The sequence below is a fragment of the Athene noctua genome, chromosome 2 (assembly GCF_965140245.1).
Source record: "Athene noctua chromosome 2, bAthNoc1.hap1.1, whole genome shotgun sequence".
Classification (NCBI taxonomy): Eukaryota; Metazoa; Chordata; class Aves; order Strigiformes; family Strigidae; genus Athene; species Athene noctua.
In genome coordinates this window covers 53,811,648-53,937,876 of record NC_134038.1, presented here as the reverse complement: position 1 = coordinate 53,937,876, position 126,229 = coordinate 53,811,648, and the positions used below count along the sequence as shown (strand labels likewise).

At 39.7% G+C, this 126,229-nt stretch overlaps 2 protein-coding genes across 2 annotated transcripts; one reads left to right on the top strand and one right to left on the bottom strand.

Annotated features, from left to right (window-relative positions):
- Positions 1-26,827: 26,827 nt before the first annotated feature.
- NDC80 (NDC80 kinetochore complex component) lies at positions 26,828-41,264 on the bottom strand. Its single transcript, XM_074897757.1, has 16 exons — positions 41,164-41,264; positions 40,638-40,724; positions 39,780-39,903; positions 39,480-39,652; positions 36,994-37,096; positions 36,084-36,173; positions 34,776-34,869; positions 33,582-33,688; positions 32,607-32,751; positions 32,119-32,324; positions 30,788-30,940; positions 30,430-30,519; positions 29,534-29,626; positions 27,922-28,052; positions 27,314-27,416; positions 26,828-26,950 (listed from the first exon to the last, which is right to left on the bottom strand). The coding sequence occupies exons 1-16, from the start codon at positions 41,262-41,264 to the stop codon at positions 26,828-26,830; spliced, it is 1,923 nt and encodes a 640-aa protein (XP_074753858.1).
- A 1,429-nt stretch (positions 41,265-42,693) lies between these two features.
- METTL4 (methyltransferase 4, N6-adenosine) lies at positions 42,694-62,542 on the top strand. The gene is made up of 9 exons (XM_074899127.1): positions 42,694-42,775; positions 43,411-43,919; positions 44,695-44,757; positions 48,277-48,643; positions 50,884-50,953; positions 52,808-52,982; positions 53,196-53,302; positions 53,918-54,006; positions 61,334-62,542. The coding sequence occupies exons 2-9, from the start codon at positions 43,488-43,490 to the stop codon at positions 61,477-61,479; spliced, it is 1,449 nt and encodes a 482-aa protein (XP_074755228.1). The 5' UTR covers positions 42,694-42,775; positions 43,411-43,487; the 3' UTR covers positions 61,480-62,542.
- Positions 62,543-126,229: the final 63,687 nt, after the last annotated feature.

Sequence of the window (126,229 nt, the reverse complement as noted above, 5' to 3'; positions counted from 1 at the left end):
AAAGTATAATATTTTGCTGAACATTGTAATCCTTGGTAGATTTTACTGCTTTGTTTTGATGAACACAGTAGTCCTTGGTAAAATTCCACAGAACAGTCTGGTAAAAAACGACTATAACTTGCTATAAATAAGTAAATAAGTTGCTAAGCAGTTTTCTATAAGTAAATAAGTGTGATGGTTTAAGCCCTGCCGGGACCAGAGACCATGTTGCCGTTGCCCCACCCTCAGCTGGTCAGGCTGGAAGTGAGGCACAAACCCCAGGTTAAAATAAGAAGAAAATTCAATACAACAGCGTAATAAGCAATCTGAACAACAAAAGTAGCAATGATAACAACAATAAACAGCAATGACAGTAAACAAGACAAAAGATATACAGAGAAATAGCGCAATGGTTACAGACAGCTCGCTCGCGTGCTCCCTGCCACCAAAGCCACCAAGGAAAAAGTTCCTGTGCTCCCGTGCCTGGACCTGACTGTCAGCATGGTATGAATAACCTGCCTGGAGTTTTCTTCCCCCTTCTCTGCTGGGGAAACTTAACCCTATCCTAGCTGAACCAGGACAATAAGTAAATAAATCTCAAAACAAATAATCATTTCTCTGTATCAATACCAACAGAAATTTTGGACCAGGTATATCCAGGAATACCAGGTAAGGCTAAGAACGCCAAATTAATAGAAATCAAATTAAAACCAGGAGCTGCTCCAGTAAGGATTAAACAATATCCTTTATGTGCAGAAGAACAGATAGGGAAAAAAGAAATTATTGATCAATTTTTGCAATTTGGACTGTTAATTGAATGCAAACCAGGGTATAATACCCCTATCTTTACTTATAAAAGAAAGGAAATCTGATGGCGTTATGGATTAGTTCAGAATTTAAGGGCAATAAACTGATACAGAGAAATGATTACTTGTTTTAAAGAATCCTGCTTGCCCAGACTGTTATGTGGAATTTTACCAAGGACTACTGTGTTCATCAAAACAAAGCAGTTCACTGTGAAAATCTACCAAGGGTTACAATGTTCAGCAAAATATTATACTTTTGTCCTTGAGGAACAGGTGGCTCTAAGTAGTTAGAATTTTGCTAATGAGTAAAGATAGCCATATACGAATGGTCGAAGTTCTATTGGTTCTCTTAGATTAAGATAGAAAGTAAACCATCTGAAAACACTCTTGTTATTCAGGAAATTGGCCAAGAGAATCTGCGCATGCTCTGGGGAAAAAAACAAAGTGAGAAAGACTACGAGCCTTCCTCCCAAAGACCCCTGAAGACGACCGCCAGGAGGCAATGGGCAGGTGCAAAGATGACATAAACTGTTGACATCAACCTTTCTAACTAACCCAGCCTTACTCATGCATATGTATGTTTGTGTTATATAATCCAATGAATATGGATATCCACACTCTGTAAGTTTTTTGGTAAAATGTGCGGTGGGTGTGCAAGCTTTGTGGAGAAATCCCCTTGCACCCTGTCACCAGAGTAAACATACCTGCTTTATAACTCTATTCGAGTTGTAGAGTCTTTTTCCGTGAATCAAAACAAAATTGTATAAGACCTATATCCTATAGTGGCAAATCTTTATACTTTGTTAACTAGATTAAAAGCAGTTCATATATGGTTTACACTATTGGGTCTAAAAGATGTGTTTTTCTACCTGGCCTTAGCAAAAAAGCCATAAGCTATTTGCTTTTGAATGAGAAAACCCTGATACAGGGAGGAAAACCCAGTTAAACTGGACAGTGTTACCACAAGGTTTTAAAAACAGCCCCACTATCTTTAGGAATCAATTGGCCCTGGAACTTGAAACCTGGACCCCGCCCTCACCAGGAGGAACTTTACTACAATATGTAGATGACCTTTTCATAGCTACAAGGGCGAAGGAAGACTGCGTACAATGGACTGTCAGTTTGCTTAACTTTCTGGGACTTAGTGGATATCGAGTCTCTCAACAGAAAACTCAACTGGTCCAGCAGCTAGTGACCTACTTTGGATTCGGGATTCCAGGAGAACAAGAGCTGAGAATGGAAAGAGGCCATCTGTTGCACACGTGAACCCAGAACGGTAAAAGAACTCCAAACTTTCCTTGGGATGACAGGTTGGTGCTGATTGTGGGTAAATAATTATAGACTTTTGATAAAGCCATTGTATTCATTTCTAAAGGAAAATCCATCAAGATTAATGTGGACTGGGGAGGCTAAAAAGGCATTTGAACAATTAAAGAAGGAATTGATGAGAGCTCCTGCCTTGGGCTTCCCTGATGTTTTTAAACCCTTTTGGTTGTTTTCCCATGAGAGACAAGGCAATAGCACTGGGAGTGCTGGCCCAACAGACCCTATAAGCAAGTAGTTGCTTACTTTTCTAAGCAACTGGATGAAGTGAGCAAAGGATGGCCTGGATGTTTGAGAGCAGCTGTAGCAGTTGTTCTCAACATTCAACAATCCCAAAAGTTTACTATGGGCCAAAAGATGATGGTATTGGCGTCCCATACTGTCTCGGCTGTCCTATAACAAAAAGGAGGCCAATGGCTTTCTCCTTCCAGATTTCTAAAATATCAAGCCATCCTGGTGGAACAGGATGATGTAAACATTGTGACCACTAATACTGTGAATCCAGCCTCTTTTCTCAGCAGGACCACATCAGAGACTGTCTGGAGATCATGGAAGCCATTTTCTCCAGTAGACCTGACTTAAAAGAAGAACCACTTGAGGATGCTGAAGGCACCTGGTTAACGGACGGAAGCAGCTTCATAAAACAGGGAAAAACCGTAAGGCAGGATATGCTGTGACTACCACTTCTGAAGTAATAGAAGCTAAACTATTGCCAGTAGGGACTTCTGCTCAGAAGGCTGAAATAACTGCCTTGACCAGAGCTTTAGAACTGGCAAAAGGGAAAAAGATTTAATATATAGACAGACTCGAAATATGCTTTTGGAGTAGTACATGCTCATGGTGCTGTATGGAAAGAACGAGGATTACTCACAGCACAAGGAAAACAAATAAAACATGCAGAGGACATTTTAAGCTGCTAGAAGCCATAAAACTCCCTCAAAAAGTAGCCATCATGCACTGTCGAGGCATCAAAACGGTAACCCTGAACAGGAAATTGGAAAGTTTGACAGATTGGAAGGCCAGACAAGCAGCAGAAATGACAACCATAGCATTAGCTTTGGTCCCAGATGGTAAAACTTCCAACCTAAATATTCGAAGGAAGATCAAAAATTGATTAATAAAGGGTAATAAAGATAGATGGTTTTATATTTCAGATAGACGAATAATAGTGCCTTCTAAAATACAATGGAAGTTAGTTTTAGGTGAACTTAAGAAAACACTGAGGAGCAGATGCTCTATACAAGCATCTAAATCAAAAATCAGTAAGCTGACTATGCTGTTTACAAAAAAACCCCAAACAACCCACCAAACAAAACAAACCACAACCCAAACACATCAAGTAAGATTCAAAATGGAGTTATAGGGAAAGGTAATAGTCTGGGACAACATTGGCAAATAGATTTTTCTGAACTCCCAAGAAAAGGGGATGTCGGTATTTATTAGTATTAACAGATACCTTCTCAGGTTGGCCAGATGCATTCCCATGCAGAACTAATAAGTGTTATTGAATGAAATAATTTCTCAGTCTGGAGTGCTGACAGTGAAACATGATGTTGGCCTCACATGGGGGATTGAGCACAGTTGTGAATTGCTGTTGTACATACATAGGCGAAACAGGAAAAATAAATGTAGATTTAGGAATAATATTGCAATAAATAAGTATTTTGCAGGGAATATGAAAGGATGATGCTTCTTTAGGCTTTAAAGAAATATGGAACAAGCTTACTTCATGGTTACCAAACTTCACATCGTTAAAACAATTACTTGCATTGATCAGAGGAATAGCTGTGATAATTGTAGTAACTTGTTTATTCAATGTTGTAACTGCTATTCATGATACAGCAAAAGAATTTGCATAGGTGAAATAAAAGGGGGGAACTGATACAGAGAAACGACCACTTTCCTTGCAAATTATTTACTTATAGCAACATATGATGATTTCTGAACGTTGTCTAAAAATCCTGCTTGTCCAGACGTGTTCTGTGGGTTCAGTGTAGTTTACCAGATAGTTTGGGGATTGGCTTTGATAAGAAAGTAGCAGGTAGCCCGGGGGTATGAATTAAAAGGACCGATAGCAGAGTCAAAGCCCTGAATGGGCACCTACTCAAAGCCCTCAGTGGGCACTTAGATAAACTTAAACTTGAACAAAAGGACTCAGAGATGCTATCTAGGGAGGATGATCTTGCTGATTTAGAAGAAGACACCTGGACTTCGCTTCACAGCACATGCCCTGGAAAGAGCAGACTCAGTGAAGAAGACCACGTACTTCTCCCCTTGCATAATTATAATAACCACACCTATTCCCCGAACTAATTGTAATAATCCGGCCTTTTCTAATGAATATGTATGCTTTGGTGCAATAAATATTTGTCTACTTGACAGTTGAAGTGAGAAACTTTAACAGAATAGATGCAGGGCTCTCAGCAGGGTGGGCTCTCAGCAGGATAAAGCTCTCAGCAGGATGGGCTCTTGAGATAAGGGAGGGGCTGAAACTACTGAGTCCCAAGATAAGGAATGGGGATTCAAGGAAGTCTAAACTGACGTGCTGAAAAGACCTAATTGGGTGAAAAGTCATGAGAGGAAGAGGAAGCATCTTCAATCTCCATCCTGAAGACCCCCACCCAAGACCACCAGGAACCACTGCGCAGATGCAACGGGGAGGGACTTGGGGCGGGATTTATGATAATGAATTCTCAAAACTAATTGTAATATCTCTGCCTATTCTCAGGATTATAATGAATATGTAAACGTTTTACACTATAGAAAGGAGCTGCTTTTTGCTCCAAAATGTGCACGTTTGTGGAGGAGCGATCCCCCGTGCACCCAGCGCTGAATAAACATACCTTCTTTATAACCTTACTGGTTGTAAAGTCGTTATTCTGCACGTCATTTTGGCAACCCAGGTGGGACTCTCTCTGCTTGGCTGCCGGAATGACTGAGGAATGGACATCCTATCCGCAGCCTGGGAATTCTCGGAGGAACTCCGCTCTCAGCCGTTCACTGTGGGGGCAGACAAGATCCTTCTAAACTACGAACAAAGGTATGTTTATGGGGTAACGGGAGGCTGGTAAGGCATGCAGAGACATCTGGCATACAGCCTAGAGGGGTACCCAGTTTGATTAAGGCACCTCAGAAAGAGCTCTGTTTAAAGTGTTAAATGGGATAGCTATCATTCATGTCATCTGTTGTAACCCATGGTAAATGGAAATATTGACATATGTGTTGAATTTATCTTAACTGTCTTTATACCTGTGGCAAATGATTAATGGTTTACTGCTTACGTGGTATGCAAATTTGGCTATTATTTGAATTGGTACACTTTGTAGCATGAGCGTGAGTGAAAAACAAGACGGGCCCTTTAAGTAATTGTGTGACTGAGTGCTTGCAGAGTGTGAGAGACACACAGCACAGCTGCGAAGCGAGTGTGGAGTTCTGGTCCATGGTTCTGTGTTCTCCATGAGGAGAACAGCCAGAGACGAACAAAGCGAACTGATATCAGAGTGTGAGTGAGACGCAGCACAGCTGTGAAGCGAATGTGGAGTTCTGATCCGCGGTTCCGTCTTCTCTGCAGTGAGAGCGGCTGGAGACGAATGAAGCAAATTCAGCTGCCAGGTGAGAAAAGTGGTTGTAGGGGAATATCTAACAACATATTAAGAGTGTATGAGGCTGGTATGATGGGTTGTATGTTCCTGATGACCGCTGGTGGGATAGTAGCTGGAATAATAATTTTTGTAATCCTTTGTTGCTTTTGTTGCCATAATCTGTGGTAACACATTGACTCTGTGTATAGGGTAAAAGCTGCTGGGGTTCGGCTTGTTTCAGTTGTGGTAATTGCCTGTACCAATATTACGGTTGCCACAGTTAAGATAGGTTGTGCTTTGGGATAAAATTAGGAAATTTCAAGCATAAAGAGAAAATATAGGAGTGTCCCCCATTTGTTCTCACTTTAATCTGAAGCAAACTCTTTGGGATTGCAATGGGAGCAGGATGGGAAATACCCACAATAAAGAAGTCCTAAAGAAAAGCCCCTTAGGATGTATACTAATACATTGAAAAGATATCATTGGGTCTGGGGGCACAGAAAATAAAAAGACTCTTATAAAATACTACAATCAGTGGTGGCCACTTTATAAACTGGAAAATGAGGCACAATGGCCACTAAATGGAACTTTGGACTATAATACCCTCCTACAGTTAATGTTGTTCTTAAGAAGGGAGGGGAAGTGGGATGAAGTATCATATGCGGACATGTTTTTCACTATCCGTAATCATCCTGATCGGCAAAAAGATTGTGGTCTAATCATACCACAAGATCCCTTGGTGCTTGCTTTGGAGCAAAAAAACAATAAAGGATTACAAGGAAAACTGAGACAATGTTGCTCAGCATGTAGTGTTGGCCAGAGATGTACAAAAATTGGAAAGGTGCACCAGGGATCAGACCCCGACCTGAAAGACTTATTTGAGCCTCCCTCACAAAAGCAGTCTTCTCCAAGCCACAAAAACAAGAACAAGACTCAGATTCAGACCCTACTCCTGCCTCCTCTCCCCCAGGTATCCCGGTGTCTTCCCGCACATGGGGAAAACCTGCTCAAACAATTCTTCAGGCACCCCTCAGGGAGGCAGTCAGTCCAAATGGGGGAGCCATGCTAATAAAAATACCCTTTTCCAGCACAGACTTAGAAAATTGGAAAAGAGCTGTAAAGGAGTTCTGGAGTGACCCAATAAACGTGACCAGACAATTTCAGTTTATAATGAAACAACATAATCCTGACTGGAATGATATACAGTTACTATTGGATTACCTAACAGAGACCGAGAAACAATTGATTCTGAAAGCAGCAGGTGATTTGGCCTCAGACTATTGCAGAACCATGGGGAACAAGGTTAAGGATTTCTTTCCCCTTCAGGACCCAGGGTGGAATCCAAACAATTCTGCTCAAATGGACAGGTTAAAAGGATACCAGCATTTAATCATAAAGGGATTGGAAAAGGCCATGCCCAAAAATATAAATTGGTCAGCATTATATGCAATTAAGCAGGGTCCTTCAGAATCACCTTCTGAATTCCTGGATCAGCTAAGGGAAGTGATGAATCGAAATACGCCACTAGACCCAGGATCCGAAGCAGGAATACGACAGCTGGTATTGTTATTTTTGGGGCAATCTACAGGGATACCAGGTGTAAGTTGCAGAAACTACGCACCATGGACAGCAGGAACCTAGAAGTATTACTGGATGAAGCATGGAGGGTGTTTAGCAACAGGGAGGACGAATATAGGAAGGGGCAACGAAGAGTAGTGGCAGTAATAGATTAACTACAGGGGAGAAAAATTAAGAAGGGGTTTCTGGGTAAAGACCAGTGTGCATTTTGTAAAGAAAGAGGACACTGAAAGGCTGCCTGTCCGAAACAAAAGTGGAAAGGGAAAGTACTTGCATCAATAAATATAGATTGACAGGGACTGGAGGAATCCACTCTAGCAGATCCACTGGTTACAATAAAGCTAGGGAAAGAACAAAAAGAAATAGAATTTTTAGTAGATACCAGAGTAACTTATTCAGTACTTAATCAAGCTCTGATGCCCCTAGGAGAAGAATATGTGAAGGTAAAAGGAGCTACTGGACAAACTGAAAAAGCTGATTTTTGTAAGCCATTAAAATATAAATTAGGAAAGCAAATGGGTATACATAAATTCTTGTATCTACCAAATTCACCCAAAGCTCTTTGGGAAGATATCTTTTAAAACAATTGCAAGCCATAATTACATTCAAAAAAGGGGAAGTTACTCTGAAGGTGAATAATCAACAATATATACAAATGATGAGCTTACTTTTAACAGATCTTCCAATAAAAAAGGAAATAATTAGTAAAGAAATTATGGACCAGGTATATCCCGGAGTATGGACAACTGATATACCAGGGCAGGCTAAAAATGCTACGCCAGTTATAGTAAAATTAAAAGAAGGGCAAAAACCGGTAAGGATAAAACAATATCCCGTAAAGCGGGAGGACTGGGAAGGCATTTAGCCCAGCGTTGAGAGATTTTTAGATCAGGGATTGCTGAAAGAATGCGAATCCGATTTCAATACCCCTATCCTTCCAGTAAAGAAACCAGATGGGTCCTACTGGGTGGTACAGCATCTAAGGGCAATTAATAAAATAACCGAAGACCTATATCCTGTAGTGGCTAACCCTTATACTTTGCTCATCACCTTGACCCAGGAACTAGCCTGGTTTACTGTTCTAGATTTAAAAGATGCCTTCTTTTGCCTCCCTCTCCATGAGTCTAGCCAGAAATTATTTGCTTTTGAATGAGAAAATCACAAAACAGGCCGCAAAACTCAACTAACTTGGATGGCGCTGCCTCAAGGATTTAAGAACAGTGCCACGATATTTGGCAATCAATTAGCTAAAGATCTTGAAAGTTGGGACCAGCCACCTGACAAAGGCAAGATTCTTCAATACATAGCTTGTTGCTACAGAAACCAGAGAAGGATGTATTGCCTGGACGGTGAGCCTCCTAAACATTTTGGGTCTACAAGGGTATAGAGTCTCCCAGAAGAAGGTGCAAGTGGTACAGCAACAGATTGTCTATATGGGATATGAGATAAGCACGGGAGTCTGTACCCTGGGGCAATCCCGAAAAGAGGCAATTTGCCAAACACCACAACCCAGAACTGTGAAAGAACTGTGCACCTTTTTAGGCATGACTGGGTGGTGTAGGCTTTGGATATACAAGTATGGGCTCCTAGTCAAACCTCTGTATGACCTTATTAAGACAGGCAAAAGTAGAAACAGATTGGAATGGACCCCAGACGCAGACAGGGCCTATATGAACTTTAAAAAGGCCCTGCACTTGGACTCCCGGATGCGAGTAAACCTTTCTCTCTATTCTCTCACAAAAAAACAGGGAATAGCTTTGGGAATGCTAACCCAAGACCTTGGGCTCTATCGAAGGGCTGTGGCCTGTTTCTCCAAGCAATTAGGCAAGGCTGCGAAAGGATGGTGAGGATGTCTCAGAGCAGTGGCAGCCACAATCTTGGACATCCAGGAAGCTCATAAATTTACCCTGGGTCAGAAAATGACTGTGTTTGTCTCCCACACTGTATCAGCGGTCTTAGAAGCTAAAGGTGGTCACTGGCTGTCACTACAGAGATACCTGAGGTACCAGGCTATCATGGTAGAACTAGATGATGTAGAAATAGTGGTGACTAACATTGTCAACCCAGCTTCTTTCCTAGATGGAGGAACGGGGAAATTTTGGAACATGACTGCCTAGAAACTATTGAAGCTGTGTACTCCCACCGACCAGATCTGAAAGACACTCCATTGGAGGGAGCCGATGATTGGTTTACTGATAGAAGCAGTTATATGGTAAGCGGTACCCGACACTCAGGGTATGCAGTCACAACAACTAGCGAAGTCCTGGATTCTGGGCCACTACCTGCTTTGACTTCAGCCCAGAAAGCCAAAATAATTGCCTTAACAAAGGCCCTTCAGAGGGCTAAAGGACTAAAAAACAACATATGGACTGATTCAAAATATGCATTTGGAGTGGTGCATACTCATGGGGCTGTCTGGAAGGGAAGAGGACCTTTGAACTCTCAAGGAAAAACCATCAAACATGCCACAGAGATTCTGAAACTCTCAGAAGCCATTCAGTTACCAGAAAGGGTGGCTATCATGCATATGAAGGCGCACCAGAAAGTACAATCAGCCATAGAAAGAGGCAATGAGCTCGTGGACAGAGAGGCAAAACGAGTGGCATGGATGGAACAGGTAACCGAGAGAGCACTGATCCTAGACAGTAAGGTCACACTAGGGGAAAAACCCCACTACAATAAGGAAGACCTTAAACCTACAGGGGATTTAGATGGAAAATATAACCAGGATGGATGGGCTATTACCTCACAGAAGAAAGTCATAGTCCTCTCACACACGATATGGGCAGTATTTCAGGAAGAACATAGAAAGGGTCATTGGGGAATGGAAGCATTATATAAATACTTAATTGGGAAGATTGTTGCAAGAAATTTGTATACAACAGTGAGGGAAGTAACGCAACAGTGTGATCTTTGCCTTCAGACTAACCCCAAAGGAGGCCCAAAATTCGAAGTAGGACAGATCGGCAGAGGTAACCTGCCTGGGCAACAGTGGCAAATTGATTTCTCGGAAGTCTCAAGGAAAGGGGGGTACTGGTATTTGTTGGTATTAACAGATACTTTTTCAGGATGGCCAGAAGCATTTCCTTGTAGAACAGCGAAAGCCTGAGAGGTCACCAAAGTCTTGCTACAAGAGATCATTCCAAGGTTTGGTGTACCATCAGCGATGTCCTCAGATAGGGGATCACACTTTATATCAAAAAGAGTTCAACAAGTGAGTTTGCTGTTAGGAATTGATTGGCAGCTGCATACGCCTTATGAACTACAATTGAGTGGCCAGGTAGAGAAAATTAATCACTTGATTAAACAACAGATTGTGAAATTAGGACAAGAAGCAAATTTGGCTTGGCCACAGCCTTTGCCTCTGGCACTCTTACAAATCAGGAAGAGGCCCAGAGCCAAAGAGGGGATAAGATCTTTTGAAATTCTATGCGGAAGACTGTATTCTGTAAAAATGGGGATATCATCACAAGTAGGGGAGGAAATAATGAATGAGTACCTCATAGATCTGAGTAAACAACTCAAAGATTGAGAAATATGTATACAGTACTAGAGGCAGGGAGCTTGATGGACCTGTACATAAAATATCGCCTGGCAATTTTGTATACGTAAAGTCTTTTACAGATAAGACCCTGGAACCACAGTGGGAAGGACTGTTTCAAGTACTGCTGACCTCTTACACTGCTATCAAAATCAAGGAACAGAATGCTTGGATTCATCACTCATGAGTGAAGAAGGCACCTAAGTTCCAATGGAGAATCACGCAAGTCCAATCAGAGAAATTATTCTTATCTCGGTCATAATATTGAGTCAAGATATGACAGTGGAAAGCAGTTCTTTTTTGTCACCAATGTATATGTTTCGGCCAAATAAGCAAAACCAATATCTAGCAGTAGTAGCAATACAAGTGACTCCATATCCGAATGACTCATGGGTCTGGGATGAGGAAACAGGAAAGTATGAGATCGTGGCAAAAAAAGGGGGAATGTTAATCGGTTGTGCAAGCAATGGTTTTGAACCAGCAAGTATTATAAGTGTTGTAACTCCGCCCCCTAGTCGGAAGCAAATCGCAAAGTTTTCTAAACGATTGCTTGATTTATGGAAATGCTGTGAACTGGGATGCTGTAGCACCCTGGGTGTTGGCAGTGACAAGTGGCCATGGTCACAGGCTCATTTGCGGCACACAGAGACCATAGGGAAAAACAATCAGATATACAAGGGCTAACTTTAGCTATTGTGGTCATGTTCAAAGAAGGCTCTGGAGGTTACGTATATAAAGAAGGAATATGGAATGAAGGTAAAGGAATCCCTCAGATATGGGGGATATGTGGGGATTAAATTAGCATAGGATGTCGAATGGTGGATGGAACCAAGTATAGTGGGTCCACCCAGATATCAATTTTAACATCACAAGTTAAAAGCGTTACAGACTGTGATGCTAGTAAGTTGGAGTGTTGGCACAACCACATTTTAGAACAAAATGTTATGGTGGAATGCCTATGGAAATGACAGGGAAATGGGTTAAAATTTAAATTTTAGATCCAAGTCCAAGTTGAACCAACTTGGCTGAGTTTTTCATTAACAGAGACAGTAGAAGTCAACTGTATATGGCAACATCCGGATAAAAACATAATTTTTAGAATTAAAAATGGAACAAGGCCAATAAAGCCAACAACGACGACAGTGAATCCAACAATGACAACAATGGTCAAGTCAATAACTCCCCTGTACCCTGGATACCACATTTATGAAACAGGCCCACACATAATTCAGAAAACAGGTCAGTGAATCATATTGTACAATCCTAAATGGTCACTGAAGCAAACAGAATTACATTTGCAACTAAATATGTCAGGCATCCACCAAAAATGCCTCCCATTTATAAAAGCAAGCCAGGAGGGATGGAGAGAGTGGTTAAAATCTTGCACTATAAGGTCAAAAAGGGATGTGACGGGGGTTTTAGAGACAGGACTAGGAGTACTAAACATCATAGACTCCAAAGTAATAATGAATAAGGTGGCATCCGCAACCGTAGAGTTGGTCAAACAAAAACAACCTTTGATATCATCCTTGATAGCCTTAGGGAATCACGAATGGCTGACGTCTAAACTACTCCATGATTGGGAAAGAACCAATATTAAGGACCATTTGATGATAGTAGACGGATTGGAAATGATACCAAAAGATGTACCCTGGGCCCTTAGTTGCATTCAGGCACAAATGTAGATGCAAATTGTGATTTCCAATATCTTAAGAGAAGGTGAAGAAGGAATCCTCCCAACAGAGATTAGAAAGGTAATTTGGGAAAAGGCAAAACCTCAAGAGAGGGAGCTGCAGTCCTGGTGGAAGCTGGTGAATTTTACATATAAAAGTCAGGATGACAAAATAATTGCCTTTGTATTAACAGTTGTAGAAGCTGCCGAACATAGCATATACCCTGTTGCCTCTATAGGACTAAACCATGGAGGAATGATAATCAGTCCAGTAGGGCATAGGAGATGGGCATGGAAGCAAGGAGATAAATGGCAAACCATCAACACAGAACTATGCATTAATATGGGCCAGCAGGGATACGTTTGTGAAGGGAACGGCATACAGGCCGAAGACATGTGCTTAGACACACATGAAAAAGTGTAATTTTGAGATACAATCATCCATAAACAATGATACAGTCATGATATATAGGAGAAGGCTGTATATGTCTTCGTACCCTTTGCACAGGTGTGCTCATAGCTAATCATAGAGTAGAGATAGGAAACTATTCCAATCATTGTGTATGTAATTTCACAAAAATTGAAGGGTGTGATTTTGCCTATACTATGCCAGTACTAACCTCTCAGGTAATAGAATCAGATTAGGCCTTAATTCAAAAAATAGATCCTGTCTCTATAGGAATGAATTTGGATAGGATTAAAGAAATGTTGCAACATAAAGGCTTCCTCTCCATCCTAGAAGATGTAAAAAGGAAAGGAAAAGAAACGTTAGTTGTAGTGAAACATGATACAGAACAAATTCATGAGATTCTAACACAAGTACAGAAGAGCACTGGTCACCACTGGTGGGATACCCTCCTTGGGTGGTCACCTACAGCTACTGGAATACTTACTATAGCTCTCCACCCAATTATAGCATTGTTGATAGCAGTAGTGATCCTACTAATTCTCACTATAGCCATATATGTCTGGAATTGGAGACTTACCAGGTGGATACAGGCTATATACGAGGCTCTTCACTTTACTTCAATGCCAAAAAACAATAAGGCCCTGAAAACTAGATTTAAACTATAAATATAAGACAGTAGGCATAAGTGTTAGAGTTAAGAACAAATTTTAGTAAAACCATTAGTTAGTATAAGGATTATGAGTAAATTTTAGCTAATGAAAGAAGTAAAAGAATTTACTACTAGGAAAAGAAAGGGAGGAATTGAAGTGAGAAACTTTAACAGAATAGATGCAGGGCTCTCAGCAGGGTGGGCTCTCAGCAGGATAAAGCTCTCAGCAGGATGGGCTCTTGAGATAAGGGAGGGGCTGCAACTACTGAGTCCCAAGATAAGGAATGGGGATTCAAGGAAGTCTAAATTGACGTGCTGAAAAGACCTAATTGGGTGAAAAGTCATGAGAGGAAGAGGAAGCATCTTCAATCTTCATCCTGAAGACCCCCACCCAAGACCACCAGGAACCACTGCGCAGATGCAACGGGGAGGGACTTGGGGCGGGATTTATGATAATGAATTCTCAAAACTAATTGTAATATCTCTGCCTATTCTCAGGATTATAATGAATATGTAAACGTTTTACACTATAGAAAGGAGCTGCTTTTTGCTCCAAAATGTGCACGTTTGTGGAGGAGCGATCCCCCGTGCACCCAGCGCTGAATAAACATACCTTCTTTATAACCTTACTGGTTGTAAAGTCGTTATTCTGCACGCCACAGAGACAGGGTGCAAGCTTTGTGGAGAAATCCCCTTGCACCTCGGCTAGAATAAACATAGCCGCTTTATAACTCTCTCTGAGTTGTAGAGTTTGTTTCTGCGCGTCAGTAGCGATAGGACAGAATGGAAGAAATAGACAGAAATAAAGCAAGGATGTGGGATAGGGAGAATACTCACCACCATGGATCCAGCGATGTCCTGTTGGTCCTCAGTCTTCAGTTCTTTGTTGGTGGGTGCACACAGATTTGGCTTCTATGGTAGATGCACGCTGAGCAAAATTTTCTGCTGCATTTTTAAGTTCATCGTATCCATTGATAAGCATATCTGCTCACCTTTAGTTTTTTTTTTCCTCTGGTCCCACAGGTTTTGTTGCATCTGGCTTCAGGGCAGGAACGTTTGCCTCTTGTCAGTTCATTAGCAATGCATGCATGGGGTCTGGCCTACACAATGGAGCCTCAAAGGGCTACAGGATGGGGCCAACTCAGTACACCTCTGCCCCCTTGAGGCTTGTCTAAAGAGTCCAGACAATGCAACCGCAATGAAGTGGGGAGGGTGCATCCTTCAATACACTCGGCTTGTCTGGGAGACACTCCCCAGACCAGTTCACAGGCCACAGCAGCTTCTCTTTGGAGGTTTGCACAGACATGATCAAGCTTTGAGACAGTCATATGACATTTCAGTCGCTCACAGCATGCACTACACCAAAGACATACTTTGAATCTGCCCATATGTTTACTTACAGTCCTTCAGTGAGCTCCAGTGCTCTCGTTAAGGCGATTATCTCTGCCCTCTCTGCTGATGTACCTTTTGGAAGGTGTTTTGCCTCTATTACATGATCTATAGTTGTCACCGCATACCCAGCCATTTGGACTCCATTTTTCACAAAGCTGCTTCCATCCATATACCAGGTATGGTTGGCTTCTTCCAATGGTTCTTCCTTCAGATCAGGTCCACTCTCATAGATGGTTTCAACTATTTCTATGCCATCATGTATAATGGGATCAGTTTCCTGTTTATCACTGTCAGTCCTAGAAAGGTTTGAAGTTCTTTTACCATGGTTGGCTCTGGAGTCTTACAGATGGCCTCTTTCGTTTCCGAGCTGTTGTTGTCCCTTGGAAATTAGGAGTCCCAAATCACTTATTTTTTCAGGATTTGGGCTTTCTGTGATGACACTCGATAACCACTTAATCCAAGGAAGTTCAATAAACTCACAGACCATACTTTACACTCTTTGCTTTTCCACAGCTATCAAAATGTCATCCACGTATTGCAAAAGGATACCATTACCTGGATGCCCTTCCCAAAATTCTAATTATTTTGCCAATTGGTTTCCAAAAATTATAGGGCTATTTTTAAAACCTTGGGGTAACACTTTCCAAGTGAGCCGAGTTTTATGTCCCAAATTGGGGTTTTCCCATTTAAAGGCAAATAGATTGTGGCTCTCAGGGGCCAAGGCGAGGCAAAAGAATATATCTTTTAAATCCTACACTGTGAACCATTCATATGTTTCTTTCAGGCTAGTTAATAAGGTGTATAGGTTTGCTACTACCAGATAAAGATCTTCCACAATTCTGTTTACTGCCATCAAGTCTTGTAATATTCTGTATTTCCTATCTGACTTCTTTACCAGTAAAATAGTGGTATTGAATTCTGATTCACGTTCTATCAGTAGTCCAAACTTTAAGAATCTTTCAATTATTTCTTTTATACCACTTCGATCTTCCAATCTTAAATGATACTGTTTTATTTTAACTGTTCCAGAACCAGCTTTTAATTCCACTTTTACCAGCATAGCATTTTTGGCCTTACCAGGAGTTTTGGAAGCCCATACCCCTAGATACACTTGATCTAGGATTTCTCCAAGTTCTAGGGTGCCCTCAGTTTGTTTTTCAATTTGAATCATAGCCAAACTTAAAATTTCCATTAGTTGATCATGTTTGAGTTATATTTTACCCTTTTCAAAAATTATTTGTGCCTCTAATTGCTCTAACAAGTCCTGTCCCAGAAAAGATTTCAGAGATTCTGGTAAATAAAGGAACTTGTGAATTCCCATTTCTTTTCCAATCTTAAATTTGATTTGCTGTAGAAAGAAAGCCTTCTTTTGCTGGCCAGTGGCTCCAATTACAGTTATGAAATCATGACCTATGGGTATTAGTTCCTGATTTAATACAGAGTACGAGGCACCCATATCTATAAGAAATTCTGTTTCCTTATTCTGTTTCCCTAGCTTAAATTTAACCAGTGAATCTGCTAGGGTAGATTCCCCAGGTCCCCGTCATTCAATTCACTCAGGCTTTACTTTTCTCAATTTAGGACATTCCTTTTTCCAGTGTCCTTGTTCTCCATAATAAGCAGGCTGATCTGATCACAGTGTTGTTCAGAAACTTCCTCGAGCTTCCACAGGACGTCTTCCTGTACCTCTGCCTCCAGGGTATCTCTGAGGTCCCACACTTTGTTCTAATGTCTCAACTGTTTCGGTGGCTATTGTTCTACTCAATCTTCTATCACTGTTTTCCCTATTCCTATATACCCTCCAGGCTTTTTCAATGAACTTCTCCCCAGTCCTTCACTTTTAGACATCTTTCTCCAATACTACATGCTGAACAACATCACTTCAACTTTCTGTGTTCCCTCTTTTTATCCTTTTCTAACACCAGGACAAAGGGATCCTGAGGGGCCAAATTTATACCACACTCTTTTTGACACTCAGGATGATTTCTTAAGGTGTAAAACCTATCAGTATATGCCACCTCATCCCATTTATCATTTATTCTGAGAAATAGCATCAATTGCAATAAAGTATTATAAATTGAAGTTCCATTATTTTGCCATTTTTCTTTATCATCCAATTTATACAATGGCCACCATTGATTACAATATTTGATTAAAGTTTTCTTATTCACATTTCCTCCTGGTGGACTCCCAATATCTTTCCAATGTATCAGAACACATCCTAATGGGCTCTTTTTCAGAATTCCCCCACTCTGCTGACCACCCATTATACCGTGTGGCCGAGGGTTATCTTATAACAACGAGGACAACCATAAATTATTGACGCTAACAATAGTATTGTTTAAAATCACCATTCACTCCTCTCCTCTCTCTTTGTCCTTCTCTGGCTATTTTCCTTGTGAAATAACAGAACTGCGGATCCAGACCCCGCACTTGGCTTCGTGCATAACTGCACATCTCACTCACTCATTTATACATACATACAGATTTTCAATAATACCTTATTATCATTCATATTACTGATGTTGCAAGATCCAGAAGCACAAAACCAAAACTGCAAGATCTGAGAGTACAATTTCCAATGTCAGAACCAGAAAACACACAAATGAACATCAAAGTGTTCCCAAATGTACACCAAAGTGCACCCAAACATACAACAAAGTGCACCAAAATGTATACCAGTGAGGTGCTAGCAACCCGGTATATGCTGTTCCACGTAAGATCTTGTCTCACGATTTATGAACAGCTTGCTAATGGCCAGGCCCCAAAACAAAATGATGTAAAGAATACCTTTATTCAAATGGTCCTTGTCTGTTTTTGCAGTGATCCGACTGAGGCGAGGAGTCCCTCTGGGAAAGGTCCCGGTGGGCGCCCAAGGGAGTCCTTTTCTCAATGTGTCCAGCAGCTGAGCAGAGAGGGTCCCATCTGGGGTGCCAACTGAAACCAAGAGGTTCACTCAACAGTCAGAATCCAATATATCTGTTGGGCAGGTATTCTTTATTGCAGCACAGGGCAGCACTGGCGTTTACTCCACCATGAGTGCTCCGACTACTAACAAAACGCCCTAATATACACAAAAAGCATACATATTCATCAGATTCCCTGGAAAAGGTAGTCTTATGCTAATGAGTTCTCAGAATTCACTTACATAGTCCGAGCATGCCTAGTAAAAATAGAGTGAGGGTCTTCCCCTCCTCCTGGGGGTCCACATAGTCTTTCTCACACTGTCTGCTAGTTGAACTTTGGGCTTCCCGTGTCCATATACAGTCATGGAGTTAGCTCATCCGTCCTTCAGCTCCTGTTTTCTTCAAGGAGCTTAGTTTTGACCAGCTTCCAGTCACTTATCTTGACACTGGTGTCTTCTCAGGTGCTTGTCTTGCATTTTTAGGTTCCTGTTATCATGGATGCACTCAGGGAGTTTAGCAGACTGTCCAAGGCCTGTTTTATCCCCAATAGGCAAGGAATTCCATGTTTCAAGATATTTTACGAATGGATAAGACCACAGCGGGTAGCTAGGAAAAGGATATGAATGAAGTTATATACATTGCAGTAAAATACAAAAATTAAAAAAATGTTATTGGTTTCTATACACAAGCAAAGTCTTGAGAGTTGTATTGGTCTTGTAATTTCAAGTATACTTGCAGCAGCTCCTCTACCAATAATGCTGCTACAGGATCTTATTTGAGTATCTTATAGTCTTTTTGTATCTGAGCATCATTACTGTATGCTTTTTTTCTGCAAGGATGCTTTCTCCTTTTACTCTTCCCATCACCTTAGCTTTTGGCAGTGTTTTCTTACTCTTCCCTTTTACCCTGGACTAATGGCTGCTTTCTTCTGAATCATCAAGGAGTGCCTTCCTCACCAGCTCCAGCAGCAGCGGCACCATACATCAGCTCCCTGTTTCTCAGGGCGACGACTCAGATCTGGTGACTCCTAGGTCAAAATTAAGGTGAAACAATACCAGAGATTATCCAATTCACAAGACTCCATTTTTATTCATTCACAACAGATACTGGCATGAAACTCTGTCAGTAAGCCTTGCAACCTCTGCAACAAGCTGTAAAACCTCATAACATACACCGACAAGCTGCAGACATTGCAACACACACTGACTAGTGACAGGTCTTATAACATGCCCTGACAAGCCTTATACACAGAGATACAGCATGAGAGAATAAAGGAAAGGAAAAGAGAGTGAGAAGCAGGGAGAGAAAGATTTAAAAACCAAAACAAACCAAAAAACTTCACCAGTCCTGGTTCCAGCATTGGTGCAGCTCACCTAAGGGCCCAGTTCAACTGGGGCACAGGCACCTGGGGTTTTGATTCGTGTCCTTTTATAATTCCTTGCCCCTCCTCTGGGTGGGCACTTGGACTCTTTTGGTTAATTAGTCATCATGTGCAGTCTATGATTCTAGTATTCTCCTTGCTTTGGTGGATGTGTAGTTTGTACCTCCAGATTCTTCTGGAAATGGGCCTGTGGGCTTGAGGGTCATTGGGGAGTTACTCCTCCCTCCCTAAAGGTGTGACTGTTGTCCGACCTTTCCTTTTAGCATATATGTCATGAAAACAGCTTTGCTATTGGCTCTTTACGAAGTCACTCAATATAGGGAAGTTCCGCCTCCAAAAAGTGTGGTCCACCTCAGCAGGACCCCCTCCGCTCATCAGGTGTTCCTGTCATTACCTGCACAGCCCTGGCATTTCCATAAAAACCATTTCTTTTATCAAAGTCCTCTATTGGATGTTTGAGACATTTAGTTATGGTTTCATCAGACCTTCGCACCATGGAGTGTCACACCAAAAAGGCCAGGCAAGACTGGTTGACTGCTTAGTCATTTAAATGTCTCTGCGTGGTGTTGCCCCATAGTCCAGATTTTGGGATGGTAACACAGTAAACATTGCCCTGTCTTTCTCATTGTGGGCATCTTTTGCCATGCAGAGATTCTGTAAGCATACATCACAGAATTTTTGTTGTAGCGCATGCAAAAGACAGCTAGGATTAAGGAGCTCCTAGGCTAAGCATTTGTGTGCTCAGCACCCACGATGTAACAGTGAGGAATATTTTCTGAGTAATCAGTCAGGTGGGAAAGGTTGATCTTTGCTGGTTGCTGGAAGAGATCCTCAGCAATGCTGAATTGCCATTCTCTGATTTCTTGTTTATTCCTTTACAATTTTATATCTTTCAAGTTGGTGGTTTTCCTCTTAAAATGCCTACACTTGTCTGAACAGTGCAACCTCTGGCTGAAGTCTCCCCTTTCTTATCTTGCATGACTCTCTTCTGTAGCCCTCCTTATGACTTTTTTACAGCTGATGGCCAAACTCTTGGGAGGGGGAGAGGACAGTAAGTCACTATACAGCATTAGTCAAGCAGACCCCATTACTTTGATGTCCTCCTGTACTTAAAATATAATGTAATGACCATTGCAAATTAAGACCTGCCAGATAATTAGAACTGGTAACCCCAGATGCTCTTTTCCTGGCCAAATGGTGAAGGACTTTCCTTTTGCTGGGTGCACCAGTAGTCACGTGTGACTCTGCTAATGTTCAGTGTTCTCAGAAGGGCCCTGTGATCTCTTCTGATGTAAAGGCATTCACTATTATGAGTCCTGGTGTATGAATAGTGAAACAATATTCCATACATTTTGCTTGTTTCAAAATATTTATACACTTTCCATCACCACCTGTTTTTCCTTCTGCTTTGGAGTCTTGCCAAACTGGTAAATATTTTAGTGGAGGTGAAATTGGAGTAGCAGACAATTTCATGTGCCTTTTAAATCTTAGTCCTGCACAAAGGATTCTTAAGGCTAAAATGCTGATTAGATAAGACACTGCCAATTAAAATTGTGATCTCACGCATGAGGTGCTAGGAAAAACACCTGTAGTGGTTTAAGCCCGGAGGGCAACTGAGCACCACGAAACCACTTGCTCACTCCTTTCCACTCAGGCATGGGGAGAAGCAAACACCACAAAAGGCTTGGCGATTGAGACAAGGATGGGAGGGATGACTCACCAGTTATAGTCATAGGCAAAAGACATCTCCCCATCGGGGAAGAAAAAGAACGTCAATTTATTTTGAACATCACCACTACCACCACCTAATTTACCAATTAAACAAAGTAGGACTGAGAAATACCACCACATCTTAGAATCACCTTTCCCCCAACCCCTCCCTTCTTTCCAGGCTCAGCTTTGCTGCCAATTTCTCAGCTTGCGCAGGGGGCAGGGGATGGGCGTTTTAGTCAGTTCATCACCTTTTGTCTCTGCTGCTCCTTCCTCCTCAGGGGGAGGACCCCTGCTCCAGTGTGAGGTCACTGTCATGAGAGACAGCCATCCACAGACTTCCTCCAATGTGAGTCCTTCCCACAGGCTGCAGCTCACTATGAACTGATCCAGTGTGGGTCCCTGCTGCAGGCTGCAGTCCTCCCAGCAACAGAGTGCTTCATCACAGGCTTCCCTCAGATCCCGGCCACAGCCACCTGCTCTGGCATGGGGTCCCCCATGGGCTGCAGGTCGGCATCTGCTCCACCGGTGACCTCCACTGGCTGCAGAGGCATGGCCTGTCCTCTCACTGTGGGCTGCAGGGGTGTCTCCCCCCCCCCCTTTCTTCTACTGACCTGTGTTTACGTAGGTATCTTCCTCAACAACTTCTCCTCCCAGGTCCCCTTCTTGGATACATTATCACAGAGGTGCAGCCACTGTCCCTAATGGGCTCAGCCTTGGCCAAAGGTGGGTTGTACTTGGGACTGGGGGAGCTTTGAGAAGCTTCTCACAGAAGCCACCTCTGTAGCCCCTTCGCCTGTTACCAGAACCCGACCATGCACAAACCCATCCCAACACCATACAGACCACACATCACAAAGACTCCTTGTTATCACAAAGCTGTTGATAAGGACTTCTGGAATGAAGGGACAACACAGTCAATCATCCTGTAGACAGACTTGTGATCCTATCTACCTCAGATAAATACCGGGACTGGTAGACCCTTATGAAGTGGGGTTCACAAAAGGTCGACTCTCCTGAGGGCAGTGGAGCACAACAGGCACCTGTTATGTTTTATGTAGTAGCCTATGGACAGACCAGTACCGCAGACAGTCTCAACTGTGAGCAGTAACCTAGAGCATTTTCTCTGCTTGGCAATCATTACTGTTCCCTGACCTGCGATAAGTAACAGTTGCCTTTTATTCCTCTAGTGAATTTTTAATCTGCAAATCTGAGAAACAGATGGCAAAACTGCATGCAGATACTCTTCTGCCAGATCTTGCTGTTGTACTGATGCAAACTGACATCTGCTAGAAAAATCCTGTAAACAAATCTAGTCCTACAGAAAAAGCCTGCAAAATTAAGTTTTCTTGGGCTGACTGAGCAGTCTCTGTCACTCTCCTGATGTAGGACTGAAGATGTCAGTGCACTTCCCTGAGCTATGCCATTAGCTAAAGCATCAATAGTCCCTCATCCAGTGAGAACACTGAGGGCTGTATGTATCTTCTGTGTTTCTTCCGTTCCTTAAAAAGGAATGGACACTGTCAAAAACTTTCAACAAGCCCCTAAAATGTAAAACTCCAATGAATATACAATGGCCCGATATGGTGGAGATCTTTGCAAGGAAAAAGACCTCAACAATACATGATTTCATCACGCTAGGACCCTTTTATGGCCAAAAATCTGGAGAGAGCAAGTATTGAAAAAACAGGTCAATTCCCTGTTCTATTCTACCGCTAAAAGAGGAAGATTAACTGACTCAGAAGTAGACACTAAGGTTTCCAGTATTAAAACAAAACAGTGCTCCCCAGAGAGGAGTGGAAAAATAACGTATTTAATCTCCTCAGATTTTTTGCAGTGCCTAGAATACGTACATACCAAATAATCAAATCATCTAGGTTGGAAAAGACCTTGAAGATCACCTAGTCCAACCATTTACCTAACATTGACAGTTCCCAACTACACCAGATCCCTCAGCGCTATGTCATCCTTACTCTTAAACACCTCCAGGGATGGGGACTCCACCACCTCCCTGGGCAGCCCATTCCAACGCCCAACAACCCCTTCCGGAAAGAAATGCTTCCTAAGATCCAGTCCAAACCTCCCTTGGTGCAACTTGAGGCCATTCCCTCTTGTCCTATCGCTTGTTACTTGGTTAAAGAGGCTCATCCCCAGCTCTCTGCAACCTCCTCTCAGGTAGCTGTAGAGGGCGATGAGGCCTCCCCTCAGCATCCTCTTCTCCAAACTAAACACTCCCAAGTTCCCTCAGCTGATCCTTGTACCACACGTGCTCCAGACCCTGCACCAGCTTCGTTGCCCTTCTCTGGACATGCTCGAGTCATTCAATGTCCTCCAAGAGTCACTTGGCTTGAAAGACTGTGGACTTCCTTTTTACTATAGAACACTGCTGCAGGGAGTTTTCCCTCTTCTTATTGCAAAGGGAATGCCTTCAGCTCTTGGCCTTTTTTTTTCCAGAAATAATATAGTAAAAATATATACATGGCTTTCAGTTCTACCACAAAAAGTGGAGCGGGGATGACAGCTCCCATTAAAGGCCAAAGTGCACAAAATACTAGAAGTATTACAGAAGCAACAGAAAGCAACATGTTAACTAGCATGGAACTAAAGACTTGCATAGACACGCAGAACTGTACATTGGTTTTAGCAGTGAGAAGGGTCTGAGTAGCCTCATACATGTGAGCTGAACAAGCCGCAAAGTGAGAAAAGCCTTATCAGGCTACTGTGATGCACTCAAGAAGTACTCCAAAAAGAACTACCCAGTTCTTGACAGTGATGTGAATTTCTGACAACAAAATTTAGCATACTCCAGGGAAGAGAACAAACCTATACACAGAGCTCTACCGTGCTTCTACATCATAAAGTGTTATTTTTTTACAAGTAGGTTGAAAAAAAAGTCAGATGAAAAGGTGGTCATGTAAAGGAAATAGTCCTTTAATGCTTAAGATAGCAAAAGGTTGGTTGGGAAGATTAATGCCAAAGGGATACCTGTGTGCATAATTCAGTTGTCAAAGTAGCTTGGACCTATGTTGCTTAGTTTCTAAAAAGCCATCTATTTTTAAAAAGGTTAAGACAATTTTTATTCCTTTGCAATTTATAGGAAACAGATGTTTCTATATTTATATTTCTTCTACACAATGCATGTTTAATAGTAAGGAGAATCATGGAATTATTATCTACTGCTAAGATAATTATCTAATAGTTCTTCCAGGAAAATCAAATTAATTGTGCTTTTTATATCATGTTTCTATACTTGCAGCAAGAATCTATCCTTCAGAGAAACAGGTTTAATAAGTTTTACTAAGTATAAAAATACATATATTTAAGGCATATTAAGTAAACTGTACAAGATACACTAGCAATGAGGGAGCTGTAACAAAAGCCAAAAAATTTACGAACAACTCATACTACTGAAATTTGCAGGTGCCGGTGGTAGATTCTGATTAAGACTTTACATTCTTGTAAAAAAAGAAACAAAACTAAAATCAAGAGCAGTAATTGTGTCCTAGTGTCTATTTTCTAAATTTTAAAGCCATATTCCAGAATACAAATAAAAAATAACTACCTGACTTCAAATATTACATAGGAGCCATGTTCAAGAAACATTGAAAAATTACCTCCATTTTCAAATGTAAAGATGTATTACCTAGTAAACACTGGCCAATGTTAATCTATGTTATATTATGACATAAAAATCCCCCTAGTATTTTACAGAATCTAGGTTGAAGCCAGAGCTGGTCACTTGTTTAACTGACCTACAGACTAATAGTTCAGCCCAATAACAAAAGCATGTTGTGCACATTACAAATGTAGATGTTTATTAAATTACTTTAATTTCTGAATATTACATTTGCCAGTATGTGAAGGAAGGTTGTTGTGACCTTGTTTCTTTAACTCATTACCACTGGGTTAGTATTAGTCCTTGAAAATGACATTTATTTTGCTTCCATTTACTAGACAACTAACTGATTCATATGGTAGAGAACCTGCAGATACCAATAAACACAAGAACAGTCAGTTACAGAAGCAGAGACAAACAGGTATCAGGCAGCCAAGAGCAAGCATAGCCTCTAAATAAGCACATATTTTAAAGGAACATGATTGTTCTGTATGGTTTACAGTTTTGCTTAATTAGAAGACTATTGCTTTAGATAAAAACATTAGAAAGACCACAAAAGATAATAGCTTCTAAAGAGAAGGAACTGGGATTTGATAAGGACTAGGCTGTTAACAGAAGAAAAAGTAAGAGTTTTTAAAGGTAAAATTTTGAGGACAGCAGAAGAAAGCAGAAATACTACCCACCTGTCAGAAAACTTCTGTAGCTGTCAGAATTAAACTTATGGGGTACAACAGAAAACCAGAAAGTTAGAACTTAAATCATGCCATCATTATCATAATATCTGAAATAAAATTCTATTCACACACTATGTTAAGAACAACTGAGTTTTATATGCTCTGCAGAAATAGCCTAGAATTAAAGACAATTCAGTTTTTATTTGCAGTCTGTGTGCAGGTAATCCAACTTAAATTTTGTTGTGTATCCTAGGGATCTGTGTTTTATTCAAATATTGTGTCTCATTATAGAATTAAGAGGAAACTTCATTTCATATATCAGCTGCTAAGAACCTTTGAACAGACTGCAAAGTTGGTTTTATTATTGTATATTTGAATCAGTTATATCAATTACTGAACTCTTAAAAACACTGAAATACTTCAATACTTTTATTAGGAGATACCATCATAAACTAAACTATCCAAGACACAAATGCTGACTATTTTTTTTAAGACAAAGGTATATACAGAGTAGATAAGATAGTACTTCCACATGGCACTGAACAAAGAAGTACATGCCCAAGAGATGGGGTTACATTTTCTTCAACGTATTTGGACTGGAGCTCCCCATACACTAATTTTACCGCAACTTTTCTGAGGAAGAAAAATCAAATAGAATTTGTCTTACTCATCTAACAAGAAGAAAGCAAACTCATTTTAGACCATTTTGATGTATCCAACATTAGCCAAATCTATAACTGATCAACTATATTGCCAGAATTCCTGTACTGTCCTACTTAGAGCTATCTCTGGTATACATATTTAAGCAGCAAGTGAGGTTTCATCTGGGACTATGAGCAGTTAGACAGAACTTTGTCTATCTTTCTTTCTCTACACTATTTACAAGACCTCTGTATAACTACTACTGATCTTTTCCAAGAGGTTTTTGTTAAAAAAAAAATTTTTTTACTCATGTAAGAGGGGTCTATGGGCAGTTTCATAGATAACTGAACAAGCAGCAGACTGAAGGACATTTATGTTTGGTCTTGCTACTAAAAGGCAGGCTTAAGGATGTGCACTGTTATGTATGTGTCCTAAATATATACATACATCATGAAATGCACAAACTATACTCCAGAAGGGAAAGCATAACTTCTCCCAGCAATTTTACATGTTTACAAAAAACACTAGTTATTTTTAAGTAGCAGTATTTCAAGTTGTCAGTACCCTCTGCATTTGTGCTGCCACCACAGTTCCATCCTAAATTCCATTCTGGCTTCTTATTTTAACAAGTTAACTGTACTCTTGTCTTACTAATGTTTCTAGAAGAGCACAAATGATTGGATTATAAAGAAAAAATGAAATTAAGTTGTTCCACAGTTGTCTTGTCAGAGATGTTTGTAATCATGTATAATACATTGCAAGGAGTAAGTGTAAGCAAAAGCTTTTTAAGAAAATGAAAATATATTGTTTAATTCTTTAATGTACTTGTGTCAATAAAATGAAGGTCGTAAACATTTCCTCGCACTTAAAATCAGTTTTACTGCTAAACACAGGAAGTTCCTATCTTTTAGAAGGCATCATACCAGATCTTCAAAACCACAAAATTTTCATCTTCACCTTTTTGGTAATTACAAACTTTCAGCCTTTTTTTTATAACTGTCCCGAATTCCGGTCAAGGTTGACAATAGATCTTCAGACATGAATTCTTCATAGTCTCTGTCAATCTTCACATTCTGCTCATCAAGATATTTCTGGAAGAGAGTTACAGAAAGTGTATTAGAACTATCCTGGTCTCTGTCATACTAGTTCTTACTAAAGCATTTTAAGCAGCCATTGTACAGGTTAAGTGATTGCAGTTAAACATTTCCCTGAAAGCTATCTACCAGAAGCAGATTAAACCTGAAGGGATGTTACTGCTGAAATGTAATGATCAGTTCTGTTTATTTATACCAAAGGTTTTGTCAACAAATTTAACTAGAATCCACAGACTCAGTGCAGCAGCCCTAAATAACCAATACTTTATTGGAAAGAGTAAGTTCTAATTTCCATGTGTTTAACTGCAGTTGCAAATGTCTCTAGGAAGATTTAATTCTGAATATCAAAGTTTAGCTTACCTCTATAGATACTACATGAGTAGCAATCACTTCTAAAAGACGATTCAAGTTATCACCAGCTTTCCTGCTCCCTTCTGTTGTTGTTTGCATAACAACTTGATATCTAAAAAGACATTCAAAGTCATGTCCATAATTATAAAATTCCTGACATCTAAAACAATCACTTCACCAAGTCTGATATACCGTCATCTTTAGCCATAATTATTTCAGTTAACGCTAATTTTAACCAAGTTAGATTTGTATATTAATAGTCAACTCAATGCCAACCAGTAAGAAACAAAGTACCTTAGAGTCAGACTAGTCTTTCCAGACTTTTGGCTCTAAAAATGTAGTTGTCACTTAAGTTTGGAAACAAAAGAATTTCCTTACTACAACCATATATGTGAAAAAAATTACTTGGAAAACAGGAGTTCTGATACAGCAGACAGATATTCAAGCAAAATACCAAGTGTTGAGGAGAAACATCTTTCAATTGTGAATTTAATATACTGAGATGGATACCTGCTCACCAAAGAATTTTACGTTAGGATTCAAAAAAATGTCTTTATCCTTAAAACACATAAAACCCAACAGAAACCACACAAACAACTTGAAGTTATGGGCCTTACTGCCGTTGAAGATCATGCAATTCATTTGTGGCTTCACTGAGACCTTCATTGACACCACTCTCAAGTAATTGTTTATGCTTCTCTAACAATTCCAACTCATTTGCACATTTTTGCTCTTCCTCTTCTGCCTCCTGTGAACATGAGGAAAGAAGAAAAAAATAAATACAAATGGACTGCATAACTCAGGAAGTAATCAGGATTTTTCTCCTTTATATTACCTGATTACATCCTGGTATTTGAATTCAGAATTCACACTGGAGTGTACTTAGAGAAGTAACTCTAAACTCGGAACTAAAAAACCCAAGGACATGCCCACAAATAAAGTTTCAGGTATTTTCTGAATAATTTTCCACTCAAAACCAGCCTAACCTCCCCTTTATTTCTCTAAATGTATTTCAAGGTCTGTGTTGCAGCAGTTTTTCCTTCCGAGTTCATTTAAAAAGTGTTATTTACTTAAATAGCATAGAAATGGAATGTCGTGAACAACTGTTTCCAGGTTAAAAAAAAAAACAAATCACATTTGAGTAAGAAAATTGCTTTTCCCTTTTGTGTTTGAAAGATGAGTACGAAATGTAAGTAATCACCATTCCAATGAGAATGACATTGTTGAGATTATACTTTGCACAATAGCAAACTAAATTCCACCATCAATTAAACATGCATTTCTGGTAAATTACTGAAACATCATCTTTCAAAAATAATTTTAATACCGAAGTATTATGGATAGCATTTTAAAAATTACGCAAGAAATTACATGACTATGTCTTCTTATAACCATCCAGCTGCAACTGTGTATTTTATGAGCTCACCTTAAGAAAAAAACATACGCAACAGCATAGATCAAATGCTAAATTTCAGATGTTTTTGAAAGCAATAAGCAGGTATTAGCAATGAAATAACCCTGTTTCATGATTAAAGCACAGAAGTTTGTATTTGTAAGAGCAGGTATGTTAAACACTGGCTTAGTTTAAAAAGCATTTTTTGCCTGGGGACCACAGCAACCAAAACCATACTGTTAGAGAAGTTGGGAGGTACTGAAGCAGCCACTTCATTGTTAACTGGCTGTGCTTTGTTGCTAAACTAGAAGTGAGTAAAAGGATAGGGACTGCTCCCCTACTGAGGAATAAAAACAAACAAAGCAACAATTCTATACCATTCAAACATTTAATGTGCTTTCAGTCAAATGTTTTCCTTAGTTTTTACTGCAATTAAACATGTTTACTAAAAACTGTAAGTGTATTTATTATATAGAAATGGAATAAACAAGGCAGATTCTGTTAACTAAAATCTCTTTCAGGCACATGCTTTGAGACATTCTGAGGTCTGGAGATGATTGCCACTGCTTTTATTACTGGATATAGTAGCTTATGATTTACAGGATCTGCCGAAGTACTATGCCAAATTTTCTTACAAGAAAGTGAAAACTGACTTGCTTAAGGTAGCATTCAACTGTTTCTGAAAAGAATGAGAGAATCCTGCAAGAGGAATGGAAGGAGGCAAGGGCAGAGGTCCAAACAAACTAAAATGCAAACAAAACACATGCATAAACACAAAGATTAGGGATAAGGATGTCATTAAGGATAAATTGTCATCAACCTATAGGAAGTTCTACCTTAAGCTTCTGATGGTAAAGATCATCCAACTTTTCAGCCTCTTCTTTCAGCATTTTCACACTGCTTTTCTTATCCACTACCATTACGTTCAGCTAGAGTGAAAACATAACCAAAAAAGTATAATTCAAAATGAATTCCAACATATAAATCCATGCCATCACAAACAACACATGGCAGCCCAGAAATATTTAAAGTGGGCTAGGCTGGGATAGCATTAACTTTCTTCACAGCAGGCTGTATGGTGCTTTGTTTGGGATAAGCGGCTAAAAACTGTTGGCAACACACCAATGTTTTGGCTGTTGCTGAATCGTACTTGCACAACATCAAGTCTTTCTTTCCCTCCCATGGCGCCTCACTAAGATAGGGGTAGGCAAGAGGTTGGGAAGGCAAGTGGCCAGGACAGCTGACTAAAATTGGCCAGAAAGATATTCCATACCATGTACTGTCATGCTCAGCAATAAAAGCTGAGGTAGGGGAGGAATAATGGGGAAATAAAATTCTCCTCCTTCCAATCCATCCTGAACCCAAGATTGCTAAAAATTTTTCTGATGGCAACTTGTCAGTGATAGTAAGAATGGGTGACTTACTAAAAACAAATCTTTCCAATGTGTATGGTCACATATATGTAAGCTGCATAATCTTCAATGCAGGGCATACACATTATTTCAACCAGAAGGATATCCTAATTCTCCCGCAAAATTTAGGTTCCATCATTATTAAAGCAATCTTCTCACAGCTTCCCCCCTGCCACTCGCCCCCCAAAAAACCCCAACCCAACGAAAAACCCCAACAAAACCAACCCAAGCAAAAAGCAACCCACTTCACCCATGCAAAAGGTCAAATGAGACCAGCAGGTAGCATTAGGGTACTTTAGTCCTAATCTTCATTAGCATACCTGTTCCAGAGTATCTTCCAAAGTCATTTTCCGTTGAGTAGCTTTCCTAATTTCTTCCTCAGTCTGGTTTATGATCTCCATGAGAGGAGCCTGTAATACACATACAAGATCATCTGGTTAATGGAATTTGTTAGTTTGAACTAACCCCAGTACATCTTTTCCCTCTCCTGTTTTTATTTAGGCTGCTGTACCCTCCAATACCAAATTTCCTTCCTATATTATAATGTAGTTATGGCAATGCATCACACAAGCTTTTCAATGAAGTTTCATGGAGGGGTTAAGAACTACCTTTCCAACATTTCTGATTAACATATTTTTGTAAGTGGTAACAGAAACATTCAGTGTTAACCCTACTTACCTTGATCTGAGTTCTGTATTTGACTAGGCAATTTGGTCCTGTCTCAGGATTAAACTGAATCTCAAAGTCGTGGCCTTTGGAATTCTCAGCACTTACTGGAATTAATTTCAGCTTTCGAGCCAGTTTATGATACTCTGCCAGTTGTATTTCAATCTGTTCAGAGGAGGAAAGGGCAAAAATTGTAGAATAAATACAAGTGAAAAGCTTTAAAAAAAATTCATATAGTACTTTAAACAGGTTTCTGAGTTGCTCTGTACAAACATGATTCCATGTCATGCCACAGTATGCAAGAGCTGTATGTATTGGCAGTCGAGCAGTTTGCACTGTTTGGATTAAGTGCTGTTTTATGACTCTTTGAGTTTGCTCTGCAAGGCTTCTCAGTGTATATGGTTGAGACTGAATGGTTTCACCCATGGTTTTCCCTAATTCTCTGCCATATTTTTTTGTGCCTCAACTTTCTGAGGATAAGTTGATAGGGAAGGAAAAACATGCTTGGAAATAGTACAAATAACCAAAACAATGATCAGTTATGTTGATATGCCTTCTGTCATTGGTTTTGACAAGAGACGCCACGCAGCCACACATCCTAATAACAAACTTTAATTTGAGCATACATCTAGACAAACCTTATTAAATGCTCTATGTTCTGATTAATGAGTGCCATTTACACACAAACACACAAAAAAAGTTTTTTTTCCAGTTTATGTGCTTCATACTTGCACAGTATGAAGAATTTAAGTTAATACCAGGTGCTTGATAAAGCGTAACCCTGCCACATGCAAAACATATGTGACCCTTTTTTTTTTTTTTTTAGTTCTCCATCTAGCAAAGCAGTTTTTAAATCCCACCACTCACGGGACCACATCTTTTGATTCTGTTTGAGGGAACTGAATTTAGCCCTTAAAACCTATTAGAACTTCCCCATAAGGGACCAATTTGTCCCTAAATGCATGCAGAAATATTTATTCAAAGCACTAGTTTTGTATTACTTCCTTGCTATGAAATCTTAACATTAGCCTGAAATTGCTTGTTACCAAAGCTCTCGAAGCTGTAAGTGAGAGCTGACACAGCGGTGCATATTCTAGCTCTGTCCCTTATGATGCAGGAAAAAAAAAAGTAATACTTTTCTATCATGTTCAAAATAGAAAAGGGCAAAAAGAAAAGAAATATTTTTCAGAGAGATAAACAGAAGTCATTCTTGTCACTTTAGCCTGTTAATACATGTCTATGCTGTTGTTAGATTATTTAGGAAAGAAGTTAGCAATAGTCCCAAGTCCCAAGCATGATGAAAACTGATAGCCACCTCTCAGTGTAGTAGGGTTTTCACATACCGCCTCTTTATTCCTCGCGTATTTTAGCTCTTCATTCCACAGCTGATGTTCTTCTGCTTCCACTTCCTTAGTCAGCTTGTTAATGGTTTGCTGCAACTCATTTCTCTCATGATTTATTCTCTCAATGTCCGCAACTGAGTACTTTTGGTTATCAAAGATGTGCTGGAGACGGGCATTCTCCTGCTTCATTGTTTCTACTTCCATTTCTAAGTTCACAAAACATTTGTGAAAAGGATGTAAAATACCAGCCTATATAGTTAAACCTGATCTCTCTATTCTTATGAGTAAATAATATCTGTATTTCATTACTCTAGTGTACAAACAGCTATCAGCCAGAAAAATCTCCTTATTAGCTATCCATTTTGGAAAGTTTACTTAGTGTATGATAATGCTACAAATATCTCAATTCTGTCCTGAAGCTGAGAAATACAATTATTTTAAACCTATTTCTAGCTTCACTATCCCATTTGTGATCAAGACCTTCTTACCCACTGTCCGAACTTCCTCATTAACACCTTCCATTTTTTGATCAAGGATGGCTATATGAGATTCCAGATTAGCCAAATAAGCCTGGTATTTCTGGACATCCGCTTGAAGAGATGATTTCAGGTTTCGTAGTGATACTCTACGATCCTAGTAGATGGATGGAAAGAACAACCACTATTATATTGATCTAAAATAATGATCTGGCTTTCCAGACAAGACAGTAGAATAATTGGTCAACTTAAAGAGTATAAATATAAGACTAAAAAACTTTAATAAATTTTTATTTCTGTGACAGCTGAAACAAGTTAAGCATCTTTAAAATAAAAAAGGCTGAAAAGATGGTTTGTACCATACCATAATTCTGGCATTTCTGCTTTTAGTCTTTGATTTGCATTAGGCATTGCATTAAGAAAGTTCTTACTACAGGTAAGTCACCACTTAATTATAATAATACACAAAGGGCAGACAAAACTAAGGACAAGAAAAGCTGGGAATACAAGCAGCACATTTTGCATAGTATGCAGGAGTCTCAATTTGAAAGTTGCACAGAAACTAAGCTATTTTTCAACTCATAATGTATTAAAAGCGGAGTCCATATTTTCAAACAAAGTATCTTCCCTAAAATATATTGTTAGCACTGAATCCCATGCTCTCATCCACCAAGAAGTTCTTATACCAACTCTTTTAAAGCAGGTAATGTTGAAGGTCAGAAAAAAATGTGGTTCAAGTATTTTATTAATATTTCAGCCAATGCAAGATCTCACCACTTGAAAATATCTGCGCAATATCAAACAAACAGTGACTGATGACTCCACAGTAAATGCCTTGTACTGTAATGGTGTAGTCTATAATAACCTGGCCTAACTAAAATCTCTTAGAGCACTGAAAATAATTTTCCATTTGTTGTAATCTTTGTTTAATAGGTGACAATAATGGTCAATAGTAGAAAATTCAACTCCACCACACGATTTACTAACCGGCTCACTTTCCTTTTCTTTTTCTAGTCTTGCAATCTCTTCATGAAGTCTTTTGTTGTCAGCTGCTAAAACTTCTATCTGGTATTCATCTATATTAAATAAATCCTCTGAGAAAAAAAAAAACATAAGGAGGGGGTGTGGTTACAAATTTATTTTACTCAGTGTTATCACCTAATCTGAGTATCTGTGCTTTAGCTTCAGCACAGTAAATACCCATTATCTGGACAATTATTTTAAACTAAAAAACCCACAAGAAAACAACCAAACCCATCAAAAACCCCCTTTCATTACAAAGCAAATAGGCAAAAAGCCCAAAACGAGAAGAAAAGTTTTTCAGTCCTCATGTCATAAAAGATCTCAAAATCACTCCTGTGAGGTTAGTTTCCAAACTCTCAATAGAACCCGCACTACAGATTAGTGGTTGTTTAGATAAATTTCATCTGTTCCAGCTTAACAAGGTGGTCTGACTTGTATAGTCCTTTCTGATCCACATACTTCCTTGCCTTGAGACATCTTTTCCCTTACTTCTCTCAGTCTTTGCCAAACAATGGCATGATTACTTTTTCCTATTAATATCTAGTAAGTCCAGTAACTTATGTTTCCTCTCCAATTAATGGCTCCAGCTTGCAGCAGAAGTGTCCCTTAGTCTGTTTTTTCACAGGAGGGCACAGAAAGTGAAAAATGTGTTTCCTCTTTGTTCTCATATTGTTTGTATTTCTGTTGTTGAGTCAAATAATTTTCCTGAAGACAAACACAGATGCATGCTGAATCGTATATGGGAACCTTCACAATAGGGTTTAGAACTCTTGCAGACTGTTTTCAGAGCTTTTAGAAGCTGAACTTCCTTACTCATCAGATGTGCAGCCTCTGGTAATATTTTCCTTTTTTTAACTTTGTCAGACAGAAATAAGAATTATCTGCATAGATGGAACTGTCATCTGAAGAACTGTGAACTTCTGTTGCAAAGGCATTGAAAATAATAGGGTTACACAGCTGACAGTAGAGCATGACCCATCTGTCTGTACTAGTAACAATGCATAGAAAAAAGAGAATTAAGTCAAAGTAACTGAGAGGAACTCAGGAATTTCAGGTTCCCTTACCTCAGATTACTTTCATTTCTAAACGGAGCAAAACTGATGCTAGAAGAAAAACCAGTAACACAATGAAATACTTAATTAAAACATGAAAACTTACTTAATTTTGACTGCACTTCTGCATCCAGTTCTTCAAAAGTATCTCTCCCTTTCATGAAGAGCTCATAGCACTTCACAGAGTAGTCCATGAAAAGCTGAAAACCATTTAAAAAGTTTTAATTTAAATGATTTAAGGCGCTGTAAAATATCTAGATAGTCTAAATCTACTCAACCAATGAAATTAAACAGACACCAAAAATATCTTTCACTGGTTTGACTGCACTTCTGTAAAAATCAAATTTTTTTCCTCCCATTAAACAGATAATATCCAGGCAGAAGGAGGCATCTAGAATTCACATTAAGAAAGGTCTGGAAATACTTGATACATTTTTCTGGGATATCTAACAAGGATAGTAAATACAGTATTTAAGAATTTATTATCTTGAAGCATGTGATCCTCTCAGGCTAGTTTATGGAAACTGTGGGTCTGTTTAACACACTTCTGCAGTAAATGTGGAGACATCACAGGAGTGATCTAGAATTTAAAAAAGTTCACCCAAAAAGAATTTACTGGACACTTTAAATTACAGATCTTTCAGAAGCAATTACACTAGTATTGTAAATTTTGCTTCAACATATATGCATATGCATCGGCATATAAGCACACATTTAATTTAAAAGCATTTTTACTTGTCAACTGTCAGGTGTGTAAACTTAGTCCAAAATTCTGATTTAATTTGATGTTTGCTATTTTCTAATTAAATGTTCTGGCACATTATACAACCTCTTCCAATGAGTTAACACTGAGGTAAATCTGAACAGCACTAATAATCTATGATAAATTCAGCAGGCTGCTGATTTTTAAGTGCTCAAATTAACATTGCCACCCTATTTTGTGCCTCAGAAATTAAACATTACAACCAATTTTTAGATGGCAAACTGAGTACCTATCAGCAGGAGCCATCACATTTACAATTAAGGCACTGTGTTTACATTGTGATGCTGTTAACCTTAGAAGACTGAAGTGTTAAAGAGAAATATACCTGAGACCCTACTAAGACAGTAAACAACCAGCATGACTCCCGTTCTCCACAAAGGAAAACAGAAGCAGTAGCAGCTTGGAGAATAAGGCATTTGAATTTAATACCCAGTCTTCACCAATAGACTGGCCATGATGCCTGCTCAGGAAACTAGTTGATCAGGCTTTTTATATAATGCTACAATACTTCCTAGAGAACTCTGTGAATATAAAACTAAACAGAATGTATAAATGCAGTTAAAATTGTTATGTCATATCTAAATTGTGTTGTTACAGCATATGGCAATATCCAGCTGAACAATTCTGATAATAATTCATTTTTAATGGTACCTTATTATGTACAATTCCATCATCTGTCTCGCCTCCCCAGCTCTGTCCATCATCAAATGATGGTGCATTTTCCCTCATGGCAGCATACAACTGAAAGGCACAGGTATACGTACAAAGAGCAAGTGTAAAGATAGCCATTAGTTTTCATATTAGTTTCATGTTCATGGTAAGCAGCAGAATAACACCGGATCAGGATTTCAGCAAGCAGGGTGTAATGGTGCTGTTCCAGAATGTGACCAATCACACCAGGGTAATGAGCCTGTGCTTAGCTGACAAAAAGCACAGACGAAGGGGCATTAACCAGACATTCAACACTGCTAAATTGCCTTGCTAAAACAAATGTGTCTTTTCAGCATAAAGGATGGGATTTTCATGTGTGTCCAATTCAGCAGTGGTGAACTTCTGTCACAGATTCCAAATTTTGCTCAGACCTGAGCTGGCAGCAACAGCTACCATTTTATAAAAACCCACCCAAACACCGCCCCCCCCCCCCTCTGTACAGCCACCACAGGACACCTGTATAATTGCTATTTAAAATTCCATCCTTAGACTTCAAATTTAAGGGAAGATGACAGATGTCACAAGATCTGCACTGAAGATACATGATTATACCGATTAACTTTTCAAGTTTTTATGAATGTATGTTGTCACTCCTCCCTCCCTTTCTCATACACAAATCTATCCAGTGCACACAGTAAAAAAAAATTACTATAATATGACATTAAAATCTCAGTTTAAAATTTTCTAAATGTAAGGCTAGGGGTTAGCTCCCAAATGGCAGGTAAGAACACCTATCTTTTTCTTTACATATCAAACAAAGATTTTTAGGAAATACTTAAGACACCTGTATCAAAACTAACATTCCAGCCTGAAAAGTGGAAATATTTGGCTTAAAGAAGACAAATGCTACCTTGACACAATCAATTAACCAAACCAAAGCTGTCACGATCTGAGGCCATGTGTGTGGTGCTCCCACTGTGTACATGGAGCTTTTTGACAAAGGAAAGGGGTACCTACAAGGCAAAAGAAAATACATTTTTAATAGCTGTGGCAAACAGTGATAAAAACAAACCAGCACATTTTTACATGTAGGTCAAGGCTCAGAAGGAAGAACTCAATCATACTTTATACTGTACATCAATGGGAGATAAGCTGAGTTCTTAGAGTCCTATTTTATTCAATTATTATGAGTTTCTCATTTTGTGTTTCGTAGAATCATAGAATTTCTCAAGTTGGAAGGGACCCATAAGCATCATAAAGTCCAACTCCCTGCTCCTCACAGGACTACCTAGAACCAAACCATATGACTAAGAGTATCATCCAGACACTCTTTGAACTCCAAAAGGCTTGGTGGGGTGATCACTTTCTTGGGGACCCTGTTCGAATGACAAACCACCCTCTCAAGTGAAGGACCTTCTCCTAACGTCCAATCTGAATTTCCCCTGATGCACCTTCATTCCATTTCCTCATGTCCTATCACTGGGCACCAGAGAGATCTGCACCTCCCCCTCTGCTGCCCCCCTTGAGGAACTTGTAGACTCTGATAAGGTCACCCCTCAGCCATCTCTTCTCCAAGCTGAAAAAAACCCACGTGATCTCAGACACTCCTCATAAGTCTTGCCTTTGGGACCTTTCACCATCTTGCTTGCCCTCCTCTGGACACACTCTAATAGGCCAATGTCCTTCTTATACTGAGATGCCCAAAACTGCACACAGTACCGCACAGAAGGCCACACCAGTGCAGTGTAGAGTGGGACAATGACCTCCCTCGACTGGCTAGCTATTGCAGAAATGATTGAAGAAATGGACTTTTTTTGCATATCTAAACAACAATTAAGGCCTCCTACAAAAAGAAAAAAAGGTAAACTATTCCTTCATACACTTCTTAGCACCTTCCCATTCAGCTTAGTATGTTGCCTCGGTCTTAGTAGCAGACAGGTCTGCCTTTCTCCTTCTGAAGCTACTATGGGAGGAGAGGTGAGCACTGCAGTATTAAGGAAAAAGGAAGTGGGTGCCCTGTGAGCATGAGGTGATTGATGATGAGACAAAGACCTCAAAGGAAAGACACCAAATGCAAAGAAGGGAATAATAGTCCAATGGATGATTAGACTTCCAAACTGGGTGTGCAAGCCTGAAGGATTTCTTAATATATGAAAATTGATACACAAGAGTCCTGTTCTCAGAGGGCAAGATTCTTGCTTCTTGAGTAAAGAGAAATGCAGTTGACGATCAGCTTAATGTCATGCAATTACAGAAAAGAATTTCAGAACAGCTGCCTATCAAAGTATTAATATTACCTATAAATATGAAACACAAAGGCTTTACTGCTAATTAGACATTGTCTCAAAATCTTCTACAGATAAGGAACACAGAAGTGTGGATTTTATTCCACCTTTAGACTGACAGCTGCCCAAAGTTATTTTAAGAACACAGGACAAGAAGCTACTGATAAAGCGAGAGTTCCAAATAAGTGCTCATGAGCCATCTGGCCTGAGAATTTTTTAAAATCAATTATTTACATTCATTTTCTAACTCTCAAAAGACAACTTAAAGTGAGTTCTCAAAATAAGTCTTTTTATCTGGGATTACACTCTTGATGCAGCAGAGCAAAGCTTCTTGAGAGCAACTTCCTTTTCAACATTTCAGCTAGGTCAGCTGTTCCAAATGTTATAGGTTAAAACAAAATTTTATTAAAATACTGAGAAACAAACAGAACAGATTTATACCTACATCTAAGGAGACCTAGCGCTTTGACACTATCATGAGCTGAAACCTACAGAAATACACTTTTTTTTTTAGTAAGACTGAATATTCACCATTATCAACAGGCAGAGGATTTTCTTTCTTGGAAGTGTTGGTGCATTAATGATTCCAAACACTTACTGAACAGGAGTAGAAATAAAACACCCAGCTACTTAGTGCTTTTTTCACCTCAGTGGTAATTTTTGTTATTTCCACCTCCTACTTCGAAAGCAGAATGAGAGAAGTTACAGGAAAAATTAGTTTTAACTAAATGAACCGGATTCAACAATTCTGCAATTTTTTTTTTAGTTCTTGGCTTTTAACAGAATGAACCAGAAGAGTCTGCAAAAAAAATTTGTCTGGCTTTCAAAGTTTAATACAACTAAAGATAATTAACTGGATTTTACATTACAATGCAAGCTTCAAACATCCTATAGTCCTGCAAGTTCAAATATAAAATGTAGAGTTTGAGAATCAGAGTAAACTTAGAGCTAAACAAAAGTGAAACAAAATAATCACACCATTGTAGGTTCAGTCTCATCTGAATAAATACTCCTATCCATTCTTCCCAGCTATCATGCGGCCTTCTTAGCTTTTAAAATTCTAGCAAAATCATATCTATTTAGCACAACAGACAAACAATAATGATCTTACCCAAGCTCTTTAAAAACTCTGGGAATTTCCTCTTCAAATTTTGAGTCAGGCAGTTCATAAGAAGGGCAGAGAAATCCATAGATAAAAGTGAAGATTTTTAAAAAGTCCTTAACTGATGGAGACTGCAGTGATTTCATGGAAACATTATGGGCGTAACCATTCTCAGCAAGAAACTGAGGAAAAAAACCATGGCATATTAGTCACTAAACATAATCAAAAGTTGAAGCCATGAAAAATAAATATTTTGATTAGTATGTTTTATGCCTAATAACGTACGTTTAGAATAAGTTAATAAGTTACCTCACAAAGCTGCTTGATGCATTGTTGGATGAATGACTTGTCATGAAGTGGCCTGGGGTCCTTGATCTTTTCTGTACCAAACACACCATACTGACTGTTGCGTGATCCTCCAGCCCCACTAGTCCTAAGAACAAAAAATATAGTTCTTGTGACAATACATACAAAAAAGAACCACCTTAATGTTTAAGTCACTACAATTGCTATTTTGATGTTTCTTTTCCATTTGTTACGCAAAGGGATGCCTGAAGGTTTCTCTTTATTTAGGGTGATTGGAAAAACATCAACTCATAAGCCATGATGCACAACAGTGCATCCTGTATCCTAGCTGAACATTTTCTTCATTTTATTGAAAGTTTTACAGAGCAGAAAAATACCCCAAAGATGAAGAAACAAAATGATGTAGGTGATTGAAAATAAAGGCTAAAATATTTAAGGAATATTTAAAAGGAATAGATCCCTGCAACAGTGGGGTCCTACGAAAGAAGACATCAGAATGCAGCAAGCCATGAACTAAGCTTCAAGATTACAGAATTTTGGAAGGTTTGCATCTTAGAGAGAAGAAGCTAAGGCAGAGTATATTGGAGATATTGTTCTTCCTTAAATAGGTCTTCCTTAAGTAGACCTTAAGGTCTGCAGGCATATCATTCCCAAGAGGAAGAACAGCTCTCAAAGCAATTCCTACTCCACAGAATTATTATTTAATGATCAAAGAGTGGAGGAAGGCAGACCTCAAGGTCTGCTGGCCTCAGATCCATTATTTCCTATAATGAAAAACTGTCAGGAGAGAAAAATTACAAAATTATGTAAGGACTGTTACCGTTTTAATTTACAGTACAAGAGATCTAAAGCTATCGATACCTCTTCCCAAAAAAGCTGACTTTTCTGTCCGAAGTTCCAGGTGTAGGTTTGCTCATGCTCAGCTTCCCAAACATACCTCTGTCCTTCCTGAGGGATAGAGAGTAGGATTCAAGTGACTTTTTGCTCATGTAAGAAAACTATAAACACATGCACGTAAGCCTACGCATCTTTAGTACGACAACATCTTAGAAAAGTCGACTGATTTTAATGCATTATTTATCCATTGTCAAAACTACTTCTGCAAGAAGATTTTTAAGTAGACATTTAATACACACATGCACCCTGCGACCTTCTAAGAAATATGTAAGAAAAAGTATTACAATTTGAAATGTGTCATGTGTAGATTGAAAAAGTTTTTTGCAGAAATGGAGCACTTGTGCAAATATATTTGGCTGCAAGGAGCCTTCTTCTCGCTGCTCCCATTTTTTTTTTTTCAGTTGCTACTCACACACTCGAATGCAGTACAGTAAATCTCTTCAGTTAGTTTTATATATCTATTCTTACCATGACGATCAGCAAGACTTACATCTGAGGTGTCTGAAGACCCATCTTGTTGTTGTCCTGTACTCTCAGTGCCATCATAGATTGCCGGCCACTGCTTCCGGCAGTACATGAGCTTCGTCTCATTGTGACTAAACTGTAAACCACAATCTGTCAGTATTGGAAAATCCAGGATCTAAGAGTATTTGTTTTTTTAAACACCATAATGACCTTCTAAAGTGTCAGAATAAGCAAGCAGAACTGTACTTTGGACCAACCAGTCTGACAGACAGTTTCCAGAAATACTGGGTTCTCTTAAAAAAAAAAAAAAAGCACGTGTCAAACTCCAGAATGACATAGTAGCAGCCACAGCCTTTCAAATTAGCTGTTTTATTGATGAAAGTGGTAGCGCTTCTTACAAACCTGCTATTTTGTCTCTATTTATATCTAGTCATTTCTAAGGTACAGGTTCCAAAAGCAAAACGGCTTAAGAAGTTTCTCAGTCCAGTCAGCTGAGAGGAAGGCCACGCTAACATGACTGCTGTTTCTAGCACTTCAGTCACCTATCTGTTCCTCAGCCCTTAATTCTGAGCCTGCTTAATGACTTCGCAAATGATCTCACAGTGTCATAGCACAATAACCGGAAAGTCAATTCTGAGATAATATTATGGCTATCTTCAGACTACACATGCAAAATATAAACTTAACTGAAAGTACTGAACTGTCCCCACTGTGGCATTAAATAGTATTTTCAGGTAAATAGAATTAACTCTACAAAAAATGCCAACAGATCCTCTGTGGAGGGCAAAAGTTTTATTTGTGGAGTGGGCTCAAATGACTGAATTTTAACTAATCAAAAAGTCTTCATAACAAAGATTACTAAAACACACTGTCAATATAAATTGCGTTTCAGGATCACACTTCTAGTTCCACTTCTCAAAAACCATGACAGAAGCTTAGCTTAGGGCCAGTTCGTGGGGCAGTTTATCCATGACCTCATTGTCTCTGGTGAAGAAGCTACAGTCTTTCGTTCCTTTACCAGGGATCCATCGCAGACCGAGTAAATTGTTCTCGTAAACATACCAAACGACTAGTTTAAGAGCAGAGTTTGCTAGAGTCAACACGCCGGCAGAAAGCGGCAGGAGGGCGGCAGAACTGGGTCCAGCGACACCCACTTACACGAACAGCGCGTACCAAAGGCAAGCGGGGAAGCCAGCGGCGTTCACACACCAACAGCCCGACACTCCCCGCCGCCGCCGGGCCCACCCCTCTTAGAGCCCCGACTTTCCCCCGGGGCTCGGCCGCCGCCTGCCCCCCACCTGGCAGACGCCAGCCAGCCCCGCTCAGCGGGGGGTGCCCGCGCCGCGGGGAGACCCGTCCCCCAGCCCAGCCGTTACCGTTAGCGGCGGAGCCGCTGCCGTCCCCTCGATTTCAAATCCGCCCGCCGAAGACGTCACGCAGCGCGCCGCCGAGCGCCACGTCACATCGGGGCGGCGAAGACACCGCCGAAGAGGGCGGGGACGGGGATGGGCGGTGTTGCCGCCGCCGCTGCCTGCCCGCTCGCCCACAAGCCGCCGGGCTCCCCCGGAAGCTCTCCGCAGAAAAGGTCGGGGCCGTACAACAAGATGGTGGCGCTCGCGGGGGGTGGAGCCGTGGCGGTAAGTGTGTGAGGCGCTGTCCCGGCTCTGCTGAGCCTCGGGGGTTTTCTGCGCCCGCAGCGAGGGACAGAAGCGGAGGGCAGCTCTCCCCTCCACCCCTGTAACGGCCTGGAACCGCTATGCCGGAGCCTGCGGGCAGGCTTCAGCAGCTCCCCCGCTCCGGCTCCGCGGGGCTTGTGCCCGCCGCGGCGGTGAGGAGAGCGCTGCGCTGTCAGGCTGCTCCTCCCGCCGAGGGGCGCTAGGGGACAGTCCCGGGAATAACCCGAGCTCCCAGGCCGGCGGGCACGGACACGGGGGTCTGGCCTCTGCTGCCCCGTGCTTGTGTCACTGCTCCCGAGTGCTGTCATGAAAACTTGTGGTTTATAGAATTGCTGTGTCATAGCTCTTTTCTCTAACTTGTCGAAAGAGTAATCTTAGAGTAAAGCTATGCTGCACAGAATTACAGAAACTTATTGAAAATTTGCTTATTATAAAAGACTGAAACGGGTGAAACAAGTCATAATGGGGAAACCAGCTGAAGTCAGAAGTTTCTGTGGTATGCCATGTGTGCATGTGGAAATGTCTGTCATGATAGGTGCTACTTTATTAAACAGTCATAATTTGGAGAAGTGAATTTTTAAAATAAATTCCCACAGGAGTTTGCTCCAAGAAGTGCATATGATTACCAGCTGTGGTTTCAGGGAGTTGATTTTTCTTCCTGAGAAGAGGAGGTATGATGTCTGTGGTACATCGGCTGACAGCAGGGTGGCTCGTGGATCATCTCTCTTTCATCAACCAGTGTGGTTATGAGATCTGTGACTCCTCTGCATACCCTGGTGGTGTCACTCTCAATACTTCTGTCACAACTGCTGGAGATTGTTATGCTACTTCAGCCTCTGCTGCCACCTCCTCACTGAGAGATGATCCTATTCCTGGTCCTGGAGATGTGATAAAAACAGAAGGTAAACCAGCAAAACTGAGATATGTGTTTCGGGAGGAGTTCTTTGACATTTCTAAGCCCCATATAGCTGTAGCTCCTGAGGAGCAGCTGTGGAAGGGATGCCCTGAGGTGGGTCTCACAGAAATAAAGGTCAACAGTGATGGAGAGGAGCACCAAGAAGGAACCAAGAGTGGCATCGGGGATTCTGTTGCCAGTGCTAGGAAGGTATGTTCATTGTAATACAGTAAACTACAGTAATGCCCTGGTAAATAATACACCACTAACGTCTTGCACGTTTTGGTTTCCTGAGGTTATGTAGGAGAGCAGGAACTTTTCCACAATAGATTTCAAGATGCATGGAAAACATAAATACTCATGAAAATATTCTTGTGTTCCTTATGTTAGTAATGTGTGTCTTGTGGCTCAAAAGCAGTGGGTTGCTCACAAAATCTTTTGACGTTGGTTGTGGTCAGGCACTTGAGTTGAAACTGTGGTAGCTGTCAAGATTGTTCAGACCCAACAAGGGAAGGACAGTGTGAATTTACTTTTAATATGTAGATTGTTCATTACTGTTCTTTATGGATCAGAAAAAATGTTGAAAGTTTAAACCAACAAATGTGATTGCGAAGATGTAGTTAATTTTCTCCTGTTATTGGTAAACTGCACTTGTCAGCTGAACAGATACCTTCTAGTATGGGCCCAAAGGAGGCATGAACATAAACTGTGGCATGCAGTAGGTAACTTCAGATCTAGTACCATGAGTAACGTAACACAGCTTTAAGCCAGTGTACCTTGAGAATGCTTACAGCATTACAGCAGCCTAGGCATTTTGAGATCATCTTTTTGCTTATTAGACTTGTGATACAAAGTGCAAGAGGTGGAAAGTTTCTTCTGCTTTTAAAAGAGTTAATTTGTGATTCAGGTATATTTGATATTTTTTTTCTTTCATCATGGAGTAATATGGATTTTTTTTTTTTTTCATTGTTTGCTTGTTCTGAAGAAACGTAAAAGGAAATGTGTATTCAACCAAGGTGAACTGGATGCTTTAGAATACCATTCAAAGGTAAGTCTGAACAAAAGTATATTTTACAAGTACATAACACCTGACTTTGTCAGGTACGGACTGCAAGACATGGCTGCAAACAAGTTCTGTCCTTGTAGCTTGTTCCACTAACGGGAAGGTGATCTCTCCAGTCCTTAAATGACAAAGTGTATACTGAGAATGTCTTCTGTGTAGATATATGTGAAACAAACTAGATGTGGAACAGACATTTCGAAGAGCTGGAAGCTGTGTTCCCAAAATACCTTTTACTGTTATGGATAACTGAATGTTATATAGTGATGAGTTGAACAGTAGTTGAACAGGAAGTGACTGATTTGAAATAAACAGTGTAACTTCTTCTAAAGATCAGCTCATCTTCACTGTATCAGGACACTGTACTAAAGTTATTCAAAGCTTCTTTGACCAAATGTGCAGCAAGATGTCTCGTTCTGCTAATTAGAGAGAATTTTTCCCTCAAATATTTTACATTGTCTTACTAAAGCATCATGAATGAGTTAGAATTCAAGTCTCTAGGCTCACATCAGTGATGTACTGGTGAAGTTACAACTGTATTACACTGAAGCATCTTAGTAAATCCTAGGAATGTGATCTGTGGATGATGTTTGATGTATTCTTACTGCATTCCTAAATAGTGGTGTGAACCTGAACTAGGATCTACACTTGCTTTCTTTCCTGACAAAGTTGTTAGTCATATTGGGTTTTTTTCTTAATTCTGTTTCTCTTGGACTATACTTAAATGACTAAATTTTTCTTTTACATGGCAACAGTTTTGTAGTAAACATGTACAGTTTGCTATGGTAGTGTAGAGGTCCTGTAATTATTGTTGTGAATAAGCTATGCACATGCAGAATCATCTTAAAGGAGAGAACTTTGAAGTTCAACATCAAACAGAGGTTTATGAGTATGGAAACCTTTAAGTTAAATTTATTCAGCAGTAGGAGTAAGGGAAGAAATGAAAAAGTTGGATGTCTTGGAGTCATGTGTAACTTCAAGTGATTTTTTTGTGAATACATAAAAAAAGACAAAGTTTTGAAAAATCTATGATCTCGGTGTTGTGGTTTAACCCCAGCCAGCAATTAAGCACCACACAGCCACTCGCTCACTCCTTCCCCCCTCGAAGTGGGTTGGGAAGATGGGAAGGAGAATGGGGATGGAGAGAGGGGGGAAGTAAAACTCATGGGATAATAACAGTTTAATAACCAAAATAAAATATAATAATAGTAATGAAAAGGAATATAACAAAAAGAGAACAATAAAACCCAAGGAAAGACAAGTGATGCACAATGCAATTGCTTACCAGCTGCTGGCTGATGCCTGAGTAGCAATGTGTCTCTCCCAGCCAACTCCTCCAGTTTATACTGTGTGTGATGATCTATGGTATGGAATAGCCCTTTGGATAGTCTGGGTCAGCTGTCCTGGCCATTCGTCCTCCCAGCTGCTTGTGCACCTGCTCACTGGCAGAGAATGGGAAACTGAAAAATCCTTGGCTTAACGTAAGTGCTACTTAACAACTAAAACATCAGGGTCTGTTATTATTCTCACACTAAATCCAAAACAGAACTGTACCAGCTACTGGGAAGAAAATTAATGGTATCCCAACTGAAACTGGGACACCCAGTTAGCCTCTGATACCATTCACAGATTAGAATGCATTATGTAATAGAGTGGGCTGCATCAAGAGCAGTGTGGCCAGCAAGTAGAGGGAGGTGATTCTCCCCCTCTGCTCTCGTGAGACACCACCTGGAGTTCTGTGTCCAGCTCTGGCGCCCCCAGTGCATGAAAGACATGGACTTGTTTGAGTGGGTCCAGAGGAGGGTCATGAAGATGATCAGGGGGTGGGAACACCTCCCTTATGAGGACAGGCTGAGAGAGTTGGGGTTGTTCAGCCTGGAGAAGAGAAGGCTCCGGGGAGACCTTATTGCAACCTTCCAGTACTTAAAGGGGGCCCAAAGGAAAGATGGGGAGGGACTCTGTCAGGGAGTGTAGTGATAGGACAAAGGGTAATGGCTTTAAACTGAAAGAGAGTAGATTTAGATTAGATATCAGGAAGAAATTCTTTCCTGTGAGGGTGGTGATGCACCGGAACAGGTTGCCCAGAGAAGCTGTGGCTGCCCCCTCCCTGGCAGTGTTCAAGGCCAGGTTGGACGGGGCTTTGAGCAGCCTGGTCTGGTGGAAGGTGTCCCTGCCCATGGCAGGGGGTTGGAAATAGATGGTCTTTAAGGTCCCTTCCAACCCAAACCATGCTATGAATTTGTGATTTTACTGTGTTTGTAGCGTTAAGGGTTGTAGCTCTCTGCAAGTCAATTGAGATTATTTTGGCACTTATTCATATCTTCAGGATATGAATAAGAAACCCCCAAATGTACATCTGCCAGGGAAAGTAGGCATTGAATCCACTTACGAATTTCAGTCAGAGTCAACACAGGGTAAGTACAAAACATGCTAAATTTCTTCAGCAGCCATTTGTTATCTACTCTTTAAATTGCTTGATAGTCAAGAGGCTTTGTCCACCTGCAAATTAACACATGGGTGTAAGAAGAAAAGCCATATGCATTAATTCAGCTGTACAACTTGTAGCATTTCTAAAGATATATTTATTAACTCTGTTAGAGCGGTATGAGCTTTTACTATCACAAGCCTAAGTGCTAAAACATTATGACTCTGTCCCCTCAGATATATATACATATATGGTGGTGGTATTAAAGAAATTATTAAAATAAATTTCCTTCTTCCCCCCATTAATTTGGAAGTTCTAATAAAGGGTATTTTGTGAAAACATCTTGTAAAGTTGAGGATTCCATAATCAGGAGCTTTAGAAACTATAATAAGTATTTGATACCTTTGATAAAGCCACTGTAACTGGCAATATTGCTATTCTAAATGAACAAAAATGCCTTATTGATAATTAAAACATAAAGGCGCAGTGATTTAGGAATAAACTAAGTCTCTAAATTTTGCAAAGGAAGGGTGCTGAAATGAATGAGAACATATATAGATCCAAGAATGTTGTCTTCCTAGACTCGCTTGCAGATTGAGAGATGTGTCACTTAGAAAAGTTGCAAAAGCACATTCTAATAATTCAGTTTGATTTACTGATTGTACTTCTATATTACTTCTAAAATGCATAAACTATTGTTTTTTGAAGTGATTTAAAATGTGGAAAAATACTGATTTTTGGATCATAGTATACATCTCAATTAAAAATATGTTTATGGGCACAGTAACTTGAAATTAGAATTTTAATTTATACTTCAAATTATTGCTTTGAAATTTGCAACAATAATACTCTACTGTCAGTAGTCTCTGACTCTTTCTAATTATTGTAACTTACCAGAAAAAACAACAACAAAAGTTAGCATGGTGTTACGGTCATGCCCTTTTGAGTCAATGATCTCAGTACTTGGCAAGGATCCTTCTCCCACTCTGCAGACGAAAATGTTTTGATTTCAGTTGCATTCCTTGGTCAAGTAGATACTTCAAAGATAATTCTTTTTCTCTTGTTTCTTTATGACCACACAGGTCAGAAAGCTCATTTGGGAAGGCACTTTGCATTTAGTCCAAGAAGGACTCAGAAGTGGTTTTCTCCACCGTGCTACTGCAGAACTCAGTTGCAGGAAGAATGTTATTCCTGGACTTGTTGGCTGTGGGTTGGCTGAATTATGTGAAATGGCAAAGCAGTTTCCAGCTGTGAATGAAAGTGACCATCAAGCTGTACATGCGCTAGATGATGAAACGTCCATTCCAGAGCAGGACCTGCTTTCGTGCGTTACAGAAAACAACTCAAACTGTGCAAAGATAGTTGTATTAATGGGGCAGAAGTACTTGGTGCCACCAAAAAGCAGTTTCCTCTTATCTGATATTTCATGTTTACAGCCACTGCTGAACTGTAAGTATCTTTAGCATTAGAATTTACCACTTCTCTCCTGCCTGAGAAGGGCAGTTAATGTCAAGATGACTAAGGACTCAATGAACAGATTTTAGTATACAGCATCATACTGATAGGAAATGCTGCTGTGAGCTTGCAAAGTGTTATTTCTAACTTTGTGCAAGTAGGTGAGGGTTTTCGAATGAATCTTGAGTGGTTAGCAGCTCATGTCATGTGGGGATTGTTTATCTCCTGGAGGCTCCTTCAAAAATCCCAGCCAGAATATGACAGTTTGTGAGCATGTTCTGAGCCACTGTTAGTATAGAAGTCATGTAAATGCATTAATTTGGGACTAGTTGTGCTGCTGGGTCCATATCCCACAGGATGAGGCTTTAACATAGATAAGGCCATGCTGCTGCTGGGGTGGTGTTCCTGCTGTCTTGGTTTTTAGATAGGTTAGAGCATGGGAGAGGGATGAGATTATTCACTTTAAAGCAAGGATTCCCTTACAGATTCATGTGGTTCAGCAGCAGGGTCTACTTAGATTGGCATAAGCTGTTTGTGAAACCAACCCCAGTGTCCCCCAGAGAAGATAACAGTTTGAGAGGCTGTTGCACCCAGCTGGAGGTAAACACCACTTTAACAAGACCATGAGTAGCAAACATGAGTTGACTTCTCAGCTGCTACATTTCACAGCTGAGAGTATTGGCTTGGGCCAAAATCAGTGACAGGGAAATGATGGGATTTTAGAATGAATAACTTCTCTGTAAAAGTAAATAAAAAGTTATTCAAGCCAATATTTTCAGCCTTAACGGGCCGTGTAGAAAGCTTTAAACTGACAACATGTGGCAGTCTTTGCTGTAGTTTATCATTCCATTAGCTTTATTTTGATCTTCATTATTATTATCATCATTATTATTAGCAGCTAAGCTTCATCAGGCAGTCTTATAAGAAAGATGTTGCCTGTGAGCAAGAGCTGGGGATTACTGCTCTACCCTCTAGTCAGTAATTTTAGGTCTGTTACTTACATGTTTCCTCCCTTCTAATATGGAACTTAGATGTTCACTATTTTTTTTTTAATTAAGAAGTCATGCAGGAGGTGGAGTCTTATTATCCAAATAATAATTTTGTATCTGAAGTCAAGAATTTAGCCAGTTAGCTGTTTTCAGCTGTATGACAGAAGGAAGATCACTATCACTGTGCTATCACTATGCACAGCTGTGCATATAGCAAGTTTGCATTCTCCCAGAGGTCAGAGAGCAGTCAAAGAAATTTGAGAAGGTGCTTTTGAAGTAACCAACAGTGAATGTTAATATAATGCCATGACTTCAGGTTTTTTTGTTGTTGTTGTTTTCGAGGAAGTCTACTGTCCATTTTAAATATTATTTTTCTTCTTCCTTTTCACCTGCCAAAAGAGAAGTATTTCTTGCTGGTCAGCCCACTGTTGGGATAACACCTCCAATGTTAATAAAGAAATAAGATGTAGAAAGCCACATTTAATGGACATTAAATATTAAGGTTTTGTTCTTATTAGCTATTTAAATAATTAGCATCAGACTCAATGAAGGAACAAATATGTTCTGTGGAAAAAATAAAATTGGCGTGTCCTGTTTTTTCATGGATGTGTTCTGTATCTTCTATCCTCCCAGTAAAGTAAACCCAGCTTCTTCCATGAAAATTCTTTCAGTTTTCTTCCTCTTGTCCATTACTTTCCATTTCACACACTGGGTCTAGCTCTCTGTCTCTCTTCACCTCCAGTAGTGCAAAACAGAGTTTTCCAGGGCTGTTTTGGAGCAATGTGTGTCCCAATTGGCCTGCTGAAAGATCAAACAGGACAGGAATCTTGCATTGAGGGCTGCAGCCTTTCACTTAGCTGGGTGCATTATTACATAGTGTTAAGAAATTTGGAGAAATTTTCACCTTTGAGACTTAAACTCTGCTATTTTTTTTCTGAAAGTCCCCAAGATGTTCAAAATTTTTTGGAGGGCTCTTACACAGGTCACATAAACATCCTTTCCTTAGGTAATTAGCTGAAGAATCTTTGAAGTAAATGATTACCTAAATTAAAACAAGCATGCTAGAAGCCTTTTAACTTTTTATTTGGAAAGAGCAGAAGTTAAGTTGTGGGTTTACTGCATAGTTGGTTGTTTAAATGTTGTCTGTATGTGGGTAGTTAAGCCTTTATCAGTTTTAACTAGTAGATTTATTTTAAAACTAATCTACTGGATTTTTTTTTTGTTGTTGTTAAATTCACTTCCCAGACAAGAAAAAATATGATGTAATTGTGATTGATCCACCATGGGAGAACAAGTCCGTTAAAAGGAGTAACAGGTAAATTTTATAGTAAAATAAACCAAACTTTGTCATCTTAGCTTACAAAGGGTAATTAACATTTTAATATACTTATTCAATAGAAGACCAATATAACTGTGACAGTGTAGCTTAAACTAGCGAATATTTTGGCACATGCCTACCTCCAAGTTTATGAAATGTCTCGGGGATTCCACTGAAATGGCATAGATACTTTGCATGCAAAATATTTGCAGGAGTAGATCTTAAATTTCCTAACTGGTGAGAGAATGTTAGTCCTTGGCACTTATAAGGAAAGCCTAGAGTCACCTGTTTTGTAAGGCCCAGATCATGCAGGTATTACTTTGAAATTAATAGAGTTACTTCAGTGGGCATAAAGCTGGATAAGTGTGTAAGTATTTCCAGGTCCTAGGTCCTATCCTAAGTTCTAGTTTCTTAAATTTTTTTTTTTTTAATTTGAGCTGTAGTTTGAACTTCACTTTAATGGGTAGAAAAGAGAAAGTGATAATGCAGCAGTAAAATCCTCAAGTGCAATAGGAACTTTCTGAGGACTGTAGATTATGAAGCCATTAACTCAAAATTTTATGGGCTTCCTTCTCCACTGAGTAACATCAGGCTTATGCCAGTGGAGCTCTTTTGATTACCATAGAATTGTATCCATGTGAAAGAAGGGCACACAGGAAATACAGCCTTACAACTTTCTAGAATAATGTCTACTGTAGCTTTTGAAGCTTGTTATGAAGACATAATTTGAAGATGCAGAGGCTGAGTAGTAGGTTTTACTTTGAAAGCCCTACAGAAACCTCTAGAAACTCGGAGTTAAACTCATTTAAGTTTTTTTTCTTAACTATGTAAGTTACGTAGAGGAAAACTGAAGTTATTCACAAGCATGAATTAGCCAGCAAGACCCTCTCTCCCTTACAAATTAAAGTCAAAAGGTGGAAGAGCTGACACTTCTGTTAGCTATCTTGTTGACAGCTAGTCTTTGTTAAGCATTTCACATCTGTATTGTGAATCTTGTTTTCTCTGGGAGGTCCGGGAGGTATTTTGGATTTTATCCTAGTTGCCTGTTTCTCACGCGTCACTATTGCATTGTATAGGGATCCGAGGTACCCAGACGGTGGCTGTTGATTCCAGCAGGCAGTGTGCCAATGTTTTTGATGTTGCAATGTGTAGGTTCCACAAATTGCAGCTCACTAATAGTGTAGAACAGCATAATGAGAAAAATGGTAGAACAGGACAGAATCTGGAAAGCATGCTGTATTCACCAGTGTAGCATACAGTTAGCTCAAAAATGTGCAGAACTGTTCTGATACCGTGAATGGTAATTTAAAAATAGTTAATAACTTCTGCAAATAATTGGAGAAGTGATTACTCTTGTGTGACCTTTTAACTTGCCAGTCAAATTAGTGTTGCCTTTGCACTTGTAAATGACTCACTTGTCATTTTCATTCAGAAGAGGTATTGCTTATTATGAAAAGTGAATAATGTTACATTGACTAAAGAGCTACTTTTCACTAAATAGTTTTGTTCTGGTGTAAAGATGAGAGTATTGACTTACATATGATAGTTCTTAAATTAAACGTGGGATTTTAGTTATTCAGGATCAGAACTCATTATACTTTATTTGGGGGAAGAGTAGAAATACGTAGTTAAAGATTCTGCTCAGTAAAATTGGAGTACATACACTAATGATGTTGTGTCAGAATCCATCGGATTTGACCACTAGGTGTCAGTCTTGATCCATTCTTACGACTTGTCAGGAGATAAGTCTTGCAATGTATTGGCTGTGTAATATCTATACCCATTTGTGTTGTTTTGCAATTTTTATGTTTGGTATATGCTAACTTGCTTTCTTACTGTATTGGCATATAGATACAGCCACTTGTCTTCATGGCAAATCAAGCAGATTCCTGTATCAGCACTAGCTGCTCCGAATTGTCTTGTAGTCACGTGGGTGACTAATAGACAGAAGCACATACGTTTTGTTAAGGATGAACTTTATCCTCATTGGTCTGTGAAAACACTTGCTGAGTGGCACTGGGTAAAAGTAAGTTCTCCATTTGTTTTGTTGCTTTCTTGGAGACTGAGAGGACTCGCACTATGACACTTCATATTTTTATAATTTGTATTTTTACTACCATGTGCTTTTGTATTCGAAAGGTATGGTATCATCAGTATCTTCCTATTTATTAAAGAAAACGTCTTGAAAAAATTGGATATGAAAATCTTCCACTGCGTATTTTTAACTGCTTTGTGTCAGATTACTAGAGCTGGAGAATTTGTATTGCCTTTGGATTCTTTACACAAAAAGCCCTATGAAGTTCTTGTATTGGGGAGAGTTCAAGGAGACATAAAGGAAGCCTTAAGGTATGCCAGGATATTTATGGTCTTTATGGTCTTTTTTGAGGCTGCTAGGATTCTTTCTGTATATATCACTTGTTCATAATACCATATAATGTCCCAGAATCTTCTCTTGGCATCATCTTTTGGCTGATTGTGGACCTAAAAATAGCCTTATTTGCTTTGCGATAAGGGAGTGCTTTAGTGAGATTAAAGGACGGAAACATTTGTCTGTTCTTTATATCTGTCTGTGCTGGAGGACTGGCACGTATAAAAGCTTCATGGACAGGGTTTCCTTTGCTGACAGGTTCTCTTAGACCATGAGTCCTTGGCATAGGCTGATGCCATTTTGGGGATGCTGGTGTTTTTCTACACAGGAAACATACAGGACTACGTTGTTTGTCCTCCATGGCTTTGTATGGCTATTGTTAACCATGTTTTGTCTAAAGCCTCTGATTTTATAAACTGCCCTTTTATATATTACAGCTGAGCAACATTTAACTTCCCTTAGACTTACCTAAAGTTTGACTGAATGAACATTCAGTGTGTTAGCTCCCAATGGAAGAAGCTCTGAGAGCTGCAGCATCGCATTTGGTGGTCTTTATTCTCATACTTCTTTTCTTGTTCTGGTTTATACAACAGGAAATCTGAAGATGTGCTTCCAATTCCAGATCATAAGTTAATTGTCAGCATACCCTGCAGTCTGCATTCACATAAACCCCCTCTTACTGGTACGTTTTTGTTTTGTTGCATAATGTTTCTGTAGGATGTTGGACTTGGATGTCTGAAATGATGTCCTAGGATGAGATACCATTATATATGAAATGCCTTAATTTCCCATATGCCAAGCAGTTTTGTTCAACAGGACTTGTGGTTCCTCAACAGTTCTAAAAATGTTGTCAGGTACTGAAGTCTTGGTCTCTAAAAATGAATATGGAAAGTAGAACTTCAAGCATTATTGTGTGAGTATTTCGGATAGACATGTAAAAAAACCTTGCATTTTTTAAATTTGTTTTTTTAAGTACTGCAGGAACAGTTTACAGATACTGTATGTATGAAGTTATGCCAAATGACGTGAAGTACCTTGTGGTGGGTGGGGGTGAAACTTTGGGAATATATAAAATAGGATATTTTCTATGTAGTTAACAAAAACAGAAACCACTTTCTTTGTTATGTCATCCTGAAAGAAATGGTTTTATTTCTACGTGAGTTGCTTATATACTTGCAGTACAGTTGTGCCTTTAAATCCAACAACTTAATTATTTAAAAGCTGTTAACAATAGGCAACAAATAAGACATGCCCTGCTTCTTTCTGAGGAGCTGTATTTAATTTACTGAAATTGATGCAGTAACTCCAGCTGGCCAGTTAGCGTGGGTATGAATTCAACTTTTCAAGGTTTAGTCCAAAGAATGTGAAGATTTCTGTGTGATACGTTATCTTTTCCACATTGTTCTGGAACACTCTTATTTTGACTAATTTCCATAGAAAGCTGTACTTTTCTCATCATTACAGCACCTGAGTGCCTTACAATGACGTGGTAAGAAATGTATTTAATACCTTTCACAAAAATGGTTTAATCTTCCACTAAGGAAAAACTCATGATGAATCTGCAGATATTCTAGTTCCATGTGATGCTATATAATCACATCAGAAAAGGCAGGTAGAAGAAATGCGTAAGGCTATTGGAGAGAAGAGTTATCACAGTTTGCTTCACTGATGTACTTTTTCTGCTCCCAAGGAATAGAACAACTTTGGTTAGGAAGCTCATCTTGACAGTTGTTATACGTTCAAGGAGGCTCTAAAATCTGTATTTTGGGCTTATATTTATTAAATTAACATACATATATATACCCATTCAAAAACTAGTAGATGACACATACTTTGGTTAATGAAAAATAATAAAAAAGGGCAATTCTGGGAGGATCTTTTTGCAGTTTTGAAGCCACATCTTTAAGAATTAGGGCAGGAGGAGGTATGTGTGTTGATTTAAACTAATGAATGGTAGGGTAGTGATTTGTGAGGCAGCTACCTAGGGCCTCTTCAGAAAACCAATACTTAGTAGCACATTTGGACACAAACAGGAAACTTGTGAGGCATCCAAGGGTGCAAAACAGCAGTTAGTATGTGTTATAGAGAATTCTAGTGCCTGAATGGTCTCAGAACAATTATTTTGTAGGGCAGAATCTAGAAACCATATTGCAGAATCCTTTATAAATGATGATGCTGAATGGGTTTTGAAAGAAATAGTCCGTGCTAATTTATGTATTTCTTCAGTTTTTACTTGAATGCCAAGATTTCATACCATTGTGCAGCATTTGTGTTTGTATTTGAAAAATGAATTTGCTGTGGATCAATGTCCATGATTTACAAGGTTTTTATAAAAATCCACATGTATCCTAGAGTTTTGGCAGCTCCATTCAGAATATGGTTCTGGAATGAAAAGGTAGACTATAAGACAAAAGCTAATTGCTGATGCCTTGACTTCAGTGTTGTAAAAGGGTATCACTTTCATGACTGGATAATTTTCTCAAGTGGTCAGCAGAGAGCAGCTGAGCTACATCCTTGAGGGGTTCAGAAAAAATTTGATCAGAAGCAGAGATTTGGCAATGGAGGATAAGGACACCTGAGTCACACGCATTCTTTATGCTTTGTTTAAGTAGTAGCAAAGCCAAAAATATTAGTATTTACTGATGCTGTCTGGCACTTTCTTTCTTATTACTACTATAAAGGTTGTATGATGGTACATATGTTGCTCCTTAATGACTGATGATAACAGTTTATCTCTCTGGGGGAAGAGAAACATGTAAATTAAAGTAAGCCATCAAAAAGAGATGTTTTGAGTTCCTACAGTGCATTTAACCATGAAATTGCAACTGTAGGGGTTTTTGGTGATGCATGTGCTGTGTTCAATGCTTAGAGCTTTAATATGTCATTGTAAATGTACTTAAGCTTCTTTATGCAAATGTGTTAAAATTAAATTTTATTACTTCTGCTTTTGGTTCAAATAACAGCAGGTTTTCTTCCTAATTCAATTCAATGTTGCTCTTAGAAGACATAGAAGGTGTTCTGTTACACAGATGATGTGAAGTAATGTGGAACTTCAAATACCTTTTTTCCTTTTCCTGTCTTATAGATTCTTCTTGTTATAGCCATTTCTCCTCCAGTTTTTAAGTATGTACATTTATTGTTAGAAAATAACTTTGTCGTACAGGACTATGCCTAAAAACATTGGAATTAATTCTTGGCTATGTTCTAGCCTTTGCATATCTTCAGCAGAATAGTGCAATGGGAAATCTTTGGAACTCCCTCCTCCTGTAGCAACCCTGGTTTGTTAGGCCATGTTATAAAAGTGTTCTTGGAAGTAAAAGAAGTAAATGTCTTTTGTTTTCTTATGTACCTTGTGAGCCCTTACTGTTAGACTAATTGATAAGTGGATTAACATTTAGGTCTAGCTGGAAGCTCAGGAAGACGCAGAGATGTAAAGCCATCTTTGTGCTGAGTTTCAGATCTTCTGGTCCTACTCTGTTCAGAGATTAGACAAACTGGGCAACAAGGACATCTACGTTGCAAACTCTTTTAAAATGTTACTATGAAATGAGTTCACTCATATGCTTTGTGTGGCTCACAAATCAGACAGTAAAAAGCTGACAGTCATTTTTGCTTTATGTATCCAAATTGCTATACAGAACTTTCTATTCAGGTAATGGATGTTCAAAAGATAAGAGAAAACTGTTGCTTTTTTTCAAAAAGGTTTCCTTCTTTTGCTTATTCAAGCATATTTAGCAGTATGCATCTTCAATACTGTCCTGATCCAATGTTGAGGGAGGTTTTGATATGATCCCAAGAGTAAGATTAAGATACAAACGAGGTCAAATGCCATATGCCCAAAACAGGTTTTTATTATTAAAAAAGTGAAGAGGGGTAGCAATAGGAAAGAATGGAAGGAAAAGACAGAGATAAAGCAAGGATGTGGGATAGGGAGAATACTCACCACCGTGGATCCAGCGATGTCCTGTTGGTCCTCAGTCTTCAGTTCTTTGTTGGTGGGTGCACACGGATCTGGCTTCTATGGTAGATGCACGCTGAGCAAAATTTTCTGCTGCATTTTTAAGTTCATTGTATCCATTGATAAGCATATCTGCTCACCTTTAGTTGTTTTTTTTTTCCTCTGGTCCCACAGGTTTTGTTGCATCTGGCTTCAGGGCAGGAACGTTTGCCTCTTGTCAGTTCATTAGCAATGCATGCATGGGGTCTGGCCTACACAATGGAGCCTCAAAGGGCTACAGGATGGGGCCAACTCAGTACACCTCTGCCCCCTTGAGGCTTGTCTAAAGAGTCCAGACAATGCAACCGCAATGAAGTGGGGAGGGTGCATCCTTCAATACACTCGGCTTGTCTGGGAGACACTCCCCAGACCAGTTCACAGGCCACAGCAGCTTCTCTTTGGAGGTTTGCACAGACATGATCAAGCTTTGAGACAGTCATATGACATTTCAGTCTCTCACAAATACATCTTTGGGATTAAGAGTAGGCAGGTATGGCAGGTATCCTGCCTGACAGCCAGATCATGCTTCAGAAGGACGTGAGTTTTCTGGAAGACCAGTGTTATATCTACAAGCCGGCTTTATGCTGGCTTTGTGTGTCCTAGGGCATTAGATGCCCGAATGTAGATGCCTGAGTTGCTGTCATAGTGTTTATGACACCTGCAAGTGATTAAAAAATAATCTATTTATTGTCTAAGCTCTTTATAGTGTTATCTGTAAGTGGATAGAAGCAATTGTGCGGTTTTTTTGTTTTAATCTATTCCTATGGTAGAAAAAGTTAGTCTTTCTACTGATCTAGATTCTCTAACCTGTTTTCAGAGGAAAAAACTCCAGAGTTTGCTTAAGGGCTGCAAGTCAGTGTTATCTGTGTTAAGATAGCCCCTTCTGGTGATATAAAAGCCTAACAAAGGAGCTGTAATTTGTAAATTTAACACTGACTTTTCCTATTTTAAGGAAACCAGTGTAATGAGATTTTATGCCAACAAAATGCAGCCACGTTATTACTCTCTTGATATGGTGATTTCCATTGCAGTGCAAGTTACTGCCTGATGTGATTATGTAAATACCTACAACCTAGCAATGAAAAATCATGTGATCTTGAACTATATGTAATCTGTCTCTGTTTTTTAAAAAAGATCCTTTCTCTGGCAGCAGGAGAGGGGGAGATCCTGGGAATTCCTTTTTAAATTCTATAACCAAATCGATCGAAAGAGTGCCAGAAGCTTCTTGCTTCTGCTGAACTGATCTGTTTCTGGCTACCTCTTTTTTACTTTCTGGTGAACCGATCTTTGAGGTTGGTTGAATCTCGTAGGTATGATTTTAAAATTTGTTCTCTTAGGCATGGAAGTTTATGGTGCTTAGTAAAACTGCTTTTGATTACTGGACTTAGTGCTGTGATGATATTTTTAATCTATACATTTTAAGCACAAATATCAACATTACTAATGTGCTCTTAATGATATTTTTTCACCTAAATAATTGTTTCCTCTACTTAGAAGCCTATATAAAGCATAAAATTGTTATATTTTGGTTTTATATGAAGGGGGGAAAAAAGTCACATAAAGCCTGACTCTGCAGTAAACTCTGCATGATCTTATGCCCATTAAGGTTAAAAAGACATCCCTACAGATGTAAGGATCTTCTCACAGAGAGCTTATTGAAAGCTTTGGAACTTTGCTTTCCACAGTCTCTCCCTTCTCTTATGTGGAAAAAGTGCAACCTCCTACAACATGGGCTTTCTTTGATGATCAAGAGCATAGATTTTTGGAAGACCTTTGTTAAAGTCATACAATCACAGAATAGTCTGGGTTGGAAGGGACCTTTAAAAGTCATCTAGTCCAACCCCCCCAGCTATGAGCAGGGACATCTTCAGCTAGATCAGGTTGCTCAGAGCCCCATCCAGCCTGACCTTGAATGTTTCCAGGGATGGAGCATCTACCACCTCTCTGGGCACAACCTGTTCCAGTGTTTCACAACCGTCATAAAAAATTTCTTCCTTATATCTAGTCTGAATCTACTCTCTTTTCGTTTAAAACCATTATCCCTTGTCCTATTGTAACAGCCCTTCAAAAAAGTCTCTCCCATCTTTCCTGTTGGCCCCCTTTAAGTACTGAAAGGCTGCTATAAGGTCTCCCCAGAGCCTTCCCCAGGCTGAACAACCACAACTCTCTTAGCCTGTCCTCATAGGAGAGGTGCTCCGGCCCTCTGATCATGTTGGAAGCAAATTGTGCACAAGAAATCCTTAACTAAATAGAGCATGGAAAAGGAACAGTAGATTTTACCACATTTTTTTTTAATATGGTACGTTAGCAAAATGGTCTAAAAGCGGCTACTCATAAGTGGTGTCTAATTAGGTGAACTCCTGTGACACTAAACAGTAACGTTCAGTGCATCAGGTTTTCTGTCAGAATGTACATTTTCCTCTAAACCTCCCAGATTCTTCTCTGTAAATGTTAGATTTGTTTAAACATTTTAGCTTGCCTTTAAAAGAAGCAGGTTTTTAGAATAAGATTTCTGCTGGTAGTAGTATTTTTTTAGATTAAAAACTGCCTAAATGATAACCCATCTGAGACATTCATTTGACATTTGTTAAAGATTGGGGGAAGGAGAATAGATTTATATGCCATGCCAAAGTACAAGGAAGTCTGGAAACACTCATTACAAAATATTTATGGAAAAGGTTTGAATGCATTGAAGCTTGGGAAAAGGTGATCATGTAGGTAGGAAATGCATCTGGGGTTGGTAACACTCACTAGAAAATTAAGTGGATGCTCATCTTTCTGCAACAGGAGCAATCCATGACAAGATCAGCTGGGGTCTCACACAGGGAGTCTGTGACTGGCAAACTTGATGCAAAAAGTCAGAACTTAGATTGCACCAAAAAAAAGCATTCCCTCTCATACTGTGATGTATGTGGATTGGATGTGTTTTTGCTTTCTGCAGTGACCATAACTGAAGAGACTGAGTAAAGCAACATAATGTTGGATATATGAGCTGTATTTTTAAGCTGCAGAAATTAAGAAACCACTGGGAGATCTGATAAAAAATGGCCAAGATATCCTTTGGAAGAGAAAATGGTTTTATAGTTTGTCTTTCGTTTGTCCTCGGTAACAAAAATAAAAACTTAATAGCTATTATCTTTGTAGCTATTTCCTGAAACTTAGTTAAGGATTTGACTCAGCCACAAACTAAATGGCTCTGTATGACATGTAACATGTTTAACAGTAAACTGTCTGCAATAATAATTTCCAGGTGAAGTGCAAAATCTTTTTCTATCACTCCAAGAACACCAGTCATAATTGGTGACACAATTGATGTTGACGACAGGCATCTATTTATTTGGATTTAAGCAGTAAAAATGCCCAACTGTAGAAGAAGTTTGAGATTTATGTTACTGAATGAAAGAACACAGTTCTATAAATATTTCTTCAGTTGCCAAGTTGGTGTTGGGGGAAAAAGTAGTCCCTGCATTTTTATAGCCCTTTTAGTGCTATGCTGATTTAACTGGTGTTACTTATTTTGCCTTTTAACAGTTGTCATCAAAAAAATGCTTTTATCCCCTTTAAGATGCAGAGGAAAAGAGTGTGATCTTAATTAAGGAAAGGTTTTATTTATTTATTTTTAGAAATGTTGCCCCTGTGTTACAGGAGCCAACTGAGTCCTTAGGAGAGGTGTTTGTTGATATTAGTGAAAAATTCAGAACTCATCTATGCAGAGGCTGGAATAAATCTTCATTCCCTTTCTCTAAATGAAAACCAATAAATCAAGGCTATTGAAGGCCTTGGGAGTATTGTTCAGAATCTCAAGGGCACTTATTTAAAATGACTTTCTCGCTATAAATAGTCCAGCTGTTTGATGAAACCTCTGAAACACTGTTTTTAATGAAACATTCAGTTCTTCATCCGCTAGCAGCACAAGAGAGGTTTTAGTTGTTTACTGTTATTTGTATCTTTGTCACTGTTACCTTCTTTTTGTACCTTTGTCACTGTTATATTCTTTTTTTCTCTTGCACAGCGGTTCTGGCAGAGTTTATAAAGCCAGATGTAGAATGCTTGGAGTTGTTTGCTCGCAACCTACAGCCTGGGTGGACCAGCTGGGGAAACGAGGTTTTGAAGTTTCAGCATGTTGATTATTTCACTCTTCTGCAGAATGAAAACTGAGTTGGGTCTTATAACTTAATTCTGAAATTCTGCACCTTTCCAGCAGGCTTTCGAACTTGCATTTATTACTGATGATGCACTCAGAAGGTAACAGAAATAAAACCAACTGCACTTCAGTTAAGATTCTTGAAGTGACAGGATATCTGTTTAATGGTATCTCCATTTGTATGAACTGATCCTTTATTTTGATGATCTTGAGATATTTAAATACTGATGTTAGAGTGTAAGTCCATCTCTGGTTTTTTCAAACATCAAGAAAAAAGATATTTTAAAGTATTCTCAGTGCAGCTATCAAATCTGAGCATCATAAGTGCTAGTGTTGCACTTGTATTATTTTTAAAGAATGACTGTATTATTTTTGAAGAGTAGCAATTGCAGTAAACAGTTCTGAGTTACATGTTTCTTTAAAGAAGACTGTTTTTTACAAAACAGTGGATTTTGAACTAAAATAATTAGGAAGGTAGTGCATCCTCCTACATGTTCATATCTGTCTGTCTACCTCAGAGGAAATAAAAGCAGCAGTGCTTGTGTTAATTGGGAATTGAATTGCTGACTGACCACATTCTATGTAAAATTACACTTTTAAACCAGTCATTAATTCCGTCTTTCTGTATATGCATTGTAAATGATCAGTCTCAACATCTTACAAATTCTGCATATGAAGCTGTTCAATTTAACTGAAACTTTAACAGATTATAAGTATTTTAAAAATCCTCTTTCCTTATGTTCTTGGAACATTAAAAAGCCATGCCAGTGAGATGTGTTTTTCAGCTAGCAAAAAAATTACTTCTTTGTTTTTTTAAATGAGAATGGTACACTTCATATGTCCTTTGTTGCCCTTAGATTTGCTTTGAAAAAATAAAAAAATGAGACTTAATGAAGCCTCTGCCACTTACTCATTTGCAGCAGTAGAGGCAGAGCTGCTGGACAAGCTGATTTTCCTGATGGCAAGCTTCTGAGTTCTGTTTATAATGAAGAGCAAAATGCATTGCATACTTGCTTTACATTCATTTCTCTTTTGGTAGTCTGATGAGCCGTGAAGGTTTTAAAATTCAACTTTAAATGTTAGAAGATTATTAATAATTTTGTAATAAAAATTAAAATAAAATCTTGTCAGTGTCTTTTTTATTTGCAGATGCAGTCTCTATATTACTGTTCAATTTCATGTTTTGCCTGTTGGAGCAGTGGAGTTAACAAAACAAGGAAAACGCTTTTTTCTTCTTTCTTTTTTTTCCTCCCACTAACAGTTAAACATGTAACAGTGAAAGTAGTTACCAGACAGAACATTTCTTGCTGCATGATTTTATTTAACCTACATTTTAAACTTCCAGTACATAAGCAACCTTACCTATAACTATAAGGGATAAGAAGGCTCTTTATTTGCTTTCAGTTTTACAAGATATTCCCTGCCTCGAGCTTTTGAGTTCCCAGGCAGAATTCCCCTGCCCTCTCAAGATGGACTCATCCAGTACTAAATGAGACTCGAGTATGGAATAAATCATAACTGCTGCAGATATCTTGTTTTCCCTTTGTACTCTGTTTTATAAACAGCACAAGAAATGATGATATTGTCTGTTCCACATCCGCTGCTATGAATGGCTCTAGATTATCTTTTAATTGCAAATAAAGGAAAGGGATGAACAATTTTAGGGATCAGGAAACCACCTTTCTCTTCCTTTGAGCAAGCAGCAGAACCCTTCTAAAGGAATGGCCTTCTTCAAGCTGTTTAAGAATTGATGACCTATTTAATCTGTCTTTTCTGTGAAGTCCCTTTGCGTGTCGCAGCCTTTTAGCCTTTTCTCTGGTTCCTGAGCTGCCGTACTCAGAAGCTGTGCAGCTAATTCCAGGAGCTGGGAATCCAGCCTCCTGAGCATGGTTTGTACGTAGAGGGCATGTGCAGGCAGGCTGTAAGCTTCTCAGACTGGAAATCAAAAGTTGGAAATTGGAGTCTAAATAATACCTGATCCTGTCATAAATAGTTTCAGAATTGTGCTTCAGACAGCTGTGCTCAGGCTATGAAGATAACCTTGTGAATATGACAAGTGGTGTTCTACATCTGCAGCCAAGCTGAAACTATTGGGTTTTCTCAGGAGGAGGGTCAATATCTCTGTCGCTAACTCTGAAATCTCATGGTGATATTAGCAGTTAATAGTTTCAGGCTCATCTTTTAAACATAATTATTGGCCTGTTATGCTTAATTCATAATTTAAATGGCCTCTTACACTTTTCTAGCTGTCCAAAATCCCAGCTGTCCCCAACCAGCCATCAGATCTTTCAGTGTCAGTCAGATGATTCCTCTGAGGCAGAATCTGAAGCGTACTGAAAAATCAGTGACGAGTGAAGACAGCTAATATAAAAGGAAAATTTAAGATCCGGTTTCCTTTTATAAAAAAAAAAAAATAATTGTCTGTATCAATTGCTCTGTAATACTTTTGTGGTGGGAAGATGCCCTCTGTTGTGTCCAGTCTCGCATAAAAAAGAAAACCTGCTCTGAAGAGTTTACAAAGTTGATAAGATATGAAAGAACAAGGGAGGTGATAAAGATGGAAGAATACAAGATAGTAATGAGATGTTGAGGTGTATGTGGTAGGTAGCAGCCCAAGTATCATGCACATCTTTAGTGTTCCTAAGAAACAATAGGCTTTCACCCCCCCATTTTTAAAGAGATTTTCTGCTTTTTTATTTTGGTATGTTAAAATTCACACATTCCAAGGAAAAATAGGTGGTGTATTTTACTAACAACATTGACAAGAGACCTTTTCTTCTATTCTAAATTCTTTTTGTGGCAGTTTGGTAAAGTGAGAACTGTGATTGCTCAAGAATTTTTAGAAAGTACTTTATTTGGTATGTCTGCTGTTATTTTAGCAGGACACGGATAAAAAAATTCTTTGGCTAGGTCTTCTCCACTATTTAAGGCCTTCTAAACTTATGTCTAATTGCAAAAAAATCTCAGTTCATAAAGCAATAAGAAGTAATTTTAAGCTGCCTCTATATGTAGAGTACATCAAGTGTCATAATCAAACTTACTTTTATGAAGCTTCAGGTCTGAGTATGATTTTGAAATGTCAAATTAGCATATGACCTTTACTTGTATTTTTAAACTTCCATAAAGTAAAAAGAATTATATCAGTAAGATATGTTTTTGGAATAATGATTGCTAGGTGTGAACTCCTGTGGAAACAGAAAAGGGTTTTTTTCAAGATTAAACATTAAAAAAGTGAAGTAAGTGAGCAGCTCTTACCTCTTTATAGAATTCAGTTCAGGTAGGTATCAGCAGCAGTAAGGACTTGGCTTTGAAAATCGATTTCCAAACTACATAAACAACTTTAAAATACAGGAGGAAAATGCTACTATGCCTTGAGAATTGTGTTCATTAGCTTCAACATACCATTTAAGACTTACCCACTGCTTATTTTGGCTTGAGCATAACAGTAAGGGAATCAGAGATGGTTAGAGAATAGCCAAGGGATAAAGCTTCAGGCTGTTGAAAAAAAGTCTTGTGTCCCAGCTGGCAGGTATTTTCATAGAATCATAGAATAGTTTGTGTTGGAAGAGATCTGTAATGGTCATCTAGTCCAACCCTCCTGCAGTGAGCAGGGACATCTTCAGCTAGATCAGGTTGCTCAGAGCCCTGTCCAACCCGACCCTGAATGTTTCCAGGGAGGGGGCATCTGCCACCTCTGTGGGTGCAACCTGTTGCAGTGTTTCACAGCCCTCATCATAAAAGATTTATTTCTTATATGTAGTTTCAGTTACTCCCTTTAATAAAGTGTCTAAAATGTTTGTCTAAAGTCTGACCTGAAACATACTTCTCTGATCTTTCTGTGTGCCCTGGATACACCCTGATTCCACAGGAAGGACTCCCAGGACCAGGAGGAGCCCCACTGTACTTTGGTAGAGAGGTGCATGTTGTGAATCAAGGACTCTGCTGTTAGAGCATCGTAACAACATCATAAAATTCCTTCCCTAAAGTGACTAGGTATTTTCCATTAGTGGTGGTAACTGAATGCTAGTGTTGTTTCAGGAACAGTAGGATGTTGGAAAAAACAACCAGGAGGAGAAACATAGGTGTAGATAATCTGCTACACATAGAACAAAGGCATGACCTTTGTCTGTTAGGGACATATCTTGCTTAAGGACAAAAATCTGTCACGTTGACAAAGCTTGAGCCTGCTGTTGTTAAACAGTTAAAAATTACCATGCTGAGAGGGGTGAGTGGAGATTTTGTTTGTCAGAAGAAACTTGCATGGGCCAGTCTAGAGACCTTTGGGAGCAGTTGCTCCTGCAAGACAGCGTTCCTAAATTGGGTCTTACCAGTTGTTCCCAAGGTGAGAAGAGAGCTTCATACAGAACAGTACAATGGAAATTTTCTCACCCGGAAGGCTGTTTCTACAGCTCAACCCCAAGTGCTCTTTGCTACTGGAGATGGCATCTTGGGTACTCCAAACTAAATGGCGATCACCTGAGAAGAGGTACAATCCTGTTCGTGGCCTGGTGGTCAGATGTGGGAGGGCATAACAAGTCTATGGCCTGGTTTGAGAGAAGAGCATTTGTAAGGCTGTGACTGGACAGCACAGAGAGAGTGACTGGTCTGCCAGAATTTTGTAGAGAGAATTACACACATGTGTGTGTATTTATGTGTACATGCAAAGCTGGTCTGTTGGAGTAGTGTGAATAAGGGTATACTGTCCTTTGAATAACAGAGTTGTACATTGATGGAATTTGAATACCTTTGCCTTTTTGCTTGTCAGTGCCATAATGTTACTAATTTATGTGGGAAAAGTACTTTTTATTTGGTTAGAGATGCCCCGATAACGCACATGGTTTAAAAGCTTGCCTGGGGACTGCATGATATGTTTTTGCTTGCTGTTTTTTCGAAGGCCTGACATTGACAGTGGCAAGTGAACAGCAGAGCAGCTGCCAGAGTGAGTTCCCATGGGCTTGGCCACCTCAACAGTGCAGGAAGCATGCTGAGGGCTGGGCAGATGGGTGGTTTCACTGGTCCTACAGCATCTTCAGTTCACCTTAGCATCACTAAAATGTCGTCAAAACAGCTCCGACTAGGCTGGATCACTTTACTCGGACTAGCTATGAGGATTTTCATTGCTGGCATAAAGGAGGTGAGGCTATCGCCTCATCAGGATTGTTTATTGGGTGGATCAAAAATTTTCTAAAATAATTAGTTTTCACAGGAAAACATTTTTGATTAAATTTGGTGAACTCCACTGGTATGCTGCAGAGCCTGGGCTTTTAGCTTTGGATCTGAGCCTGCCACATGGGCTGTTCTGGTATTAAAGATTTATGGGTCTTGCTCTATGGGGCTGAGACCCAAGATGCTTGGGGTTTCCAGGCATCCTCTCTTGGAAGCACTCTGGTTGCCGAACTGCAGGTGGTCCTGCTCAGTGGTCCTCCTTTCCAGCTCCCTCTCAGTCCTATGAGAAGAAGGGCTGGGAGGGACCGTTGACACTGGAGTCTTGGCACTGGAATCTCAGTGTTGTTTTAAGAACTGTGGCATTTTTAATTTTTTCCCTGTGATGAAAAAATCTGAAATTTCTATTACGTGTTTCAGAACATTTGCCTATTTCAGTTAGTAGTTTGCCATTTACTTATGACAAAATAAATCTGACTTTCCATAAGCTCTGGTTATTGCTGTTAAGTTCTCAGTTTCCATCTTCTGTCTCTCAACTGTTTTGCTTCAATCAAGCATCCATTTACACATCAATAACTTTATTTTGTTACATCAGAGTCTCACTGGTGTTATTCGAATTGCCTTAGATTACACGTAACTGTTGGAAAGGCTTGGCCACAAAACTGTGTGGTTTAGGAAAACCCAATTTGAATTGATTTGTTACCTGTTTGCACAAACTGTATATAGTGTAGCAGGGGTTTGGAAAAAAGTAGCTGGAGGTAAGGAAAGAAGGAGGGTCTGCTTAGTAAATTCAAGCAACAGCATCATTGAATGTGCAAGTGCAGCGATCTGAGGTATCTGAAGTATCAGGTGGTCACATTCTTGGAGTTGAGGATGTGAAATTGTAGCAATAGTGAAATTGGCTGCTGTCACAATTTTGCACAATTTTGTTCACAAGAACAAAAATGTGCAAGCCATGTGAGAGAAAGCTGTGATTTCTCCATTAATGATCGTGTTGCCTAATTTGTAGGAATGAGGATAGAAAAGAATCAGCGGTAAGCAAGATAAACAGGACAACAGTACCGTAGCAGGATTGTTTTCCACAACTGGAATTTTATTTATCAGCTCTTGGTGCTATCTCATTGGTAACAAAAGAACAAAGTGAGGCCTCATTTGATGACGCTAATGGAAATGATAGCCCTGCCTCTGAATATTGGTGATTTTTTCCCAGATCATCTAGGGAGATAGTATTAATGGCCAACGTACTACTAATAAAATGCTATGAAGGCAAATATTTGAGTAAGATTTTTCCCCCTGACATTCAGTATGCAGTGGCATATCCTCTTTTTTCCCCTGTCAGTGAATAAATTGCCTTAAAATAAAATAGCAGGATTGCTTATGACTAGTTGGAATATTGGGCACCCTTATTCAGTTTTCCTTTCGTTCTGTACAAACCAAGCAACACCTGCTGAGAGAGAGGGAGGTCAGGCACTCTCAGTTTTGTCTAACATCGCCTCTATTTGCCTCAGATTAAACTTTGTGGAGCCGACAGCCCCGTAAGCACCCAGAACCAGTGGGATATGCCTTTCCTTGGCCCGTCTTAGACCTCCTCTTTTTTCCATTCTCTTTCCTTCCTTAAACAGCATTTCTTTAACAGTTAATGTGTAAGAAAAGGAGGGACTGTAAAGAGGAGATAACAAAGTGAAAGCTGATGCCCAAAATGCAGTGGAATAATGAGAAGAGAGTTGTACGCTTTGATAGTCTAGCCCACAGCTAGTGTCACTGCAATGCTCATGGCTCTCTAAGCCACTGTTGTGGACGAGCTCATACAGATATTTGAGACTTTGCAATCTGTAAAGATCCATCTCTTTTTTTGGGGGGATGGCAGCATTTTTCAACACAGAAGAGAGAGTGCATTCCCCTGACCAGCATCATTAGCACAGTGGACATTGCAAATTGCTGGTTACAGGTCAATTGCAGAAAGTACAAAAATCTGAATTTCATTTCTGACCTTTTTTTCCCTATAGTATTTTCCTTTTATAAAAACCATTTTGCTTAGAGAATGATCCAGGTAAACAATTGTGTTATTCATGCAAATTGCAAAATGAGGGTCCAAAAGAGAAAAATGTCATAGTTTCCTTGTCTGCCTAAATGTGACAGAAATTACTATATATAAGTTACAAATGGAAAGAATTGCTAATAATGTAATAGGCTAAAAATATCAGCAACACAGGTCATGATTTTACAGTATCATTAACTGAAGTTTGTAGCTAAATTTTACTGTTTTTTTAAATAGTATTGTCTTGTAACAGTTATATGCTAATAATTCAGGAGACAGCTTATTGAAAATATTTTTATGACACAGTTACTACCCTCAAACTCTTCAATGTGTTGTTTTAACTACATGACCTTTGTATCTTTCATTGTTCTGTGCACTCCAAAAGTTAGGCTGAGTTCAGAAAGAAAGTATGTGTCCTTTTCTGAGGTTCATGGTTCATCTATTGGTTCATATAACTTCAAAGAGACAGTTCTGACATAAAAATTACATTTTCCCACTTCAAAGTGACCCAGTCAAAACTTCCATCTAAAATTTTATGAGGCCTACAACCCAACTCATTAAAAAAACCCAAGAAGGTTTAGATTACAAAGAGTTATTTCAGGCCAACTAACGGACAGGCAAAGTTGGAAGGATTTCTAAATTTCTAATAAGGTCAAGGAAGTGCAGAACATAAGAGGAATCTAAATATTATTACAGTTTTCACTGAGTGATGCAACTCACACATATATATTATTTTTTTGGTCCTGTGATCTTCAAAGATAATTGTGATAACTGTCAAAGTAAAAAATGCAAAAGGAATCAACAATGTTAACATTCCTCCTAACATTATAGGAGGAAACTTTCTGGTTTTATAGTGCTGAAAAGCCTCATTTACAGAGACTGGGAACTGTTCTACACAACAATTTCATTTTGTTGATATAATCATGGCTTTGTATAGCCATTTACATAATGACATTATAGGTCTGTAAGAGAAACAGGATTATATTATTCCATAACAAAGTTACTGAGGTTTTGGTATTATACTAATGATGATAAGACTCTGCTTTTACATATTATTTTCATGAGAATGCTCTTTAAAGGAGATGATTTACCCATTATCACGCTGCTCTTTTTGAGGTCTTAAGTAGACCTAGGCATTTTACTAGCTGTTTTCTGGTGTTAGTTGGCAATTTCACTCCAAATCACTATGGTGAACAAACTCTTCTTTTAAATGAGCAGCTTGTCTACTCTTGTCCCCTTCATACACATACAAGAATGTGAAGCACAATAATATGGAATACCTGGCATTGTCACACATGTTTCTTGACAGGATGATTTGATAGCAAATTTGAAGCAATGTGTGCAAAAGAAGAAGATATCCCACAAATTTGGAGAGGAATGATGGGCAGTGAATAGTGATTAGACAGTGGGATTGGTCCTCTCCATGAGGGATGTGCTTCCTTGTAGTTGATTCTTCCATAAGTGGTGAGTACTCTGCTTGGAAAGGTTCCATCGGTATCAGGGGATTCATTTAGAATGAAGATGTTGCCTCTGAGTTTTAAATAGCTCCAGTTTTACAGCTCTGATCATTATGCAAAGCCTCTTTGATGATGGTAGTAGCAAAAGCAAGTGAAAATAAATCCAAATGCACTGGTAGAGTTAGAACTCCCTTTGCAGCCCAGAGATGTGAGATGATATCTGTTGTCCTCACCATTTTTTACTGTCTAGCCATTTATGAAATGCTTACCCAGTGAAGATGTAATAGTTTTAATTTAAAATCTTGGTACTAGATATTTAGTCTGAGACCAGCTGTGACACGTAAGTATTTCCTGCTTTGATGAACCAGATGATTAAATAATCTAATTAGTCTCCTCATGAAAAGCAGTCAGAAGTATGATAGCTTTCCTATTTAAGAATCAATAAAATGGCAAGATGGTAAAATCTGTCAGGGCATCTGTAACATGAATGTTTTATTATGAGAAAATGGAAGCTTCATACAGATCTGATTACAGAGGATTACTTATCTTCCTTTGTAATAGCCAGGGATTAGCGAACAGTCCTTATCCTTTTGCATACTCTATGTATTAGTGTGTTTCTGAGAGAAGGGAGTATGTGAGTAAGATTTACAGATACAAATATTTAATTTTCTTTCTCCTAGTCGGTACCATAGGTGATGACTTCATTTTTGCAAGACTTTTATTCTTTCTCACATTTCTGCATAGCAGTTCTTGGAGGTACATGTGATGGTCCTCAGCTTATATGAACTTGGGAAGTTTCACTGAAGTTGATGAAATTGTGCTGGTTTACACAAGCAAAGACATAGCCCTTTGCCTGACAGTTCCTGGTGTCCACTTTCTCCACCACTGATGATCCCTTCTGTGAATTTCCCAGCTTATTCAGACTGTAGAAAACAACAGACAGCTCCCTATAAGGCAGGCGTAGTATTTTCTAAACCATCTGTGACTATTTTTTGACTCATGTTTTTCCATGTGACCTCAGCCTTTTTACTCACTGCATCAGAAGTAGCTCCTTCCATGTCTTGCAAGGGCATTAAATCAAACCATAATTACAGGCTGCATGTCTTCATACTTAATCCTTTGCCTTTAAGGAACTGAGCTGCTGCTAGTAGTTAGGGGTATTTGCAATTCCTTGTCTTGTGGATGTTGCAACCTCATGTTATAATCTGCATTTGTATCCCACCTCCTGTAGAAATGTACTAGAGCTGCTCCTGCTATCTAACAATTTTAACATCTTTGATATATTTTATTGACCCTCAGAACATCACAGACCACAGTTTTAGAAACACTGAACTAAGTATCTAGCAATTCTTGCTTCTAGGTCACACGGTGTGTTGGAGCTATGCTCTCTCTTTTATGGTAACACTTCCACCTGCAGACATTTCTTTTTATCTGATTGTCCTAGTATAGCTTGTTCATGTTGAGCTATAAATCTATTTAGATTGAAAAAACTCAAATATTTCAGGAGGCTTTCTGAAAGCAGCCAAAGCATTTGTCTACTTCAAGTACAAGTATTCCAGTTCTACCTAACAGAGCTCTATGTCTGGGGAGAACTTAATATCATATACGGTTCTCCCACTGGATGGGGACCTTTAATGTATCATTTGTGAGTAGCAACTCTCTTCTTTGACATTTACAGTTGCCGTTGCCATTTCTTACCTTCTAACATTTCCAGGCAGTGAGTCTTCCAGGAGGGCCTGAGCTGTCTGAGGCTGAGGCTCCTTTGCCTCCTCTGGGAAGTTATTTTACAGTTTCAAATACCTCAGCAATTCATAAGAAGGCAATGTGACTTTCCTAGCCCTGAAGAGTACATCTGTCTTACTGACTCACCACAGAGATGTTGAAAACAAATATACTTGCCAGTCCTGATAGTAGTGCTTGGTTGGTTGGCTATTTCATGCAGTTGGAAGGACAAAAGCCCTTCTTAGGAAGGGCTTTGGGCAGACGGGTCAGAATGGCAGAGGCTTCCAGCCAGGACGGCAGCTCAATGGGAGCAATAGCTGGACTGCTGCATCATGTCATTCATGAGAGAAGGAAGCCCTTGGCTGTCATGGGTGGTATCAGACTGAATCTCTAGCACCTAAAAGAAAGAAAATTTTTGAGTATGACCAACAGGGACTCAAGGAAGAGATGACTGGTAGCATGCAGTGAGGGAGCTTTTATGAGGATCCCCAAGAGATAAGTAAGAAGTCTACAAAAAGTCTGAATTCCAAAATAAAGGGTCAGTATAAAGGTTAGGATTTCTGGTGAAATCTTGTAATGCATGCCAAGCTCATGTCAAAAAATGTCCCCACTACTAACCTTTAAAATATGTAATGAACCTTTCACTTTTTTCTTGAAAATTTTATCTGATGATGAAGATTCCGTTTAACTTGTGTGGTGTGAGCTCATTTATGAGTTATTTTCTCCTCCCAGTTTATGTTGGCAGTATGCTTAGCTGTGCATGATGCAGAATGCTTAGCCATGTTTGATGGAAAAGATCAGAAAGGCAACTCAGGCCTTCAGCTGTTGTTTTTAAAGAACAACCTTTCACATTCTCATTACCGAGTAAGAGGCTCAAAGTCATGTATGCTAAGTCACATTTCTGGTTTACTTACTCCATCTTTGGCAGCATGATAGTAGGTGAAGAATGAAAATGGAAGGTCCAGAACAAGATGAGAAAAAACAGAAATGATGGTTTCAAAACACTGCAATGAAGGATATGTCTAAAATAATATAATTTAAAGGGATGACATTCTATTAGACAATGTTGTGGTATGTTGTGGTTGCCACAGCAATTGGTCTTATGTCATGCTAGACCTAGATTTGCTTGAGATTTATTTATGCTTTCACATGATTTTGAATGTCACAAAACATAGTCATCTGACTCTTGAAATCTGGTTGAGACAAGAGTATTGTATTTCTTTAGCTCTGAACAATAAAAATGCTTAGCGGGTATGGGTGGTACTTCCTCAGCCGATTAATAGAACAGAATAATGCTAATTTTGCTTAAGACCTTTATTTTGCTTAATGGGTTATATAACCATCAGTCACTCATTGCCAGTCTAAGCTTATATTTGCAATGTGCATAGGTTTTTAAATGTGCTCATTATCCAGGATGGGTTTTTGTATTGCCAGACAACCCAGATGGATGGACAGTCTATCGTTGTTCGGTTCTAATCTGACTGTTGCTTACAACAACAGAAGAAAGGTAACAGCAGAGAAAACAGTCCACAGTTGTATGACAGAAGGTTAGCTGGTTACCGATTGAATTGAAAGCAGATCCAGACATCACCGCCTCTTCTTTTACCTTGTGCTTGAGATGAGTATTCATGATCTCCTGTCTTACCTAGCATGTTCTTCCAAAAGCTTCCTGTTGTGGCAAAGCTTGCTGTCAACTGAAGAAAAGCAGCAAATACTGAAAACCACAGATGGTGGCACTAGAGGCCTATCCCTCTTTTCTTCTCCCCAGAAAGCTAATAAAGAACATCAAAAATAGATGCTATCAGGCCATCAGGAATTAACAACATGCAGCAGATGGTAACACCCACCCTTTGGTATATATCTAATTTTAGCCCAGACTATTTACCAGCAAGTTGTGGCAAAGGTTAAGAAATCCAGTGCTGAGGAGTGGGAAGCGAGTGGAGGCAGGAGGGAGAGTTCTCTCTCACTTCTGGCCCTCTTTAGGTTATCGCTGTAATCAGCATCTTTGCACACCATGATTACTCTCAGTGAAATGAATGAAGGTGATTCTTTCAACACCAAACTATCAAGTAGTAGTTAGAAACTACAGCCCTCAAAATCTATGACATACCCAAGAAACTGGAGCTGTGTTTTATTGCTGAAATTAAACTATCTCCCCGAAGGTGTTACCAGGAGAAATGCAAATTACATTACTCAGTGTACGTGTGGGGTGTGCACATGTGCTTATGGATGTACGTATGCATTTTCACGTTACATTTCATCCTTACCTGGTATTTTCTCTTTGCTTTATTCATTTTTCTGACACTAGCAATAGTGTGATTTAAGACAGTAAATGCACACTGATGCATGTTGGATCTGCCACTCTTGTGATGGATCATCTAGACTAAGAGTATGTCTTAGACTGCAGGCTTAAGTCAGGCTCCCAGCCACATTTTAGTACAAATCTCTCTGTCAGCAGCACACTTAAACTCTTTACCTGGGATTATCTAAATTCTGAACAGACATCTGCTGGCCCAGCAAGAAGCAAAGGCTAAAGCCAAGGTGCTACTGAAAGGCGATCTGTGAATGTCCGACTTGGCAATGCAGCTGTGCCATGCCCAGTCCGGTGCAGGGAATGGATGCAAAGTGCTGGGAGAGCATGATTTTGGTATTTCTCCCCCTGGGATGAAGGATGCCACCAGCGGGGTTGGCAGGCCCCGTGCCAGATGGGTTTGAGAGTAGGTGGTCTGGTTTCTCAACCAGAGGAGAAGCTGTTGGAGGTGTTCATCCTGGAGGTTGCAGCCTCCCAGAAAGTGACAACTGGCATTTAACAGCCTTACATCTGTGCTCTCTCCCCACCATTGTTCACTGAGGCCAGACCACACTGACTTTGCTATAGATTTAGCTCATAGGTGGGCACGCTCACGTCCTGCAGTGCAAGGCTGTTGTCTTGATGTTAACCAAGGGACTGACTGGATTCTCTCCCAAACTGCACCCTTTTTATGGGCCTTTTTTTGCTTGATCCCTGCTAGGTCTTTTGGCCATAGGCTTAAATTTGCCCATGAGTCTGTACTGGGAAGATGCGGGGTGGTCTACAGGTTAGAAGAGAGTTGAAAACTGCTGAAGTAGCGTGTAAGCAAGGATTTTCTCCAAAACACTGGAAGACAAAACCTTCCTTTGCTCCTCCTTTGAGAGGGTCATGTATAAATTTAATTTCTTTTTCTTTTAATTGCCATATCACAAGCTGTGTTTCCTAATGGGAAGTTCCATACACAAGATGTTTAAAATGTTTCTCTGCTGTGGATGCTTTGTGTGAACAGCACTTCAGTGAGAAACAAGCTGCTTTAAGTTGCACAAGTGAATAAAAATGGCTTGAATCCCTGGTTCTGATATACTGACTAACTACTGTGAGTTTTCTGCATTTTGTGCCTGGTTTGAAGTGCCTGAAAGTTATTGGGTTTTATATTTATTATTTAAAAGACTTCTCCTGGGAAGACAGCTCTGGCCTCTCTAGTTGGTTCAGCTATGTTTTTCAAGAATAAAAAGCTCACAAACCTGTTCATTTTGAAAGTTATGTTAATGGAAAAAGGACTGTTGATTTTTTTAAGAGTTAGTTTTCACATTTACAGTTGGAAAGATCATTCATAAAGAATCGTTTGAGTAGTTTTGCCTTTTCCTTTATAGACCTGCTGCAAATTTCACAGGTACACTCATTAAATTTCTGTGTTTATTTCAGCATGAATATTTTTTGAGGGATTCAAATAGTCTTTTGTGAGTAGTCATAATCTGAACTGTTTGTTGTGTTAGTAAGGTAAAGAACAATTTGTTATCCCTGAGTGCTGAGTGAATCTAGTAGCACGTGATTACAAAATATGCAAGAAGCCCCAATGATGCCAGTAATTCTTGCTTAAGTGCTAACCCATATGAGCATTTAAGAAGGACAGACAATTATTAAAGTAGCATAACTACATATCCCAGGATTCCCAGGGCTTTGCTATCTCTTCAGCTTGTATTTGCATAGCATCAAGTGAAATCAGTTGCTGGGCAAATACTGCTTTTACAGCTGAGCTTTTTGCTTTTTTTCTTATTACTTAGTTAATGCAAATAGTTGAGAAAACAAAGAAAAAATAACTTTAATGTTTCTTATTTCCATGCCCCTTTAATTAAGATCTCAAGAAGTTAATAACTTCTAATAAATTCTATAAAAAAACAGAGAACATCTGGCATTTGACTTCGTAGCAAACCTGGAAAACAAAACTGCACATTTTTGCCTTTATCCAGCTGAGTGCACCGTCCTTGGGCAATGAGCAATAAGCCAGAGTCTGATCTGCTTCCTCAGCTGCCTTAAACTGCAACAGGCCTTTAAGAGACTTTCTAGCACTAGTAGTGTTGAAATTAAACTTTCAGAGGATTCATTCAAGTTGAAAGTTTGAATATGTTGACGCACAAGAGGCAAATGCTCTTTCCCTAAAGGACTTTATTCTGCAGCATGCTCAGGAACTAGCAACAGCCTTGAGTTAATTGAATGCAGTATATGAGAGAAGTATAACATAGCATCCAGACGCAATACAACATATTCAAGTATTTGTCAATATGTAAGTAGTTAATCGACTGTGTTGTTATGAAGCACAATTCAAGGTTATTTTATTATCTTTAGCACAAAGCTGTACAATTACAAAATCATACAGCTTGCAAAATACATTTAAGGGCAAAGTAGGCTTAACTACAGTGTTGCAAATGACAGGAATTTTTTTGCTGTTTCTGTCTTACTGTACCCTTCATAGCTCAGGGACAGCATCTGGTGCTCAGTGAAATCCTCATTCTATTTAGTTTTTCTGCTAGGAGGAATGATGGTAAAAGAAATTGTGTGTGGTTTCCAAGGGCATGCATTCATGATAAAAATGGTTCACATTTAGGTCCTGATTCTTGACCAGTCCCAACCATTTATGTACTATGACTTAAGCCTCTCAGAAATATGGAGATGTTAAAAAAAGCATACAAAAGCCTCCTATACAGGGGTTAGTTTCTTTGTCCTCTCTTTCTAAACATTTTAAACACCTTTTCTCCATACCATGAAGTCTAGAAACTTATATAAAAAATGAGCTTCTCCTGGAAATAATTATTCAACGGTCTGGGGAAGTGCTGAAATTTCAAGACTTTTAATGAAATCATGAGAGCTAGATTCTTCTTTTTCTTCTACTCAAGCATCCATCTGGACTGTATGAGGCTGATGTGAAGATGAATGAGAAAGTAACCCTCCATCTTACATTCCCTTTCTTTAGGTCCATATATGCAAAACCTGAGAGGTCTTGCTAGGCTAGAAAATTTTGCATTTTTGGATTGGATTTCCTTTTTTTCTCCTGTCAGCCATCAGTGCAGCTGCAGCCAATGCTACACTGGATGAGGAGCAACCTGGGGCAGCAGGCAGAGGGCAGATAGGACCTCAGGGTGTGTGGATACTCCACCAACCAATGTCATCCTGGGGTACAATGGTGAGCAGGGGGTGAAAGTGTTAAAGGGAAGGTTTTTGTATGTTCAGGAAAAAGCTAAACCTCATTAAATCCATACAGCATTTCTATTGGCCAAGCAAATGGCACAAACTTTCTTTACCCCCATTCTTGTGCCAGCACAGATACACTTAAAAATGTACAATTTGTGTGTGTGTATATCTGGGAGAAATGACATAATGTACAATTTATAACTGTAGCTGTGACACAAAATGATGGGGTAGCTACAAATGCTGTTATACAGTATCTGGCATCTTAATTCCTTGATATTTAAGGCATACAAAAATGTTTGTGCAAAATCTCAAAAAGGTGTTACGTTTAACAAGTGACAGGCTGATCCTAGAACATAATGGCCAGGAGCTTATTAGGAAATTAAATAGGATGATGTTCTTAGGATGAGTGTTAGATAGGAAAAACTTTCCAGGAACAAGTATTAGAGGGCTAAAAATGTGATTTCGTTTGGTAAGTAAGTGGTAAATTAGGAGTAGGTCTGGGAAAGGAATTTCCATGCACAGTGTTACCTTATCTATCTTATCTTTGTATTAGATGTAGTCTGTATCTAAGACAATGAAAGCATGCCCTCTACATCTACAGTTATAGCACCTGTATCAGCTAATCTCCCTGAGAGTGCCAATGTTCTGGTTTCCTCTAGTACATTAAAAAAGCATATGGATTGCATATTACTGTATATGTTCTTGAACATCTTTGAATCTGATAGAAAGTTATGAGAGTTTTCACATTAGCGTTGAGACCCTAAAGCACTGTACACAAGCTAAGAAATGCATCATACCTAATAAGAAAGGAAATTGAGAAGTTGAAACAGAATAATAAAGGAAGAAAAATATTGATGCCTGCATGATCTTGGAAATGACTGTTATGTTCTGTTACAGAAATTAAAATAACTTCAGCAAGAATTTATTATTGAAGAAAAGTAGATGTGGGATTAAAACCCAGAAAAAAAAGCAAAACCAAAACATCACCGCAGACAAAAAAGCCTTTGGAAGAGAAAAGACACCAGTCAAAACACAAATGAGTTTGAAAAGTATTTCTAATTAAAATGTGTCATTTAATATGAACAATAATAAAGAGAAGTATATTTGAAATTCAAAGCAGATTTATTACCTATAGCAAAGCTTCTAGATGCTAGTTAATGTTTTATAATATCCAAACTTAACTCAGCTATGAAGAAGTCTATCTGTTCCTAGTTTTGCTAACATATCTGCCATTTTGGTGCCTAAGCACTATTTGTTCTTTTTATCTGGGGTAAAAAAAACCAACCAAGAACCTGTAGAGACTTCACATTGTTCTAGCCCAAACTGTTTTGACACAGCTACCTGCAGTAATTGCCCAGCTTGGCTGTTCATTAACCATTTGTTGAATTTTGTTTCCATGACAACTTCCTATATTATACTATCTTATAAACTCAGTAGAATTCAGCCATCAACTTAAAACACCTAAATGTTTCTCTGAGTTTCATCGCTTGTTTCCTTGGCAACTTCCTCTCCAGTCACCCTAGGATATTTCAAGGCACCCAAGCCAAATTCCATCACATTGATCTTTTTAATGAATTTACACTGACCTGCAGTATACACATTGTACCAAACTTAAAATATTAGATGACAGAATCTTTATTGATTTCATTCAAATGCTGCTTCTCAGCTAAAATCCAATTACTTTGACCCAGTGCGTACGTTTTCTTCATTAAGGCTGCAAAAACAATGCTGTAAGGCGCTATCTATATGTATGCAGACCAATCTGAAGATTAAAAACAACTTTGCATACTAAGTGCAATATTTCTGACAGAAACAAGGACACATTCTTGCTATTCCATAGTAATGTGTGATTATTAAGATAAATTCTAATGAGAATAGTTAAATGCAGAAGAAAGCACAAGAAGCATTGACACTTCCATCTCTGATACTTTGCAAATACAGTAGTGTAAAAAAATCATAACATAAGAAAAACATCCTGGATGTTAAATCACCCACCCCAACCAAAAGGAAAAAAAAAAAAAGAAAAAAATGAAAAAAGAAAAACGTGTAACACTAATTCCATGCTGGTCACAAAATATGGCAAAAGTTAGTGACTCGATAGGTCTTCCATAATTCTGCACGTGCTATTAATTGTGCTTTCTTGGACCAGTGTAAGGTGCTGAAACAAACCAGATGAATCTTGGTTGCAGTCACTTCTTCTAAAGTCCCTTAAGGAAATGGTGTCCAGTTCTGGGCCAGTATTTAGTCTCTACTGTGGGTAAAGACCATTTTCATCTCTGACTTTTCTCCTTTCTTCTGGATCTGTGATATTTGAATGGAAAAGTGGAAAGCAGATCAGACCCTGAAAATTAGGGGTTTTTTTTGGAGATAAGAAAGGGCTAAAAGTCTAAGGTCCATGCACTTGAGTCTGATACCCATCTGATTTAATTAATCAGACCATACTCAGACTTCCTAGTGTAAATTCATATCCTATTATTTCTAAATCTGGTTTACCTTCTTATATTGTCGTTTGTACTTTGCTGACCTAAACCCTGGTTTAGCATCTTCCCATTTTTCTCATGTCTTCCTCTTATTTAGTTTATTGAGTATGCTTCACTCTAAAATGAAACTAAAAACAAACCCAGACAACACGAGTGCACAGGCTGATTTAGCCCCTGTGCAGGTGAATACAGGAATATATTTACAAAGCTATTAAATTTAGCACCTGCAGCATCCTTTGCTGACATCTTTCTCAGATCTCTCCCGTAAGGGTAATTTGCTGCTTTCAGAGGTGTTCTGGAAGCTTTTGCATCTCAGCTTTGTCGGTAGTTTTAATGTCTCCAGTTCACTGTTTTTCAGAGGAAGAGAGATCTGAAGTCAAGAGAGTGCGCTGCAGTGCCTGTGCTTACAGCTTTTAGCAGCATCTGCTTTTGGAGCCAGAAGAAAATTTATGTTCATGCTCATATCCACCGAGTTTCAAGGTTTAGGAACAGGTGTTGACTCTGGTAGAATATTTCAATATCCTTGTTCTTAAAATTTCTTCACAAGGGTGAAATAACCCTTCTTATATGACAAGAGCAACTTCATCTTCTGATTATATGTGACTGAGATGAGGTGGCTCAAGCAAGAGCAATTTTGTGAGCATGTCTGAATCTGAGGTTTTAATCTGAACCTGTCAGCCTTACCCAGGAAAGATGTCTGGGGTAGTTTCTTCTGGTGAAGATCCTTTAAGTCTAGCTCCAGTCTGGTGCACATGAGATCAGAAGGAAGGGAAGAAGCAGTGGAAGAGGGAAAGGACCATATTTTTAGTGTTGTGGGAACTGGCTTTACCATGTCAAGAAATACCAGTATTTGTGTAAAGAAAATAGACTTGCTGCTGACACAGATATGAATGAAGGATATTTTAAGGGAGAGAAGAGTGATTTTACTGATTTGAAGTTAGGCTCAGTGCTGAGGAGCAACCTGAGAGGAAATTATCTACTTTAAGCTTTTAAAAAGCCTATCAAGCAAACAGAACTTAACAGAGCCTTAAATCCCATTAATGCTAATTGGCAGATATGCAACACTTGAAAAAAAGATTTGAGATATACAGTTATATATAAAAACTCTGTAACAATGGCTTTGTAAGAGGTAACCGGAGATGATTAATTCATACCCTTAAAAAAAAGAATTAGTGAGCTGTTTGTCTGAGCCAGAATGATCATTCCTCTACCTTGTGTCTGCTGCTTTCTTACCTTTGCGTGGCAGGAGATGATCCTTTGAAGACATAACAGCTTGTCTAATTCTCTGCATGTTAGAAGTCTCATTAAGTATAATAAATTATTAATGCCAAAGAGATTATGGTAGAGAGCATTTGTTGGATCTGAACTACCAGTGTTAAGCCCTTCTGGAAAAAGCTGTGTCTTGTCTATGCCTGCACAGTACCAGTTTACTGGGACCCCAAGCTTGATAGCCTGATAGCTTTGGGTAGGGTAAATAATAATATTTATAAGGACCAGATCATATGATGAATGTATAATTTCAGGGAAACTTAAAATGTTGGGCAAGTTGGATGCTATTAAACTTCCTTGTCTCTTGAGCTAAATTATATCTTTTTTTAAAATTGCACTTGCTCTTTCCAAATCTCAAATGCATTTCATAGTGTTTGGTAGATGACTTGCACTGCCAAGACTTGCTGTTGTGCAGAATGCACTTTAATTAGGATTTTAATGGATTTCTTATGTCACCATTCAGGGTTGTAATATGCTGTTTTCTCTGGTGTTTTAGCCTAGTGGTAAAATATTAATATTAATCTTTTAGTAGAAACTGTTCTTTGAAAGTATTTTTTTGTTCTTACTTTCCTAAGACTAATTGTTCTCTGATGCACAGATCTTTCAATTTGTGCATCATCTTTCATTTGTTTTAGTCATAGTGTAGCTCTGAGCAAGCAATGCAAATGTATGAGTGTTTGAAATAAAGAGTGTTTGTTGTACGTAGGGAATCAGTTTTTTGCAATAATGTCTTATTGAACCACTACTTTCAAATCATTGGCAGAACTGTGGATAGTTTTAAAGAGAAGGAACAATAGCAACAACAACTTTATTTACTCTGGAGGCAGTTGAAAATCCCACAAGGTTAGAGAGAGAATACTGATCTGTGCTTATACTTTTGGTGTAAAGGAGTATAAAGTATATGGCCTTTGTTCCTTCCATTTAGTTTCATTCCTGACTTAAATTCAGGGGGATTGCCAGAAACAACAAAATGCTACATGACACGATGGTACCTCTTTTGCAGCTGGGCACGTGCCAATGGCCTGAGGGTTACATCTGCTTTGCATATGAATTTGCACAGTATATTAATCAGAGCCTAATGTGCAGGGTTAGCCTTTATATATTTGTATGAATTGTAAAGCAACTGCATAAAATATGTTTCAAAGGCTGCAGGGGAAAAGGGTATAAAAAGGAAAACTGACACTTCTTGTGTCCATCCCTCTTTCATGCATTATTTAACATGCCTTTCACTGCCAATATCCATCAGGCTGAAATTCTTCAGGAAAAAAAAAAAAAAGCTAAATCTTTGTTTGGAAGACAAAGAACCTCACAAGTCAGATGATATTTGTCCTGAAGCTGAATGTTCACCCTCCTAGGTGCAAAGCAACATCAGAATAAAACAAGATTCTGATGCCAGCAGCATCCTCAAATATATGAAGGAGTGCTTGAAATCTCTTCCAAAGCTTCCCAGACAGTGAGGTGCACTATTCACCTCATTCCCTATTTGGTTTCCCTAGGTGGAGTCTTAAAGCAGTGAAGACTTTGGGGTGCAGTTTTCAAATAATGATTGATGTCAGAAGGCCCAAAGTTTGGCTCCTCTCATGCCTACAAAACCAGAAGGGCTTTTCCACCAGGAAGTTCCTGGTGGCTGTGAATTCTCCTTCTCTACCCCTTACATTGGAGAGGGACTGTATGAGAAGGTATGTTGAGGAAGAAGTGGTTATGACCATTCCAAGTTGTGTTCTGGTCACTTGGAGCTTCTGCAAAGATTTGAGAACTTCCTTCTCCCCCATAGCATCTCTTGTTGTGCTTAGAATGGGCACTAGCAATACCTCAGGGAAAGTTTGTTCTTTGACCAGGAAGCTCAACAACATCAAACCACCTCAGAGAATATCACTTCAGAGACAGAAAATGTAGACATTTCCCTTTTGTGTGGTTTTCTGTTTATCTTTATTTCTCTTAAATGAAAGCTTAAATGTGCCTCAGCTGGTGAGGTTATCGTAGAGTAAACTATTGGAAAAAAATGAAGTATTTTCTAATAGCACATTTTAAAGACAGTGACCAGACAGACCAAGGGCTGTGCAGTCTAACAACACGTTAATAGAGAGGGACTGAATATTTCATTGCACTGGTACAGTTGATGTCGGCAGAAAATAGCGCACTGTCCTCACATATAATCTCCTTTGTTAAGAAATTGTAACAGAAGTAAGGTTCAAGTGTCAGACTCTATGCTTGTGTGTTTGTTACAGCCCACCCTTATCTTTGCCATGGACACCTGTTGGGTGTGCAAATGCTCACACTTGGAGGTAAATCAGACTTCAACCCCAGGTGAGACCTCAGCTTGAGACCAGCACCCCTACCCCAGGCCCACCATGCTCATGAGGCCTGAGGAAATGAATAGATACCTTCATTACAGCAGAGTCCTGCAGCCGTTAAAGCTGCACACGGTATTCATTTGGAGAGGTCTATCTGAGTCTATTATAACCTTGTCAAATATTTGCCTTTTACTTTGAAATAGTGCATGCCTGTTGTCAGTCAAGGTCACTTTTTTTTTTTTTTTTTTTTGTCAGGAGGTTTGAGCTGTAGCAGATCTTCTTTTCTCTGAAGAAAATGACCTCTCCCTAAGCCACCCATTTTACTGCAGTGCTAAAAGTAAAGCCTTAGCAATTTAAACAGGGAAGTGCCTTGTGATTTGGAACAGACACTGTAAATCTGATGGGAATCAAGGGCCTTGAGTTCCAGGTGTGTGACCCAATAGCCTGGTGAAAACCCATTTTGGTTTGTCTACTTATAAGGGTTTTTACACCACACTTTCAACGCAGGTGTTCTTTTTTAGAATCAAAAAAACCCTCTTTATATTTAAACCAGTGATGTACCAATATTGAACGAATGTGAGCTCTATTTATGTTTGACAGAAGTGCTTTTGTCATAGTCTGATCAATCCTTCCTGAAGCTCACAGAAGCCCTCCAGCTGGGTTTGCTGATCTTTGCACTGTCTTTAGTGTATGACTGATTTGTACAGGAAGGCTTCAGAAGGCTTTGCTTGCCTTAGATATTATTTCTCTGTTTTGTTACCCCAAGAGTTATTAATCCACATAACTGACATGTAATTTTTTTCAAATACTTGCAAAGTTCATTATTTATGATAGGTATGCTAATAGTACAATTTTTTATAATGTAACGGACAAAATTGTTGAAATTGAGTGCCTTATTTTTGCAAATACTCTTGACAGATATTGCTGTGCTTGCTATACTTTTTTATTACACGAATTAACAGCATGTAAAATGATGGAGGGGATAGACTAGTGACTCTATATGAATATTTGCTCAGTCAGGGACTGTAATCATTCTAAAACTCGGAGATTTTTATCCTGAAAAGTTACAACTAACTTCTGGTTTTTATCTGTTTCTATTCCATGATTGTATTTGGAAATTACCTATCAGCTATGGAAATATATGGCTATAACTTTGTAGTCATGAAATTCTGTTGTAATAGGTGGTAGCCTGCAGTGCTACATCTACCTTTTCATGTGCCTAACAGCTCCTTGTTTAACTCGCAGCAGTATTTTTTCGTTTGTCTGTCAGAGGCAGATGTGAATGTGTAACTAATATCACTGAAATATATGAATGCATTTCCATAATTAGTGTCTTGTGAGGATAGATTTGGATTTAATGGGGGATTCAGGTCTTAAGTGTCTTGTAAATGGCAATATATTGGTTAATACTATCCTCTCATCCAGAACTTAGTTTAACAGCCACCTGTTTCCAAAAAATCCAGAAATTCACAGCTGGAGTAGACTAGCATTTAAATCAGAAAAATAAATGAAGCTAGATAGACACACTGCAATTAAACGATCCTTACAAAAGAATATTATTGAAGCTGTTGTTGGTAAACATTTGGAAATAATTTTGAATATTTTTATGCAGGATGTATTCAGTAATTAGAATTGGCCCTCCAGGTAACCTTTCATACAGCAGTAATATTATTTCAAAGTGGAAAAGCTGAATTATTGAGTGTCTTAAGGGCACGATATTTACTAGATGTAATCAAACAGAGTTTAAGAATGAAGAACAACCAAGATTTGCTTTTCTTTATAACGGCTTCCTGGAGTAATCACAGGAGCTTCTAAAACTGAAATCACAGTATATGTGCTGGGCAGGGGAAAGTTTGTCTCCATAGGTCCTCCTTAATTAAATTCTTCATGTATGCTGCATTGAAACTGTAGTCACCCAGAAGAAGCAAACCTAGACAAAAGGAATGTAAGAACACCATGGATTTTAATATCAGTTCTGCTGTTTCTATTGGGCTTGTATTTGCACAGTGTGCTTGTAGCCCCATTTTATCTATTTCTTAGGGAGAATCCAGCAGCAATTGTCAGAAGATTATCACTTCTGAAAGAGGTATGCAGGAGGAAGAACAATGAATGTTAGTAACCACAGCTTGTTTGTTTTTTGCTGTGGGAATGTCAATCAAATGTTGTTAACCTGTTACTCTGCAATGAAGCAGCTGCCTAGCTTTCTCACCATCACTTTTCCTATGTATCTTTGTGGTTTTGCTTTTGGATGCAAGGTTTTTCTCACCTGTTATTTTGTCAGGTGAGAAGAAAGTAAAGAGAAAATAATTTCAGAGGTAGTGCCCTGCTGAGCGATATCCAGTTGATTTATTGATCAGGCTTGTGAGGGCTCTACTGTACCAGAAGTCCTTTGATGACCGAGTTTGCTGCCGGAGGAGTGTCTCGAACAACTTCCATCTGCAATACAAGATGACATTACTCGCTTCTTTTAACAAGTGCCTGCTAATCAAAGGGTCTGTGAAAAGCACATTTACAAAGTTTATCCATGTCCTTGGACCAGCATTATTTGATCTAAGTGACCGAGTATGAATAACCAAAATTTCAGAAGTAGAAACATTAAGCACACCAGAAAGAGGTCTGAAAACAAAGTTGTAGAATTTCATTTCAGAATGCTTTCCTCTCTAAGTAGGGTAAAGAAGCATGTGTGTGGTGTTTATGAAGTTCGCAGTAATTGGCTCAGACTTGTGATTCTGCTTAAGAAGTGACTGAGTCCCCCCATTTGGGGACTGCAGAGCAGTGGGTCCTTCTCCTTGCAGACAACTGGCCTTCCACGGCTTACTGGATTGTCAGAAGAAAAAGAAACGGAGAAAGAATTGCAAGGGGAAACTAATATTTCTCAGATATAGAGACTTCTGTGTCCTTTTATGCCTTGAACTTTGTTTATTGCTACACAAGTTCATGCATAGTCACAGCTCTCTTGGACTTTCACCTCACACTGGGAGATGCCTTCTCCTGTTCTGCTATCAGCCAACTCTGACCTGTTATTGAAAATAATTTTTCAGCATCTTTGTGCTTTTTCCAGAAGTTCAGAAGACAAATATTGGTGTATTTCTGCACATTTTGCAATTTTCACAGCAAACCATAGTTTTATGTCTTTCTACATGCAGCTCAGGAATCAAGGATATTGACAGCTATTGAAAAGTGTCTCGGGTAGTGTGGTAAACGTGCAATGGAAAAGAGTCTTTGCCCCAGCCATGAAGATCCTCCTGGTATTGTTACACAGAAGATTAAACTAAACTGAAAATATTGCCCAAACTGCAGGCATTTGTGAATCTGCTTGGGCATTAGCTTTACATGTGAAGGTGACGTTTCTGTGGTTGCAGAGATAGGAAAAAAAGAAACACAGGATGCTACGGTCGGATCCTTCACAAACATTAGCCCATCAGCCCTTAGACAAGCGTGAAGAGAGGGCATACTTTTTGTTCAGACAGGGCTTGAAAGAGGCTGGGAGCTTGAGGAGAAACGCTCTCCTGTTTGATTCTTCTTGCAGCTCAGGAACCAGGCTTTGTCCCCCTATCATGGAGAAACAGCTTTGCATTGACAAGACTGAACACCATCCAAAGCTGCTTCTCCTGGTGAAAAAGGAAAGGTGGTTCAACAGCTGCCTGGATTTAAGTGGATAACAGTACATTTTTGCATGTATAGTCCTAAATACCTATGTGCAGTTAAACTTTTTTGGGGGTGTATATTTTACAGTGGTGTTAAAAGGATCAGCCTCTGGCACTATGTGAATGGAACGGCAAAGAACTAGAGCCTATCTCCTAGTGTTGGGCAGGACTGCTAAAAGCAGGATAGCTAAAACCACCCCTGGCACTATCCTGTATCTCTTTACCTCATTGCTGAGTCTCAGCTATAAACTTTGCCTTTGACTCTTCCTATCTCGTCCTCATACAAGTGTGAAGAAAAAGTACAAACCCAGTTTTTCTTTGGAATATATAAGGAACATACTATTTTCAGTTAAAACATTAGGACCCCCACTCCTTATATAAGACTTTTTGTTTTTTGGCTTGCATATGATCTGCCAGTGGATCTTCATCCATGAGAAAAGTAATAAATCTGCCAGGAAAGCTCATTAGTTGAATTTATTCTGATTAAATACAAGGATTGTTCACTTCTCTGTTTCATCAAAGATTATAATAAAGATTTTGAATGAAGCCAGAAGGGACATTTCAGCTAGTGATTCAGTCTGCAAGACAGAAAGCAGGTTTAGTATAGTTAAATATGCAAGCACAGTATGCCTGTGTGTGAATTTGAAATGCAGTTGCATAAGGATCTCGACATTTAACATGAAAAATCTCTAGGAGGGATTCATTTGGGGGTGGGGGTTGAACACCATTATTTTTCCTCTCATTAATAGTGAGTTGAACATAACCTTTTAATAGGAATATGAGGAAAATAAACAGTTAATTCTTTGTGATCCAGAACTGACTGGACAGAGCTGAGTTTAGGGAAGAGTTTTTGTGTATTTCTTAAATGACCTAAAATATTTCCAAAAGCAAATTAATGTTCTGAAGCACCTTTCACATAGCAGTTCAACTAGCAAACAATCATATCTCCTAAAATTACTGCTTATAGTGCCCGTGACTCAGCATGTGTTTTCTAGCAATGATTTGTGAAAGAAATTATCTATTGGCGGCTTAGGCTAGCATCCTTCTTCCTTACTCTGTCCTTGCACATTCCCTGAAACTATGGACTGAATTCACTCGTAGTTTTGTCCTATCTTCCTCCTTTTTCTCTTCCTCTTTTCCATAAAACTTTCCCAAAGTAATTTCTAATCCCCACCTCCCCTGTGGGTGGAAGCTATCAGCGAGGCAGCTGTATGCCAAGGATTAGTGTTTTACTAATTGCTTGTTCATTTCTGTAGAGTAACAGAGGAAATATAGGAATTGCCAGAATGAATCAGACCCACGATTTCTCTAATCCCCCATTCTCTGAATGATATAAATTCTCTGTACTTGTTTCCTGTTCTCTCCTCTTTTTTAAAGGTCAGTTTTGCAGCCTGTGGAAGTATGGAAACAAAGATGTAGTAGCAGAATACAATAGGATTTCAGCTGAAGGAGAAACATATTTCAGCACTGTTCCATCTTCATAATAAATGCATGAAAAGGGATATCTGCTGAAGCCTGAACTGTATAATGAATAGTGCACAACACTCCTTCCACTTATAAAGCTAGTCTGGGCACTTACCACCAGTGAGCGTATGAGCACAAGGTCATTCGGGAAGCACAAAGCAAAAGAAGCTCAGAAAGCAACAATACTATGGGGTCTGAGGCAAACACTTTGACCTGCAGAACTGTTTCCAAAGGTGAAAATCAGATTTAACCGTATATAAATAAGAGGAAAATATGGTCGAAAAAAAATTACTTGTTGAATGTCATTTAGGAAGAATCAAGATGGAAAATGAACAAAATTTGGAAAAAATACCCATATGGAAGGAAGGAATGTATTACATTTATTATCAAGTGGAGCACATTAAACATAATTTGTGTTGCAGAGGAGAGCTGGCAGACCAAAATCCAAGAAAATAACAGTTTTCTGGAAAATGCCAATTTGTGAAAACTAGAATTTGGAGGGCATAACTTAAACCCTTGCTTCATGAAAGCTTCAATTTTTATTCTAAACTCGATCAATGTCCCCAGATATCTACTAGCCTAGTGATTAGGCTACCTGAGGGGAATGCAACTTCAGGTGCAAATCCCTCTGCTGTCTGCTTCAGGCTGGGGGCTTCAGCCCAAGTGTGTCACAGTCCGAGGAAACCATGCTCTGTGGAAGTCTGGGGCAGGAATAAAGTGGCCACTGCTGCAGAGATGACTTCTGGACAGCCAAGAAGAGTGTGACTGCACTACTCCCTGTCTCCCCAGAGGCCTCTGCCCTGCAGCAGCACATGGGGTGGCCTGCCATAGGGTATGGGGACATGCTGCCCATCATTCTGCGTGGCCAGCTGTACTATATGTTTCTGCTTGGACTATAGAAGTTCAGTAGCTGGTCCTGTGCTCAGCCATCTGTCTCAGGCCCTTAGGACTGGGAAATGTGGTTGCATTACTGTAGGCTTTCTATCACATGGAGCCAGGTGGCATATCTTCTACTGCCATTAAAATGCAATTCTCTTCAATGAATCCTTGCATGCATGCAGGGTCTGCCACACTAGATCATTTGCAAGTCCTGCCACCATCTGGGATTTATTCAAATGTCACATGGTGGAGCCTCAGGAAAATAATGGCAGTGAAGGGAATGTATATTGAATGCATTCATTGACCCTATTCCATCTGAAGAAATGCAGTCATTCCCAGACAAAAATTTTCTATGCCTAGGAGGAAAAAGAGAATCCATTAGACTCTTTTGATTATAGATTTTTAAAAATGTGATTTTTAAAAAGGAATTTTGTACGTTAAAGTTCATTTTTCAGGGAAAAGAGAAAGTGTCATGAATGTATTGGTGAATTATTTTCAGTTTTGGGCCCATGTATCTGACTGTTTAAAGAAAGCTTGAGTTTTTCAGGCAGTCTCACATGTGATGAGGCGGTTGTTATGGCAGCAATACATTTTTTATGAGTTATAATAATGACAGAGCAATATCTTTTAAATTATCAGGATTTAAAGTTACAGCTGCTTTGTTTTGTCTTCCATACACCCCTTGAAAATATTGAAATATTTTCATGACTACATGGTACCATCTGTCTTGAATATGAAAAAAAAGGAGCTTTAAGAAGGGGCATACATTAAGTGAATAACCACTTTCATTGTGTTTCATGAATATTCTTTTTTCCACCCCCTCTGTGATTACTTGTTACTATTTTTTTTTAAACAGATATGTTTCTCACTTGCAGTGTACATCTTAATTGTAGTCAAAGTGCTGGAAGGATTGCAAGGTGTTCCCAATATTAACATTGTCACTACAGTAACTTTCAGTTAAGCTTCAAGGTAGTACTTTTTTGGGATTGCTTCTGGGAAGTTCAGGAAACAGTGGACTTCAGTGATCCTTGTGACTCTCCTAGATATCCCTGTTGGAAAGATTTGATCCGAGCTGTATTCCTCACTGCAGCCTGTCAGGATGTGGTGCATGTGCATCTGCTCTGCCCATGTCCACTACACTCACCAGAAGTCCTGATGATATTGCAGGAGTGCAAAGACAGATTTTTGTAAGAGATGAAGGATTTTTGTTCTCTGCAACACAGAAAGAAAAGGAATTACATTCACACGTAACTCACCTTTGTCACTACTCATGTATTAAGTAGAAATATCTAGATATTTCAGTCTTTAAGCTTGTTTTAGGCCCAGCTGCCCTCAACACATCAAAGTCATCCACTAGAACAGGCCATCCTGCTGTTATTATTGACTGGGACAATTTTATTCCTTCGGATGAGCTAGACTGTACTAAAGAGAAATCATGAATAGTAGCTTGAAATAAACAACCAAACATAAGAATACTTCTGGAGTCAATTTCAAGACTTTATTGTCTATTCTGGAATATACTTCATTCACACACAGGAGCACATGTGTTTTCTCTGCACTGAATGCGGGTCTCCTCTACCTGCACCTGAGGAACAAATCTTTCAGCTCAGTACTTCTGCTTTCTGCTGATGTCATTAATACTCGAAAAAGAGGTTGTGGAGAAATAACACAAATGTGAGTTACCTGTAGAACTGTATAGTAAAGACAGAAGTGGGATCCAGGAAGAATTTATTCATCCCTCACTGTTGAGAAAGCCACAAAAATTGTAAAAAAAAGACAGTGCATGATTTGCTTTCTGTACATGTCTGTGTGTCTAAGAAAATATTTTTCTTATTCCTGAAAGTGTTTGAAATAATATTTGGTCCTGTATAACTGTCAAGTTTCTTTACCTTCTCACTAAGATCTGCCTTAGGCCATTTGCTGACAAGTGTCCGTGTATCATTACTTCTAAACACTTAAGAGACCATTTTAAATGTTAAAATACCCCTTGCCCATCTGTCCTTTGCATACCTTTCAATGAAAAAAAAAGGCTTTTTCATGTAGAATTTGATGATAAGTAGATCATGCTTTGTCCAGCACTGATAATTAGCTTTTCTGTGGGTTTTTTTTCCCCGTTTGAGAGGGAGGGTGAGGTCATCCTCAGTACTCACACTCCTCTTGGCATATAAAGGAAAGCATTACTCCTAAATTGAATGTGAGGTGTTTGAAAAGGATTACTTTTACAACCTGAGACCCATCATCATATGAATGAAAAATGTCCATTACATGTTTCTTATTACAGGGGCTTTTTCTTTCCTTTCAAACAGCTACTGCATCAGCACATACACTGCTTGAAAATAATAATTTTCTCATTGGCTTTAAGGGACTGTCTGTCCAACTGAAAAATGTCAGGAAAGACTTTTCTTTGTATGTAGTTTAGGGGTGGAACAAAATATGTCTCTGCCTACATTGCTCTCATTTTAGATTAGTTCTCAGAACTGAATCAATAAGTATTGTTCTAGCATGCCTGAATATTTAATTTGGTCCACATATAAATGTCGTATTATACACACATGCAGCATCATCAGTTTAGGATTTTTTTCTCCTTCCCAGACTTTTTTGAAGGAGAAGGACTGTTCAGAACATAAGACCAAGATCTGGAAGGACTGCAAAGTTTTATCTTTGGAGGGCCACTCCATAAATTTAGGAGCTTACTAAATCTGGAGCTCCTAAGGATTTCAAACTCATTGAAGGATAGGATTAGAGGAGGTTGGTTTTTTGGTTTTTTGTTTTGGGGTTGGTTTTTTTTTTTTTTTTCTTCAAATTAGAGGAATGATTTAGAGAAAATTAGAATGTAATTTAACAAAAAGAGAGATGGAAACATAGCTGGGGATAGCCATGTACAGATGCCAAACGAAGAGTGATGGCTATGCAGAAATACTGCAGATAAGGCTGTTCGTTTCAATGGCTCACAAGCTCAACATGAGCCATGGTGTTGTGGCAAAGCAAACAGCATGTTATGATTTATATAAACTAATGCACTACCCCTAAGATATATGAAGTAATACCATCCTGTATTGTACTGGCACAGCCTCCGCTGCAGAGCTGTGGCTTGTATGAGTGTTGAATTTAATAAGAATATGAATGACAAACAAATTTAAAAAGGATACACATGAACTGTAGAATCATGAAGATGTAAGATTGACCAGATAAAGGCATGGAAGTTACTGAATATTTGTCCTTTCCTACAATCTTCATGTTTTTCATCTTCCCACAGCTTGCCAATTCAAAACTGCAAAAAATAGCTACAAGAAGGAAAATAAAATTCTTTTCCACATGTGCTGTTTTTCTAAAACAGGGAATAATAAGCTGAGGAATTGACTTCAAGATGAGGAATATTTTTTTAACAAAGAAGTGAAGCGCCAAAGTAGATTGCCAGTAGAAACTCTGGAATCTGTCAGATTGCCTTTAAGAACAGGTTGGAGAAACATCTGTCAGGAAAGACAGTTGATCCTTAGGGTGAAGAAATAACCGAGATAACCTCTTCAACTCTGTTCTATAGATTTCTCTGAGTATTGCAGCGCGCTGTTTTGATTTACAAGACAATGCCGTTCGTGGCTGTACAAAGCTAACCAAGTCTGTGTGTTTTGATTTTCTTCCACCCTCCTTTTTTTGTGAGTGTTCAGAAACAACTAGTACATCTTGTAGCTGCTATTCAAAAAAGACTGGGTAAGTGAACCTTTCAACAAAATGCTGTTTGAAAAAATTGCACTCATTAAATGACAGTAAGACTTTTGCAATAAGGTGATGCAATATAACTAGAATAAAATATTCCAGTATGCAGGGATATTGGCTTTAATTTATAGCACCTTGGCTACCCCATGCAGGACATTAGGCAAGTGGTTTTTGGCTGATTTCAAGACTCCACCTTTCTTAGTATCTAGGCATGCATAAACACACAAGCTCCCAACCCACGGCTGGAATGAAATAAATTGCAATAAGGGTTTCTCTAGGGTGCTGAAGATGTGCTGTGAAGTCACGACAAGTAGAAATACCTCATTTTAATTTTATCTACAGTGTCTGTCAGGTGGGGCCAGTCCTCTGTATCATTTAGTGAAGCCTTCATGCACTCTCTTTGGTGACCAGTTAATCACTTCCACAGCATTCATTTTAGTAGCACTACTTTGTCAAGTACCTCTTCAATGATTTGAGCAGGTATTAAAAACAAATCTCTTGTAGCACCTGTAGGTCCAGATGCTGATACCTTTTTGCAGCAGAACACTTTCCTTCACTTTCATCATCCATGGGATCCATGAAACAAGGTGCATTACAAAAGCAGTGAGTTGATCTCCAAATTTCGGAGCCAGGGAGCAGGCTAATGCCCTGAGATAACTGTGTGTCCACCCTGGCAGATGAAGGTGGTGCCGGTGCACAGCACACGACACTGAGATCTCTCTGGGCAAGGGTAAGGCATTGGTTCACCTGCTTGACATCAGTCACATGTTTACACCCTATAATAGATGACTGTAGTGGATGGCAGAAGGCTGTGTAAGAGCAGCTGGTTGCTGATTTCCTGGGCTAGAAGTGAAAATCCTTTAGGTATCTGCTAGGTGGGAATATCACCAAGTGACAGTTTCCACAGACTCCCTTCCAGTGCAAAGGTTTGCTCATATGTGGTGGGAGTCTGATGAGAACTGTCCCCAAGGACTTGGCCCTTTCTTGGAGGGTGGTGTGGGCATAGATGTGCCTGTGTCTGGCCAAAGCTGTGTTTCTGATTTCTTCCCCTATTTTGCATTTATCTGCTATCTGGTTTTCCTCTCAATCTTTCTGATTATGTCTAGAGGTACTTTACTCCAGTTCATGTTGGTGTTTGAATTTTCCCGCAAAAAAAATCTGTTTTGATTTGTATCTCTGTACTAGATATTGTTTATATTTTTTCTTTTTTCACTTCTCTGTTCTTTTTCCAATTACCTCCTAGTATTTGATAAGATTCTGGATAGTAACTTTCATTTTGTATGGCAAAGATTTTGTTCATAGATTAACAGAAATTGTTTTCAATATTTTTTGTTAATGGTAGTGATATAAATACATGGTTTTATGGAAATATTGGTTCATCTCAATGAAGATCATGTGGAAAAGATGTTGAGCAACAAATGTTGCTCACTATGAACATACTAATAAGAGAATGTTTAAAGATGGTGATACAGGTCTGTTCTACAGTGAACAGGAAATCCAGCTCTAACTGCTAACTGATAAAAAGAGTTCATACAGAGGCTGCTTCTTATCTAAGTCATGTGTCAAAAGGGATCAAAATTGACTTGTTCATTATTCCCAGCGTTTAATAGTCAATAATGTCCTATTTTCAGGTTTATCTTTTTTTGAAACAATAACAAAATTTAGAATTAGCTCTCAAAATCTTCTGTCATTAGTAAAATAAAGATGTCATCTTAGTTCAACTTTTCTCAAAACCCACACTTCTATAGTCTGATTTTTCTAAAAGCTTGTAATATTCCTAGAAGTTCTGTTGTTAATCCCGCTTCTTAAGTATTTTTCACTTTTTCAAAGTAGCTCCAAAATACTGAGTCATCCAGCTGCACATGATCTCTCACACACACTTAACTTAAAATCTCAAAAAAAGATCCATGTTCCTGAAAAACAGTAAAACCACAATAGTGTTTTCAAATTGTATAGTTTATCAGTTTAATTTTTTAGCCTGCAGGCAAATGATGAACAATTCAAGTTTTCTGTACTGCTGCCTAGGAACTGCAACTTGCCATTCCTGTTGTCTCTAACATCTGTTTTACCTGTGCAGCTAACATTTTAGAGAAACATGTTAGTAAAGACCTTTGTGCTTGTAGACTCCTGGTCACTAGTATTTGCAGAAGTATAAGCAAAAGGGAGATTTTAATCTGTAAACCCATGAGGATATTAGAGTAGCAAATGTCTGTTTGAGTAAAAGGAAGACCAAAATCCAATCTGATAGTCAAGAAGTAACGCCTCTGGGAAAAATAATCCAAACTATCATAGGCAGTGATGGATATATTAGTTACTACCACTAAGGAAAAAAATGAGTTGCTGTGAATAATTTTCTGAAGATGTTTACTAAGCAAGATGGCCTAGATGCAAACAATTTTTCAGGAAGACCCTAAAGCTCTGATGGCCAAAGAGTAGGAGCATATCAAAGGAGAAAACATTCAGTATTTGTTTTAGTTTTTATATACTTTTTCAAAACAACTGCAGTTAACCACTTAGAGAATCAAGACAAAATGATTTGATAATCCACCTCCATACATAACCACTTTCTATGAGAAGGCTTGGAACAGTGTTTCTTTACATTGCTTGTAGTTGTATTCAGGTTTGGTTTTTTTTTTTAGTGCTGCCTTTGACTTTTGAAGGAGGAAGACGTTTTCAGATGTCTTAACCCTACATAATATGACAAGAGAAGAATGAAGACTAACACTAAGAAACTGCTGCTGCTTATAAGGGATGCCACCTCCTGGGGTTATAGAGGTATCAAAATGGCAAATTGCAGCCCATTAGGATCATTGTTCCAATGTGAGTATACAAACACTTATTTAGACACATAGCTGTGTATTCAGCCACCCATTACTGTGTGCAAACATGTCATTTTTGCAACTGTTCATACATTTGTTACACACATCTCCAATCCCTTCTGAAAAATCAGACAGGATGGTGTCTTTTTTGTGAAGAATTTTAGGTCTAAGTGCACTAAAAAAGTAGCCTTCAGTGTCTACACCTGAGGTTTTCCACAGCCCTAAGTATGAAATAGTTGATCATGCAAATAATCTATGTATTGTTATATCTTTGGATGATGCTGGGTCTGCTCAAAGTATATCTTGTCCTCCACTCACTACTGTTTGCATCTGAAATGCTTTTTTTTGTGGAGAGCTACATTTGTATTTCCATTATTGTAGCCACCCTGTATTAGTTTTCCCCCTTTCTGGCTGAGGGATTGCAGAGAGAGGTCCGCTTTTCATTAACTTTCAGTTTGACACTAGTTTTTACACTAGTTCATGTTACTCTAGTCAGCATGTCTGGATTGCACCATGGTGAGGCAATGGACACAGCAGCCTTAGCTATTTAGTAGAGCACACTAACCTTTTCATTGCACCTGCCAGCCAGTCCAGTTCTGGTCTGTCTGTATGACCTAAAATAATCTCTGATTGCCATACAGATTTACTGAAGTACTTGGGATTAACCTGAGGAGGTAGCAGACCTTCCTTAATTCTCAGTGGTTTGATTTGATTTGGCTGCTCACTTGCTAGAAAGATATCATCAAGTGAAAAGAGTGAGCACATTACACGCAATGGTGTGAAGGACCAAGCTTTAGATTTCATGAAATAATGTGTGGCTGTTTGAATTCCTGAGAAAAACTGAGGATCTTGCTAAGAAGAAGTGAGGAAAGGTATTTTCTCATTTCCAATTTACTTAATTAGTTCAACCAATAGCTGTTCTTCTGCAGTTGCTTTGGACTACAGAATAATTTTGCACTGTCATTTATTCACTTAAGAAACACCTTGGTTTTTGCTTGCTTTGACACATAGGTAGATCTAAGCCTCAGAAGTTACGTTAATGTATTACATAATTTTAAGAACAGATGATTTCCATAACTTGATTTAAGTATAGTGAAGAAAAGAACTAAAAAAACGGAGCATAATGTATCAAAATGGATTTATGTTTGTTAAGTGTCTAGGCTCAGTTTCTATTTTTTCTCTTGCATGAATAAAACCTTGTATCTGGCTCTTAGATAGTATTTGTCTGTGGAAGATGGTCAAATGTTCTTGTGCTGGGTTTGTGTGTGTGGTGGGGTTTTTGGTAGTGGGGGAAGAGGCTACAGTGGTGGCCCTCTGTGAGAAGCTTCTGAAAGCTCCCCTGCCTCCAAGTCAGGCCCACCTCTGTGCCAAGGCCGAGTCAGTTAGCAATGGTGGCTGTGCCTTTGTGATAACATATGTAAGAAGGGGAACCTGGGAGGAGTAGGAGGAGTTTAGAGGACAACACCTATGCAAGTACTGAGGTCAGTGGAAGAAAGAAGGAGGAAGAGGGCAAGGCATGCGGGAGCAGAGACCCCCCCTTGCAGCCCATCATGAGATGACAGGGCCACCCCTCCCTGTGGTCCATGGAGGTCACCAGTGGAACAGATGCCAACCTGCAGCCCGTGGAGGACACCATGTCAGAGCAGATGGCTGTGCGTGAAGAAGGCTGGGACTCTGGAATAAGTCCTCGCTGTTGTAGTTCGGCACTAGAACTGCAGCACATGGGAGGGATCCACGCCGGAGCAGCCTGTGAAACACTGTGGCCTGTGGGAAAGACTCATGTTGGAGAAAGTTCATGGAGGACTGTCTCCCATGAGCAGGACACCACTCTGGAGCAGGGAAAGAGTGTGAGGAGTCCTGCCCCTGAGGAGAAAAGCAGCAGACTGACCACAACCCCAAATTCCCTGTCCCCTGCGCTGCTTGAAAGGAGCAGGTAGAGAAATCTGGACTGAAGCTGAATCTGGGAAGAAGGGAGGGGTGAAGTGAAGGTGTTTTTAAGATGTGGTAATGCTTTTCTCTATCCTACTATGTCTGTTAAGTGTTGTTGTTATTGTTTGAATTCTTTTTGCTTCTCCTAACTAGTCTGTCTTTTGCTTGTGACCATAATGGCTGAGTAATCCCTCTCTGTCCTTATCTCGATTTCTGAACCTTTTTCTTTATTTTCTCCTTCCCATCCCTGAGAAGGAAGGGGTGAGTGAGTTGTTGCAAGGTGCTCAGTTGCCCTCTGTGCTCAAACCATGACGGTTCTATAAACTTTGTTGAGGGAAATGAGAATGCTCCTCTGTGAAGCATCAGATTTTGGTGATAATGCTAGGAAAGTCTAAAGTACTGCAAACTTTGATTTGGATGAAACTTCAAAATGAGTTTGTAGCAAAGTGAGAGAGAATATCTATAAATCCTGACCTGCAAGCCCCATCTTGGGTTAGTGGATGAATGTTCCCAGCTGGTGACAGCTACCAGCTTCAGTTAAGGTGTAGTCAGATGTGCTCTTGCAACATGGTCTATGTGGTTTAGGAAATTCTTATCCTGACTTCCATTTATTTCTCTTTTTGGTGCTAGCTACCATCGCATCAAGTTAATTCTGGTAACTGAGTGTGCTATGTCCTCCTTAATACTAGACTGACAGCTTCTACATGCACTGCCATGTTCTATTTTCTGACTTAAGATGACTTGTTCAAGGTGATCACATAAGCAATATCAGAGAAACTGTTTTTAGAGAGAGTGGCCATCAAAAACTTGGACCGGTAAATTTGTAGACATCTCATTCTGTCTTCCACTGCCATGTGGTTATCTACTTGGTAATTTTGCTTCACATTGGTGAAGGGTTGTGGGTAGTCATAATGCAGTAGCCCAGTGAGGATGTTTTGACTTTCCTGAACAGACCTGCCATCTCACATCACTGGTGCAGTTGTGAAAACAGATCTTGGTACAAAGTAATGTTCTAGTGAAAGAAATAGGAACTGAATTTCAGGGATGCTGAGAAGAGTAGTTGAAATTCAGGCACTGATGAGGAATTATGAAAATAAAAATACAAAATATAAGCCTAAATTATCATAGGAAGTGTTTTTTTTTGAAACTGAAAATATTGTTGTAGCAGTGTTTTGCCAATTATTAGGCCTAGCATAAAGGACACAGCCAGCATAAAGATGAACCAATGACCAAATTGTATTTGATACAAAAGGGTCAGTACATGGGTGAGCTCTGGGGGTACAAACAAGTCAGATTACACATAATCTACATCCATCCCACTGACCCCAGCAGCAACACTACATGACCAACAATGGATGGAATAAATGGTGACATGCAGTCTCTCATAGAAGGGATAGGAGACAACAGAGTCAACGAGCCAAATACATAAGACCAAGGAAGCCACATACTGAATCTCTACACAGCCCACATTTACAAAAGCCAGACCTGACTGGAGCCCAGTCCTAGGGAGGCAGGAGGTCCTTCCCCAACAGGGAACTCTGCAAAGTGCATCCACCTCACAGACAGACACTGCCCCTGCCTGCAAGTGGTCCCAGCTTTTATCCCTAAGTGGGACACCTGACCTTTGCTTACTCAATGCAGACACCTGGGGCTCATTTACCCAATGGCTCTGTCTGCAAGGCCGCACCCTGGAGGGGAGTCTAAAGGGAAACTCACCCCCCCCCTTTGTGAAAGGCTGTGGGAATCACCCATGTGTCAACCTTAATTTGGGGCTTGGGGTTGAAACCCCAGCATTTTAAGCAGTCCCAGTGTGCTGGGATAATAAAACATATAAAAACTGCTGTACTAAGATGTGACTTGTGGTACAGAAGCTGGGATTTCACCGTGGTGTGGGTTTTATAAGCATATCTTTGATGATCTGTCAGCTACTGAAGCTGTGGGCAACCCAAAGGACACTTCTTCCTGCAACTTGAGGCACAGAAAGGTAATCAGCTAATAAGATTTCAAAATTTTCTATGCCTGGGGCCAATACAGGTTGTTTTGACCTTCTTCAGAGAGCTAAGAAGACAAAAGGGATTAACTCTGTAAGGAGTGAGAGCACCTGACTTAAGCAGACATGAAGATTTGCCTGCCTGTATCTCCCAGGGGACCAGGGAGAACGAACTAGCAGTATCATGTTGTAAGAAAGGCTTTTCTGGAAGATACTGGTACTGTGGTTTGCATCAGATCTGGCTGGTGGCTGAATAGCAATTGATACTGAAAGAATAGACCAGGGCTGAGCTGGTGTCAGATCTCCTGCGAAGATCATCGCTGCAAATCCCAAGGTAGTTGCGAGACAAAAAGTCTGTGATCTGACAGGAGTGGATCATGGGGCTCCATCCCTTAACCTTCCCCTGGCAGCAAGAAGGAAGATGTCCAGAGCCTGGGAAATGCCGGGATGCTTTGCAAAGTTTGTAGAGAGATGCATAAAAATACATATTTTGTCAGCTTCCAGTTAATTTCAGTATTGGGTACTTGTGCTACAAAATGACAATGATTTGCTTGAATGTTATGATAATAATACATTGTAATCATAAAACTGACCGTAAAAGCTACTTATGATAAAAAAAACCCCTCTACAAAAAGGTCAGATAATCACTTACTAGAAAAAATTGTGACAGCTATAAAGTCAGATGTTGGAAAAGTAGATGTATATTAAGAAAAAATATTATTTTTGGCATAATTTGTTATACATAGCTTTCAGCCAAAGATAAAGGGTAATTTATCTATAGATAAGTGTACCTTCATAACTCAAGTAGCAAAATCAAAGTGATGAATATATGCATGAATTCGAAATGCCTTGGATTCCAAATATTAGGACCCTGAGTAATAGCTGAAACATATTTATTTATTACAGAAGTGCACTAATTCAAGAGAAGAGCATGACATCACCACAGGTACTCTGGTGTTCTGAAAATCTGAAAGGATATAATTTTAGTCATCAGATAGCTCGTATTTATGGATTCTGTTTATGTCTATGCTGTTTTCACCCCTTTGTACCCACTGAAAGTCCTGTACAGTACTGAGAATAGCCTGTGATCCCTGACAAATATCTGGTAGTGCCAACAGGTGGAGTAGGCAAAATGTGAACTCACTGAAATGGGAAGTCATCCAAAAACATGCTTCCTGGATCCCAAGTCCCCTTTACTTTCTAATAGCTAATTAAATATTTGCCATCAAAGTGGATCTGTAAAAGTAAGTTAAAAATTAATGTTGATGATGTGCTTCATATACTCCTTTATGCAGGCTTTTGTATCTGTCCCTTATAAGCAAGAATCAGCTGGACCAGATATTATTTCCACAGTGATTTTTGATGAATTTTTGTGATATGACAAGTATTTGTTGACAGTTTGAAACATGTTGCCATTGTGGTCCCATGAACTTCCCATGGAGCTGCAAAAGAGAGCCTGACGAGAGAAAACGGAGATATAGAAAATTTAATTTCTGTGGAAAGATTGAATAAACTTGGTTAATTTACAGAGACTTGGATGGATGTTGTAACAGTCTTAAAGTATGTAGAGTCTCTGCTAAGAGGAGGAGAATTTTCTGATACTGAAATAAAATTATATCCATGATGATTCAGTTAGGCATTGATAAGACTTACATTTATTAAGCATATTTAAGCTCAGTAATAAAATGCTTAACAGAACTGGAAAATCTCCATTTGTGGGGTTTAAGGAGAAGTTTAGACAACAGGTTGGAAGACTTCTTTAGATAATTTGGACGGAGGCAGGGGATTGACTGGGTGACTTGTTAGAGTTGCTTTGAGCCCCAAATGCTGTGGTTTTCCTCTGTGATGTCCACTGAGCAGCTATGTGTTATTAATATCAATTAATGAAATGAAGGACTCAGTGAATGTGGAGATGAAACTTTCTCATTAGTAGCAGCAGATCAACATCAGAGAAGACGATTGTACTCCTGTTCCTATTTCTTAATCTCTTCAAATGTTGGTGTCATGACTGTGCTGCTTGCCATGTGTGATGGGTTGACCCTGGTTGCCCACCAAAGTCGCTCTGTCACTCCCTCTTCTCAGCTGGACAGGGGAGAGAAAAATATAACAAAAGGCTCGTGGGTCAAGATTAGGACAGGGAGAGATCACTCAGCAATTATTATCACAGGAAAAACAGACTGAACTTGGTTATACAATTAGTTTAATTGATTACCAATCAAATCAGAGTAGGGTAATGAGAAATAAAAACTAAATCTTAACCTCCCACCCCCTTCTTCCTGGGCTCAAATTGACTCCCATTTTTCTCTGCCTCCTCTACCCCGAGCGGCGCAGGGGGACAGGGTAGGGCAGTTGTGGTCAGTTCATCACCCATTGTGTCTGCCGCTCCTTTCTTCTCAGGGCAAGGACTCCTCACACTCTTCCCCTGTTCCAGTGTGGGGTCCCTCCCACAGGAGACAGTCCTCCATGAACTTCTCCAGCATGAGTCCTTCCCAGTTCTCCATTAACTCCTCCAGTGTGGGTCCCTTCCATGGGGTGCAGTCCTTCAGGAACAGGCTGCCCCAGCGTGGGTCCCCCACAGGGTCACAAGTCCTGCAGCAAACCTGCTCCAGCGTGGGCTCCTCTCCCCATGGGTCCACAGGCCCTGCCAGGAGCCTGCTCCAGCGTGGGCTTCCCAGGGGTCACAGCCTCCTTCAGGCACATCCCCCTGCTCTGGCGTGGGGTCCTCCACGGGCTGCAGGTGGATTCTGCTCCACCGCTCACCTCCACGGGTGCAGGGGCACAGCCTGTCCCACCATGGGCTGCACCAGGGGCTGCAGGAGAATCTCTGCTCTGGTGCCTGGAGCACCTCCTCCCCTCCTTCTTCACTGACCTTGGTGTCTGCAGAGTTGTTCCTCTCACATATTCTCAGTCCTGTCCCTGGTTGCAATTGCTCAGGCTTTTTTATTCCCCCCTCTTAAATATGTTATCATGGAGGTGCTACCACCGTCACTGATTGGCTTGGCCTTAGCCGGTGATGGGTCTGTCTTGGAGACAGATGGCATTGGATTTATCAGACACTGGGGAATTTTCTAATGTCTTCTTCCAGAAGCTACCCCTGTAGCCCCCCTCTACCAAAACCTTGCCACACAAACGCAATATACCGTGGTATTAAAAACAGTAAAGAAAAATGTCAGAATAATATGGGACAAGGGATACTTTATGGAAGACCTGCAGTTTTCCATGGCCTTGCTGCTTGGCAATTGACAAAGCAGAGCCTTTAAACTATAAGAGAAAAAAAAAGTTCAGTCATTTTTATAGAAAGTGAAACATGTAAATTACAAGCAAGAGTTTTGCTGTTATGTTTACTCAGGGGGAGAATATATGGAACATAGGTTTTCTTCCTTGGGTGACAAGGGATCAACTTGCTTTGTGTCAACTGCTTCTCTCCCCATCTAACAATATAAAAAATTTAACAATTTAACAATACTCTCACCATTAGATTCACTGAGCTTGTTAGAGCTGATGGCTGATTTCAGGCCAGTGTCATAATTAGAGAACAGCATTATGTTACCATTTTATTTTAATCTTGTGAAAAGCTGAAGCAAATGTATATTCAAGGCTAATTAGGCCTGCAAAATTCTTTAGTGAAATCCAGAGTGGAAATGTATTTTTTTGCAATGTATTTCAATGTGAGCTATGTGTTCCAGTGTGATTTAGATTAAGTATATTTTAGTTGTATTGCTGTTCATTTTAATAAAGTAAACAGTACAGTCTCTTAGTCATTTGAGTAGTTCGTCACTTACAGAAAGGAGGTATAAATGAAGAAAATGATATCAGAAAGCTGACTCATCTCTTTTACACTGATGTGTAAGGAGGCAAGAGTCCATGGAACTTGATGGAAATCTCCAGAAAAAAAATTGTGGAACATAGAAGAAAATCAGACCTCAACTTCTTTGGGGGTGCTTGTTGACCTGTCAACTGTGCAGGAACTTGTCAGATTATGCAAATGACTGTACTCGAGTTCCCCAAAAGGGCAGTTCATCTGTGTGACAAATCTTGTGCTTAACAGACGTTCTAAGATTACTGTGTGTATGAATTATGTACTTACCTGTTTGCAAATAGTCCATGACAAATTTTAAAATGCTAGGGTACTCTGGGAAAACATGAAATGGTAAAGTTTGCTCCTGGAACCCTGAGGAAGATTTTTCTCTCTTCTACTTGAAATAGCAACACAGTCTGTTCCTGAGAAATGGTAAACACATTTCCGCATTGCTGAGCACCCTTTTCCTCCATCAGCTCTTACTGGAGTGCTGCACGTTTCAGCAGCCCTAAGTGAGTGGCATGGGTTTATCTGCTTCCAAAAGACAGGAAGCAAATGAATCCTGCAGATAACTCCAGGTTTCTTGTAGCCTGTGAGCACCGATATATTGAAAAGTCCAACTGGGTTTTGTTTATTGAATAAAACATCCCAAAAGTGGAACCCCTGAATTTATTTCTCATTCAGATATAACATGTAACCACAATTTACTCCCTATGGAGTTCTGGGTTGTCTTAAAGACAACTGGGTTGAGGTTTTTTGGTTATTTTTGTTTGTTTGTTTTTCACCCTAAGAGAGAACACTGTATAGTTAAGTTGTTAGTATACTGAGTACTTCTAACTGCAGCTTTCAGCATGGGTTACCTTCATCAGAAAGCCTTAGTGGCCTTAGAGAATAACAGTCCCTTCAGAATTTTGTAATGGTTGAAGTCATGCAAAAGATTTTGTCATTTATCATTATAATCCAATACAGCAAAACAGTTACCTTATAGGGATGAGGATGGGAAAGGCTTTTATATGATTACATCACAAGATGATAAATGAGAGCAATTTGTGTTCATTATGAAAACAGCATCCCAAAGAGAATGTTGTTATAAATTTTGTCCTGCCCTGCCCTCCCCTCCTCCACCAGCAAACTAGAATACCAGGTTTGAAACCAGCAAGCAGGCTCTGATAACAATCCAGATGCAGAAAAGCAAAACCAGTGAAGATCTGTCTGCATTTTACTCTAGCAAGAGCACTGAGAATTAGAAAAGTAAAAGAGAAACACAGGAGGACACTTAGCACAAATTCTTAAAATATAATTCCCCCTTTTTCTTGAATAAAGGATATTTGTATTTAGTAAAATATTCATCCTTTGTGGAAAACAACTCACTTGTGCATGAAGTGGAACAAAATTATGTTTTCCAAATCAGTCAATGAAAACATTTCATTTGATAAACTGGAACTATTTCAATTTGAACATAAAACCTGAACATTTTAGTACGTTACTTAAAATTTTGGAAGAAAAATAATTTTAAAGTATTATTATTTATATTTTTTTTTTTAATCCAGAGATGTCAATCTCCCCCCAGTAATTTTGGGTTGACTGGTCTGCATTTTCAAAAGAAAAAACATTTATAGTTAAGTTTCCAACCCACTCTGTAACTGAATGAATACTGAGGGCAGCAATTAGATAATCGTGTCTTCCTTTTCCCATATGCATCACTGCAACAGCATCAACAGCCTGGAATCAGATCTGATGCATTTGCTTTCTGTGGCCTGGTAATTGCCAACTATTCAGCCATGATGACTTAGTTTGTGTCTATGTAGTCTGAATTCTAGGCTTAATATCAGCAGCATTCAGTGTGGTATCTTTATGTACATTTAAAAAGATATTAGGAGATCTGCTTGCCTTCTTTCCTCCCTTCTTTTTCTTCTCTCCACCACTATAGTAAATTCTCCATCCTCCCTGTATCACATGTTGGGCATGGAAAAAGCAATGCAAACACTCTGCTGATGAAGAAAAGATGAAAGGTGAGCTCAAACACCTGTGTCTCCTAAATCCTTGTGGATGTGTGATCTAAAGCTGATTTAAGTAATTAGTAGATAGTGACTTTGTGCAAATAAAAGGAGGGAGTGTGAACTGGGTAGGTACTTTTGAATAGTCAGCATTATAACTCAAGGGTCTTGTGATACTCTTGAAACCTTCCTATAGAGCTTAAAAATAGGGCTGAGGGACTCTGCGAAGAGAGGAAATCAGGAGTGTCCAGAGCAGCTGTCAGAGCTCTAGGGATGAGGTGGTGCTTGGATGACAACAACAGGGAACTTCCACCCTACAATCTCACCAGCAGCTGAGGATGCAAGGAGATTTAATTCAGGCTCCTGCTGGAGAGAAAAGGCCCAGAATTATGTCTCTGCCATGAAATCCTTGGCTCAGGGAAGAGTATGCAACAAGATGGTGTAGTAATGCTGATTGAAGCAAGATCTGGCATAGGACACCAGACTAACAAGAAGCAAGAGAGCTATAGGGTCCAGGCAGGCCTGTAGGTACTGATCTTCTATCAGAAGAGTATGTAGAAAAATAAAATTAAAAATTTTCTGTATGGAAACCAGGAAGAAGTCTGGCTCTGCTTTTCTGCTCTGGGGCTCTGCCTGTCCTGTAGCTGGGATGGTGGGAGGGGAAGGTGGCAGACTGAAGGGACTTGCAGCTACAGGGTGTTCACATCAGTGTCTGGGCATCACGCGAGCAGCAGAGCAAAGGGACAACCCGTACTGAATTTGGATATTGGGGTTTATTTAAGTACTGATGAGATTAGAGCTTTTACCCTTCTTGACTATCTCATGCACTCACTTTCCCTGCCCATCATTAATACTCCCATGGCTTCATTTTCCCCCAGGGATGCTGCTGCTGGCCCAGGAAGGTCAGACAGAGTCATGTCAGTTTGTGTTGCACCACTGCATCACAGTTACCAGTCTTGGGTATCACTGGCCAGGGACCTTGGGCAGCCTCTGACATTTGTCTCTATGAGTCTTCCCTATCTCCAGGATCTTCTACACTTCTAGGATTTCTCTTCCAGTCAGGAGCTTCCTCTTCTTCCCAAGACCATTTTCTGAGACCACTTCTTCAGGGTTCTCTTGGGCTCTGTCTTTCCCAGTCTGAATACTGTGTATGCAGAGGACTCCTGATCAGCGGTTCTGGTTTATGTCTCTTTAGTAATTGGATTAGAGGGTTTGGGATGTGTGACTTGTTTAGTTCAGTTGTTATCAGAATCTACAATCAGCCCATATAATTTTCAGTAGTAAATAGCAGGCTTGAGGGTTCAACTCATTGGGTGGACATTCACCCATGCACACAGACCCACTCCAAATAATCTGCTGTCTGTCAGCATTCACAATTTAAGCTGTTTTTCACCTATGAAATCAAGGTTGGAAAGGTTTTGAATTATAGTGTTGGTATATATGACTGAATATGGAGGATAGAAAAGCATTGCTATGGCTTTCTAAACTCACATCTCTTGATAATACTGAAATCTTGCTTCATTTCCTGAGTAAAGTCAGTACCTGAGAGTGAGGCTGGGCTATCATGGGTTGATTCTTCAGAGGCATATTTAATTTGCATAGGTTTATGGGTGGGAGTATGAGATGATGTTATGAGTTTAAGAAGAAACCCTTTGGCCACTGAATCTAGCCCATTTTGGTGTCAGATATGCTTAAGAGAACAGCTGCAAAAGCACCATCCCCTCTTCATGCTCTTCTGAATACAGAGGAGTTGGGAAAGTTGAACTAGTAGTAACACCAGTGACAGAGAGAGGACTTGTACTTCTACAGTCTCCTTGGCTTTGTTTCATATTTACTTCATTACTGGACTAATCCACCCATCATATTTTTATTGAAAGAAGTATCATATGATCAATGGTGCAATAATGTTTTCAAAATTCTATTGGCTGATCTGTATGTGTTATACACTAGGGTATATCTGCAACCCACAAAAATTGTTCAACTTTAATTTTAGGAAACAGAGTTACAGGATAAAACCTACTAATTATTGACACATTTCATGCAATGTATTCTTATGTCAGTAATGATGTTGATATACCAATATTAATGAAATCAAGCTCTTCACTGACTTGGTTGTATGGGTGCAAGAAGGTCTAGGACAGGCTTGATAAAAATGCAGCTCTTCCAGTGCCTTCCCAATAGCTGCCAAACCACATGATCAGTTTTGGAGAGGTGACTCCTGATACAGAACAAAGAATAGAAAAGATGCTAAGGGCAGCAGGAGACTGCCTTGTATTATCTTATAGATCAACATAGGGTATCTACTTTAAACGACACCTTCAAGAGGTGAACTTCTGAGGATGTTTTTTATTTCCATTGTTATTCAAGTAATTAATGTCTCATCCTTTGCAGATTTGGAGAGGTGTTGCTAGGGAAATGATGCTGTTCCCTCTAGATATCTTGGACTAGAGTGGGATAATTTATTTTTCTTAGAGTGAGAAACATTGAGAAACAGGAGGAATGAAGTAAACTGGGGTGCAGATGTGTGAGCTGTGGAAAGAGAAATACTTGTTATGGTGTAGAAGACATGGTAACAAACAGGATATGAGATGATCTCTTTAACCAACTTTGCATCCATCTTACAAGACTTGCGTGAAGTATCTAGGTGATGAATATCCAGAAGATAACTGAGATTTTTGGAAAAAAGTTACTGGTAATAGTTTGATTTTACTGATTGTTGGAAAGACTGGAGACCTCAGATATGCTTTCTACAGAAACTGCAATACCACAGCATATTGAGTGTCCATGGCAAGGCACTGGCAGCAAGGGATGGAGGGGCCACCTCTGTGAGGAGCGGTTGGGGCTTCCCCGTGTAGGACACAGTTCCAACCAGCTCCAACTGACCCACTGCAGTGCACAGCTGGGTCCCTCAGTCAAGGTGGTGGCACCTCTCAGAATACATATTTAAGAAAGGGCAAAAAAAGCTGAACAGGGAGAGAAGGAGAGGAAGCAAGTGTAAGAAACAGCCCTGCAGACACCAAAGCCAGAGATGAAGAAGGAGGAGGAAGTGCTCTATGTGCTGGAACAGAGATTCCCCTTCAGCCCTTGAGGATGACCAAGATGAAGCAGGTTGTTCCACTGCAGCTTATGGAGGACCATGGCGGAGAAGGTATCTACACTGCAGCCCATGGAGGACCTCAGGCTGGAACAGGTAGATGTTTCCTGAAGGAAGCTGCAGCCTGTGGAGAGCCCGCACCGAAGCAGGGGAAAAGTGTGAGGAGGAAGGAGAGGCAGAGAGGACTAACTGACCTTTGGACTGACCACAACCACCATTCCCCATCCCTCTGTGCCACTCGAAAGGGGAGAAGGGCAAGGAGGGGAGGAGTGAAGTTGAGCCTGGGAAAAGGGAGAGGAAAGGTGTTGTTTTCATGTTTGTCTTTGTTGGTAACTGCTAAGCAATCTCCCTATCTTGACCATTGAATTTTTTCATCCCTGTCCTGCTGAGGTGGGGGGTGAGTGAGCAGCTGGATGGGCATTTGGTCCTTGGCCAAGGTTAATTTGCCACATAAAGTCAACTGCTGAGGTTTAATCATTCCTCTAACACATGGAGTTGAAGCTGTTGAAACACCCCCAACCCCCACCCCCCCACCCCCCCCCCAACATTTGAAAACTCTAGTATGAAATGGCTTCAGCATTAGATACTTTAGGTCTGTATCTTCTTCCAGGAATTTTTGCTTCCAGTGAAATACTTTGACAAATTATAATAGGTGGTTGTTACACCTTCAGTCAGAGTAAATGCTGTGAATTTTAATAGCAGTTGAAACACTGATAGTTGACAGTAGCTATCTTTTATTTAAATCTTTCTCTTGTGTATAGATTGAAACTACCTACATGTCATAGTTTTATTAAGCATCTACTTGTAAGAATAACTGTAACATCATTACTTCTACTTTATGCCAGACTTTGTGGACTTAGACAAATAAACCTGCTCTAATCACTGTTGACCTAAGTGAATAATCTCACTTTTCTATTGCCAGCAATATATTTACTCCTAACTAAACATTTTATTAGTACCTAGCATTTTCCAGAGTTTCTTAACCCTAGAAGGAATTCATGCATAATCAAATGAATTCTTTCTATTGTAGTTTTAGCCAGAGTCACTAAACCTAGCAATATGGCACACAAGTTTTTTTCTGTGTTGTTACCACGTACACAAATGCATATTATGAGCTATATTCTGTATGTACTTAGGAGAAATCTCATGATTGCTTGCCCTTGTTCTTGTGGGAGATTAACTTCCCAGACATCTGCTGGAAATACAGCACAGCAGAGCGGGTCCAGCCCTTGGGGATTCCTGGAATGTGTGGCAGATAATTTCCTGATGCAGCTGGTGAGTGAATTGATGAGAGAAGGTGCCCTGATGGACCTCCTCTTTGTGAACAGAGAAGGACTGGTGGATGATGTGGTGGTTGGAGGCCGACTAGAGAACAGCAATCATGAAATAATAGAGTTCTCTATTCTTAGAGAGGCCAGGAGAGGGGGCAGCAGAACTGACATCCTGGACTTCCAAAGGGCTGACTTTGTCTTGTTTAGGCACCTGCTTGACAGAATGCTTGGGAGATGGTACTGAAGGGTCCAGGGGTCCAGGAAGGCTGGGCACTCTTTAAGAAGGAAGTGTTAATGGCTCAGGAGCAGGCGGTCCCCAGGTACTGTAAGAGAAACCAGTGCCAGAGAAGACCACCCTGGCTGAACAGGGAGCTTTGGCTGCAACTCAGGGAGAAAAGGAGAGATTATGGCCTTTGGAAGAAGGGGCTAGGCACTCACAGTGATTACAAAGATGCTGTGAAGCTATGAAGGGCAGAAATCAGGAGGTCTAAAGCCCAGCTGGAAATTAATGTGGCTTCAGCAATCAAGGATAATAACAATTGTTGTATAAATATGTCAACAGTAAAAGAAAGACCAGGGAGAGCCTCCATCCCCTGCTAGACACAGGAGGAAACATGGTAATAAGTGATGAGGAAAAGGCTGAGGTGCTTAATGCCTTCCTCGCCTCAGTCTTTAATAACAAGAAGAGTTGTATTGAGGGAATCCAGCCTCCTCAGCCAGAAGACAGAGACTGGGAGAACGACCCCCATCTGCATTCCAGGAGGAGAGAGTCAGTGACCTACTGCATCACACGGACACACACAAGTCTATGGGATGGGATGGGATACACCCGATTGCGCTGAAGGAGCTGGCTGAGGTGCTCGCCAAGCCGCTTTCCATCATTTACCAGTAGTCCTGGTTGACCGAGGAGGTCCCAACAGATTAGAAATTGGTCAGTGTTACACCCATATATAAGAGGGGGTGGAAGGATGAACCAAGAAATTACAGGCTTGTCAGCTTGACTTGGGTGCCCGGGAAGCTGATGGAGCAGCTCATCCTGAGTACCATCATACAACACATGTGGGACAAGCAGATGCTCAGGCCCAGTCAGCATGGGTTTATGAAAGGCAGGTCCTGCTTGACAAACCTGGTCTTCTACAAGAGGACGACTTGCTTATTAGATGAGAGAACGGATGTTGTCTACCTTGACTTTAGTAAGGCCTCTGACATCCTTTCCCACAGCATTCTCCTGGCAAAATTTGCTGCTCATGGCTTGGATAGGTACGTGCTTCATTGGGTAAAAAACTGTCTGGATGGCCGGGCCCAAAGAGTTGTGGTGAACGGAGTTAAATCCAGTTGGCGGCTGGTCACAAGTGGTGTCCCCCAGGGCTCGGTTTTGGTGTCACTCCTGATCAACATCTTTACTGGTGATCTAGAAAAGGGAATTGAGTGCACCCCCAGTCAGTTTGCAGATGACACCAGGTTGGGTGGGAGTGTTGATCTGCTCGAGGGTAGGGAGGCTCTGCAGAGAGACCTGGACAGGCTGGAGCCATGGGCTGAGGCCAACTGGAGGAGTTTCAATAAGGCCAAATGCCGGGGGCTGCCCTTGGGCCACAACAACCCCCAGCAGCGCTACAGGCTTGGGGAGGAGTGGCTGGAGAGCTGCCAGTCAGAGAGGGACCTGGGGGTGTTGATTGACAGCTGGCTGAATAGGAGCCAGCAGTGTGCCCAGGTGGCCAAGAAGGCCAATGGCATCCTGGCTTGTGTCATTGTGTTATGTTATTTACCCTGGAGCAGTACCTGGTATAAGGGGACTACTCCTGGAGCAAGACAGCCTTCTCCTTGGTGTTCCTACATTCTAAGATCAAATATAACTTAGATGGCGGTAGCATCTTGTGACTGACAGCTGAATGAAGAAAACAGTGGATTATGACTATAACTAAGAGTAGGCTACCTGTGATACACATCATATATTTTAAAAATAAAGATACAATATTCACAGTATAAGGTAAATACAATATATATGGTTATATACAGTATAATATACATGTTGTTACTACCATTGTCTTCTTGCAGTCCCAATCTCTTTCTTACCTCTTTGTTTCACCCATAAATGCCTCTTTTTGTCTGTACTTCTGAGTTGCTGTTTATTACATCTGTATAGTGCTCTGCACAAGACTACCATGACCTGTTGGGAAGCCTTAAGGCTTTATTGAAATTTGTAATAAGATAGAATTAGAGTCCAAAAATAAAATCAACCAGAAACTATCCGTAAAAGTGAAACGGACTAGTCTACTTTTATAGTGCAAGCTGGGAGCAATGCAGGAAGTAAACACCTTAGACAGGGGAGAGTAAATTAGATTCTTTAAACTCTTTCCATTTTAATAATCTCTTTATAACACAGGCAAACCAATTTGTTAGAAAGTATGATATTTAATCTGACAATGTTCCTTTAATAGTCTAGCTATACTTGCTGTTGTTGTCATGGTCTCTTTGCTACTCTTGAATGTCACTGCCCTCAAAATACCTTTGCTCTCTCTGCCGGATTGGGGGTGCTGCCTTCCCAAAGACCATTTGCTGCAATTTTGGCTACGAAGCTCCTGCTTATCTCTCTCTCTTCCAGAAAAGAAAATGGCTGGGCTAAGGACTGGAACAAAGCTGATCCGCACTTGAAATTCGTGGCCGTGTGTCAGTAGCAGTAGCCTCAGGGGCATCTGTCGAGGGGACTGATGAACCTGGCGCTTCAACTGCCTCTCCTGTCACCTCCGTCCCTCATGGGGCAGAGGCACATCCCCACGTCCTGTCGGCTATTTTTCCTGTCTAAACTGGGTGAGAAGTGCCTCTCAGGAGGGCCTTAATCCTTGGGGATTGCTCTCTTTTTTTTTTTCTTTTTCTTTAGATCATTAGACCTTGTCATGTGTTCTGCCAGTTGTGTTCTTTAAAAGCTGCTGGAGATGTCTTACAGCAGGATCTTATTCATTCAATGCAGCTTACATCTTTCTTATTTCTGCAGTAGCTTGACAACACAGCTGTCAGAACAAATCACTCAGCAGAGCCACCTTTTTTACTGGGTAGATGCATGTATGCATACACACGCAGACACACGTACTTACAGTTTTTGTAAGTATCCCCCAACAGCTTATTAATAAAATCTCAAAAGAATATGCGACAAAGCACTGAATGCAGGCCTAGGAGGGAAACTATGCCTACAATCAGAATATATGTCTGTTTACATAAGGGAGGGAAAACGAGGGAGAAATAGAAGAACCCTCATCTCAAGTAAATATTAGGAATAGACCCAGGCATCAGTTCAGCTGTCAAGCATATATGTTGCATGCAATGATTTTTTTTCCTCTATTATTTTTAATGAAGAAAGTATTTTTAGAAACGTGACAGATTTACTATTTGACTGTCATTTATTAGGAGATTAAGGTCCCATTGTGCGAAGCATTGTAAACATGTATCATAAAAGGCAATTGCTGCTCTGCACTGAGGACTTTACTGCCTACAGAGCCAAACAAAGGCTTGCAGGAGGGAAGTGCAGCAGTCAAAAAGAAAAGCAGAAATGCAAACTGAGGCAAAGGAAGAAATCTTAGAATCCTACTCCCATTACAGGAGTTTGGCAACAACCATAGTTCAAAATTTCTCCAATCTAAGACTTTTCGCTGACTTGTTAATGAATCTCTCAGTTTGTCATTTCCCACATGAATTATTTTCATGATTGTCCTTTTGCAACTATGAATAAATGTCCTGTTACAATGTGGTAAACCTCTGGTGTGTAAAGCTTTGAAATACTGGTCAGTAAATTGGCTTTTGGACATTAGAAAGCAGAAGTCCTCCACTACGCTGGACCTGGTTTTGGTGACTGAGAAGCACCTGGGAAAATTTACCTAGATCATCCACAGTAAGATTTTGTAATTCTGCAAGTTTTTTAATAATCTCTTTGATGTCTAATGGAGAGTCTGTCTAGGGACTATTAGTTCCCCTAAAAGTCCCATCACTCCACAGGGAGCTTTTGGTGTGAAGCAATCAAAACATCTAAAGGGACTTTGTGATGTTGCCAACTTTTGATTCATCAGAACAAGACTAATGGTGATACAGGGCCTTTAGAGCCAAATTATTTAAGCAAAGATTATTTGAAATTTGCAGTAATTTTCACACAGATGTATACAAAAAGTAATAATTTGATTGCTAGGCAGAAGGTCAGGAAACACCACCATCGTTCTATCAGATCCTTGTTCCATGCAGCAGTGCCCTTCTGTAGTGCTGGCTGTTTAGGCAAAATCCGTGCTGCTGGAACATAATTAGCCTTGTAAATCTTTCTTCAGAGTAGGTGAAACATGGCAGCTCCACTGAAACCAGTGGTGACTTGTCTGTTGACTGTGTGCATTTTCACCCTGGGGAGTGCAGCCCATTATCTGAAGGAATTTGATCTGTAGACAGAAAGAATCTAGAAGAATAAAACCAGAACAAAACTTGAGAAAGAAAAAAAATAAATCCACTGAGAGCACAAGGAAATGGCCTTTCAGTAAATTTCCTTTCTCTCTCTCTATTAATATTACATGGTTTTATTTGCTGTACTTTGTACAGTCTGAGAAATCTCATACTAGGAAATATTTTACACATCCTCTACTTTCCTCTCCCCCACTGCTAATGCCTCTTCTACTGCCTCACAAATAATATTCAAATTATTTAAATATTTCATGTTGTAGGACCTAACAGTATGGTGCAATATATGTAGATACCATTGGGAAATGAATTTTAACATAACTTTTAGAATCACAAATTATTCATGCAGTGCAAATAACAAACTTACAGAGAGCACAATCTGTGATAAAAGCACTTGCCTGTTTTTTAACATTTTCCGGTGTAGTTGGAGTTGACAGATCATCAGATGTTTAGTACATTATTTATTAAATGTTTTAGCATAACTTTGAAATATTCAGTGAACACAGAGCCCAAAGAAGACATGACTGACTGAAGACGCAGTGATGCTGATGGCAGAAGCATGTTGCATAGTTTTCTCTACACTACTGCAACATGCAGCTTGTGTTTTATAAGGGTCTATTTTTCTCTTGCTTGTATTACTCATTCCATTCTTTTGGGGACTGTAGTTTATGCTTCATTGTGTTGAGAATGTAATCCAATATTTTATGGACTGCTGTGCATAGCTTTACTGTATTTAACTATGAAGATTAGAAAACATTGAAAGAATTGCATTGGTTAATGTACCAAAACTAAAGTTGAAGAAAATGCATGTTCTAGCCTAATTTATTGCTTTCTAGGAAAGCAAAATGTGAAGAATCAACAATTTAAATATTTTAAGACTATGAAAAAACACACAAGAAAGTAAGCAAAAGTGGAACATTTCAGTTTAGAAATGTGTTCTGTCTGGTCATTCAGTTTGTTCTGGCACACTGAAATGAATAGACTGTATATTTCTGAGAATGTAATCTCTTTAATTTAATCTGTCTTGGAGTTCTTCAATGTTTTATGGCATTTGGAGATTGTGCCAGAGCAATATTTAAGAACTACTTCAGTGCGGGAGAGCTGAGCACGCACACGACCAATGTGATCAAGCAATGCCCGTTTATTACAACTAAGAAAGCCCTTTTATAATGTTCTCCCGCACACGTGAGTAACGTGCAGTACAAGTCCTCAAGATTGGACAGTTAACTTAGCCCGTGCTTTAAACCTTCTTATGATTGGATAAAAAGTGCCACATCAGCCTTGCCAGGCTTCCTGCCTTGGGTAACTTCCTCTTCCGTCCCAACCCCTTCCGGGGGTTGTTTGTCTCATCGAGTTTCTCCTCCCTCATTCAGGGTCACATCCTTATCGCATTCTTGCTTGGCTGAGGCTCTTATCAGTCTTGTTCTCACGCAGGATTGCTCACATGTCCATTCTCTCGCAGAAAGCCCTCTAGAATCCTAACACTTCAGTATTTTAGGAAGATCAGATCCCAACTTTACCACTGACTTTTTTTTTTTTTTTTTTTTTTTCCTAAGGAAACCCTCCATTTCTTCCTCTTTGAAACCAGATTCCTTGTTTAAGGAATAAACATTGCACTTCAGATTTATTTCTGAAAATAACATGATCTGTATTGTGTAACCGTCAAACTAGAACAAGTCCAAAATCTTGGTAGGGAACATTAGAGAGGAGATGCAACCACAAATAGCAGAAGAGAAATCCTAATGTAGTGAGTTTTGTTCCTTTTGTGAGTATAAGCATTGTTGTAACCTGAGGCTCCAGCAGTCACTAATGCAATTCCTAGTGTTGAGCAGAAGATGATACTGGAACTGCGTAAGATGGAAGGAAGCTTTGGACTGAAATTGTTGATGTGCCTAATAGCAAGGCACATTTGAGGGATGCATGCCTACATCAAAGTTGCTTACATCAGTCACATTGAGTTACATTCTGCCAGGGAACCTCATACCTTGTGACTAATACAATTAGACATGGTGTGCTGCAGCCTGGGAAATTAAGAGCTATGAATCTGAAGAACCAGTTACTCTATTTAACTGTTAGTAGAGAAGGCATTAGAACTAACTCTGTGTATCCAAGGGATTTTTTTGTTTTTACCTCAGGAACAATGAAATTTGTTATCTTTACCTGACCAGCATAACCATATCAAGAATGATGAATAAATTAACTCCCTCAGAGAAATAGTAGTCACAGCAATGCTATAAAAGAGTGCTGTGGGCCTTCTCTTTGTGAATTGATTCCTAAGTTTAATTTCCAAGGGGATGTATCCCTAAATCAATGAACAATGTACTTCTCAATAGTTGAACCTCACCTTAAAGCCAGTCTTCTTCAAAGCTTTTATTTATTTTTTTTTTTTTCTGCTGAGTATTGGCAGATATCACAACCTTATAGGCTGGTTCTTTGTTAAAAGAAAAAAACCTCAGTGATTCAGATTGATGCTTGTTAGCATAACCTGCTTAATCTTACTCACTGAGAGTCCTTGAAGTGTGGTTGTCATACAGTGTATAAACCAATCCTAGTTTAAATAAACTCAGTGAAAATGCCACTGTTTGATCTTCAAGAAAAATTCCGTGCTTAATTATTTCATGGAAATAAAAATTTAAAAAATCATGGGGCTGGAAGGATTCAAGAGGTTGCTTAGTCTATGTCTCTGTAAAATGGTGATCAAAAATACAGGGAATGTCCCTGAGAAATACCAGTCTAATTGTTCTTAAAAACTCCAGAGAAGACAAATACTCAATCCTGTTGCATATATATATATGTGTGTGTGTGTGTGTGTGTGTGTGTGTTGAGGTATTTTCCTGGGCCTGGCTAGGATACAGTTTTTTCACAAGAAGCTGAGAGGGGACACAGCCAGGATAGCCGACTTGAACTAGGCAAGGGGATATTTGATACCACATGATGCCATGTTCAGTGTATATACTGGGGGAGCTGGCCAGGGGGAGGAGGGTTCATGGCTTGGGAATGAGCCAGACATCCAGTTCCAGGTGGTAAGCAATTGCGCTGAGCATCACTTGATTGTATATTTTATTATTCCTATTATTTATTATTATTATCATTATAATAGTCATTATTATGTCTTTTCTCCTTCTGTTGTCCTATTAAACTCTCTTTTTCTCAACCCACGAGGTTTTACTTTTTTCCTCTGATTCTTCTCCCCATCCCACTGGAGTAGGTAGGGGAGTTGAGTGAGTGGCTGTGTGGTGCTTGGTTGCCGGCTGGGCCTAAAGCATGACAGGTATATAACTGTATTTATCATTAAAAACTCTTTTGCAGCAGCTAACCTAAATCTCCTTTGTTTTAAATCCAATTAGTTACTTCCTGTCACATTCCCAGTAAATTTGAAAAAAACTGTGAGAATTTTCTTCACATAGGCTTTTCAAACATTGGAAGGAAATTATGTGCTTTCTTTCCCAGGTTGAGCAAACTCAGCTCCTTCAGCCTTTTCTCCTAAGCTGTATTTTCCAAGTCTGTTTTCCTTTACTCCAAATAACAGGCCCTAGAGATGGGTTCTAAATGATACCAACTAGAGCAAAATAATGACTTCCACCACATTTCAGGTGTGCCAGCCCTCTTAATACATCAGGGCATTTAATACTTTGATAGGACTGTTGTGCTGTGGAAGAAGAGACAAAGCCGTTGCTTACTGCAGCTCCAACATCTTCTGCAGATCTGCTGCCTGCCTGGACATACCATGCTCTGTGCTTGGGCAATTGTTCTCAGGATGAAACTGAGTCAGTCTGACTGGTGGATTTCTTTAAATTTATTATTGTCTTGAGGCTCACTGTTTCTAGTATCTTGTATCTAGTAAGTTGGAACTAGGCTGATCAGCATATTACTTCTTTTCCCCTATTTTAACATGTATGTTGTGCTTTCCTGTCTCCAGTTCTTTGACCATTCCCTGTTCTAATTGAGCTTCTAATGATATTTGCTAACATCAGTTTGGGTAGTGTTTTAGACAGGAGTGAATTTGCACAGCCTGTGTCATGTTGAACATGTCATGGATTTTTTTTTTTAATACTTTCAAAACCATTTCAAAAGTTGTTTCAGTCTGTATGCCTAATTCCTCATCAAATTTGAGTGCATTCACAATTTATATTTATTGTGAATACTGAAGCAAAGAAAACATTATCTATGTTTCTTTAAGCTCTTCAGCAAGTTATGTACTCTAATTTCCTCTTTTGTATGAGTCCATTAAGGTTTTCAGGTGCTTAGAAAATTTCTAATACAGCCACTTTTGACTCCTATGACGATTTCTTTTTTTTTTTTTTTTTCAATTTGCCAGTTTTCCTGACACATCATATCTTTCAGATTATCTTTCCATCTCTTCCTGCTGCCTCAGTTGTTGAAGCCTGCTTTTTTGGAAGCCCATTATTTTAGTTTCCTATTCTGGCTTCTTCCCATATTTAGCCTTTTGATAGAAGGCAAACCTCTCCCCACGCTCCAGATGCTTGCAACAGCTTGTCAATAATTATTGTGTCAAAAAAGTAGCAACAACAAAAACAAGTTCTTCTTTATCCAGGAAGAACTATACTAGCCTATTAAAAAACCCCACACCTATAAATCTATCTGTGGTTTTGCCTCTGGTCATTTCTGCCCTAAAATTTCCCTCCCTTCCTTCCTTCCTTCCTTCCTTCCTTCCTTCCTTCCTTCCTTCCTTCCTTCCTTCCTTCCTTCCTTCCTTCCTTCCTTCCTCCCTCCCTCCCTCCCTCCCTCCCTTCCTTCCTTCCTTCCTTCCTTCCTTCCTCCCTCCCTCCCTCCCTCCCTCCCTCCCTTCCTCCTTCCCGTCTCTGCTGACAATATGCATGTATTTTGTAGATGTTTCCAGATATTTCTGGGAGTTTTGGTGACTAGGTTGGAATAGCTGGAATCATTGTGCAGACTGGCATTTAGATTTGGATTTTGGACTTGGAAGGCAGTTGTAATTCAAGAGGGATGCAAAAGGGGAGATGACATCAAAAGTGAGAGAAACCAGTGGCAGCAATCCTTGAATGCTACTTCTGCCTCTCATTCCTTCCCCTGTATCTCCCACTATATCCGATAGCAAGCAAAGACCTTATATTATTTTTCAGTCCCTGACCAGCAAGTAAGGTGATGCATATGGAAGGTAGGAACAAACATCAGGAAAAGTTGGCCAGTGTCATGGGACCCAGAGCCATCCAGGGCCTTGAGGTGACTCTGCCCAAACAGTTTATTTAAAACAAACATGTTAGCAGAAACAGATGGGCTTTGAACAACAGGAAAAAGGTTTTACTGGAGCACACACTGGAACACTGAACATTTGAAGCCAGAGAAAACTCAGGAAGAATCAGAATATGAACAGGAGGGGGCTGCTATCTCTTTGTGAGATAGAGGCTTAACTCCAGCTTGTTCCCAGGCTGGTGACTTCATGACTGTTTGCAATGCAGCAACTGTTAGATGCCACAAATGCCACAGAGCTCTTGCTCTGGGTCACAAGGACAAGCCTTTGCTCCCATACTTAGGACTTGCTTGTGTGCCATCTCTCTGCTCTGCCTAGGAGTCTTCCAGCCCCTGCCTCTGTCTCGCCTGCTTACTCTCCCTGCCTGCCTCATTCTTGCTTGAGAGTGGGGTGGTTTCACCACCCAATGGGGCTCAGTTTCTTCTAGGAAAAGAGGAATCTCTCCTCTCTGGCAAGGTGAAGGCAGCTTTCCTCCCTGCTGCCTGTGCATGGCATTTTGGCAGAGTGGATGCAGAACAAATGCTCTCCTAAGTTTAACTGAGTGTGGGACATAGAGCAGATATTGCCCATCCTATCCAGCGCAAATACCTCATTCTCACAGCAACACAGATGCTGGTGTACATCTATGTGTCATGTAAACAATCATTTACCAGTTTGACATGTTGCACTAGCAAGTATTCCATTAATGGCTGAAGTGACACAGATGTCTTACATGTCACCTGTGCAGTGTCCCCAGCCTCTCCTACCTGGTGGCCTGTGCGAGGAGTGCCTTGCTCTCTGGTTAGTTTGGAGCACAGTGATTAGGCAGGCAGTGTTCACATTCTGGTTGGCCAGCTGGCTGCTGCCATCCCTTCACTGGGTGCTCTAATTTGGTACCCACTACTGATTTTATGATGCCATTTGTCAAATTTGACTGAAAGTGGCTGGTGAGCTCAAAAAACAATTGAGAAGGAGGGACTGACAAACAGCTCAACAGAAGAACAGGCAGATGGACAGTAAGTGTGACTACTTTAGTTTCCCTTTTGTAGGAAGTCAGTCTGAAAATAATATAAAGGGAGACAATATTTTTTCCCCTAGAGATTTTATTCAAAATGAACAACTATGAAAACTTCTCTCTATTCTTATGGTATTTTTCTGCAGACAGAAAAATAACAAAAGGAAGATATTTCAAGACAGAGTAGTGCATTAGTTTACAATGAAGTTGATGAGTTGCTTTTGAGTTGCCACAAATTATACCTTTGCACTGTGTGTGATCACAGTGTAAACTACTGAGAAAACTACTTCTCTTCCTACTTGTCACTACTTCTGCCTGGGCTAACTTCAGTGAAGCCTTGACAGTGAGGCAGGGAGTAGAGTGGAGGGATGGGTGAATGATCAGGAACTATCTGGAGAGAGGGTATAGAAATGTAATGTAAATGGAAAATCCCAGATTCCTTGAGGGCTAAATGAAAATATGCGTGACCTAACAGAATGAGTTTGGTACTTTGGCGTGTAGGTAGCTTGACTATATTCCTGTTTTAGGTATTTGTGCAGTGCCTAAATGCCAAAAGAAGTAATTAAAATTCATATAAAAATTCTGGTCTTATCTAACAGGGGTGAATCACCAGCAGCAATGGGACCTGTCAGAGAAGATTGATGGAGAACTTTCAAAGACCCTGAAGTACACTGAGTATTGTACAAAGGACAGACTGAGACCTTTCATCTGAGGCAAAGGGAAATACATTACGTACTGTCCATTCATTTCAATGGAATACTTTAATCTATGGGAGTTCTAGGTTTGTTTTGAGCTCCAGTATTAAAAATATCTGCATTTATCAAAGGTCAAAGTTTATCAGCTACCAAACCCACTGTATGTTCAGCCTGTATACTTAATTCCACATCACTTATTTTCTTTCCTCTAGTGAGTTATCTGCAATAAAGTCAGTAAAGACAGAAAAGTCTATTTCAGTATATTCTTCAGCAGCACCAGGTTAGGTACCTGCTGCTCAGCCTTGGGAGAAGTGAATGCACCAGTTCTCTGCTTGGCAAAACAGGGAATGGCAGTAACACTGACTACGTGCAATGTGAAATCTCTAGTATAACAATAATCATACAGGGGAAGATGTAGTGGCACTTGGCTTTTCTGACACAGAAGCCCACGTGAATAAGTTTAAGTTACTCATACATGGGATCAAAGACAAGTGGAAATCAATCATGGTAACATAGTTGATTGACACTATCTATACACAGATCTTTCACTGGCATTTTCTGTGTAACCTCTAGACAACAAAGACTGGCCATACGTGAAAATGGACTGGTACAAGTTTTTTATATAGATCCATGAGGGTAAAATTTACAATCCTGTGGAAAGCTTTGGAGGTGTCAAGCTAATCCATAGGAGGAGAAACAAAAGTCACTCTTGGGGCTCAATTCTCTGCTAATATATGCTATTTTCTAGGGGAACACTCCACCAAGGCCCTCAGCCTGACAAAGACAACATTACTTCAGTTAAAGTTGCTCATAATTATTTTCTAAAGAGTGATTTTTTTGCAGTATGTCTAGGCAACTAATACTGGCAGTACTTTTTACTTACAGATTAGTTTCTTCTTTGAACTATGCCTCTCTTTTATCATATTTCTTTCCATCGCCTTTCTTTAATTTTCCTTTACATCATCTCTTCTAATTTTCCCAAGTCACTTGATTTATGGCATTTCAATAAATCTTTGCTGAAAAGAGTATACTCACAGTCCCTCACAGATTCCTGATGCAGTTTGTAGGGCCTTCATTTTGCAAGCACAAACACGGTGATGGAACGGGCCATTGTATATCTTATGGCGTTGCTCCTAGGCCAGTAGACAGGACATGGTTTGACTGGCACTCTTTGCTGTATCCACCAGAGACCAGCTCAGCTCTGTTGATAACACACTTTTCCAATTTTTTCATGGCATATAAGACACTCTGACTTGTCTGTTCAGTCCTTTCTGTGGAGACCTCATGACAACAGATGACGAAGAGGACTGTAATGGGTTCTTTTTTCTTTCTTTCCTTCAAGAGCCAAATATTGTGGAAATGCCACGTTGATGATGAAATTTCACATTTTTACCAGCATGACACAATTTGACCTCCTGAGCTTTCAGAATGTTTGTAAAAAATAAATAAGATGACTTCAGACACCAGGCAGAGATTTTAAATCAGGAAGGAAGGAAGAGGTATATTGTTTTACTTACAATTTGAACATATTTCATGTGGAAATTATTGAGAGACAATAAACATAGAAGATCTTGGGGCTATTTTCAGTTATTTTTTGGACTGAAACATCTTGGGCCTGATGCAAAGTCTATTGACTTTATTTGAAAGATTCTCATTAATCTCAATGAGCTTTCAATCAGACATATGCAGTGTCATGACAAAGGGGAATTGTCTAGAAGCTCCTCGTGCAGGTCAGCTCAGTGCTGGCTCCAGAGGGGGAATTAATAATGGTACAAACTCAGACAAAATGTAACACAGAGGATGAGCTGGGAATGAAGAAGCATCAGTTCTGTAGCTCTTCAGGGAGGGGGATAGCAAAATAAGAAAGCAGAGGAATTTAGTTTTTCCTCATTTTCTCCTGTCACTGGTGGTTCCTGCTGAAGGGAACAACCTCATGCTATTTTCTTCTTCCAATCTCACTCTCATTTATTTCCCAACACAGAATATTTCCTATCAGTTAGAGGAAAGGACATATTGCTGAAAGACAGTAAAAGCAGGATTGTTTCTCATTTACCTCCTTTGCAAAGCCTACAAACTGTAAAAGAAAATGGAGTGAAAAAAAGATAGCAAACTAGATTTTCTTATCTTTCAACTGAAAGAAAAATGTCTGTAAAAACCACAAGTAGAAAGAAACTCCTGAAATGTTCAATGAAGGAAATCAAGTAACATTCAGAAATTTGAAATGGACCTTTTTAAGGAGATGGCTCATGTCAATGTTTTAGAAAAATTTACCCTTCATCATGAAATTCAGCCAAAAAAAATCTTGTGGGAAAAAAACTGGTAGCAACATTCATTAAAGCAAGAAAGGGCTGAGTTAACTGTCCTCCAGTTTTAAAGAAAATTAAGTCTGCACAACAAAAAGAGTAATGAAGGAAACTGAAAGTTCATGTAGAAAACAGAAAACAGAAAGAGAAAAAATTCTTCTTTCTTTTCATCAGAGGTAGGTCTGTTTAAGGACACAGGAAACGATCCACAAACCAAACCCAGCGTCCTCTAGAGTTCTCTGCTTACATTTCTGCAGGCTGTCTTTTGAAACTGAGATATATCTTTTAATATGCATTTCTTTCAGTGGAATCTGTTTTACACTGTTACTGTTATTTATGCAGCATTATTGCCGTTAGCCATTTAGCTATTAGAGCAATTGCAGCCATCTACATACCCAATGTGGTTCCCAAGCTTTGCTCTCCCCTGGAGGACTCTGCTTGTGGTGGCATCATACTTCAGGCTGCCTGTACACTTGGGTTGCAGCTGTGTGGGGTCTTTGGTCTGAGCCATGCCAGCTGGTCTGGAAGCGGACACTACCTTGTGAGCTACAGACTGGAGACTACTAAAGTAAATAGATTCAAAACAAGATAGATTTGGAACCAACATGATGTTTCCACATTGTGACACAGCTTAAGTTTCCTGTTTAAGATAGTGCCCTGTGCAATAGTCTGTGAGATCCAGCCCCTTAGATGTTGAGTTTTTCAGGACAGGAAATTTCTATCTGGCTAAGCCCATGTTAGTAAGTAACTTAAATTTGCTGAGAATTGCTCTACAGTCTGAAGCCAAAACACCAGGAACAGTGGTGACATAGACACATACAAAACCTCAGCATCCAGAACAAGCTGGCTGCCCTTTTGGGATGGCCCTCAGCAGTCCTCATCTGTTTTTACTTGTTCAGATGTAGACACTGTATCTCTTAGGACAAAGCCCAGGCTTTTGATTACTCTGTTCTTGTAGGTCACAGTGCCACCATAGTGGTTAGTATTATAGTGGCTTCAACTATGGCCTATTGTATAAGGTTTGCACCAAGTCATCTCAAATATATTTAAATGTATTTTGAAAACTTAATTAAATACAAAGGGGCATTGCGAGTATGAAAAGTAGTCATTTCTGCATGTTTACAGATACCATAAATGCTACTGGAAATGAGTTCACAACTACTTTTGTGGTTCATATGCATCACACCCATTTGTTTAAGCTGTAGTAGCTGGGTTAAAAGGCTGGGACTAGTAGGAGAGATTTTACAAAGCGACCAAAGATCACAAAGTGATCTTTATGGAGTGGTTTATTTTATACTTGTGCTTCTAAGTTATTTTTCATGGTTTAAAATAAGAGACCTGGATTGAAGATCTGGATTTTTAGAGCTTTCCGATGGAGAAACCTCACAGTAAATATTAGTCTGAAAACATAAGAAAAGGAGTCCCCAAAGGTTAATTTTTCTGACTTGATCACAAGAAAGGAGACTTCTTATACCCTCTCACAGGTATGGTTGTTTTGGGGACTATGCATCTGTGCTAACTTTGAGTCTCTCACCTGGGTGCCCATTTAGAGACAAGTGTCTCTAAGCACTGAAGGCGATAGAGGGAGGGAAATGGGTGCTCCCTTAGGACAGCCCAGAGGCTTGTGTACCTATCTGGGGTAACTGCATTTGTCAAGCCAGTATTTGCAGCTGTAGTTTGGAGAAACTAGAGCCACCACATCTAACGTTAGAAAGTTGCACAGGGAGGAAAAGCACTAATGGACTAACTCTGGTCTGACTGGTATTGTTTGTTTAAAGTCAGGAACTGGCATTTGGGAAAGGAAGAGGCAAAGTCTCAGCCTTTTGTTTTAACCTTTCCTTTTACAGGAGAAAGTTATTGTGTAGTGGAGCTCCTAGAGCTAGGCTGCAAATGGAACAGCATATACCCTGGGGCCCTCAACTGATTTTAACTTCGTTATTCATTACTTCCACTTTCAAGATACAGAAGCAAACTTCAGGATGAAAATCCAACATACCCCTCAAATTTTGTTAGACTTCAGGTGTCCCCTTCAATCTCATGAATTTGCAGAGAGTTTCCTTTTGCTATTTTTTAAAGATTTTGACCAGTTATCATTGAATCACAGAATGGTTTGTGTCAGAAGGGACCTTAAAGATCATCTATTTCCAACCCCCCCTGCCACAGGCAGGGATACCTTCCACCAGACCAGGCTGCTCAAAGCCCCGTCCAACCTGGCCTTCAACACTGCCAGGGAGGGGGCAGCCACAGCTTCTCTGGGCAACCTGTTCCAGTGCCTCACCACCCTCACAGGAAAGAATTTCTTCCTTATATCTAATCTAAATCTACTCTCTTTCAGTTTAAAGCCATTACCCTTTGTCCTATCACTACACTCCCCGATAAAGAGTCCCTCCCCATCTTTCCTGTAGCCCCCTTTAAGTACTGAAAGGCCGCTATAAGGTCTCCCTGGAGCCTTCTCTTCTCCAGGCTGAACAACCCCAACTCTCTCAGCCTGTCCTCACAGGGGAGGTGCTCCAGCCCCCTGAGCATCTTCCTGAGCCTCCTCTGGACCAGCTCGATCAGGTCCATGTCTCATGCTGGGGGCCCCAGAATTAAACACAGTACTCCAG

Excerpts from the sequence above, each read along its gene's own strand:
- NDC80 (XM_074897757.1), bottom strand. The coding sequence starts at position 41,264 with ATGAGACGAAGCTCATGTACTGCCGGAAGCAGTGGCCGGCAATCTATG. Across the intron at positions 30,520-30,787 it reads AATACAGAACTCAGATCAAG|GCTCCTCTCATGGAGATCAT; the intron begins GTAAGTAGGGTT and ends TGTGTATTACAG. Across the intron at positions 27,417-27,921 it reads TTGCATGATCTTCAACGGCA|ATATCAAGTTGTTATGCAAA; the intron begins GTAAGGCCCATA and ends ATGTCTTTTTAG.
- METTL4 (XM_074899127.1), top strand. The coding sequence starts at position 43,488 with ATGATGTCTGTGGTACATCGGCTGACAGCAGGGTGGCTCGTGGATCAT. Across the intron at positions 50,954-52,807 it reads TCCGTTAAAAGGAGTAACAG|ATACAGCCACTTGTCTTCAT; the intron begins GTAAATTTTATA and ends ATTGGCATATAG. Across the intron at positions 52,983-53,195 it reads CTGAGTGGCACTGGGTAAAA|ATTACTAGAGCTGGAGAATT; the intron begins GTAAGTTCTCCA and ends GCTTTGTGTCAG.